Source organism: Carcharodon carcharias, chromosome 36 (assembly GCF_017639515.1).
Source record: "Carcharodon carcharias isolate sCarCar2 chromosome 36, sCarCar2.pri, whole genome shotgun sequence".
In the NCBI taxonomy this organism is placed as follows: Eukaryota; Metazoa; Chordata; class Chondrichthyes; order Lamniformes; family Lamnidae; genus Carcharodon; species Carcharodon carcharias.
In genome coordinates, this window is record NC_054502.1 from 6,531,042 (window position 1) to 6,658,579 (window position 127,538).

The 127,538-nt window shown below is 52.7% G+C and overlaps 2 protein-coding genes across 3 annotated transcripts; one reads left to right on the plus strand and one right to left on the minus strand.

The window, feature by feature from the left end:
• Positions 1-5,702: 5,702 nt before the first annotated feature.
• Positions 5,703-44,424, minus strand: ilf2 (interleukin enhancer binding factor 2). Of its 2 annotated transcripts, XM_041179819.1 has the most exons (15): positions 44,296-44,424; positions 35,122-35,178; positions 34,985-35,027; positions 28,967-29,071; positions 27,863-27,940; positions 26,465-26,567; positions 24,967-25,032; positions 23,628-23,744; positions 16,306-16,384; positions 13,985-14,072; positions 11,203-11,264; positions 10,761-10,875; positions 8,896-8,986; positions 6,967-7,142; positions 5,703-5,860 (listed from the first exon to the last, which is right to left on the minus strand). In XM_041179819.1, the coding sequence occupies exons 1-14, from the start codon at positions 44,298-44,300 to the stop codon at positions 6,994-6,996; spliced, it is 1,158 nt and encodes a 385-aa protein (XP_041035753.1). In that variant the 5' UTR covers positions 44,301-44,424; the 3' UTR covers positions 5,703-5,860; positions 6,967-6,993. The 2 variants fall into 2 exon arrangements, with proteins under 2 accessions (XP_041035753.1, XP_041035754.1); XM_041179820.1 differs by lacking the exon at positions 35,122-35,178 and having other exon boundaries at positions 44,296-44,397.
• A 1,344-nt stretch (positions 44,425-45,768) lies between these two features.
• Positions 45,769-60,426, plus strand: pmvk (phosphomevalonate kinase). Its single transcript, XM_041179710.1, has 7 exons — positions 45,769-45,826; positions 46,641-46,692; positions 47,491-47,610; positions 49,097-49,160; positions 50,452-50,604; positions 54,980-55,109; positions 60,241-60,426. Exons 1-7 carry the CDS (start codon positions 45,769-45,771, stop codon positions 60,381-60,383), a joined length of 720 nt encoding a protein of 239 aa, XP_041035644.1. The 3' UTR covers positions 60,384-60,426.
• Positions 60,427-127,538: the final 67,112 nt, after the last annotated feature.

A 127,538-nucleotide genomic window follows, 5' to 3' on the forward strand; every position in this document is an offset into this window, starting at 1 on the left:
GTGTCTGCTGCCCTTGTCCTTCGAGATGGTAGAGGTCGTGGGTTTGGAAGGTGCTGTCTAAGGAGCCTTCGTGAATTCCTGCAGTGCATCTTGTAGATGGTACACACACTGCTGCTACTGTGCGTCGGTGGTGGAGGGAGTGAATGTTTGTGGATGTGGTACCAATCAAGCGGGGCTGCTTTGTCCTGGATGGTGTCAAGTTTCTGGAGTGTTGTGGGAGCTGCACTCATCCAGGCAAGAGGGGAGTATTCCATCACACTCCTGACTTGTGCCTTGTTGATGGTGGACAAGCTTTGGGGAGTCAGGAGGTGAGTTACTCATCACAGGATTCCCAGCCTCTGACCTGCTCTTGTAGCCACAGTATTTATATGGCTGGTCCCAGTTCAGTCTCTGGATAGGTTCTAGCTATGCAAGGGCAGCACTGGGTTGGGCAGTTACAGCACTCTACTACAGGCTGCGTTTCTGCTTCACTGAAGCTGTTCGATCTCCTGTGTATAGTCCACATCTTTGCTTTTTGTTTCTAATTTCCAGCGCTCGCAGTTTTATTCCAAACTCCCTTAAACATTGCGGTCAACGACAAAGAGAAAAACCCAGGGCCAACAAGGGGTGAAACATAGCCTGGAAACCTCCTCTCCGAACCCCACCTCCACCTCAGGTCACATGAACCAAGGATTACAAAGATTTACAAAGACATTTACCTCCCCTTTTTATGTGATTTCTGCCCTCGTCAGGAATGAGTCCAGTTCCCTCTAGAAGCACTGGGGGAGAGTCAGCACCTACCACACCAGCCTATCTTACATTCCAGGGCCTTGCTGCTGCTGCTCTCACAAAAGGCATATCACCCGACATCCAGTCTATTCCTACTCTCTCATAGCAAGTTAACTGATCCCAAGTGCGAGCTGTGCCCAAAGGGTGTACCTGTCAAAGAATCAGTGCAGGAGATTTGGACGTTTCAAACACGGATAAGCGAGGGGGCGGGGGGGTGGGGGGAGAGATGCAGTGGGCAAAGTGCAGGTTAGTGAAAGCGCCAAGCAAGGAAGTGGCGAGCGATGGGGCTTTACTGTATTCCCGAGTCAATTTGGTGAGTGGCTTGCCTCCTTAAAATGCAAGGTTATTTTAATTGTCAAAGTCACACAGTATAAAAGGAGAAACTGGTCTCACAGGCAGGTTTGCCTCTTTCCAAAGATTTAATATAATGGGGTGGGGTGGCGACGGGGGGCGTTGGTGGTGGGAATGGAGGGAAGATAAAGAGACATGCTTTTCACAGTGAGGTGTTGAGGTCTGGAACGCTCTGACAAAAGGAAAATACTGCGGATGCTGGAAATGTGAAACAAAAACAAATTGCTGGGAAAACTCAGCAGGTCTGACAGCATCTGTGGAGAGAAGGACAGAGTTAACGTTTCGAGTCCGTACGACTTCTTCAGAGCTGGTTCTGAACGGTTCTGAAAAAGAGTCATACAGACTAGAAACGCTGACTCTGGTCTTTCTCTCCACAGATGCTGTCAGGCCCTGCTGAGTTTTCCCAGCAATTTTTGTTTTTGTTCTGGAATGTTCTGCCTGCAAAAGGGCAGCGTGGGCAGATACAGTCAGAGCTTTCAGTTAGGGAACTGGATAAACACTTGGGGATGAGGTGGCAGGGGAAGGTAATTGCACAGCTCTTTCAAAGAGATGACTCGGGGACAGAGGGCCAAACTGGTCCTTCTGTGCTGTAAGACTTTGCGATTTCTAGTCTGTCCAGTCCCAATTCATCATGGAGATTTTCCTACTAAAAAAGGTACAGTGCACTCCTCGTGACTTTTCCTGAGCTTTGAGATCTCAGGCCGAATGATCTGGTGGTCATGGTCACCTAAGCACAAATTAGCAGCTACGCTTGTTTTTTTTTTTAAAAAAGTACCTTGCCTTGAAGAAACTCTCATCAGGGTGACAAACACAAGTGGAAATGCAACCTATCATTCAATTGGGTGCCACACATGACGTACGCAGCTCCTGTTGCCAAGGTTTTTAATCGCAGTTTCACATCGTTTAACATTGAAGACACCTATGTAAACAATTAAAATAAGAGATCCTGTAAGTAGTGTTGTAACGATGTAGTGGCAAGCTCTGGGCAATAGGTGGTGCCGCAGAGCGAGAATCTGCAGCTCCAGGAAGCGGTGGAAATACTCGGCAGGTCTGGCAACATCTGTGGAGAGAGAAACAAGAGGTAACATCGAGTCAAGTAAGGCTCTTTTACGGAAGTCATGTTCCACTTGAAACATGAACTCCATTTCTCTCCCTCCACAGACGCTGCCAGGGCTTGAGTACTTCCAGCATTTCCTGTTTTTATTTCGGGTTTCCAGCAGGCAGTGTTTTGGTTTTACTTCCATCTTGTTAAACATCGAAACGTTATATTCAAGGGCAATGCAGAGACCATTTAATGGTGTATTGAAAAACCACGCACTCCCCCTTCGAGTGTCACGGCTGCTTCTTGTCGCCACCTGGCGGGAGCAGAGTGTAACTGACTCGGGCCACTGTGAACTGGCGGACGATACATGACACAAAAACACCTGTCCCCAGGTGAGACAGGCTAACGGTGCAGGGGCAAGTCAAAGCTTGGGACCCGCTGCGCCGACTAGCTGCCCGATGTCTTTTTTTTTTTTAACCCATTGGCTCACAAGCGGGGAGCTTCTTTCCACATTTAAGACGGAAGGAGGCAAGAATCCGGGCTCCCACAAGCAGGCGACACCACCAGGTACGTGACTGGCCATCTTTTGAACCATTTATCGCAGACTGTTGCTCTCACCTAAACGAATACACAAGTAGGTCGCAGGCGGCTTGGAGCCTGGGCTGTGAATCTCATGGGACTCGCCTTCCCAAAGCCGAGTTTCATTTTGGAAAAAGTCATCAGTAACATACTTGCAAACTGAATTTCTAGCTTTCCCCACTGCGAGGGGGTAAACATTCGGATGTTACTTTTAAACCCCATACCTACCTACGATTCTGAATCCCCCACTCCCCCCAGCTCTCACTGGGCCCCAAGTTCACATGTGCTGATCAGTACCAGACACCTCAATCACATTTTATTGCACTTACACTACCCCCCCCCCCCCCCCCCCCCACTCACGGCCTGCGGGTTAAGCTGGCAAGAGTTCTTTATTTATGGCTTTGCTTAGGTGGTGGGTGAGCTGCCTTCTAGGAACCCACTGCTGCACTGGTGGGCGATAGCTTCAAAATATTTGCAGGGCATTGACCGGGCGACGATCGGAGTGGCGCTTGTTGTCCTGGGTCAGGATGGAGAACTTGTGGGTCGGGGGGAGGGAGACGGGACTCAAGTGTTGCTGCTCTTGTGCTTCTTGGTGACCCAATGTCACAGAGGGTCCAGTGCTGTTGGCTGGCGATGCAGCATCTCCTTTATTAACACATACCGTAGTCACCAAAAGCTGGCAGATAACCTTTGCCTGGACCTTGACGGGGGTCAGGTTATTCGACCAGGCTAGGAATCACAGTAAAGCCTGGTTCTGTCTTGTTCAGAGGTCTACGCTTGCTACTATTTCCACCCCACCTCCCAACCCCACACCCAAATGAAGGACATGAAGCCGAACTGTAGTCTCCCAACCCTTTGTCCTGATAAGAGACCAGTGAACACAGGAACTGGACTTCAGGTTTCCTTGCATCTCTGGCCTGCTGCTTCTTGAGGCTAGGTTTTCATCCAGCATTGGTTAAAGGGAGACGGATAAAATGCATCATAAACAAAACAATCGAAGTCAAAGAGCTTCTTTGACACTGCATTTATATCCATCAAACTTCAGTGAAAAAAAAATCAGCCACAGGGTGTCAATGTGCATCTAAACCTTTAGGATTAAATGGTTTGACGGCTTGTTTTAGATACAGCCATACAGAAAGACATCTCAAAGTGTTGTATTTTAAGGACGGACAGAAACAAGTGGGTGTTGTGCAGGAGAGGGAAAGTGAAAGAGCCAGAGGGGTCAAGGCCAGAGACATGGTTAGTGGAATATTCAGAAAGCTGGATGTGAAGGTGGAGGGGGAGAGAGTCCCAGAGGCCAGTTGTATAACTCGCAATTAATATTCCATTAAAATGATAATGCTGAGGGAAACACGGGATAAATACCACTCCCAGCACAACTACGAGAAGCCTTGATTGCAGAACTAACCACGGATATTGCATGGATAAAAGGTACTGCCTAGTTTAACACGGACCCAGAAAAGCACCCTCAACCCCTTTATGGGGGCCGAGTTAGCTGACTTACAATTGACTTCAGCCAAGGTACTGCTTTCCACTGACAATCCCAACCCACTCCCCCAGCTTAAAAGTGCAACCCTTCAGAAACTGGGCATGATACCTTCCAGGGTTGAACAGCTTGCTGATACCTCATGTCAGAGGCCAACGTGACAAGTAGGTCAAGTACAGCTGATGGGCGTGGAGCTGTGACCCAGCACGGACCGGAACCTTCAGGCCATGAAAAAGGTGAGAGGCTATTTCTTCTAGTTGGGGGTTCTAAAACTGGGAGAGGGGGGTATGGTCTCAGGATAAAGAATCGACCATTTAGGAATGAGATGAGGAGAAATTCCTTCACTCAAAGCGTTGCGAATCATTGCAATTCTCTACTTCAAGAGAGCTGTGGATGCTCAGTTGATCAGTTTATTCAAGACAGTATACAAAAACGTATCTATGGGAATTAAGGGGTTTGGTGAAAGGATGGGAATAGAAATTCAGCCATCACTTTATTGAATAGCAGAGCAGGGTTCCAGAGGCTGTATGGGCACTCTCGATCCTGTCTTTATGTCAGGGAGAGGCCACCCTCTAGCACACAGCAGCCCTGCCAAGGGACTAGGGGCTGCTGGTTGAAAGAAATTGGGACAAAATGAAAAGGTTTCCCCCCCCTCTAATGAGTGAGCAAACGTTATTAATGAACATATAAAAACACTACTTACCATCAAGAAGAAAATAATTACACTGGCAAAATTTTACATGAAGACACTGCTTTAGTGTACGACTCCAGAGTTGAGCAATTCTAGGGCTTAACTTTTACTTTCCAGGCTTCTTTGCATTACCCATTACTCCTCATCATCAAGTAATACTGGGAACCAGAGCAAAAACCTGCAGCTAAAAAACTTTACCACTCGATTAGATTCCAGTCTGTACCTCACTCCCGGGTATCCGTTATTCTATATATAAACCACCCTGAACCCCTCGATTAGATTCCAGTCTGTAACTCACTCCCGGGTATCTGTTATTCTATATATAAACCACCCCGAACCCCTCGATTAGATTCCAGTCTGTAACTCACTCCCGGGTATCTGTTATTCTATATATAAACCACCCCGAACCCCTCGATTAGATTCCAGTCTGTAACTCACTCCCAAGTATCTGTTATTCTATATATAAACCACCCCGAACCCCTCGATGAGATTCCGGTCTGTAACTCACTCCTGAATATTTGGTGGTCTGCAGCATTAAGCTGGTCAACCTTTCAAAGTTCAGGAGTTGGAACAAGAAATTATCTACCCACAAAAAGACAGTTTTTAAAAATGTGTGATTGCTGGTACACTTACTGATATTCTCAGCATAACCACAAGTAAACCGTGCAAAGGACTTTGAAACAACAGAGCACCCCATGCTTTACATCCTCCTGCCTTTCAAAACTGAAAAACCATTACAGAAATCATCCAGCATTACATTTCACCGATGGACCAGAAAATGGAAATAAACAAAAAAAAAAGCTTTATTGCAACTCGAATCGACTACAAAAAGGAAACACAATAAAACACGACAAATAGTTCAGGGCGTCAGGACTGTTGATTGGTCCAGCGGCAAGGCTGAAGTAGCTGGTGTCAGAATGTTGCTCAGTCACAGGGTATTGACCTGAAAAAGAGGGGGAAAAGGAGCAAAAAAAAAAAAGGGGGGGAAAGAAAAACGTTAGTTTAAGTCTGTGTTCGTGTTGGTGGGCAGGACTGAAATCAAGAGTACGATATCATGGCTGTGTCATTCGTCAATAGAAACGGATTTAACTCAAGGGATGCAGCCAGCACAGTAAACAAAGTCCGCATGCACATGCAGCACTTTAAAAGAGCTCTAGGGTGACTCACAAGTACATCAGGTACACTTACTTTGAAGTGCAGGGGCTTACACAGGCAAAGTATGACACTGCTTCTCCACACAGCACCAATAATGGTGAGATTTAACTGCCAAATAATTTGCCTTTGGTGGTATTGGTAAAGGAAGAAACACTGGTCTGGGGCCCTGGGAGAATTCCCCCTCGTACAACAGTGTTACTGTCTGAAGTACAACATCGCTGACACATGCAGCACACGCTCCGTATTGCGCTGTAGTGTCAGCCTTAAGATACGAGGGCTTGTGATACCTCGTAAACCTGGCCGCAGGTGACCAGAAAAGCAATCATCTCATGAATCTACTAAAATACCCTGGGCCTTCGACCTGCCATGTTTAAAGGAATGAGTTAAACTCAGCTGCTGTGGCCAGTTAGTAGTGCAACATTTTGAATTTATCAACTGGTACAGCACCCCTTCTAGTCTCATTTCACATTTTGATCCAAATACCGGAACGTTAATGTGGCGGTTTTAACCATTAATATCTTTCGTCAAAAAAATGGCATTCAGCATCTTTCAGCTTAAAGTGTTGTCACAAGGATTTCATTACCTTTTAATAGTGGGTGCATTACTTACTTCAACTGTCTGGGGGGGGGGGGGGGGGGGGGGGGGGGGGGGGGGGGGGGGGGGGGTGGGGGGGTGGAAACAGTATAGTTCCCAGCTTGGGGTGTACCCACAGAGAGCACATTGAGCTGCATAATGTGAGGGTCATATCTCGGTGGGTACAGGTCTGTCTGTCAGTTGTTTGGGGGAAGGGGCAGTCTGACAGGATGAATGGAAGACATTTTTCAGCAAAATGGCACAAAACACATTAAAGAATTTTGGGGACAACACAAAGCAGACCAGTGAGATTGCACATACCACTAAATAATGTCCCAGCAGAGCCCTTCACTCTGTTGTCTCCATGTTTTCTTCCTCCTCCTCAGCTCCTTCTGTAGCCTCCTCCTCACCCTCCTTCTTTTCAGGTGGCTTCTCGTAGGCTTTCTCTGAAGGCGTCACTATCACTCCGTCCCAAGTGGACATTTCCACAGCTAAACCTGGCAAGCAGAGCAGGCAGTCAGGGTTTCGACACGTCACCTCAGGGGTCCTGTGTCTCTGATCTATCCTCAAGCCATGCGGTGGGGGGGGTGGTGGTACTAGTGTCAAAGCCAAACCACCAAACGAGACAGTCAAGGTCATAATCACTGCTGGCAATAGCAGTACAAGGTAACACTATCCCAGCTCCAACCTCTAATGCTCCAATTAGCCCGGCTGAACATCTGACTGCAGCTCCCCTCAGGCCCTCGACATGGCTCCTCTATCTCTCCTGAGAGGCTCTTTCAACTCTTTAGCAGCCTCAGAGATACTTCTCTAAGATGTTTTGGACGCACTGGTTATTAATTTATGTTCCGTGTCCTGATAGCACCATTGATTTTGAAATGATACTCTGGGCTGGCTTTCCAGTGTGGGCTGCTTAGTATTTACCACACCTCCATGAGGAGTTTCTCACCCTCCTAGTCTGTTCTAGTCTAACCTCAGTGTTCATCCCCATCATAGCCGGGATCAGCTGCGCTGCTGGTTCACTATTTCCTGACACCTTTGTCTGCAAGTTTGTAAGAACATGTACAACCCTGGGCTTTGTGCAAATGAGCTCCACATGACCCTGGAGGTGTCCGGCAGAGTTAACCTGACAATCAGCCTCAGCGCCAGGACTCCTGCTCCAGAATTACTGATCAATAACTTGGGTTTCCAGGTAGACTTTGCCTAGTCCCTCGTCTCCAAGGTCCACTTGGACAGCTGAGTGTGACACTCACTGCCCACAGGTCTCTACAAAGGTTGGCCATTTGGGAAAAGTACAATACTATAGAGGCACTTGAGGAGAGGAATCTGCGCACCAGCTCCTTGAATGATGTCAGATTTTATTATTTTTTTAATTCAAAGCTGAATAGTTGAAGCTTCAGCACCTATAAAGCAGTGCACTAAATCTCTAGCATTGGTGTCTGAAAGAGGCAGATATAAACTTTGTGCTTCAGATCTACATAAATCCAAAATATGTGCATATTTTTGCTATAAATTAGAAGGTCCACCAAGATTGGGCCTGCCTGATATGTGTTGAATGTTCACAACATAACAACAACTCATTAAAGCACCCCTACTGCTCCATGGTTAAAACAAAGACTTGTTACGGAAGTAAATTAGAAAGGAATTAAATCTGGATCACAACTGCTGAGGTTTGAGACTGGGGAGAAAATGCTAAGATGACGCATAACAGATTTTCTCTCCTTCTTCCCTGAAGACTTTTGTGGTTTGTATGTACTCCATCTTGCTCTGGTACCAAGTGACCATCCATAGCAAGTACAGGTTCAACTGAGCATGAGGATGTCACAAACCAGCCCAGACCCTTCTTCACTTGATGTCCACACACATGGCACTTTGAACATGAGTCACTAGACAATGATCAGGAGCAGGAAGCCCTGCTGATTTCCCACCTCCCTAACTAAGGGTACAAGGTTAGTTATTACTTCCCCTGCTGAGATAACATAAGAATGGGTTTCAAAGCTGGCATCTTCTGTCATTACCACAGCAGGAGTTGCTTTTGCTTAAGCAGTCAATTACTCTAATTTATCAAATGGCAGAGGTTTTTTGAGAAATGCATCAGATTATTAGCAAACTGCGTGTGCGCGCGCGCGTGCGTGTATATGTGCGCGCGTGCGTGTATATGTGCGCGCGCGCGTGCGTGTATATGTGCGCGCGCGCGCTTGGGCGAGCAATGGGAGGGAATGATGCAAGATAGCACTGTGGATCACTTACTGCTGGCATCTCCTTCTAATCCCAGGATTTTCCTGTACCCTCCATGTGAGAGAATGCGGACCAAGGTCTGTGCCGTGAAACATACCATGTCCTAGAACAAGGATACAAGACTTTCAGTGCACTCAAATCAGTCATAAGGAAAACAGAAAACAAAAGAACCTGCATTTATATAACATTTCTGGGCCCTCAGAACATGCCAAAGTGCTGCTTGAAATGTGGTCACTGTTTGCACACAGCAAGGTCCCACAAACAGCAATGAGATAAATAAACAGACAGGGTCTTGGTTTGACATCTCATTTGAAAAATGGCACCTCTGACAGTGCAGTACTTCCTTAGTACTGCACCCAAGTGTCAACCTGTTTAGTGCTCAGGCTCCTGCAGTGGGGCCTGAACCTATGACCTTTTGGTTCAGTGGTGAGTGATTTGGCTTGTTGTGCCCATGCATCTTGCTTTGTCCCCACTTTTTGTGCATAACCCTGCAAGTTCCTCATCCTCAAATATCTGTCCAGTTCCCCTTAATCAACCTCCATTTTCACTTGGCCAAGGCCAACACCTTGGGTGCACGAGTAAAGTTGATTCAAAGGTCAAAGGGCACGTATTATCCAGAAAATGAGCATGTTAGGAGTAGAGAGGCCTCGGTATCCAATTACACAAATCCTTAAAGGTGGCAGGGTAAGTTGATAAGGTGGAGAAGAAAACATTTGGGTTTATAAATAGAGGCATAACATATAAAAGCAAAGAGATCACGTTGGAACTTTATAAACCACTGGTTTCTGCCTCAGCTAGAATATTGTGGAGAATTCTGGGCACCAGGCTACAGGGAAGATGGCTTTAGATAGGGTACAGAGTAAGTTTACCAGGAATCGACCAGGGATGGGGGCCTTCAGTTACAAGGAGAGGGTTGGAAAAGTTAAGACTGTTCTCCTTGGAAAAGAAGTGGCCCAACAGTGGTAGGTAAGTTGATAAGAGGTTTCGATAGAGCAGATAAGAAAAAGAACTATTCTCTCCACCAAGTCGATCAATAACCAGAGGACACAGATTTAGAATTGTTGGCAAGAGGTTAGTGAGGAAATGAGGAGACTGTTGTCAGGATCTGGAACACGCAATCTGCAAATGGAGGTTGATTCCATAAATAATTTTAAAAAGGGAACTGGACAGATATTTGAGGATGAGGAACTTGCAGGGTAATGCACAAAAAGTGGGGGCATGGGGGGGGGGGGGGGGGGCAAAACAAGACGCACAGGCACAAGAGGCCTTTTTCAAAATTCATTTGGGGGATGAGGGCTTGGCTGGCCAGGCCAGCCTTTACTGCCGATCCCTAGTTGCCCCTTTTGAAGGTGGCGGTGAGTTGCCTTCTTGAACCACGGCCGTCCATGTGGTGTAGGTGCACCCACAGGTTCCGTGCTGTAATTTTCTATTGGGTGGGGCAGGGTAGGGAGGAAATTTCTCCCACACACTAGTCAGAAATGGTTAGAAGAAGCATATTTGTAAGTGTTGGGCCTAATGGACTTTGTTTCTTTTTGAAGAATGTGTGATCTTGGCAGGCTTGCTGGAGACAGTTCCCTCTCTTGAGTATGAAGGCCTCGAAATGTCGCAGTGGCTTTTTACATCTTTCTCACCACTGATGGAATCTTTGGGGATATTGAGCCCTGGCTGGGACATGGTGCTGCAGGTGGTGTATTCGTTCGAAAGCTAATTTTCACGGGTGATCCTGACAAGTGAGTGTCAGCAGAACGTTCAGCCATATGGAACACTGGCCCAACTTCAATCCACCAGGCTATGGGTCATTTCAAAATTTAACTGGCCCAAAAGCTGGGAAATATACACCCGGAGTCAGTACCCTCAGGTCAAAGGGAGATCCTTACCTGCTGCTCAAGCGTCATCACGGTATGCACTCGGAAGTTTCCACTTTCACAGGGATCTGTAATTCCGACCGATCCAGGCAGGAACAAGCCCGCTGCAAGGAGCTGTAGGCAACGTCTGTAAACAAACCCAAGCATCAAGTACTTGCCCAAATTTTTCCCCACACCGAGATAATCCTGCCTCAACCAGTAAGTTCTTACAGACCCGTCAGATTCTGACCAATTTTAGCCAGTGCCCTCGAGATCTCATTCCCCCTCCAAATTATTCAGCCACACTCTCTACCACCATCCTCACCAACTTCAATCCTTCAGCACTCCAGCCACCTTTCACCAAGTATTTTACCCCATGAGTTTCCAAGAATTTTATTCCAGCATCATTCATTGCACAGGACTCCGTACACGGGGATTATCACCGCGCCCTTGCCCCCACAATCCACGTACATACCTGAAGCCAACATTGAGTGCCAGCGGCTGTCTGGATGGGTTGTTCATTACAGCAGAGTGGCCCTGCACGACAATTCAAGGGGAGAGTTAACTCCAGGTGAAACACTCAACAATATTTCTCGTAACAAACCTTTCTCACTTCTCTTTCAGCACAAGGGGATGAACAGCTAGCCTCTGCTCCCTCTCAAGCCCCAAGGATGCCACAACATGGCTCTCCAGCCCTACAGGGAAACACTGACCAAACAAGGGTTTGATAGGGCAGAAGCGGAGAAAATGTCGCCAATTGACAGGGGAGGCCATCAGTTTTAGACAATGACTAATAAATCTAATAGGGAATTCAAGAGAAACTTCTTTATCCAAAGAATGGTGAGAATGTGGAACTCAGTACCACAGGGAGTGGCTGAGATGAATAGTGGACTGTAGATGCATTTCAGGGCAAGCTGAATAAACACATGCGGGAGAAAGTAACAGAAGGATATACAAATTTGGAGGAAGTTAATGTGCAGCATAAACACTGGGAAAGACCTGTTGGGCTGAATGGCCTGCTTTTATACTGTGTAGTTGATATAACACATGTTCACACAGAGAAAATTGTGAGCGCAAATAACAAGCGATCAAAGTGCCAAGCCCTTTATAACACAGCTAGTCCTCACATCAGTTTGTAAATGCAACGCACAACATGGGACTGAGTCAGGAAAGTGAAGAGGATAAAGAACAGTGTCCCAGCATACCAAAGGAGGTTGGGGAAGAAAATAGAGTGACAATGTAGAGTTCCAAAATATTTAGGAAATTGGAATTATGCCATCGTACTGATGGATGGATAATGCTATTCAACAACAGCTAATATTTATATAGCAACTTCAACTCAGCGAAACATCCCAAGGCATTCGTTCCACAGCAGCATTATAAAAACAAAGCTAAAAAAAAAGTATTGAAAGGAATTCAACGAGAGAGAGCGATGTTTAATAACGCACTTTGGGGGAAGAGGGTTTACCCGTTAGTACAGTCTAACTACAAAGGTGCAGGGATGCAGATATAGAAAACTTTAAATATGGATAGCAGTTAAAAAAAAGTCTTAGAAAGACAAATTGTAACCTGCATTTTTTAGGTTGAATGCATTAGCAAGGGGGGTGACAATGAACTTGCACAGACATTAGCTAGGCCAAAGAATGTATGCTACAGTCACTTGGCAGTACAGAACTTGGGAATATTGCTGAACACAGACACGTTATGGAAGCCTGTTGTGATACCAAATGAAATTTGGTAGTCTTGCAATAGTCCTGATGAATGCACAATGAAAAGCTTCAATAACATGTCTCTCTTTACAGCAATATCTGTACCACTACATGAACACCTGGGCATTATAGTGAGAGGTACAGCATAGATTCATTAGAATGGTACCAGGAATGGGGTTATGGTATTGCAGGAGGTTTTTCACTGGAATATACAATAGAGGAGGAGGAGGAACCTAGTGAAACTTTTCAAAGTAATGAAATCTTGTAAATAATCAAAGATTGCAAATTGCTTTTAAAGAGAGATGGATTCAGAACCATCATGAGGAGAATGAAGGGAAAATTATAAGTATTCTTTCCCCAGCAGGTTATATAGCACAAATGGCTCTTGAGGCAAGAGGCTGCAACATCAATTAAACGAGAATGGGATAGCTATTTGAAAAGTATACAAATGGAAGGGAGAGGGAAGTGGATTAGAGTGGACAGCTCCAGTTGGAGAGCATAAATTTGGCAGGCTGAATGAAGTGCAGTGTGCCGAGTTCCCTGGATTGTACAAAAGCCCTGAGAGGCCCAGTGCCAAGGAGGGAGCTTTCCTTCCATTTATTTTTTAAATAAATAGAATCGGCCAGAATTCCTTCTGAAAACGATCCAACAAATCTGCTTGAATATGTGCACCAGCTAATGTCAGAAGTGGGTGGAAGCTGTGGATGTTTGGGGGGAGGTACAGGGAGCTGACAGCCACCAATGGGAGTGTACTGACTCAATGCAGCACCTCCCATAAGGGATTGGGTGGGGTGGGGGGGGGGGCGCGGGGAAGAGAAAGAAATCCATTTTACTTCTCATTCCCCTACCTATAAACCTTAAACAAAACATTTTTGCTTCTCCTCCCATTTGGAAACCTCTCCCATGCACTGCATGACTCTCCACTCCTACAATCCACCGGGAAAACAAAAGCCCCAACAAAACCATTTGTGTGAAATGTTGCAGAAGAAAGTCATTATTTCACCAGTGTACTGACAGGTTATTTTTGAAAAGACTGCTGAGAGTTAAATGGTGTTTCTATGGAGGCAGGTACAACAGAATAGGTGAACGAGCAGAGACTTCATGTCATCTTATTACCCCATTTTAGAGATAAAATATTGTGACTATTTATATAAAAAAGACAAATCAATATTCTTTCCGCCCACTTTCCTGGTCCCCTCCCCTCTCTGAGGGCTCACCATGTGGGCCTGAACAGTGAGGTGCTGACAGGCTATTCATCAAGCCGGGCTTTACCCTCACCCAGCGCGCACACAGCATCTTCAGCAGGGTTTACGGGAAGGCAATCAAGGGGAGGAGTGCTGGCCAATTTCCGCCTTCCTAACCCAAGGGCATCGAGGCCAACTGTAGCCCTAGATTGGCTGCGATCAGGTAACTCAGCACAGAACAGGCACAGAATTAAATTGCAATCACCCCAGTTTGACTGGCTCAGTGCCTCACTGGATTAACTCACTGAACTGTCAACAGCCAGACAGGTGCGTGTGACTGGAGCTGCTGTTATCATACACGTACCAGAAGGTCGATGATCCAAGGTGTCAAAGGCTCGAATCCAGGGAAGCGACACCTCAAATCCTTCATCAGCCGTATCAGCACTTTAACGCTGAGAAAATATGAAAGTGGTTATTTGAGCAGTGTCTGAGCCCTTTGCCTTTGAGAACTATTTAATTGTGTATCATGGAGCTCGGGGCCCCATTGTTTAAAGTTCAAATATTCCCATTAACCTTTAAACATCTCAAACTATTATAATCCTGCTTTCTGATTTAAGATTTACCCAGCAAATGATAGAACAGTGGTGGGAAAATAAAACAGGATAAACCTGTGTACAACCTGAGCAAAATAAGAGGAGCTGTGTTGCATTGGATTCATGGACCCAAGCCCAGATATAGCCCACATGCCACAGCTTGGATGTCCATGGTTTATTTCATGTACAAATGAGCTGTGAAAAATCACTGCAACTGAACGTAAACGTTATTCATCTAAGGGAGTGCTTTCATAAATCTGGAATTGAATTACATCTTCCCTCTCAAGTGATAATTGGTATTCACTGGTTTTTAGATTTAAGTGCAAACCCATTGAGTTTAAACAATTCACTGCTCCCAATAACATCTACTGCTACTGAAAAAACATCTCATGATACAATGACAGAGGTCAGCTGCTACTGATGATGTTTGCCAAATAGGTGGGCTCTCAAGGTTCAGCAGGAACTTATAATAACAAGAAACAGCCAATCAAAACATCAAACACTCATTCACTGTGGCCATTCCTATAAGAATGTACTGCCCTGCCATCAAAGCTGCACTCCTGCTCCAGGCAGCATGACCCAGTGGTACGCAGGGAAGAAGCTGGAGAATTACAACTGACAACTGGGGGAAAATAAGAAAAGCTGGCAATATAGCAGTGGCTATTCAGGTATACAATGGGGAGAAGAACTTGTATCTAACCCCATGCTGTACCTGTCCTGGGAGTGTTTGATGGGGACAGTGTAGAGGGAGCTTTACTCTGTATCTAACCCCGTGCTGTACCTGTCCTGGGAGTGTTTGATGGGGACAGTGTAGAGGGAGCTTTACTCTGTATCTAACCCCGTGCTGTACCTGCCCTGGGAGTGTTTGATGGGGACAGTGTAGAGGGAGCTTTACTCTGTATCTAACCCTGTGCTGTACCTGTCCTGGGAGTGTTTGATGGGGATAGTGTAGAGGGAGCTTTACTCTGTATCTAACCCCGTGCTGTACCTGTCCTGGGAGTGTTTGATGGGGACAGTGTAGAGGGAGCTTTATTCTGTTGTTGCATTTGAACATGGGCTGCTTCAGTATCTGAGGAATTGCAAATGGTGAACATTGTGCAACCATCAGCGAACATCCCCACTTCTGACCTTATGCTGGAAGGAAGGTCATTGATGAAGCAGCTGAAGGTGGTTGGGCCCAGGACACTACCCTGAGGAACTCCTGCAGTGATGTCCTGGAGCTGAGATGACTGACCTCCAACAACCACAACCATTTTTCTTTGTGCTGTGTAGGACTCCAGTCAGCAAAGAATGTCCCCCACCCCCCGATTCCCATTGACCCCAGTTTTGCTAGGGCTCCTGGATGCCACACTCGGTCAAATGCTGTCTTGAAGTCAAGGGCAGTCACTCTCACCTCACCTCGAGAGTTCAGCTCTTTTGTCCATGTTTGAACCAAGGCTGTAATGAGGTCAGGAGCTGAGTGGCCCTGGCGGAACCCAAACTGAGTATCAGTGAGCAGGTTATTGCTAAGCAAGTGCCACTTGATAGCACTGCTGATGACCCCTTCCATTACTTTACTGACGATTGAGGTAGACAGATGGGGCAGTAATTGGCCGGGTTGGATTTGACCTTTTTGTGTACACGACGTACCGGGACAATTTTCTACATTGCCAGGTAGATGCCAGTGTTGTAGCTGTACTGGAACAGCTTGGCTAAGGATGCAGCAAGTTCTGAAGCACAAGCCTTCAGTACTATTGCTGGAATATTTTCAGGGCCCGTAACCTTTGCAGTAGTCAGTGCCTTCAGCCGTTTCTTGATATCAAGTGGAGTAAATCAAATTGGCTGAAGACTGGCATCTGTGATGCTGGGGACCTCTGGAGGCTGAGATGGATCATCCACTCGGCACTTCTGGCTAAGTCTGTTACAAATGCTTCAAGCCTCATCTTTTGCACTGATGTGTTGGGCACCCCCATCATTGAGGATGAGGATATTTGCGGAGCCTCCTCCTCCACTGAGTTGTTTGATTGTCCACCACCTTTGACGACTGGATGTGGCAGTTAGCACAACCTTCATAGGACAGGCTTTCCCTTGCGGTGTAAACATGCTGACTTACGTGGACTGAGAGGAGTTCTCCTCAAACCAACGAGCATGACGAATTGCTGCCAAAGCACTCTGCAGGACTTTGATGTCCACTGGAAAGGAAAGGAACGGTATTAGCAGTACAGGCAACTGAGAGAAAGAGAAAGAGAATCAAGTTTTCTCCATCCCAGTGTTAATGCATTGTCTTTTGATTTAACAAATAATAATATCATTAGCTTTGTCAAAAGTGAACTGAGTCAGTATTTGAAAGCATGGGATTGATGTACCAAATGCCAGGTTGAACAGCCTGCACCAGGACAGACCTGATGAGCTAACCCACTCCATTCTGCCCTGCAATTTCTACCATATGATGTTGTCATGCATATTGTCCGCATTTCAAAGTTCAGTTATGGCTCTGATGATTTTTAACAAAATGGGCTTTAAATGTAAGATCAGTAGGTCCTAGATTTGATTCTTGCCTGTATGGGAAGTACTGGCTGCAATCTTGTGTTGGGAAGGGTGAAAACCAGTAGTGGCTCCTGCTCAGCTGTTATCCAGTGACTCCCTGCTGGAGTGCACACCCGTGAATACAGTGACTCCCTGCTGGAGTGCACACCCGTGAATACAGTGACTCCCTGCTGGAGTGCACACCCGTGAATACAGTGACTCCCTGCTGGAGTGTACACCCGTGAGTACAGTGACTCCTTGCTGGAGTGCACACCCGTGAGTACAGTGACTCCCTGCTGGGGTGCACACCCGTGAATACAGTGACTCCCTGCTGGGGTGCACACCCGTGAATACAGTGACTCCTTGCTGGAGTGTACACCCGTGAGTACAGTGACTCCCTGCTGGAGTGCACACCCGTGAATACAGTGACTCCCTGCTGGAGTGTACACCCGTGAGTACAGTGACTCCCTGCTGGAGTGCACACCCGTGAGTAGTGACTCCTTGCTGGGGTGCACACCCGTGAGTACAGTGACTCCCTGCTGGGGTGCACACCCGTGAGTACAGTGACTCCCTGCTGGGGTGCACACCCGTGAGTACAGTGACTCCCTACTGGGGTGCACACCCGTGAGTACAGTGACTCCCTACTGGGGTGCACACCCGTGAGTACAGTGACTCCCTGCTGGGGTGCACACCCGTGAATACAGTGACTCCCTGCTGGAGTGCACACCCGTGAGTACAGTGACTCCCTGCTGGAGTGCACACCCGTGAGTACAGTGACTCCCTGCTGGAGTGCACACCCGTGAGTACAGTGACTCCCTGCTGGAGTGCACACCCGTGAATACAGTGACTCCCTGCTGGGGTGCACACCCGTGAGTAGTGACTCCCTGCTGGGGTGCACACCCGTGAGTACAGTGACTCCCTGCTGGAGTGCACACCCGTGAGTACAGTGACTCCCTGCTGGAGTGTACACCCTTGAGTACAGTGACTCCCTGCTGGGGTGCACACCCGTGAGTACTGACTCCCTGCTGGGGTGCACACCCGTGAGTACTGACTCCCTGCTGGAGTGCACACCCGTGAGTAGTGACTCCCTGCTGGAGTGCACACCCGTGAGTAGTGACTCCCTGCTGGAGTGCACACCCGTGAGTAGTGACTCCCTGCTGGAGTGCACACCCGTGAGTAGTGACTCCCTGCTGGAGTGCACACCCGTGAGTAGTGACTCCCTGCTGGAGTGCACACCCGTGAGTAGTGACTCCCTGCTGGAGTGCACACCCGTGAGTAGTGACTCCCTGCTGGAGTGCACACCCGTGAGTAGTGACTCCCTGCTGGAGTGCACACCCGTGAGTAGTGACTCCCTGCTGGAGTGCACACCCGTGAGTAGTGACTCCCTGCTGGAGTGCACACCCGTGAGTAGTGACTCCCTGCTGGAGTGCACACCCGTGAGTAGTGACTCCCTGCTGGAGTGCACACCCGTGAGTAGCGACTCCCTGCTGGAGTGCACACCCGTGAGTAGTGACTCCCTGCTGGAGTGCACACCCGTGAGTAGTGACTCCCTGCTGGAGTGCACACCCGTGAGTAGTGACTCCCTGCTGGAGTGCACACCCGTGAGTAGCGACTCCCTGCTGGAGTGCACACCCGTGAGTAGTGACTCCCTGCTGGAGTGCACACCCGTGAGTAGTGACTCCCTGCTGGAGTGCACACCCGTGAGTAGTGACTCCCTGCTGGAGTGCACACCCGTGAGTAGTGACTCCCTGCTGGAGTGCACACCCGTGAGTAGTGACTCCCTGCTGGAGTGCACACCCGTGAGTAGTGACTCCCTGCTGGAGTGCACACCCGTGAGTAGTGACTCCCTGCTGGAGTGCACACCCGTGAGTAGTGACTCCCTGCTGGAGTGCACACCCGTGAGTAGTGACTCCCTGCTGGAGTGCACACCCGTGAGTAGCGACTCCCGGCTGGAGTGCACACCCGTGAGTAGTGACTCCCGGCTGGAGTGCACACCCGTGAGTAGTGACTCCCGGCTGGAGTGCACACCCGTGAGTAGTGACTCCCGGCTGGAGTGCACACCCGTGAGTAGTGACTCCCGGCTGGAGTGCACACCCGTGAGTAGTGACTCCCGGCTGGAGTGCACACCCGTGAGTAGTGACTCCCGGCTGGAGTGCACACCCGTGAGTAGTGACTCCCGGCTGGAGTGCACACCCGTGAGTAGTGACTCCCGGCTGGAGTGCACACCCGTGAGTAGTGACTCCCGGCTGGAGTGCACACCCGTGAGTAGTGACTCCCGGCTGGAGTGCACACCCGTGAGTAGTGACTCCCGGCTGGAGTGCACACCCGTGAGTAGTGACTCCCGGCTGGAGTGCACACCCGTGAGTAGTGACTCCCGGCTGGAGTGCACACCCGTGAGTAGTGACTCCCGGCTGGAGTGCACACCCGTGAGTAGTGACTCCCGGCTGGAGTGCACACCCGTGAGTAGTGACTCCCGGCTGGAGTGCACACCCGTGAGTAGTGACTCCCGGCTGGAGTGCACACCCGTGAGTAGTGACTCCCGGCTGGAGTGCACACCCGTGAGTAGTGACTCCCGGCTGGAGTGCACACCCGTGAGTAGTGACTCCCGGCTGGAGTGCACACCCGTGAGTAGTGACTCCCGGCTGGAGTGCACACCCGTGAGTAGTGACTCCCGGCTGGAGTGCACACCCGTGAGTAGTGACTCCCGGCTGGAGTGCACACCCGTGAGTAGTGACTCCCGGCTGGAGTGCACACCCGTGAGTAGTGACTCCCGGCTGGAGTGCACACCCGTGAGTAGTGACTCCCGGCTGGAGTGCACACCCGTGAGTAGTGACTCCCGGCTGGAGTGCACACCCGTGAGTAGTGACTCCCGGCTGGAGTGCACACCCGTGAGTAGTGACTCCCGGCTGGAGTGCACACCCGTGAGTAGTGACTCCCTGCTGGAGTGCACACCCGTGAGTAGCGACTCCCTGCTGGAGTGCACACCCGTGAGTAGCGACTCCCTGCTGGAGTGCACACCCGTGAGTAGCGACTCCCTGCTGGAGTGCACACCCGTGAGTAGCGACTCCCTGCTGGAGTGCACACCCGTGAGTAGCGACTCCCTGCTGGAGTGCACACCCGTGAGTAGCGACTCCCTGCTGGAGTGCACACCCGTGAGTAGCGACTCCCTGCTGGAGTGCACACCCGTGAGTAGCGACTCCCTGCTGGAGTGCACACCCGTGAGTAGCGACTCCCTGCTGGAGTGCACACCCGTGAGTAGCGACTCCCTGCTGGAGTGCACACCCGTGAGTAGCGACTCCCTGCTGGAGTGCACACCCGTGAGTAGCGACTCCCTGCTGGAGTGCACACCCGTGAGTAGCGACTCCCTGCTGGAGTGCACACCCGTGAGTAGTGACTCCCTGCTGGAGTGCACACCCGTGAGTAGTGACTCCCTGCTGGAGTGCACACCCGTGAATACAGTGACTCCCTGCTGGAGTGCACACCCGTGAGTACAGTGACTCCCGGCTGGAGTGCACACCCGTGAATACAGTGACTCCCTGCTGGAGTGCACACCCGTGAATACAGTGACTCCCTGCTGGAGTGTACACCCGTGAATACAGTGACTCCCTGCTGGAGTGTACACCCGTGAATACAGTGACTCCCTGCTGGAGTGTACACCCGTGAATACAGTGACTCCCTGCTGGGGTGCACACCCGTGAGTACAGTGACTCCCTGCTGGAGTGTACACCCGTGAATACAGTGACTCCCTGCTGGGGTGCACACCCGTGAGTACAGTGACTCCCTGCTGGGGTGCACACCCGTGAGTACAGTGACACCCTGCTGGAGTGCACACCCTTGAGTACAGTGACTCCCTGCTGGAGTGCACACCCTTGAGTAGTGACTCCCTGCTGGGGTGCACACCCGTGAGTACAGTGACTCCCTGCTGGGGTGCACACCCGTTAATACAGTGACTCCCTGCTGGAGTGCACACCCGTTAATACAGTGACTCCCTGCTGGAGTGCACACCCGTGAATACAGTGACTCCCTGCTGGGGTGTACACCCGTGAATACAGTGACTCCCTGCTGGGGTGTACACCCGTGAGTACAGTGACTCCCTGCTGGAGTGCACACCCGTGAATACAGTGACTCCCTGCTGGGGTGCACACCCGTGAGTACAGTGACTCCCTGCTGGGGTGCACACCCGTGAGTACAGTGACACCCTGCTGGAGTGCACACCCTTGAGTACAGTGACTCCCTGCTGGAGTGCACACCCTTGAGTAGTGACTCCCTGCTGGGGTGCACATCCGTGAGTACAGTGACTCCCTGCTGGGGTGCACACCCGTGAATACAGTGACTCCCTGCTGGAGTGCACACCCGTGAGTACAGTGACTCCCTGCTGGAGTGCACACCCGTGAATACAGTGACTCCCTGCTGGAGTGCACACCCGTGAGTACAGTGACTCCCTGCTGGAGTGCACACCCGTGAGTACAGTGACTCCCTGCTGGAGTGCACACCCGTGAATACAGTGACTCCCTGCTGGGGTGCACACCCGTGAATACAGTGACTCCCTGCTGGAGTGTACACCCGTGAATACAGTGACTCCCTGCTGGAGTGTACACCCGTTAATACAGTGACTCCCTGCTGGAGTGTACACCCGTTAATACAGTGACTCCCTGCTGGAGTGCACACCCGTTAATACAGTGACTCCCTGCTGGAGTGTACACCCGTGAATACAGTGACTCCCTGCTGGGGTGCACACCCGTGAGTACAGTGACTCCCTGCTGGAGTGCACACCCGTGAGTACAGTGACTCACTGCTGGAGTGCACACCCGTGAATACAGTGACTCCCTGCTGGGGTGCACACCCGTGAGTACAGTGACTCCCTGCTGGAGTGCACACCCTTGAGTACAGTGACTCCCTGCTGGAGTGCACACCCTTGAGTAGTGACTCCCTGCTGGGGTGCACACCCGTGAGTACAGTGACTCCCTGCTGGGGTGCACACCCGTGAGTACAGTGACTCCCTGCTGGGGTGCACACCCGTGAGTACAGTGACTCCCTGCTGGGGTGCTCACCCGTGAATACAGTGACTCCCTGCTGGGGTGCACACCCTTGAATACAGTGACTCCCTGCTGGGGTGCACACCCGTGAGTACAGTGACTCCCTGCTGGAGTGCACACCCTTGAGTAGTGACTCCCTGCTGGGGTGCACACCCGTGAGTACAGTGACTCCCTGCTGGGGTGCACACCCGTGAATACAGTGACTCCCTGCTGGGGTGCACACCCTTGAATACAGTGACTCCCTGCTGGGGTGCACACCCTTGAATACAGTGACTCCCTGCTGGGGTGCACACCCTTGAATACAGTGACTCCCTGCTGGGGTGCACACCCTTGAATACAGTGACTCCCTGCTGGGGTGCACACCCGTGAGTACAGTGACTCCCTGCTGGGGTGCACACCCGTGAGTACAGTGACTCCCTGCTGGGGTGCACACCCGTGAGTACAGTGACTCCCTGCTGGGGTGCACACCCGTGAGTACAGTGACTCCCTGCTGGAGTGCACACCCGTGAGTACAGTGACTCCCTGCTGGGGTGCACACCCGTGAGTACAGTGACTCCCTGCTGGGGTGCACACCCGTGAGTACAGTGACTCCCTGCTGGGGTGCACACCCGTGAGTACAGTGACTCCCTGCTGGGGTGCACACCCGTGAGTACAGTGACTCCCTGCTGGGGTGCACACCCGTGAGTACAGTGACTCCCTGCTGGGGTGCACACCCGTGAGTACAGTGACTCCCTGCTGGGGTGCACACCCGTGAGTACAGTGACTCCCTGCTGGGGTGCACACCCGTGAGTACAGTGACTCCCTGCTGGGGTGCACACCCGTGAGTAGTGACTCCCTGCTGGAGTGCACACCCTTGAGTGACTCCCTGCTGGAGTGCACACCCGTGAGTTGTGAATCCCTGATGGAGTGCACACCCTTGAGTAGTGACTCCCTGCTGGAGTGCACACCCGTGAGTACAGTGACTCCCTGCTGGAGTGTACACCCGTGAGTACAGTGACTCCCTGCTGGGGTGCACACCCGTGAGTACAGTGACTCCCTGCTGGGGTGCACACCCGTGAATAATGGACGAGCATGGCATTGGAATCTACCTCCCCGCAGGTTTTTAAGCTAATGGCACTCTGTTTAGGGCACAGTTATCTGAAATTCACACCCCACCACGATTCCGTTAATTTAACATTTGCTGATTTTCACAGATGACAAACCAATGCTAAGGTTGCTACCGATCATGTTACAAGCAAACTAATGGGGGCAGCTTGGTCACAGAGGCATAAATGCACCAAGCTCCAGGTATGGAACTTGCAGGGAGGGCCAATGTAATTAGACTGTAAACTGACATATTTAGAGTTGACGAGTAGCAGAAAACATCAACGATCTGTCAAAGTTCTAACACCATACAATGGACTGTACTCCAGCAGACCAAGTCCCAAGCGTTAGCTGTGGATAACATGCTCGCCTCGCAGTCAGGAGGTGGTGGGTTCAAGTCCCACAATCCCACAATGAGTACAAAATGCAGGTTGAAATTCCCATTGCAGTACTGTCGGGAATGCTGCCGTGTCAAAGATGCAGGCTTGTGGATGAGATGCTAAACCGAGGGCCTGTCTATCCTCTCGGTAAAAGATCCCACGGTGCTATTTCAAAGAGCGGTGAACTCTCCCTATATCCTGATCAGTATTCTTCACAAGAACAGAAAGGATTGGATGCGATTGCCCTGAACTATTAGATCCCACCCACCCTAGTAGGCAGCCAAGTTGTTTCAGGATTCACTTGGGAAACGTGAAGCACTGTGTTGAAATTTTGGGAAGTGTGCAGTATTGTACAAGGTGAAAATCACACTCAAATTCTGAAAAAGTTCAGATAAGGTAATGATACATACAATGGAGCTCTGGATCAAGCTTGCGTAGGTTGGGCGGGACAGTGGTGATGAGAATTTTGACAGTGGCATCAGGTGAGCTGATCTCAAAGCCGGTCTCGTTAGTGATCATAGTAAGAACTGGAAACAAATGAAGAACAGTTAGCTCTGATGTACTAAAACACCAACCTTTTGTAGCACTTCACTTAAAAAGTCTCCCTGAGCATGCATCCTCCCTGCCTGAAGTGCTTTAGGGTCTGATAGAGCTCAAATATAAAGCCAAGCAGCAATTTGAACCCCACCTCCTCGTCAATCCCTCCTTCAGACTTGGAAAACAGGCTGCAGAGATGCTAAGGTCCCTCCAGCACCTTACTCTTAACCATCTATCCTTTGGGTACACGGTCAGGCACTGGGTGCTGGGCAGGCCGGTCAAGTTTGGAGATCTTCACCCAAAGTCCACAATTCAGCTTATTCTAGTAGAAGGTTATCAGCAGCTGGACCCCTGGCTGAATTCTCCTTCTCCCAGCCAGCAGCATCAAGGCTAATTGTATTTCCAATGGTGCCTTTATACCAAGCCATTGGAGGAATTTCAGCAGTGTACTTATTACAAATATCTGTTTTTAACAGTGCTCTGGGTGGCAGCACAGGTTCCCACGGACCTCTCCACTGAGCTCCTGACCTCACCAAAGCTGAGCGACAAGGGGTCAAACACAAGAGAAAAGGAGAATTAGCTGCAATATCACCACCCTCAGCAGTGTGAAAACATTACCCACAGCAACCATGCTCACAGCCTCTCAGAACAAGCTTGGCAATTATAGCCACCACACCCATCCTAGACAGAGCACAGCTTGCTCCGAAGATGATCCTTGTACGAGGTCAGTTGTGACAGCTCCAAACTCATTCTTGTAGGACCTTTAATGCTGGCAGTAAAGACACTTCCATGTGTCTGGGTTCAAAGGACCGTTTCTCACTAGGCTTTAACAGCCAGTCCCAACAGCCTGGTCCCTGAAGGCATTTTAATAAATTCACCTATAATATATTCAACTTGCTATGTAAATAATGGACACGTATTCAGCAGTGCCGCTGTGTCTACTACTGTACAAGTCAGGAGCCGCTTAAACCGCTGACACGATAACTACACCAACAGCATGACTCTCAAACTCTGGGGGAATTTTTACCCTGACTTTGAGGGCAAAGCTACAGGAGATCCACTGGTTTCTATCATGCCTTGGCTACAACCTGTGACACCCCTCGTGACAGATAAAGTTCATCAGGATTCCCAATCACAGCTCGAAAATCAAATGCAGAAAGGAAAACTTGCAAATGGCAAAACAAAGGCTGAAGAGAGTTCAGCAACACTCACTTTCAGAGGGTTCCTGGGCTCGGAGGGTTTCCACCACCTTGTTACCCAGAGCAGCAACAGCTTCCACTGAGGGTAAGGGAAAGAAAACACACAATTAGATTTTACCCAAGGGTGACGTTCGGAGCAGAGGTTACACACTGAACAATGGCATGGAAAACGAAACTCATTTCAGTTGCAGAACCTTTGTCAGAATCGGCAAAGCACACCTGACATTGGGTCCAAGCCCAGGAACATTAGCATGCTTTATTTTCTCAAATGCTGACAAATTTGCTGCGTATTTCCAGTACTTTTTCTCGAGCATCTAGTCTTAGATGGAAGATATAGTTATGCTCGAAGGAGCGACGAAGAGCAACAAGACTGATCCCCGAGTGTGAACGGATGAGCCAGGAGGGAGGACTATTGGAGCTCATGGTTTACAATATTGGAAGAAATTGGCTGGGAGAGTTACAAGGTAAGTGAAATGCTGTGTGTCATAGATAGACAGATATGGTAATTGGGGATTAAGAATAAAACCAGAGGGCAGGAAGAGAAAGTGAATTTACAACAGATCAGATGGGGAAATTTGTCCAAAGAGCAATAAGCTGCAAGCCAAGCTCACGGTGAATAAAACACAGGGATTATTTTGAATACAATTAGATGCTGCCACAAGAGAGACTTAATGTGACAGGCAGATGGACCTCAAAAACTACAAAGTTTTTATTCCCCCTCATCCCTGACAGGCTGCGATAACATCCCTGCATGGTGAACTGGGTAACAATGTACTAAGGATTTGCTGTTAAACACTGGGACCTTGCCATTTTCTAAAACACTGCGTTTCCATATATGCTGAGTCTCCAAATACCATTCACACTCCCTTCAGCCAGTAGAGCACAATTAACACATTATTAGAACCAAACCCGAGGGTTGGGTGACAGAATCATGTTAGGAAACAAATCACACCAGATTTTCATGGAAATTCATGAGCTTTCTGGGTCAGGAGATACAACAATGGCATGCGAGTATAGGAAAGAATTAAATCCAATACTTTGTTGGCATAATCCTGATAAGGGTTCTGAATGTTTGAATTAAGTGTTACATATTTATGGTTGTTTCGGTAGTACTGAGCTTGAGTATTGCTGAGAAAAATAAAGGCATGCTGTCAAAGCTTTTCATCTTACACTCATCAGGACAGACACAAGATTTCAAAGAGAACAAGGACTATGTCCAGACATTTCATCTTTTTTTGAATAAACAAAACCATCGGAGACAATAGCTCCCTGGTGGATTTGCCATGGCAACATCTTGGCCAATCAGAGCCGACTTGCCAGCCAATCAACACCCTTTTTCTCATGCAGAATAAATTGTTGCTCCCTTTGAAATTTGGCATTCTTGCGTCTGTCCTGATGAGTCCAAGATGAAAAGCTTCGACAATGTGTTTTAATTTGCTGTAGTTACATATTTAATACCCTGCAAGAGAACTGTGAATGAGACCCTCCCTTGATTTATTTACGATACTCACAGGTTGGCAAGATCTTTAGGATGACAACAAGGTCAGCGACATTATGCCCAGTCATCATGGTTCCCTTCTTGTACGAGCCGACCTGACGCACTTCCTCAATTTGCTTTTGGGAAGGAAAATAAGACGACAAAATAAATTTAACATTTGGCCACGGCAAAAACATGGGCACAAAGTGGATCGGCACAACACAGCTGCTCCCTAACTCCTCCGCTACAGGTATTAAGTTCTATACCAGGTTAGAATTCCACGGTGGCAATGTCATTCTTGGATACAAGTCCTGACAAGTGAATTTCAGCAGCCTATATAACAGCAGAGAGCCTTAAGATCAAAATTACCCTCGCCAACAGCGCACAAACTTGCACTTTACAAGGGGTGCTTCCCCCAGTTGCAGTATCCTTGCCTGCCAGTCCAACCCAGGAGACAGTTTTACCAAGGGAGCTTCAGGTTAAAAAACGAGGAATCTTAATGGGGCAACTTAAAGAAACTAAGTCAGTGATCCCTCCCAAGTACCACAGAGCATAGGTCCCAACAGAGAAAAATGATCTGGTCACACCGAGTGTACAGGTATGGAACTGCAATCATAACAGACCTAGAAGGAGCCTAGGAGGAGAGCGGGACAGAGAGGAGTTGAACCAGACATAACAACAAAGAATAGTCATCAACAGTAATCTAACCTTCATCCCCAGCCCCGCTGACGCCACAAGAGAACACAAAAGTTTAGGAACAAGACACATCGTTCACCCATGTGCTAACAGAGCACACAGCTAGATGACACACAGCATGGACAGCGTTGAAATTTGGCAGGTGGCTGCGGATCACTCTGGGGAGCGGAGGGCTTTGACAGGGTGCAAACAATTGGACTGGTGTCACTGGATAGCATTAAATAAAAATTCATAAGCTACCAAAGATGGAAAAGAAAAATCACCAGCTCGTGCGAATGGGAAAACGACCAGGAAATATTGATTCACAGTCAACTCCCCATCCCTTGACAGGCAAAGAAAGGGTGAAATGGGAAAAAGAGCAAGCAATCAGTAGGTATATGCAGTCCATGTCTGCAAAAGGCTATCTAAAGCATCAAATGAGAATGACTCCTCTCTTTCAGTTAACAATGGTTTTTATTTCATTTTGAATAGACTCGAAGCTCTGGAGCTCTGTCCTTACGCCTTTCTGGCTCTTTCCTTCTTTAAGGCATGCTATAAACACACCACTTTGACCAAGCTTTTGGGTCACCTGGCCTAATATCTCCTTATGTGACATGGTGTCATATTTTGCTTTATATGATCCTGTGACGATGCTATATAAATCCAAGTTGTTGTTAACACTTAAACCCAACAATAATCACTGTCCCAGAGGATTCTGAAGTCAAAAATTAGGAGAGATATCGGTTGCTCAACTTACCACTTCAAAGTTGCCTGGAGCCACAATCAGATTGTCGATCACATTGTTAATCTTGGTAACTAAGGACAGTATTGAGGCCTAGGAAACAGCAACATCTCTATTAACAGAGTTACTACACCACAGATTTATTTCAAGCGTTTGTATAAAATTAACTTCAATACCCAAACTTCCTGCCTCCTGGCCACACCAGTAACATTGCAGACAGCAAGGAAGCTCTTAAGCCCCAGGCTGCTCTATTAATCAAAGTGCACGGTGGGCAGGGGGGGAGACAACTTCAGGAGAACCAGGAAGCCAGTTTGCAGCCACCCCACTCCTGGGAAACACATTACCAACTGCATGGGCCCTTAAAACACCAATAAAGTGCCACCTGTTAGCAATTTACCCAAATCCTGGATGTAATCAGTCAGGCTGATTAACTTGAAAAGCATGCTGACGAGAGACATTTCCTACCCCAGGAGTTCATAATGAAGTGAAAGGTGCTGACATAAACAGCAGATTTAAGACTGTCATTGGTCCAGTGCAATGTGGCAACATGGTAGACCAGGGATCAACAGCTCGGTGCGAGGTCCCAAACTAGATGGTGATAGGTAGAGGAGGGCGCCTCCAGACCAGGAGGAGAAGAGGATCTATGTTACCTTCCCCGGGAATCAGAAGGTTGGTTTCCTGATTCACGCTGAATCAGCCAGGTTATGCAGTCAGCGGCAGAAGAGAAACTATTGAGGGTTACCACTTGTTTCTGGTTGTAAAACGCCCAAGCGGGTGAGGGCGGAATCAGAGTTACATCAGCTGTGAGGCCACCCACAGCTGAATAGTCCACCAGCACACTGATTAGGCACATGGATACAGTACAGCTGCAGCAAGTGGGTGTGTGCCTGGCTAATGACTCAATATCTCCAAGAGCAAGTATTATCTGGGCTGGGATGCTGAAATTGCTCAAATTCTGCGCGGAGACATCACCTCACACTTCAACCATTTCCCCAAAGAATTGTGTAGTTGGTGGAAACTGAGCTTTGAAAAGCCAATTCAAATGCATGCTTTTAAGGGGTGTCCAACAACATGCCCACAGAGGTGTCCATCAACATGCCCACACGCCTCCACTCTTACCTGTTCAGATGGAGTTGGGGACAGATCCTGGTTCCGCTTTAATAAGGCCTCGCTCAGAGTAGTTTCATCGGGAGCAGGCTTCACCCGGGGAAAGGCCATCTCGCACTGTGAGGCGGAGGGGAAAAGCACATCCGTTTGGAAAAACAAAACTTGGGGGCATAAAGGCAAGTAAGCATTTTGCTCTCATTTGATCTGTACGATAGTACGAGTTCTTAATCAATACAGAAACTACACTGTGCAACATTAACAATCCTGAACACAGTTAAAAGTAACTCCTACACATAGGACAATGGATGCGGCAGACTTCCAGAGAAATTGGCTGGCACTGGGTCAGCTGGTACCTTGAAAAAGGGACGAGATGAGTACCTGTTGCATAAGGGTTTTAGAGGCAGTTAATGTGCTTCACTTTCTCACAGGTGAGATTGGAAGAGAGATAGTGTGGTTGTTGTGGGGGGGGGGGGGGGGGGGGGGAACCACAGTGGATAACTCGGAAATGGCAGACTTGTTAAAATAAAAGTCTGTCTGTTTTTAAGTGGAGAAGGAGAACAAAGAAACCAGTGGTACAAGGGGAAAGAACATCACGTTAGATTTAACATCTTAAAATGGTAATGGGGGAAAAGTTTTTCACTGTATGCATCAATACTTGGATAAAAGGAACCGAAGGGTGTATATACAAACTTGCAGATGGTATCAAATTAGGAGGCAAAGTAAATTGTGCAGCTGGGAGCAGCAAGTTACAAAAGGACAGGTTAAACGAGCAAGCAAAATGGTGGCAGATGGAAGTTCAGTATGAGCTCATCCAAACTTTAGGTCCAAGAATAAATTGGAACATCTTATTAATGGTGACAAACTAGGTCAGGTAGACAGACAGATACAAAATGTAATCACAAGGTTAACTGGAATACAGCCTTTACCTCAGGGAACTGGAACTCAAAGGGAAAGAAGCTGCGATTCAGTCATACAGAGCTTCGGTTAGGTCTTATCCGCAGTACAGTTCTAAGCATCACAACTCCAGAAAAATAAAATAGCCTTGGAATGGGTGAATCACTGATTCACCACAATGATACCAGAGCTTGTTGAGATAAGTTATGTCTACCGGTCACAGAAATCACGGCATTCAGTAGGCTACAGGCCAAAAGCTCGAAAGCTGGATTAGGCTGGAGAACGCTTTCTCTTGTGGCATAGACACAATGGGCCAAATGGTCTCCTTCTGTGCTGTAGATTTTCTGTGAAATAGGAGAAGTAAGCCATTCTGCCACTCAAGCCTGCTCTGCCATTCAATAAGATCATAGCTTGTAGTCCCCCAAGTTTAGAAAGTTAAGGGGTGATCTCAGTGAGATGGCTGAAATGATTTGATAGAATTAAATAAGCTATTTCCTTTGAGGGCAGGACCCAGAACAAGGATTCTTAAAATTTAGTGCTACAGTTAAACCAAGAAGTGCTGATTCATACAAAGGGCAGTGGAAGTCTATCCCCAAAAGGCTATGGATGCTGAGCCAGTTGAAATTTTAAAGACTGGCATCTTTAAGGGTGTTAAGGGATAATGTGGCAAGGGTGGGTTAAAGGCAATAAGCTACAGGTTAACCAACGCAGTAAAGGAACAGGTGCAAGAAGCTGAACGTTCTCCTGTTTAAATATCCTTGGTTTAATATCCCTTCAAAAAGGTATCAATGAATCTGACAGTCCAGGCTTTATATCTTTATTCATTTTCTACCCTTTCCCTTATGCCCATGGCTTCACCCAGACACCAGTGACACATCATAAGTAGGCCATTTTGCCCTTTGAGCCTATTCCGCCATTCCATAAGATCATGGCTGACGGTTTATCTCAGCTACACTTAGCATTATCTTCATTTCACTCAATTTCTTTAACATGTCAAAATCTATTGCTCTGTGCCTTGGATATATCATCTACTCAGCATCCAGAGCTCTCCTGGGTAGAGGGTTCTGAAGATCCAGAAGAAATTTCTCCTCATCTCAGTCCTAAATGCTCAACCCATTAGTCGGAGACTGTGGCCCCCATGTTCTAACTTCTCCAGCTGGGGGAAATATCCTCCCAGCGCCTATACTGTCAAGTTCCATAGGAATTCTATGACCCAATAAGATCACCTGCAATTCTTTTAGAGAATATAGGCCTACTCAATTTAATCTCTCCTCATAGGACAATCCCTCATACCAGGAATCAGTCTAGTGACTTTCATTGCACCCCCTCCAAGACAGGTTTATCCTTCCTTAGGTAAGGAGACCAAAACTGTACACAGTATTCCAGGCATGGTCTCCCCAAGGCCCTGCATAATTGCAGTAAGACTTTAACTCATACTCCAAACCTTTTATAATAAAGGCTAACACACCATTTGTTTTCCTGATTGCTTGTTGGACCTGAATGTTAACTTTGTGATTCCTGTACAAGGACACCCAGCAACACTGCAAACACCAACATTTCCCAGTTGCTCACCATCTAAAAAAATTGCCCACATTTCGATTTTTCCTACCAAAGTGGATAACTTCACATTTCTCCACACTACATTTTTTATTCATTCATGGGATGTGGGTCTCGCTGGCTGGGCCAGCGTTTATTGCCTATCCCTAATTGCCCCTTGAGAAGGTGGTGGGGAACTGCCTTCTTGAACCGCTGCAGTTCCTGTGATGTAGGTACACCCACAGTGCTGTTAGGAAGGGAGTTCCAGGATTTTGACCCATGGCTGGTCCAGTTCAGTTTCTGGTCAATGGTAACCCCCCAGGATATTGATAGTGGGGGATTCAGCAACAGTAATGCTATTGAACGTCAAGGAGCGAAGGAGTGATGGTTATATTCTCTCTTGCTGGAGATGGTCATTACCTGGCACTTGTGTGGCGTGCATGTTACTTGCCTCGTCAGCCCCGAGCCTGGATATTGTCCAGGTCTTGCTGCATTTGGACATGGGCTACTTCAATATCTAAGGAGTCATGAATGGTGCTGAACATTGTGCAATCATCAGCGGACATCCCCACTTCTGACCTTACGATGGAGGGAAGATCGTTGAAGAAGCAGTTGGAAGATGGCTGGGTCTAGGACACTACCCTGAGAAACTCTTGCAGTGATGTCCTGCAACTGAAATGACTGACCTCCAACAACCACAACCATCTTTCTTTGTTCTGGGTAAGACTCCAAGCTGTGGAAAATTGTCCCCTTAATTCAGAGCTCCTTGATGCCACACTTGGTCAAATGCTACCTTGATGTTAAAGGTAGTCACTCTCACCTCATCTCATATTCCACCTGCCATGCTCTAGCTCACTCTTAACCTGTTTATATTCCTTTTGAAGCCTCTTTTGCGTCCTCCCCACAGCTTGGCTTTTCCACTTAGTTTTGTACTGTTAGCAAACTTGGATGCATAACATTTGGTCCCCTGATCTAAATCATTGGTGCAGACTGTGAAGAGATGAGGCCCGAGCACTGATTCCTGTGGTGACTGCAGTACCAGCCTGCCAATCTGTAAATGCTCTGTTTATTCCTACCCTGTTTTCTGTCTGCTAACCAATCCTCAATCTGTGCTAATTTATTAGCCCCCGTCAGACGAGGCTTAATTTTGTACAATAACCTCTTGTGTGGTACCTTAGCAAATGCTTTTTGAAAATTCAAATACACTGTATCTATTGATTCCCCCTTATCCACCCTATGTACAATCTCAAAGGACTCAACACATTTGTCAAACAATATTCCTTTGATAAGGCCATGTTAATTCTGCCCAATCAGATTATGAATTTCTAAGTGCTGTTATCACATCCCTAACAATTGATTCTAGCATTTTCCAAATGGTCAAACAGCCTCTTCTGTGCCATAAATTTCTAGGATTTTAGTCGATGATATCAGGCTAACTGACCTGTGGTCCTCTGTATTCTTACTCCTTCCTTTATCAAATAGCTGATTTGTGTCTCTTACCTTCCAAATCCACGACTACTGTTCCAGAATCTAGGTTATCAAAACCAATGCATCCTCTGTTGCTGCAGCCAACACATTTAAAAGCCTAAGATGCAGACAGTCAGGTCTAGAGGATTTGTCAACTTTTAGTTCCATTAATTTCTCCGGTACTATTTCTTTACTAATACTTGATGTCCAATTCGCACTAGCATCTTGGTTCCCCACTATTTCTGGAATTTTTTGTGTGTGTCTTCTAACATGATGCAAAGTATGCTTAATATCGTGAGCACTCCCTTATTCCTATTGTAAATTTCTCTGCCTCAAAGGGACTGAAGTTATACCTATGCTGTTTTAGTTGCGATTCCAGGTGATCAATGGCCCTGAATCTGAGCCACTAAATCTTGCTCCTTAATGTTGACAAACTCAGAAGATCCAGGTTATTCTTGGACCTGCAGGGTTGCTTTAAGTGAGACAGGTAGATTCAGCAGTGGAAGCATCAGGAGCTCGTGACAAAGGCTGGTTTCCTGCAGTATAAAAGCAGCTGCTACCACCAGCATTAAAGCCATCCTGACAAGTGGAGTCACCAGTGTCAAGATATTTTCCATTAACCAAAAGAAATGCCAGCATTTACATAAAGCCTTACAAAACATCAAAATATTTCAAAATGCTTCCCATTAAATAAATTACTCTCGAAATTCCATGACACTGATGCACCAACAAGATCCCATAACAAAAGGGGTTGCTTAATCTGCTTTTGTGTGTTAAATGACAGAGGTACGATGGCCAGGTAACTCCCTACTCCTTTTCTTACGGTTTCATCAGTTCTTTAATGTCCTTTCAAACAGATGTCTTGGTTTAATGTCTCGTCTGAAGGGCAGCCTGTCCGTCCAAGCAGCAATTCCTCAGTACTGCAGCGCAGCGTCGGTCCAAATGGTGCACTTGAGCCCGAGCATCAAATGGAAGTTACAACACTCCTGCAGTGGCGTTCGGGCACGATTGTGTTATGTCCAGGTTGTTGGAAATGCTGAATTCACGGAATTTACAGAACAGGTCCAAGGAACCCCGCCACTGATTGTGCGCACAATCACAAACACCAGCTCTCGCAAAGTTCCATGGGCAACTCTACATTCCTGGCCACATGAAGTTCTTTTCACACCAGTCATGTGGGCACTGCGTCATTGGCCAACAGAAGAGAGGCTGACAGTTCAGAGCCACGGGACAACCTGAGGTGCCCAGTGACACCTACGCTCTGTGCTGAGCTTTAACAATTATTGTGCCGGCCATGCATCAGTGCACAGCATTCTCACCCGAATGAAAAGACCGTGGATTTACACCTCAGGGGTGTGAAGACAAAAATCAAGGCAGATACTCTAGTTCAGCACTGAGGGAATGCTGCAGAGTCAGAGGTGCTGTCTCTTCGGTTGGGATTATAAAATGAGGACGCATCGGCCCTCTCAGGCGGGAGGTAAAAGATCCCATGGTACTATTTGAAGATGAGAGGGAAATTCTCTCCAGTGTCTTGGTCAATATGCATCCCAATATATCACTGAAGCAGATAATTTGGTCCCTATCATATTGTTGTTTGTGGGAGCTTGCTGTGCACAAATTGGCAAACATATTTCCTACAACAGTGACAACACTTCTAAAGTGCTTTACTGGTTTTGGGAATGTCCCAAGGTTATGAAAGGCACCGAATTATCACAATTCTTTTTTCTTTACCCATCAATATGTAAATATTGCATTAAGACAATCTTCTCCTTGGTAAAGAATTCCAAATTTCTAGTCTGTGTGGACCTCAGTCAGGAAGGTGCAGCAACTGACCTCTCCCATGGGCTAGAGAGTGTTTAAAAAAGGACGAATGAGGGGCCCTGTCCTTGATCACTATCCCAGTGGCTCCTGCTGGACAACTGGACAACAGCAGGGGACAGGATTGGGCTTATTTGCAATTCACACCCCACCCTCCCCACCACCCCCATATTGAACAGCTGCCGAGACGCACTGCTGAGGCTCAAACACACAGAACGGCCAGCGGATGAGGTACTGAAGAAAGGGCCGCTGTAAAATTATGTCCAGAACAAAAGCGCCTTAAAGAGAGAGAGAGAAAATTGCACAGTCACTTACCACGTAAAAGTCAAACGGAATGTGAGGGACAAATGGTCTGAACCTGTTTATGCAGAAAAGAAATAAAGTTTCAAATTAATAAAATCTGGGCTGTGACAGACAGAATCTTAAACAAACGAGTCTCTCATGACACGTACCCCCCAACTGGGCCGCCCCTTGCGCCAAAGCGTCCACGGCCACGTCCTCTGTCGCCTCTGCAATAGAAAGCATATGAACGTGCAGTTAAAATAAATACAAGCTCCATAACCGAGCAAACATGCAACCCCAAGGAAACAGCGTTAAGACGGTCTGTGGCATAGGGGGTCGAAGTTCCTGAATCCTGGATGTGGCCAAAAAATATCAAACAAGCCAAGTCCTGGATTCAAAAGCAACTTTGAAATCAGTCACAAATGGAAAAACAAATCAAATTAGGGTGGCATCACAACCTAGAAGGCAGCAATAGCAGGGACAAATTACAGAGCCTTTCCATCCCAAGCATTTTGAGAATCAAGATGAATTAAGACTAAGACAATGTCAGTAAAAGCACAATCTCACCATCCATCTTGTTTAGAAACACAGCTGAAGTCATTGCATGAATCCCTGATAACCACACGTTGATCTGCAGCTCATGTAATGTCAGTTCACCTTCAATATCTCTTTTAAAGATGATCTATACGCCTTCTGTAGCTAAATTTTCAAAGGCACCCTCCTATATTCATCCAATTCACCATTATGTAGCTGGTCAGTCTTGCCCCCTCTCCACCCCCCCCACCCACCACCACCACCCACCAACCCAGTGGTGCGCCAATTGACTTTGGCAGTCGTCAGAGGGCAGGGATTGAACCTGGGACTTTCTGGTTGGAGTGGTTCAGTTACACACTGCCCTGAAGAAATAAACTAATCGAGGGAGCTATGAATGCCACATTTAAATGCAGTTTTGAGATAGGAACACTCGAGTTCTTGTGAATACATGCAGATCTTCTGCAGCATCAGCCTGTTTTGGGACATTTCATAGAATCATTCAAAGTTGCCATGCAGGAGGGTACCATTCGGCCCATCATACACTGAGCTATTCACTCAGGCCCATAGCCCTTTCCCATTTTAATTATTTATCTGCTTCCTCTTTTAAAAAGGTGCTTGCACCCATGTTTCAGGTAGGACGTTCCACATCCATGTAGCCCTCTGCACCAAGGAAATTTTTTTGCATCTCCTTCTGCAGATAATCTGACAATTTTAGCCCACTGGTTATCCACTCACTGGCCAGTGGAAATACTTGGTCCCTATTTACCTAATCAAATCTTTGGGAAATTTAGCAATGTCCCAAAGTTACAGAATTTTAAAACCAGTGCCCATGTCAAAAGCACTCAGACCTCAGAGCCTAATACGGACCACCTAGACTTGTTCCTTTGAGCACCTTGACCACCCTTTTAAGTTTGTATGCTCTCTCTACACCAGTAATGGTCTTCGAGAAGGTCATTATCAGCAGAGCCGGGAGTTAAAAGAGTGCAAAAAGGGACGAGGCTTGAGGGTGGAGTCGAGAGTTAAAACAGCTCGGGAAGGAGCAAGGCTGAGAGAAACACGGTAAATTGTAGTATACATAGGAATTATTCTAAAATAAGATTAAAATAAATGAGTAAATACTGTAGTAAACGCTTTATATAAAGTATAAGGTATGTCTTATGAGGTACGTAAGTACAGCTCGGCTATGTGGAGTGTGCATCCTGCGGGATGTGGGGAGGCATGCAGGCACAAAGTGCCCTCGATGATTACATCTGCAGGAAATGTCACCAGCTGCAGAAACTTGAGATCACTGTGGTGCATTCACAAGGCTGAGGATTACGTGGATAGCACATTGAGAGAGGCGGTCACACTGCAGCTAAGGAGTACACAGGCAGAGAAGGAATGGGTGACTGCCAGAGTATCTAAGAGAAACAGGCAGGTAGTGCAGGAATCCCCTAGGCTATCTTGCTCTCTAACTGCTTTTCTATTTTGGATATTGATGAGTGAGATGGTACCTCAGAGGACTGTAACGAAGGCCAAGTCCATGGCATCACAGGTAGCTCAGCTGCACAGGAGGGGAGGAAGAAGAGTGGAAGTGCTATAGTAGTAGTAGGGGATTTCATTGTTCAAGGAGCAGACTGGCGTTTCTGTGACCATAGACATGACTCCAGGATGGTAAGTTGCCTCCCTGGTGCCAAGGTCAAGGATGTCACAGAACGGCTGCAGGACATTCTTTTGGGGGAGGGTGAACAGCCAGAGGTCGTGGTAGGACATAGGTAGGAAAAGGGATGAGGTCCTGAAAGCAGATTTTAAGGAGTTAGGAAGGGAATTAAAAAGCAGGACCTCAAGTGCAGTAAACTCAGGATTACTCCCAGTGCCATGTGCTAGTGAACATAAGAATAGGAGGATTGAGTAGTTCAATATGTGGCTGGACAAATGGGGTAGGAGGGAGGGCTTTAATTTCAGAAGCATTGGGATCAGTTCTGATGCAGGTGGGACCTGTAGAAGAAGGACGGGTTACACCTTAACATGACTGGGACTAGTATCCTCACGAAGCGGTCTGCTAGAGCTGTTGGGGAGGGTTTAAACTAGATTGGCGGCGGTGGGGGGGGGAGATGGGAACCTGGTGGGGAAATTCAGAATGCAGAGGAGAAAAACTGGAAGTGGGAAGTAGTGAGGTATCAACTGATAACGAGGAAATATCAGAGATTTGCATCAAGTTAGATAGAATTCTTGGAGAGTTTGACAGAATTAGAGTATGCAATAGTAAGTCATTAGATGGGGTCAGAATAAGGCAGAAAGCAAAAAAGGCTAAATCCGGGCTGATGTTCATGTACGTGAATGCATGGAGTGTGGCTGATAAGATTGGTGAACTGCAGGTTGACAAATGGAATTATGATATTATTGCTATAACAGAGAATTGGCTCAATGAAGGGCAGGACTGGGCATTAAATATTTCTGGGTACAGGGTGTTCAAGAGAGACAGGAAAGGAAGTTGGGGGGAGGTAGTGCCAAGATGGCTTTACAGTGCTGGAGAGAGAGGATGTTCCAGATGGATCAAGGGCAGAATCTCTCTGACTAGAGAGAAGGAATAACATTGATTGGTGCAGTGTATGGCCCACCAACCAGTGGAAGGGATGTGGAGAAACAAATTTGCAAAGAAATTACGGAGAGGTGCAAGAGTTATGGAGTAATCATAATGGGGTCTTCAATTATCCCGATATAGACTGGAATAGGAATAGTGCAAAAGGACAAGTGGGGTGAGAGTTCCTGGAGTATGTTCAAGGTAACTTTCTGCAGCAGTGTGTTTTCAGTCCAACGAGAGGACATGCACTTTTGGACTTGGTTCTGGGGAGTGAATTGGCCCAAGTGGATCAAATATCAGTGGGAGGGCCTCTAGGGGACAGTGACCATTGTATCATAAGGTTTAGGTTAATCATGGAAAAGGACAAAGAACTGGTACACAAGAAGAGCTTACAATCGAGAAGAAGGAGGTGTTGGAAAGGCTATCTTTACTTAAAATAGATAAGGTACCAGGGCCGGATGAGATGGATCCAAGGATTCTGAGAGAAGTGAGAGTGGAAATTGCAGAGGCACTAGTGATAATCTTCTAGTCTTCCTTAGATACAGGGGAGGTGCCAGAGGACTGGAGAACAGCGAATGTTACACCCTTGGTCAAAAAGGGGCGCAAGGATAAAGCCGGCAACTACAGACCAGTCAGTTTGATCTCAGTGGTAGGTAAACTTCTGGAAACTATAGTATGGGATAAAATCAATAACCATTTAGGCAAGTGCAGGCTAATTAAGGAAAGGCAGCGTGAATTCATCAAGGGAAAATCGTGTTTAACTAACTTGGAGTTTTTTGAAGGGGGTAACAAAGAAGGTCGATAAAAGAAACGCTGTTGATGTGGTGTATATGGATTTTCAAAAGGCAATTGATATAGTGCCACACAACAGACTTGTGAGCAAAATTCTAGGTCACGGAATAAAAGGGAAAGTAGGCTCTTGGATAAGAAATTGGCTGAGTGACAGGAAACAGAGAGTAGTGATATGTTTTTCAGATTGGAGGAAAGTGTGTAGTGGAGTTCACCAGGGGTCAGTGTTGGGACCTTTGCTCTTCCTGATGTATATTAATGACTTGGACTGTGGTGTGCAGCGCATAATTTCAAAATCTGCAGATGATACGAAGGTTGAAAATGTTGTCAACTGTGATGGGGACAGTCCTGAACTTCAAAAGGACACAGACATGTTGGTGAAATGGGCAGACAAGTGGCAGATGAAGTTCATTCAGAGAAGTATCAGGTGATTCATCTTGGCAGCAAAAGTATGGTGAAATAATATAAAATAAAGGAAGAGCCTCTAAAGGAGGTGCGGGAACAGAGGGACCTCAGTGTATACGTACAAAGGTCATTGAAGATGGCAGGGCATGCTGAGAGAGCAGTTAATAAAGCATATAATATCTTAGGCTTCATTAATAGGGGCATTGAGTACAAGAGTAAGGAGGTCATGTTGAACTTATATAGGACACTAGTTGGGCCTCATCTGGAATACTGCGTACAGTTCTGGGCGCCATACTTGAGGAAGGGTTTAAAGGCACTGGAGAGCACAGAAGAGATTCACCAGAATGATTCCCGGGATGAAGAACTGTTAGCAATGAGGATAGATTGGAGAGGTTGGGGCTGTTCTCCTTGGAGAAAAGGAAGCTGAGAGGATACTCGATAGAGGTATTCAAGATCCTGAGAGGTATGGACAGGGTAAATAGTGAGAAACTGTTCGACACATTCCAAGGATTAGTCTTTTACATTTTAAATTAGAAGTCAAAGGGCTTTCGGCCTTCGATAAGCACTTGTGCATAACTTGGAGTGAGATCTCCACTGTAACAAGTCACAGTGAAACCGTGGAGCACTCCGGTTGTTAAAGCATATATTCTATGGATGGAAATTCCCCATCCATAGAAACGAATGCAACACCCTTACAACACTGGTATGCGCGTAAACCAATCCGATTGGAGGTCAAGTTATTTAAGGTTTGTGGCTTCCAGTACTGTGAGAATAAGCTTATGATTTGAACAGCATCATCTAACACCTTCTCTAATATAACACTACAGCTGTACAACAATAGCATCATCGATTTAGCACCTTCAACTTCGTGAAATGTACCATGGTGTTTCATAGAGTGTGATCAGACAAAATCTGACACCATGTCACATCAGGAAACATTAGGACAGGTGAGCAAAAGTTAAAGATGGATCTTAAGGAGCGTCTCAAAGAGAGAGAGCGAGAGGTTTATGGGGGGAATTCCAGAGCTTAGGGTCCAGGTAGCTGAAGGACACACCGCCAATGGTGGAGAGCAACAAGCTGTTAAAATGTTGCTGTTGTTGGAAAATAAGGGAGGGCAAACAGCCATCTTGTGCTCAGCAAATTCCCACAAACAGCAATGAAACAAATGAGATGAGATCATCTGCAAAGTGATAGAAAGGGTCGTCGACCATGTTCATTGGCGCTCAGTTTAGGTTCCACCAGGGCCACTTGGCTCCTGGCTTCATTACAGCCTTCGACCAATTAGGGCCAAAAGAACTCAAGAGGTGAGGTGACATAAGGCAGCATTTGACCAAGTGTGGCATCAAGGACCCTAGCAAAACTGGAGTCAATGGAAATCGGGGAAAACTCTCCACAGGTTGGAGTCTTATCTAGCACAAAGGTTGTGGCTGTTGGAGGCCAATCATCTGAGTCACAAGTCATTCTGAGCAGATCCTCCAAGTAATGTCCTCGGCCCAACCATCTCCAGCTGCTTTATCAATGACCTTCCTTCTATCATAAGGTCAGGAGTGGGGATGTTCGCTGATGACACCATCCAGAGCAAAATAGTCCTCTTGATCAGCACCCCATCTACCATCTTATACGTTCACTCCCTCCACCACCGACACACAGTGGCAGCCAGTGTGAAAGTTCACAAAAATACCAAAATGCCACAATTACAGCTAGGAAAAGGTTGAGATGTAAACAGGTCATTGAAACTTATTTTTTATTCATTCACGGGCCAGCATTTATTCCCATCCCTAGTTGCCCAAGAGAAGGTGGTGGTGTGCTGCCTTCTTGAAATAAATGGAAGCTCACTGCTCCAGGACGATAACTCCCTCGAGCTACAATAATTGTATTGTGAATAACTCCAATGATTTTGCCTCTATTGTTCTGGTGAATTATTCAAAACTGTCAGTGATGCAAGTTGTCTTCCTATTACAAATTTGGACTTGATCATTCAACTTGTTTCAATTAAAAGAACAACCAGAAAAAAACCACCCAGGTATCAGGGATGAGGAGTCTCAGTTATGGAGAAGCTGGGATCTTTCTAAGTGCAGAGAAGGTTAATGGGAGATTTGACAGAGGTGTTCAATAGTTTTGATAGAATAAATAGAAGTTTCCACTGGCAGGAAGATGGTTAACACAAGAAAACAGATATAAGGTCATTGACAAAAGTACTAGAGGGGTTTATTTTTTTGAAACGCGGCGAGTTGTTATGATCTGGAATATGCTGCTTGAAAGGGCAGTGGAGGCAGATTCAATATGACTTTCAAAAGAGAAATTCAATAAATACTTGAGGGAAAAAGGAAATTGCAGGGCAATGGGGGAAAGAGCAGGGGAGTGGAACTAATTGGATAGCACTTTCACAAAGAGCCGGGAGAAGCATGATGGGCTGAATGTCCTCCTCCTGCATTGGATCATTCCATGATCAGCATTTTGGGTTTTGGAAATGGGGGGGTGAATGGAGAGTCAAACATTGACCAATTTGTTCAAAACACTCGTTCTCTGATACTTAGAGGACAGCTCGGCATATTGAGGCCTGATCACGGATTAAAACCGGAGACTGCTGAACCAGGATGGGCAAAAACCGTACAAAATGCAAAGGAACCCTGAAATCATCTGACGAAGTGGGTGGGGAGAGGGATGGGGGGAGGGGGGGAGGGAGACGAGGGGGGGACGGGGGGGGGGGGGGAGGGGGACGAGGGGGGGGGGAGGGGGACGAGGGGGGGACGAGGGGGACGAGGGGGACGAGGGGGGGACGAGGGGGGACGAGGGGGACGAGGGGGACGAGGGGGACGAGGGGGGACGAGGGGGACGAGGGGGACGAGGGGGGGGAGGGGGACGAGGGGGGGGGAGGGGGACGGGGGGGGGGAGGGGGACGGGGGGGGGAGGGAGACGAGGGGGGGGAGGGAGACGAGGGGGGGGAGGGAGACGAGGGGGGGGAGGGAGACGAGGGGGGGGAGGGAGACGAGGGGGGGAGGGAGACGAGGGGGGGAGGGAGACGAGGGGGGGAGGGAGACGAGGGGGGGAGGGAGACGAGGGGGGGAGGGAGACGAGGGGGGGAGGGAGACGAGGGGGGGAGGGAGACGAGGGGGGGGAGGGAGACGAGGGGGGGAGGGAGACGAGGGGGGGGAGGGAGACGAGGGGGGGGAGGGAGACGAGGGGGGGGAGGGAGACGAGGGGGGGAGGGAGACGAGGGGGGGGAGGGAGACGAGGGGGGGGAGGGAGACGAGGGGGGGGAGGGAGACGAGGGGGGGGAGGGAGACGAGGGGGGGGAGGGAGACGAGGGGGGGGGAGGGAGACGAGGGGGGGGAGGGAGACGAGGGGGGGGAGGGAGACGAGGGGGGGGAGGGAGACGAGGGGGGGGAGGGAGACGAGGGGGGGAGGGAGACGAGGGGGGGGAGGGAGACGAGGGGGGGGAGGGAGACGAGGGGGGGGGAGGGAGACGAGGGGGGGGAGGGAGACGAGGGGGGGGAGGGAGACGAGGGGGGGGAGGGAGACGAGGGGGGAGGGAGACGAGGGGGGGAGGGAGACGAGGGGGGGGAGGGAGACGAGGGGGGGAGGGAGACGAGGGGGGAGGGAGGAGGGGGAGGAAGGCGGAGGAGGAGGGGGGAGGAAGGTGGAGGAGGAGGAGGGGGGAGGAAGGCGGAGGAGGAGGAGGAGGGGGAGGAGGAGGAGGGGAGGGGGAGGGGAGGAGGAGGGGGAAGGGGAGGGGAGGAGGAGGGGGAAGGGGAGGGGAGGAGGAGGGGGAAGGGGAGGGGAGGAGGAGGGGGAAGGGGAGGGGAGGAGGAGGGGGAAGGGGAGGGGAGGAGGAGGGGGAAGGGGAGGGGAGGAGGAGGGGGAAGGGGAGGGGAGGAGGAGGGGGAAGGGGAGGGGAGGAGGAGGGGGAAGGGGAGGGGAGGAGGAGGGGGAAGGGGAGGGGAGGAGGAGGGGGAAGGGGAGGGGAGGAGGAGGGGGAAGGGGAGGGGAGGAGGAGGGGGGAGGAGGAGGGGGAAGGGGAGGAGGAGGAGGGGGGGAGGGGGGAGGAGGAGGAGGGGGGGAGGGGGGAGGAGGAGGAGGGGGGGAGGGGGGGAGGAGGAGGAGGGGGGAGGGGCAGGAGGAGGGGGGAGGGGCAGGAGGAGGAGGGGGGAGGGGCAGGAGGAGGAGGGGGGAGGGGCAGGAGGAGGAGGGGGGAGGGGCAGGAGGAGGAGGGGGGAGGGGCAGGAGGAGGAGGGGGGAGGGGCAGGAGGAGGAGGGGGGAGGGGGAGGAGGAGGAGGGGGGAGGGGGAGGAGGAGGGGGAGGGGAAGAGGGGGAGGAGGAAGGAGGGGGAGGGGGAAGAGGGGGAGGAGGGGGAGGAGGAGGGAGGGGGGAGGGGGGAGGAGGAGGGAGGGGGGAGGGGGAAGGGGAGGGGGAGGAGGGGGAGGAAGGGGAGGGGGAGGAGGGGAGGGAGGGGAGGGGGGAGGGGAGGGAGGGGGGAGGGGGGAGGAGGGGGAGGGGGAGGAGGAGGAGGGGGGGAGGGGAAGGGGAGGGGGAGGAGGAGGGGGGGAGCGGGGAGGAGGGGGAGGGGGGGAGCGGGGAGGAGGGGGAGCGGGGAGGAGGAGGAGGGGGAGGGGGGGAGCGGGGAGGGGGGAGGGGGAGGGGGAGGAGGGGGAGGGGGGAGGGGGAGGAGGGGGAGGGGGGGAGGGGGGAGGAGGGGGAGGGGGGAGGGGGGGGAGGGGGGGAGAGAGGGGGTGTGGAGTTCACAACCAGATCAGCCACGATCTTATTGAATGGCGGAGCAAAGCCGAAGGGCCGAATGGCCTACTCATACTTTGCTCTGGACTATTGCACAGATGTGGACGCACAAAAGCTCTTTACATTGGGGCTAATGCAGAAGAACACCACCAGAAAACACCGGCTGAGGTGCTTTTAATTGAAAATGGGCGAAAGGGAGAGCAGCAAAATGGAGGCGCCATGAGGGACCCGGGGAAAACCGCCAACCGCGCCCTACCCGCCACTCAGCCCCTCAGGAAAACCGTCCATTTTTTATCATTTAATCGTGTTTGTTTTTACCTCATTTTGCCTCCGGTTTAATTTTCCTCGGGTCGGAATTCTCCAGAACAAAGACGAAGGCCAACTGCCGCCACCAGTATCCTGCAACGCGCCGTCCCATTGGCCTTCCCCGTCGCCACCAATCAGAATGCGTTTTACTCAGCCGCATCCCCCCAATCCACGGTCAGGGGGGGGGGGGGGGTGGGTCCTCCATGACGTCATAAAGCCCATCGGGTTATGAATGAAGCCTGTTTGCAAATGAATGGGACTTCACTCTTAAAGGGTTAGAGCCCTATTGCGTTCAATTTTTTTTAAAAAAATCTTTTTTCTCACTTGGTTATTTTTTTGACATTTAATTGACCTAGCAAATTTTTTATTCTCCCTTTTTTCTGTTATTCTTTTTTGACAATTAATTACCTACTCGTCCTTTCCTCTTAACGATGAATTATGCTGGGTTTATAGTGCCAAAATAAAAGTATTGCATTTCTATAGTACTTTTCACAACTGCTGGACATCTTGGAGCACTGTGCAGCCAATGGAGTACTTTTGAAGTGTAGTCACTGTTGTAATGTAGGAAACACAGAGGCTTATTTGCACACAGCAATCTCCCACACACAGCATTTAATAAGGATCAGACAATTATTTTATGTGTGATGCTGATTGAGGAATAAATGTTGGTCAGGGCATCAAGGATAACTACACCATGCTTCTTCAACATTCAATCATTACAGACAAATATACGAATTAGGAGTGAGAGTAGGCCACTCAGCCCCTCGAGCCTGCTCTGCCATGAGATAAGATCATGGCTGATCTGATTGTGACCTCAACCCCACATTCCCGCCTGCTCCCCGATAACCTTTCACCCCATTGCTTATCAAGATTCTATTTAGCTCTGCCTTAAAAACATTCAAAGATTCTGCTTCCACTGCCTTTTGAGGAAGAGAGTTCCAAAGACTCATGACCCTCAAAGAAATTTTTTTCCCTCACCTCTGTCTTAAATGGGTGACCCCATATTTTTAAACAGTGATTCCTAGTTCTAGGTTATCCCACAGGAAACATCCTTTCCAAATCCACCCTATCAAGACCCCTCAGGATCTTATGTGTTTCAATCAATTCACCTCTTACCCTTCTAAACTCCAGTGGAGACAAGCCTGGCTGTCCAACTTTGCTACATAATACAACCCGCTCATTCCAGGTATTAGTCTTGTAAACCTTCTCTGAACTGTTTCCAACACATTTACATCCTTCCTTAAATAAGGAGACCAAGACTTTTGACAGTACTCCAGGTGTGATCTCACCAATGCCCTGTATAACTGAAGCATAACCTCCCTACTTTTATATTCAATTCCCCTCACAATAAACAACAAAATCCTAATAGCTTTCCAAATTCACTTGACATGGCAGCTGGGATGTCACTTTAACATCTCATCCAAAAAGACAGCACCTACAACAATGTGGCACTTCCTCAGTACTGCCACTGAAGTGTCAACCTAGATGGCCCAGAAGCAGCTGACTCTAAGAGTGCTACCAACTGAGCCGCAGCTGGCACAAGGTTGGCCATTTTTTTTTTGCAGGAGCCATGATGGCGAAGCCAGGGTTGCCCACAATTTCACCCACCTCCCCCCTCCCTACCAATGAGAGAAAACGATAAGATGATGGGCACAGAGGTAGTTGAGTGTTGGCAACCGATTTGAGTATGGAGTGTGTTACTATCTGGCTTAATCCTGGCTTAAACCCAGCATTCACTTACAGACTTCCTTTTCTCAGGCCAGAAGAAACTATTACAATTGCTGTATTGCTTTGTGGCAATGTTAGAAACATCTCAAAGTGCTTTATATGCAATTACTGTTAAGTGCAGTCCAGGTACAGCTCCATGGATTGAGCTTGTGTCCTGCCGAGTACTTCTCGTGTACTCATTGCCTTGAACATTGCAGAAACCCCCGTTTTAAAAAGTATATTGTTACAGACCCCATAGAGACTTAATGTTTAAAAAAATTTTGAACTTTCAGTTAATAAGGGAAAAAGATGACGCAAGAGTTCATGTTTTAAAGCTTTTACTGTAACAAATGCCGAAAAGCACTATTGACTAAACACTAATTCCTTTTAGTAGGGAACTTCTACTTTAAACTAGAGATAAACATTCCCATTTTATACATATTACACACTGGAATGAATTACAGTCCTTATAGAATAGAATTACAGTCCAAAGTCACTTTCAATGGTTTCATATTGCCCTGTTTTGGCGAATAGTAACTTCGGGTGACTGTTACCAGATGCTCACTCAGTTTTTTTCAGTTTCCAAATCCACTATCAGCAGTAAAGTCTGTTCTGATTATTCTTTTTGCACCCCCACCGGCCGCACCCAGATTCTTTAAATGTCTACGGCGGGAGACCGTTACCCTCCCACATGGGTCTTCAGTAGGTCGCAAGGAACCTGCAGCCTCTTCTCTCTAAAACAAAAATAAAAACCTGGAAAAACTCAGCAGATCTGGCAGCATCTGCGGAGAGGAACACAGTTAACGTTTCGAGTCCATATGACTCTTCAACAGAACTGTTCTTCTCTCCAGCCTCTTCTCTCTGCTGGCCATACCAACTGCTGTTATTTTTCTCCCTCTTCTGCCCAAAGGCTTGGGAGCCAGCAAGTCCAAGCTGTAGTCACTGCTGTAATGTAGGAAACACAGCCGCCAATTTGCAAACAGTTCCACAAACAGCAATTGATAATGATCAGACAATCTGTTCTTTTTTTTCGTGTGATGTTGACTGAGCAATAAATGTTGGCTGCGGCCAAGAGGGGTAACTCCACTTCCCCCTTCTTGGGTGGGGTGGGGTTAGCACAGCTACCCTCGCCCTTAATTCCCAGTGAGAACTTCGAGAAAATGAAACACGGTTGACAAAGGGACATGAAGTTATTTCCAGGAACAGAGAGTGCACTTGGCGCAGTTTTTGGAACAGGCGGAATTAATCTCCGGGTGAGGGGGAAGCTGCCCGGAGTCTTTTGAACGATGCGCGCGTCAGGCTGGACTGTGCCACTGCGGCTCAAGGGGAAGGATGGGACCAGGAGAAAACTGGCAGCTCACCACCGGCTCTTATGGTGGCGGGAGGAGGAGGTGTCACCATTCATATTAGAAATAACTCCTAGCCTTTGGGTCAAAGGGGTTTATGTCCGGTGATATCGTTGTTGCTGGTTCTGTGTTGCCCATGGGCACCCCTCTGCAGAGGGTGGGTGGGGCCAGTGGTGTCTCCCCTGGGGAAGATGGCGGCGCCCGTCCTGCTGCTGCTCTTCAGCGGGAAGAGAAAATCGGGAAAGGATTTTATCACCGACTCCATCCAGAGCCGGTCAGCAGCGACCCGAGGGGCCGAGCGTCCAGCTTCCTATTCCAAGAGTGTCTTGACTAACTTTCTCTTCCCTCTTTCCCCCCGCCCCGTGTGCTGATCCTTTCCAGTTGTTGTTGTTGTTGTTGTAGTAGTGTCCCTTCACCCGCCGGGACCTGACTCCAGTTTATATATATATATATATATTTTTTAAATCTAAAATGTCTATTTTGGGGCGGAGGGGGGTAGGGTTTCATCCTCACTTGGCTGGGACAGGGTCTCCATGGGGCGTCATCCTCTTGCACCTCAGGCGGACTCTCGTTGGGGTGGCTGTTCGACTGTGGCGGGCATCGCACTGAGCACCCAAATCCTGCCCCGCCCCTTGCTTCCACCGCTCCTTTTCCCGTGGGAGTCACCACGTGGTGATCCCGGCCTCGGCCCTGGCCTTAATTTCCAACTCTTTTTTTTTTTCCTTCGACAATTCCCCTGATAGGGTTGCCAACCCAACTGCCATTAAATGCGAAAGCAAAAAAACCATGGACGCTAGAAATCCAAAACAAAAATAAAAACACCTGGAAAAACTCAGCAGCAGGTCTGGCAGCATCTGTGGAGAGGAACACGGTTAATATTTTGAGTCCGTACGACTCTTCATCAGAAGGAAAAATAGAAAAGAGTTGAAATATAAGCTGGTTTAAGGGGGGGGCACAGGTAGAGCTGGATAGAGGGCCAGTGATAGGTGGAGACAGCCAAAAGATGTCACAGACAAAAGGACAAAGAGGTGTTGAAGGTGGTGATATTAGCTAAAAAATGTGCTAATAGGTGACTTTAAGGGTAGAAAGCAGGATGAGCAAGATACAGATAGACCTAGTGGGGGTGGGGTGGAGTGAAGGGATCGAAATAGGTTAAAAGGTACAGATAAAACAATGGATGGATATACATTTAACAATAATGGAAAAAGGTGGGAAAAGAAAAATCTAAAAAATTATTGGAAAATAGGGGGATCGGAAAGGGGGTGGGGATGGAGGAGACAGTTCATGATCTAAAATTGTTGAACTCAATATTCAGTCTGGAAGGCTGTAAAGGCCATTAAATGTATCCCTGGAAGTTTCATCACATGATTTGCCTCCACGCTTCAGCCATTAGTTGTCCGACACATCCATCGCTGTGACACACTGCCTTCCTACACTATCAATTACAAAGCAAAAAGACTAATCACCCAATTGGATGTTACCCCCCCCACCACATTCAATGCTTTTATATCTGGTAAAGATAAATGTTCGAAGAAAATGACCAAAAATAAACCATCTTCTTTATCATCCCGATGATTTTATCCCCCAGGGTTGCTCACAGCAGTGACCTGGAGATCAAACTTCAATTCCTGGAGACTCTGGAGGGTTGGCAACCCTATTTCCTGATCCCTACCATGCATTCCCCCCGCCCCCACCCCCAAACTGACCCTGGGAATGTTTTCTTTAACATTTACTTTCTGTGTGTGTGTTTTTTTTTGGAGGTTGGGAGTTGAAAACTGCACCATCCTGAGACTGTCAGCGCCCATTAAGGAGCAGTACGCCAAGGTATGCTCACGTGGATTCTGCCCACAGCACCTACAGTGGATGCATTTCCATTTACCCTGCCTTCTTTCTCACTCTGTTTCAGCTGTCTCACACTTTCCAATCTCCCACTCTACTCCTTCCTCTGTTCTATGTCCTTGCTCTGTTCAATCCGGCTTGGCCCTATGTTAAAACCACCGCAGACCAATTTACAAACTTAGTGTCTCCCTGTTCCATTGATCCCATTGTGCTTTGCCCCTTTGACTCTGCCTCTCTCTGAATCACAGAGCACCAAAAGCAGCTGTTTGGCCCATCGAGTCTGTGCCAGCTCTTTTGAAGGGCAGTCTAGTTACTCCCACTCGCCCACTTTTTTTCCATTTATCCATGCGCTTTTATCTCTTTCAAGAATTTACCCAGCTCCCTTTCAAGAAGCTATCATTGAATGTGTATCTAGCACCCTATCGGGGCCTCTTATTCCAAAACCCTAACCGCACGCTGTGTACAATGGTTTCTCCTCCTGTTGCATTCCTGTGCTTTTGCCACTTGCCTTCAACCTGTGCCCTCTTGTTCAGCCACTGGGAATGGTTTCCCTTTTAGCCAAGCCCTTCACAGTTGCCAAGCCCTTCACGGTGTTAAACGCCTCTATCACCCCTTGCTAATACCCCTTCCTGCACCAAATGGACTGCGGCTATTCAAGAAGGGCCTCACCACCACGTTCTCAAGGGCAATTCGGGTTGGGCATCAGATATTGGCCTTGCTAGCGACGCTCACATCTCATGAAGGAATTTTTAAAAAATGTCTGAGCCTTCTCTGCTTGAAGGAGAATGACCGCAGTTACTCTGGTCTATCCATTAACCGCAATTTTGTTGCCCCAAGGTACTGATTACCCCGAATCTACACTCACCTTCTGCTCTGCATCCTGGCTTGTGTTGAAGTCAAGACTCATCTCACCATCACCTCCTCTCATTAATCCTTCCTGTGGCGCAGTGGGTATCTCTGACAGGGTCGCACTCCATCAGTACTGCGCTGGGACTGTTGGGCCTGGATTTTGGGTTTCAGCCTCTGGGTTGGGCAGTAAACCCACAATCTCCCGATCCTAAGGTGAGTGAGACGGGAGCTGCCTACAGCACAATGGCCGACACTGCTGGAAGCTATTGGAAGAATGAGAAGATCCTTCCTTCAGCAGTGTTTACTACTTGAGATTTTGACAGTGGTTTTTACTGAGCGGGCAGTGGTGTAGATGGTCAGTTTAATCTAGTTTCAGCGGATCCATCAACAGCAATGTAGGCTGATCCTCACTGTTTCCTTTGTCTAGGAGCACGGACTGGACCTGGAGCAGTTACTGGGGTCCAGTGGGTACAAGGAACGATACCGTGGAGAGATGATCCGCTGGGGGGAAGAGCAACGTGCCAGAGATCCCGGCTGCTTCTGTCGTTTAATCATAAAGGATGTGACGCAGCCTATCTGGGTAAGGAGGCCTCCACACTATTCAGAGACTCTCTCTGGGCTCACACTGCTAATTTCTGAGTCAGAGGTTCGTGGGTTTGAGCCCCACTCCTAAGATTAGAGTGCGGCACCCCCCTCAGCGCTTACTCTCTGCCAGTGCGGCGCTCCCTCAGCGCTTACTCTCTGTCAGTGCAGCACTCCCTCAGTTCTGACCCTCCGACAGTGCGGCACTCCCTCAACACTGACCCTCCGACAGTGCAGCGCTCCCTCAGCACTGACCCTCCAACAGTGCAGCACTCCCTCAGTACTGACCCTCCGACACTGCGGCACACCCTCAGTACTGACCCTCTGACAGTGCGGCGCTCCCTCAGTACTGACCCTCTGACAGTGTGACGCTCCCTCAGTACTGACCCTCCGACAGTGCGGCACTCCCTCAGTACTGACCCTCCGACAGTGCGGCACTCCCTCAGTACTGACCCTCTGACAGTGCGGCGCTCCCTCAGTACTGACCCTCTGACAGTGCGGCGCTCTCTCAGTACTGACCCTCTGACAGTGCGGCACTCCCTCAGTACTGACCCTCCGACAGTGTGGCACTCCCTCAGTACTGACCCTCCGACAGTGTGGCACTCCCTCAGTGCTGACCCTCCGACAGTGCAGCACTCCCACAGTACTGACCCTCCGACAGTGCGACGCCCCCTCAGCGCTGACCCTCCGCCAGTGCAGCACTCCCTCGGTACTGACCCTCCGACAGTGCGGTACTCCCTCAGCGCTGACCCTCCAACAGTGAGGCGCCCCCTCAGCGCTGACCCTCCACCAGTGCAGCACTCCCTCGGTACTGACCCTCCGACAGTGCGGCACTCCCTCAGTACTGACCCTCCGACAGTGAGGCGCCCCCTCAGCCCAGCGCTGACCCTCCGACAGTGCAGCACTCCCTCAGTACTGACTCTCGGACAGTGCCGCAATCCCTCAGCACTGACCCTCCACCAGTGCAGCACTCCCTCAGTACTGACTCTCGGACAGTGCGGCACTCCCTCAGCACTGACCCTCCAACAGTGCGGCACTCCCTCAGTACTGACCCTCCGACAGTGCAGCGCTCCCTTGGCACTGACCCTCTGCCAGTGCAGCGCTCCCTCAGCACTGATCCTCCGACAGTGGAATGAGACAATGAGGACTGGATTCTGGACAATCAGTTTGATAAGACTGGGTGTGTGGAGGTGTGGTGGTGAGATAGGGCTGAGTGTTATCAGTGTTGATGTGGAAATTGACCCTATGTCTTGAATGACAGCACCCTCAGGGAAATATGTCGCTCAAAATTCAGACTGCAGAGGTACTAGTGCGGAGGGGGGTAAGAGATCCCTTTGTTGGTGATGCTCTGGCTATGAATGGATAAACAAGAACAGAACCAAACAAGGGAGCTGGACGATAGAAGAGAGCTCTTCCAGTGATGGCATGGACCTGTCCCAGTGTACTGGGAGGACATGGAGGAGCTCTCCACCACAGGGTAGAGTTAGTGACATTGTTTTGGGCCCTTTTGCAGCAGCAGAACCCCGGTTTGGAAGGATTCTCCTTTCCAACTGCAGGGGCTTAAACTCGGGGAACAAAACCAGGTTTGAGGTCTGGCAGCCAGGAGAGGGAGGTTTTAGATAGAGCGAGGGCAGAGGGATTGAGGGTGGGTTTTTTTTTTGGAGTAAGGAGTGATAGTGGCAGATTTGAACAGGAGTGTAGCGGGACCTGAGGGAAGAGAATAATTTACACATCACAGCAGTGAAATCACTGCTAAATGATCTGTCTGAAGGTAAAGTTCCTTTGTATTTTAAAAGGAGTGAATGTATTTTAAATGGACAGTCAGGCTAGCTGGAGACACTGACCTAAACGGGAGTGAGGGGAGCCGCAGGTTTGCTGCAGCGTTTGGATCAGTTAACAGAAAGGATCGACAATACTGGCAGAGCTAACATGATCAGATCATATTAATGCACCAAAAGGGAATCTCCGCCCCCCACACACACACCTTAAACCAGCTTATATTTCAACTCTTTCTTGGACTCGAACTCAAGTTCTGTCGAAGGGTCATGAGGACTCGAAACGTCAACTCTTTTCTTCTCCGCCGATGCTGCCAGACCTGCTGAGTTTATCCTGGTAATTCTGTTTTTGTAATGGAAGTGGGGGTTGTTTAGTCGTTCGGAGCCACATTGAATTTCCTGTCAAATCTCATATTCAGAGATACCTCAGCTTCAATGTCCCAGGTTGGAAAATCAACCAGTTACTGCTCCTGGTGGCATTCCCCAGACAACTTTCACCTCCCCTTCACCCCCCCAGACAACTTTCACCTCCCCTTCACCCCCCCAGACAACTTTCGCCTCCCCTTCACCCCCCTCCCCCCAGACAACTTTCACCTCCCCTTCACCCCCCCCCAGACAACTTTCACCTCCCCCTTCACCCCCCCCAGGACAACTTTCACCTCCCTTCACCCCCCCCCCTCCCCCCAGACAACTTGCGCCTCCCCTTTCACCCCCCCCAGACAACTTTCCAACCTCCCTTCATCCTCCCCCCTCCCCCAGACAACTTTCACCTCCCCTTCATCCCCCCCTCCCCCAGACAACTTTCACCTCCCCTTCACCCCCCCTCCCCCAGACAACTTTCACCTCCCCTTCATCCCCCCTCCCCCCAGACAACTTTCACCTCCCCCCTTCACCCCCCCCAGACAACTTTCACCTCCCTTCACCCCCCCCCAGACAACTTTCGCCTCCCCTTCACCCCCCCCAGACAACTTTCACCTCCCCTTCACCCCCCCTCCCCCAGACAACTTTCACCTCCCCTTCACCCCCCCTCCCCCAGACAACTTTCACCTCCCCTTCACCCCCCCTCCCCCAGACAACTTTCACCTCCCCTTCACCCCCCCCTCCCCCAGACAACTTTCACCTCCCCTTCACCCCCCCTCCCCCAGACAACTTTCACCTCCCCTTCACCCCCCCTCCCCCAGACAACTTTCACCTCCCCTTCACCCCCCCAGACAACTTTCACCTCCCCTTCACCCCCCCCAGACAACTTTCACCTCCCCTTCACCCCCCCCAGACAACTTTCACCTCCCCTTCACCCCCCCAGACAACTTTCACCTCCCCTTCACCCCCCCCCAGACAACTTTCGCCTCCCCTTCACCCCCCCCCAGACAACTTTCACCTCCCCCTTCAACCCCCCCCAGACAACTTTTACCTCCCCTTCACCCCCCCCAGACAACTTTCAACCTCCCCTTCACCCCCCCAGACAACTTTCACCTCCCCTTCACCCCCCCTCCCCAAGACAACTTTCACCTCCCCTTCACCCCCCCTCCCCCAGACAACTTTCACCTCCCCTTCACCCCCCCAGACAACTTTCACCTCCCCTTCACCCCCCCCTCCCCCAGACAACTTTCACCTCCCCTTCACCCCCCAGACAACTTTCACCTCCCCTTCCACCCCCCCTCCCCCAGACAACTTTCACCTCCCCTTCACCCCCCCAGACAACTTTCACCTCCCCTTCACCCCCCCTCCCCCAGACAACTTTCGCCTCCCCTTCACCCCCCCCAGACAACTTTCACCTCCCCTTCATCCCCCCTCCCCCAGACAACTTTCACCTCCCCTTCATCCCCCCTCCCCCAGACAACTTTCACCTCCCCTTCACCCCCCTCCCCCCAGACAACTTTCACCTCCCCTTCACCCCCCCCCAGACAACTTTCACCTCCCCTTCATCCCCCCTCCCCCAGACAACTTTCACCTCCCCTTCACCCCCCCTCCCCCAGACAACTTTCACCTCCCCTTCACCCCCCCCAGACAACTTTTACCTCCCCTTCACCGCCCCTCCCCCCAGACAACCTTCACCTCCCCTTCACCCCCCCTCAGCCCCAGACAACCTTCATCCCCCCCAAGACAACCTTCACCTCCCCTTCACCCCCCTGACAACTATCACCTTCACTTCACCCCCCTCGCTCTCTCTCCCCTCACTCTCTCCTCTCCCCCACCATCGTTCCCTCCCCCCTTGCTCTCTCATCCCTTGTTCTCTCCCCCCTTGCTTCTTCCCCCCCTTGCTCTTGCCCCCCCTTGCTCCCTCCCCCCCTCGTTCCCTCCCCCCGCTCCCTCCCTCTTGCTCCCGCCCTCCCTTGCTCCCACCCCCGTTGCTCCCTCCCCCCTCACTCCTCCCCCCCTCGTTCTGCCTCCCCAGCTCTCTCCCACCCTTGCTCTTTCCACCCCTCCCGCTCTTCCCGGCACCCCCCCTTGCCCTTGCTGCCCCCCCCTCGCTGTTGCTCAATGTGGAACCCTGAACCCCAGCAGGGCCTGACTGTTTGGGGAGAAGTCCTGATACTAAGCTGAGGCCAGTTCCGTTTCACACACTATTTCCTGACAGTCTGACCTCTCTCCGTGCAGCTTGTCAGTGACACCAGGCGGAAGTCCGACGTGGAATGGTTCCAGTCACATTTCGCCCGGGCAGTGCAGACAGTGCGAGTGTCTGCTTCGGAGGAAACCCGCAAACAGAGAGGCTGGACCTTCACTCCAGGTAAAGTTGGGCCGGGTGGTGCAGTGGTTATGTTGCTGGATGGGTGAATAATCCAGCAATAGTGAGTTCGCAGCCCAGCGTTACAGTGTGCAAACTGGAATTCACTATTTCAACCTCCTCGGTTACCATTGACCAGAAACTGAACTGGACCCAGCCATATAAATACTGTGACTACAAGAGCAGGTCAGAGGCTGGGAATTCTGCAGCGAGTAACTCACCTCCTGACTCCCCAAAGCCTGTCCACCATCTACAAGGCACAAGTCAGGAGTGTGATGGAATACTCCCCACTTGCCTGGATGAGTGCGGCTCCCATAACACTCAAGAAGCTCAACACCATCCAGGACAAAGCAGCCCTGCTTGATCGGCACCCCATCCACAAACATTCACTCCCTCCACCACCGACACACAGTAGCAGCAGTGTGTGTACCATCTACAAGATGCACTGCAGCAACTCACCAAGGCTCCTTACACAGCACCTTCCAAACCCACGACCTCTACCATCTAGAAGGACAAGGGCAGCAGACACATGGGGAACACCACCACCTGGAAGTGCCCCTCCGAGCCCCTCACCATCCTGACTTGGAAATATATCGGCCGTCCCTTCACTGTCACTGGGTCCAAATCCTGGAACTCCCTCCCTAACAGCACAGTGGGTGCACCTACACCACAGGGACTGCAGCGGTTCAAGAAGGCATCTCACCACCGCCTTCTCAAGGGGCAATGAGGGATGGACAATAAATGCTGGACCCAGCCAGCGACACCCACATCCCGTGAATTAATTAAAAAAAAACAGCTGGCCTCAGTACCTGGCCCTGAAGCTGCTGAATTGTCAGTAAAAAAAAAACCCATGTGGCTTCCCAGTGACTCTTTATGGAGGGACACTGATGTGACTAACTCATCACTGCCCCCTGTGGTTGGCAGAGTCAGTTGTACCAAGAGGGCCCCCCACCCACTAATTGGAGACAATTTGGGGATTGTCAGTAAATACCATCGATGCCGGGAGCCCGAGAATGACTGATTTGTCTTCCACAGGGATACTTATATCTCGTTCGGGGAGAGTAGGAGGGATTTAAGGAGACAGAACCGCACAGGGCGCGGAGAAGATTTACAATGATGATATCAGAGATGTGTGGGTATACACATCGGGAAAGGGTTGACAGGCTGGGTCTCTTCTCTCTTGAAGAAAAAAGGCTGAGGGGTGACCCCCAATAGACGTCTTTAAAATTCTAAAAGATTTTGATAGAGTGGATACAATGAGAATGTTTCCTCTTCTGGGAAAGAACATAATTAGAGGCCATCAATAGAAGATACCAAGAAATCTAATAGGGAATTCAGAAGAAACTTCTTTATCTGAAGAGGTGGGAATGTGCAACTCGCTTCCTCAGGGAGTGGGTGAAACAAATAGAATAGGTACATTTAAGGGGAACCTAGACTAGCATATGAGAGAGAAGGGAATAGAGGGCTAGATTTAGATAAGAGGAGGCTCAAGTGGAGGATAAGCACCAGCATGGACAGGCTGGGCCAAATGGCCTGTTTCTGTGTTGTCTATTTGGTGTAATCCTGTGTGATATATGACATTCAAAGGGGTACTGACACCAGGATCGATGAATCCAGATCTGACTCCCTGTTTTTGCATTAAGATCACCCACGTGGACCTCTGTACCATCAGCTCACTCTACCCCTACCTCTACCCCTGTGCTCCTGAAATCCTCACCCATGCCTTTGGTACCACAAGGCTCGGACTATTCCACAGGCCAATCACCCAGCTCCCACCCTGGGTAACCTCCATGTTCGTACAAACCTCTGCTGCCCCTTGTAACCTAGATAGCATCAACTCAAGGTTCACCAATTAACAACCCCCCCACACGCACCCCCACCCCGCCTCCTTGTGCTTGCCAGTCTACATCAACTCACGGTCTGGCAACATCTCGATTTTTAACCTTCTCCCCCTTGTTTTCAAATCCCGTCTCATTTCCCCCCATCTCTGTAATCTCCTCCAGCCCCTACACCCCTCCTTATCTCTGTAACCTCCTCCAGCCCCTACACCCCTCCTTATCTCTGTAACCTCCTCCAGCCCCTACACCCCTCCCTATCTCTGTAACCTCCTCCAGCCCCTACACCCCTACATATCTCTGTAACCTCCTCCAGCCCCTACACCCCCCTCTATCTGTTTACCTCCTCCAGCCCCTACAACCCTCCCTATCTCTGTAACCTCCTCCAGGCCCTACAACCCTCCCTATCTCTGTAACCTCCTCCAGCCCCTCCCTATCTCTATAACCTCCTCCAGTCCCTACACCCCTCCCTATCTCTAACCTCTTCCAGTCCCTACACCCCTCCCTATCTCTGTAACCTCCTCCAGCCCCTACACCCCTCCCTATCTCTGTAACTTCCACCAGCTCCTACACCCCTCCCTATCTCTGTAACCTCCTCCAGCCCCTACACCCTTCCCTATCTCTGTAACCTCCTCCAGCCCTTACACCCTTGTCCCTAATGTCTCCTGATGTGGCTTGGTGTTGATATTTTCTGAGCATGCCCCTGTGCAGCACTTTGGGACATTTTACCGTGCTAAAAGGTGCTATACAGATGCAGGTTGTTGTTGTGCATGTTGTGTTTATGCAGCGTTCCCGTGACTGGGGAAACCATTCTGCCTCCAGCAGGAATGGGCTCCTCCGTGTCGAAGTGGACGGTAAGTAACACCGCCACATGAACATACGAAACAGGAGCAGGAGGAGGCCATTCGGCCCATCGAGCCTGCTCCGCCATTCAATAAGATCACGGGCTGACCTGTTTGTGTTTTGATTTCCACATTCCCATCTACCCCCCCCCCGGATACACCTCGGATTCCCTTTGCCTGACAAGAACCTCTCTCTCTCTACCTCCGCCTCACAAACACTCGATGGCCCCCTTCGGAGGCAGAGAGAGAGTTCCCAACCAACCCCCCCCCCCCCCCAACCCCAATCCCAACCAACCCCCCCCCCCCCCCCCAACCCAATCCCAACCAACCCCCCCCCCCCAACCCAATCCCAACCCAACCCCCCCCCCACCCCAATCCCAACCAACCCCCCCCTCCCACCCCAATCCCAACCAACCCCCCCCCACCCCAATCCCAACCCACCCCACCCCCCCCAACCAACACCCAACCAACACCCCCCCCAACCCCAACCAACCCCGCCCCCCAACCAACCAACCCCGCCCCCCCCAACCCCAACCAACCCCGCCCCCCCAACCAACCAACCCCGCCCCCCCCCCAACCAACCAACCCCGCCCCCCAACCAACCAACCCCGCCCCCCAACCAACCAACCCCGCCCCCCCCAACCAACCAACCCCGCCCCAACCAACCAACCAACCCCGCCCCCCAACCAACCAACCCGCCCCAACCAACCAACCAACCCCGCCCCCCAACCAACCAACCCCGCCCCCCAACCAACCAACCCCGCCCCCCCAACCAACCAACCCCCGCCCCCCCCAACCCCAATCCCAACCAACCCCCCCCCCCCAACCCCAATCCCAACCAACCCCCCCCCAACCCCAATCCCAACCAACCCCCCCCCCCCAACCCCAATCCCAACCAACCCCCCCCCCAACCCCAATCCCAACCAACCCACCCCCCCACCCCAATCCCAACCAACCCCCCCCCACCCCAATCCCAACCAACCCCCCCCCACCCCAATCCCAACCAACCCCGCCCCCCCAACCAACACCCAACCAACACGCCCCCAACCCCAACCAACCCCGCCCCCGCAACCAACCAACCCCGCCCCCCCAACCCCAACCAACCCCGCCCCCCCAACCAACCAACCCCGCCCCCCCCAACCAACCAACCCCGCCCCCCAACCAACCAACCCCGCCCCCCAACCAACCAACCCCGCCCCCCCAACCAACCAACCCCGCCCCCCCAACCAACCAACCCCGCCCCAACCAACCAACCAACCCCGCCCCCCCAACCAACCAACCCCGCCCCCCAACCAACCAACCCCGCCCCCCCAACCAACCAACCCCGCCCCCCAACCAACCAACCCCGCCCCCCCAACCAACCAACCCGCCCCCCCCAACCAACCAACCCCGCCCCCCAACCAACCAACCCCGCCCCAACCAACCAACCAACCCCGCCCCCCCAACCAACCAACCCCGCCCCCCAACCAACCAACCAACCCCGCCCCCCCAACCAACCAACCCCGCCCCTCAACCAACCAACCCCGCCCCAACCAACCAACCAACCCCGCCCCCCAACCAACCAACACCCCCCCCAACCCCAACCAACCCCGCCCCTCCAACCAACCAACCCCGCCCCCCAACCAACCAACCCCGCCCCAACCAACCAACCAACCCCGCCCCCCAACCAACACCCCCCCCAACCCCAACCAACCCCGCCCCCCCCAACCAACCAACCCCCGCCCCCCCAACCAACCAACCCCGCCCCCCAACCAACCAACCCCGCCCCCCCCAACCAACCAACCCCGCCCCAACCAACCAACCAACCCCGCCCCCCAACCAACCAACCCCGCCCCCCAACCAACCAACACCCCCCCCAACCCCAACCAACCCCGCCCCTCCAACCAACCAACCCCGCCCCCCAACCAACCAACCAACCCCGCCCCTCCAACCAACCAACCCGGCCCCTCAACCAACCAACACCCCCCCCAACCCCAACCAACCCCGCCCCCCAACCCCAACCAACCCCGCCCCTCCAACCAACCAACCCCCCCAACCAACCAACCAACCCCGCCCCCCCAACCCCAACCAACCCCGCCCCCCCAACCAACCAACCCCGCCCCCCCAACCCCAACCCCAACCAACCAACCCCGCCCCCCCAACCCCAACCCCAACCAACCAACCCCGCCCCCCCAACCCCAACCAACCCCAACCAACCCCGCCCCCCCCAACCAACCAACCCCGCCCCCCCCAACCCCAACCCCAACCAACCAACCCCGCCCCCCCAACCAACCAACCCCGCCCCCTCAACCAACCCCGCCCCCCCAACCAACCAACCCCGCCCCCCCCAACCAACCAACCAACCCCGCCCCCCAACCAACTAACCCCGCCCCCCCAACTCCCCGAGAGAGCAAAAAAAAACTCCTTCCTCATCTCTGTCCTTTGTTGCTCCCCCCCCCCCCCCCCCCACCGGGGCAGGAGTGGATGACGCGGAGTCGGAGTGCGGCCTGGACCGGGGCGTCCGGTGGGACTGGATCCTGACCAACGATGGAGGGCCGGACGGGCTGGAGCTGCAGCTGCGACCCCTGATGGAGTTCATCCGCAGCCGGTTACCGCAGTGACGGGCCAGGGCAGCGGGGTCGGAGGTCACTGCGGTAGGCCCGAGCGCGGAGGGGGAGGGGGAGGGGGGTGGGGCTGGGGGGGGGGCGCCTGGGACACTGTTCCACGGCTGTGACGCCATTGAGCCGCTCGCGCTGACGCTGACGCTGAGGCTGAGGCTGAGGGGACCACAGGCCCCGCGCGCGCGCGCGCACGTTCCAGCCGCGCTTGAACGGACGGGAGAACAGGAGGGATTGGAGCCCGGGGAAAGAGGGGGTCGCAGGACGGAGAGAGAGGAGGGGAAGGGAAGGGGCCTGACGTCGGGGGGGGGGAGGAGGAGGGGAGGAGGGGGGGGAGGAGGGGGGGGGGAGGAGGAGGGGGGGAGGGGGGGGGGAGAAGGAGGGGGAGGGGGGGGGGAGAAGGAGGAGGAGGGGGGAGGGGGGAGAAGGAGGGGGGGAGGGGGGAGAAGGAGGGGGGAGGGGGGAGAAGGAGGGGGGAGGGGGGAGGGGGGGGAGGAGGAGGGGGGAGGGGGGGGAGGAGGAGGAGGGGGGGAGGGGGGGGAGAAGGAGGGGGGAGGGGGGGGAGAAGGAGGAGGAGGGGGGAGGGGGGGAGGGGGGGAGAAGGAGGGGGGAGGGGGGGGAGAAGGAGGAGGAGGGGGGAGGGGGGGAGGGGGGGAGAAGGAGGGGGGAGGGGGGGGAGAAGGAGGAGGAGGGGGGAGGGGGGGAGGGGGGGAGAAGGAGGGGGGAGGGGGGGGAGAAGGAGGAGGAGGGGGGAGGGGGGGAGAAGGGGGAGGGGAAGGGAAGGGGCCTGACGTCGGGGGGGGGAGGAGGAGGGGGGGGAGGAGGAGGGGGGGAGGGGGGGGGGGAGGAGGAGGGGGGGAGGGGGGGAGGGAGGAGGAGGAAGAGGAGGAGGAGGAGGGAGGAGGGAGGGGGAGGGAGGAGGAGGAGGGAGGAGAGGGAGGAGGAGGAGGGAGGAGGAAGAGGAGGGAGGAGGAGGGGGGAGGGAGGAGGAGGGGGGGAGGGGGGGGGGGAGGAGGAGGGGGGGAGGGGGGGAGGGAGGAGGAGGAGGGGGGGAGGGAGGAGGAGGAGGGAGGAGGAGGGGGGGAGGGGGGAGGAGGAGGGAGGAGGAGGGGGGAGGGGGGAGGGAGGAGGAGGAGGGAGGAGGAGGGGGGGGGAGAAGGAGGAGGAGGGGGGGGAGAAGGAGGAGGAGGGGGGGGGAGGAGAAGGAGGAGGAGGGGGGGGAGGGAGGGAGGAGGAGGAGGGGGGAGGAGGAGGGGGGAGGGGGGGAGGAGGAGGAGGGGGGAGGGGGGGGAGGAGGAGGAGGGGGGAGGGGGGGGAGGGAGGAGGAGGAGGGAGGAGGAGGGGGGGGAGAAGGAGGAGGAGGGGGGGGGAGGAGAAGGAGGAGGAGGGGGGGAGGGAGGGAGGAGGAGGAGGGGGGAGGAGGAGGGGGAGGGGGGGGAGGAGGAGGAGGGGGGAGGGGGGGGAGGAGGAGGAGGGGGGGGGGAGGAGGAGGGGGGGAGGGGGGGGAGGAGGAGGGGGGGAGGGGGGGAGAAGGAGGAGGAGGGGGGAGGGAGGAGGAGGAGGGGGGAGGGGAGGGGGGGAGGAGGAGGAGGGGGAAGGAGGGGGAGGGAGGAGGGGGAGGGAGGAGGAGGGGAGGAGGAGGGGGGGAGGGAGGAGGAGGAGGGGAGGAGGGAGGGGGAGGAGGGAGGGGGGGAGGAGGGGGGAGGAGGAGGAGGGGGGAGGGGGAGGAGGGGGGGAGGAGGAGGGGGGGAGGGGGGGAGGGAGGAGGAGGAGGGGGGGAGGGGGGGAGGAGGGGGGGGGGAGGAGGGAGGAGGAGGGGGGAGGGGGGGAGGAGGAGGGGGGAGGGGGGGAGGGAGGAGGAGGGGGGAGGGGGGGAGGGAGGAGGAGGGGGGGAGGAGGGAGGAGGAGGGGGGGAGGAGGGAGGGAGGAGGAGGGGGGGAGGGGGGGAGGAGGAGGGGGGGAGGGGGGGGAGAAGGAGGAGGAGGGGGGAGGGGAGGGAGGGAGGAGGAGGGGGGAGGAGGGGAGGGAGGGGGTAGGAGGAGGAGAGGGGAGGAGGGGAGGGAGGGGGGAGGAGGAGGAGAGGGGAGGGGGGAGGGAGGGGGGAGGAGGAGGAGAGGGGAGGGGGGGAGGGAGGGGAGGGGGGGTTAGGAGAGGTGGGGGGAGGAGGTGGGGGGAGGGAGGGGGGGTTAGGAGAGGGAGGGAGGAGGAGGAGGAGGAGGGGGGAGGGAGGAGAGGGAGGGAGGAGGAGGAGGGGGAGGGAGGAGGGGGAAGGAGGAGGAGGGGGAGGGAGGAGGGGGAAGGAGGAGGAGGGGGAGGGAGGAGGGGGAAGGAGGATGAGGGGGGGTTAGGGGAGGGAGGGAGGAGGAGGGGGGAGGAGGTGGAGGGAGGGGAGGGAGGGGGGTAGGAGAGGAGAGGAGGGGGGAGGGAGGGGGGGTTAGGGGAGGGAGGGTGGAGGAGGGGGGAGGAGGTGGAGGGAGGGGGGTAGGAGAGGAGAGGAGGGGGGAGGGGGGGAGATGTCTCAGTGAGACCCACAGGAACAGGGGCCACCAGACGTGGTCCAGCCACAGGACCTCCTGAGAGATCCACCGGGAACGCGGGGCTTTGAGCCCGGCCCCCCCCCCCCCCTCCTCAGATCACCAGCCGCTCCCGGCAGCCGCTCCAGCCAGCGTGACAGCGACCAGCCAGGGAACGGAATAAAGCCAGGCCCGGTCCTCCCTCCAGCCTCAGACAGGCAGCTGGAGGGGCCTGAAATCCTGTCAGCACCACTGGGACAGAGAGAGAGAGACGATGGGGGGGGGACAAGGCAGCTGGTGGGGGGTCTGTCACTCCTGCTGGGCCTCGAGAGCGGCTCCCTGCGCTGCACTCTGCAGTTGAATACCCAGACACGTCATGCAGCTCCCCCTCACCCTCCATGAGGAATGGCCTCGAGCAGCGGCGGCGGCGGCAGCGCCTCCAGGGGGTCAGGTCGGGGTGGGGGGGTGGGGGGTGGGCGAGGTGGGAAACCCTGTGGCCGGGAAGCAGGCGCGCGCGCGCTCCAAGAATCCGCCCCTCCGCTGATCGTTTCCGGCAGGCGGAGGAGGAAAGATGGTGGAAGGGAGGTCCGGACTGGCAGGAACTGTGATCCAGTGGGGGAGAGGTGACCCCAGGCTGCGAACCGTCTCCCTGGCAACCAGAAAGCAGCGGGTATTCAACGCCAGCTCTGACTCAGTGACTGAAGTGCAGGCTTTAATCGCCGCTCAGCACCCAAAACTCACCCAATAAAACCACTTCTGCAGGAACCTGTGCTCTGTATCTCCTCCTTCCTCAATGTCCTGGCCTTCATTCCCTTGCTCTCGCGGTATATCAGTCAGCTCGGTCGGCACCGTGTTCACTCCCTCCCCTTGCGCTCCCTCGCTCACATCAGTACCCCAAGGGTTCAACCCCCCCCCAACCCCAACCCCAACTCGAGAGGGACAGAAGATGCAGCCCTGGTCTTCCCAGGGTCAGTCCTGAGGGGGAGCCGCACTGCCGGAGATGCTGCCGTTCGATGAGACTCTAGACCGGGGGGGTCTTGCCTGCGCTCTCAGGTGGACGTGAAGGATCCACGACTGGACAGAGAGAGAGCATGGGGAGCTCCCTCTGTGCACTGGCACCCATATTTACCCCCACCCTGATCAACATGATTACTATGGATTCTCTGACATTGACCTCACTGCCCTTTGTGGGAGCTTGCTGTGCGCAAATGGGCCGTTGTAATGTTGGAAACACAGCGGTTGACCCGCACCCTGAAGTGGTGACCTCACTGCCCTTTGTGGGAGCTTGCTGTGCGCCAGTGGGCTGTTGTAATGTTGGAAACACAACGGTTGACCAATACTCTGAAGTGGGCTGCCAAGTGCTTTCGGACCTCCTGAGGTCAAGATAGGCACTATAAAAATGCAAAGCTGCCCTTTTCCTGTCTGCCATTCCTTCCCCAAACAGCGAGGTGCCCTTGGGAAGATGTCGTGACTCAGTATTGCTTCCTCTGTATCAAATCTGTGCTGTACCTGTGCTGGGAGCGTTTGAGTTATTCCTCTCGCCACTGTTACTAATCACTCTACCAATGGCAGCCGTGCTGCCTGAGCCCTAAGTTCTGGAGTCCCCTCCTCAGCCCTTCCCTCCTCTCTCTCCTCCTTTTGAGACGCTCCTTAAAAGCTTCTGATCAAATGATCGAATATCTCCTTCTGTGGCTCACTGTAACGTCTTGTTGAACAATGCTCCTGTTGGGTTTAAGTTAAAGACACCAGGTAAATTTAAGTAAAAACAAAAAAACTGCGGATGCTGGAAAACCAAAACAAAAACAGAATTACCTGGAAAGACTCAGCAGGTCTGGCAGCATCGGCGGAGAAGAAAAGAGTTGACCTTTCGAGTCATTATGACCCTTTGACAGAACTTGAGTGAGTCCAAGAAAGGGGTGAAATATAAGCTGATTTAAGGTGTGTTGGGGGTGGGGGGGGGGGGGGGGGGGGGCGGCGGGTGGAGAGAGAGAGAAGTGGAGGGGGTTGGTGTGGTTGTAGGGACAAACAAGCAGTAATAGAAGCAGATCATCAAAAGATGTCACAAACAACACAACAAAAGAACACATAGGTGTTAAAGTTGGTGATATTATCTAAACGAATGTGCTAATTAAGAATGGATGGTAGGGCACTCAAGGTATAGCTCTAGTGGGGGTGGGGGGAGCATAAAAGATTTAAAAAATATTTAAAAATAATGGAAATAGGTTGGAAAAGAAAAATCTATATAATTTATTGGAAAAAACAAAAGGAAGGGGGAAACAGAAAGGGGGTGGGGATGGAGGAGGGAGCTCAAGACCTAAAGTTGTTGAATTCAATATTCAGTCCGGAAGGCTGTAAAGTGCCTAGTCGGAAGATGAGATGTTGTTCCTCCAGTTTGCGTTGGGCTTCACTGGAACAATGCAGCAAGCCAAGGACAGACATGTGGGCAAGAGAGTAGGGTGAAGTGTTAAAATGGCAAGTGACAGGGAGGTTTGGGTCATTCTTGTGGATAGACCGCAGGTGTTCTGCAAAGCGGCTGCCCAGTTTACGTTTGGTCTCTCCAATGTAGAGGAGACCACATTGGGAGCAGTGAATGCAGTAGACTAAGTTGGGGGAAATGCAAGTGAAATGTTGTTTTACTTGAAAGGAGTGTTTGGGCCCTTGGACGGTGAGGAGAGAGGAAGTGAATCGGCAGGTGTTGCATCTTTTGCGTGGGCATGGGGTGGTGCCATAGGAGGGGGTTGAGGAGTAGGGGGTGATGGAGGAGTGGACCAGGGTGTCCTGGAGGGAACGATCCCTACGGAATGCCGATAGTGGGGGTGAAGGGAAGATGTTTGGTGGTGGCATCATGCTGGAGTTGGTGGAAATGGCGGAGGATGATCCTTTGAATGCGGAGGCTGGTGGGGTGATAAGTGAGGACAAGGGGTACCCTATCATGTTTCTGGGAGGGAGGAGAAGGCGTGAGGGCGGATGCGCGGGAGATGGGCTGGACACGGTTGAGGGCCCTGACAACGACCGTGGGTGGAAAACCTCGCTTAAAGAAGAAGGAGGACATGTCAGAGGAACTGTTTTTGAAGGTGGCATCATCAGAACAGATGCGACGGAGGCGAAGGAACTGAGAGAATGGGATAGAATCCTTACAGGAAGCGGGGTGTGAGGAGCTGTAGTGGAGATAGCTGTGGGAGTCAGTAGGTTTGTAATGGATATTGGTGAACAGTCTATCACCAGAGATTGAGACAGAGAGGTCAAGGAAGGGAAGGGAAGTGTCAGAGATGGACCACGTGAAAATGATGGAAGGGTGGAGATTGGAAGCAAAATTAATAAATTTTTCCAAGTCCCGATGAGAGCATGAAGCAGCACCGATGTAATCATCAATGTACCGGAGAAGGAGTTGTGGAAGGGGGCCAGAGTAGGACTGGAACAAGGAATGTTCCCCATAAAGAGACAGGCATAGCTGGGGCCCATGCGGGTACCCATAGCCACATCTTTTATTTGGAGGAAGTGAGAGGAGTTGAAGGAGAAATTGTTCAGTGTGAGAACAAGTTCAGCCAGACGGAGAAGAGTAGTGGTGGGTGGGGATTGTTTGGGCCTCTGTTCAAGGAAGAAGCTAAGGGCCCTCAGACCATCCTGGTGGGGGATGGAGGTGTAGAGGGATTGGACGTCCATGGTGAAGAGGAAGCGGTTGGGGCCAGGGAACTGGAAATTGTTGATGTGACGTAAGGTGTCAGATGAATCACGGATGTAGGTGGGAAGGGACTGGACAAGGGGAGAGAGAAGGGAGTCAAGATAACGAGAAATGAGTCCTGTGGGGCAGGAGCAAGCTGAGACGATCGGTCTACCGGGGCAGTTCTGTTTGTGGATTTTGGGTAGGAGATAGAAGCGGGCCGTCCGAGGTTGGGCGACTATCAGTTTGGAAGCTGTGGGAGGAAGATCACCAGAGGAGATGAGGTCAGTGACAGTCCTGGAAACAATGGCTTGATGTTCAGTGGTGGGGTCATGGTCCAGGGAGATGTAGGAGGAAGTGTCTGCGAGTTGACGCTCAGCCTCTGCGAGGTAGAGGTCAGTGCGCCAGACAACAACAGCACCACCCTTGTCAGCAGGTTTGATGACAATGGCAGGGTTGGACCTGAGAGAATGGAGTGCAGTAAGATCAGAGAGAGATTAGAATGGGTGAGAGGAGCAGAGAAATTGAGACGACTAATGTCGCGCCGACAGTTCTCAATGAAAAGATCAAGAGAAGGTAAGAATCCAGAGGGAGGGGTCCAGGTGGAGGGCGAATATTGGAGGTAGGTAAGAGGATCCGTTGAACGGGGAGAGGACTCCTGCCCAAAGAAGTGAGCCCGGAGACGAAGACGGCGGAAGAAGAGTTCAGCATCATGCCGAGCCCGAAAGTCATTGAGGTGAGGGCGTAAGGGTATGAAACTAAGTCCTTTGCTGAGCACTGAACGTTCAGCATCGGAGAGGGGAGGGTCAGGGAGTATAGTGAATACACAGCTGGGGCCGGGGTTGGAAGATGGGGTGGGGACGGAGGGACAGGCAGGGCTGGAGGGTCCTAGATGGGTGTTGGTGTCGATGAGTTGTTGGAGCTTGCGTTCCTTAGCACTTGAGAGAAAGAGAAAAAGTTTCTTGTTGAGGCGTCAGATGAGCCGAAGAATAAAATGAAACTGAGGGCACGCGCAGCTTTGAAAAAGGGTACGGCCGTGCTGCTGGAGGGAGAGGTCGAGTGTGTTCATATGGCAGCGCATGGCACTGAGTGCGGATCTCAGAATGTGACGGGAACAGCAGTCTGAAATACGTTTTACATCCCGGAAATACCTGTAATCCTGGGTGGGTTCGAAACATGGGTGGAATTTCAGTTGAAATCCACGTGGGGTAAGTCGGAAACGGAGACAGTCACGAGAAAGGAGATATGGCTGTGAAAGCGGGTTTTAGTAAACACCTTGTCAAACACCAGGAGAGAAATGGAAAGCAATGAAGGTGAGCAAGGCAAAAGAGAGATACAGAAATTTTGTCGCAGAGACGAACAGAACTTCTTCAAGGAGGTAGGCATTTCTTGAAGAGCAGTGGCAGTCAATTAAACACAGAGATAAAAACAAAAAAACTGCGGATGCTGGAAATCCAAAACAAAAACAGAATTACCTAGAAAAACTCAGCAGGTCTGGCAGAATCGGTGGAGAAGAAAAGAGTTGATGTTTCGAGTCCTCATGACCCTTCGACAGAACTTGAGTGAGTCCAAGAAAGGGGTGAAATATAAGCTGGTTTAAGGTGTGTTGGTGGTGGGGGGCATTCCCTCTGGGACACCCTGGTCCACTCCTCCATCACCCCTTACTCCTCAACCCCCTCCTATGGCACCACCCCATGCCCATGCAAAAGATGCAACACCTGCCCCTTCACTTCCTCTCTCCTCACCGTCCAAGGGCCCAAACATTCCTTTCAAGTGAAGCAGCATTTCACTTGCATTTCCCCCAACTTAGTCTACTGCATTTGTTGCTCCCAATGTGGTCTCCTCTACATTGGAGAGACCAAACGTAAACTGGGCGACCGCTTTGCAGAACACCTGAGGTCTGTCCGCAAGAATGACCCAAACCTCCCTGTCGCTTGCCATTTTAAAACTTCACACTGCTCTCTTGCCCACATGTCCGTCCTTGGCTTGCTGCATTGTTCCAGTGAAGCCCAACGCAAACTGGAGGAACAACACCTCATCTTCCGACTAGGCACTTTACAGCCTTCCGGACTGAATATTGAATTCAACAACTTTAGGTCTTGAGCTCCCTCCTCCATCCCCACCCCCTTTCTGTTTCCCCCTTCCTTTTGTTTTTTCCAATAAATTATATAGATTTTTCTTTTCCAACCTATTTCCATTATTTTTAAATCTTTTATGCTCCCCCCACCCCCACTAGAGCTATACCTTGAGTGCCCTACCATCCATTCTTAATTAGCACATTCGTTTAGATAATATCACCAACTTTAACACCTATGTGTTCTTTTGTTGTGTTGTTTGTGACATCTTTTGATGATCTGCTTCTATTACTGCTTGTTTGTCCCTACAACCACACCAACCCCCTCCACTTCTCTCTCTCTCCACCCGCCGCCCCCCCCCCCCCACCCCCAACACACCTTAAATCAGCTTATATTTCACCCCTTTCTTGGACTCAAGTTCTGTTGAAGGGTCATGAGGACTTGAAACGTCAACTCTTTTCTTCTCCGCCGATGCTGCCAGACCTGCTGAGTTTTTCCAGGTAATTCTGTTTTTGTTTTAGGTAAATTTAAGTTGTTGTTTCTTCTTCCCTTTGCTGCATGTTTCCAGCAGGGGGCACCAGACGTGCACGCAGGGAGTGCTGTGTGGGGAGCTTGTGCCAGTTCGAAAGGCTGGGAATCCTGCGGAGAGTAACTCACCTCCTGACTCCCCAAAGCCTGTCCACCATCTACAAGGCACAAGTCAGGAGTGTGATGGAATACTCCCCACTTGCCTGGATGGGTGCAGCTCCCACAACACTCAAGAAGCTTGACATCCAGGACAAAGCAGCCCCGCTTGATTGGCACCCCATCCACAAACATTCACTCCCTCCTCCACCACCGACGCACAGTAGCAGCAGTGTGTGTACCATCTACAAGATGCACTGCAGCAACTCACCAAGGCTCCTTAGACAGCACCTTCCAAACCCACGACCTCTACCATCTAGAAGCACAAGGGCAGCAGACACATGGGGAACACCCACCACCTGGAAGTTCCCCTCCAAGTCACCCATCATCCTGACTTGGAAATATATCGGCCGTCCCTTCACTGTCGTTGGGTCAAAATCCTGGAACTCCCTCCCTAACAGCACGGTGGGTGTACCTACACCACAGGGACTGCAGCGGCTCAAGGAGGCAGCTCACCCACCACCTTCTCAAGGGGCAATTAGGGATGGGCAATAAATGCTGGGCCCAGCCAGCGAAGCCCACATCCTGTAAATGAATACACAAATACGTAAAAAACCCACCCTCCTGACCTGCATGTTCTCAACAATGCAACTGAGGGAATGAACTGACAGACAGAGACCCCGCTCCCCTGACAGTGAATGGGACCTATCTCTTCCCCCTGTCACTAGCCCTGTAGCTGCTTCCATTGACCCCAACCTGCACGCCACCCTGTCCCATTGTCCCTGTCCACCGCGGGATGGCGAGCTTTGCCGGTGGGGAGCGTCTTGCAGCCCATGGCTCTCGCCCATCAGCCCTCCCCCGCACTCCGTGCTCCCAGATCTCCCCCTTCCCCCAGCCCCACAAGTACAATCCCAGTCCCTCCGAGCAGTCCTGGCATCTCCCACGTGGTCCTAACCCCAGCTGCCAAGAGTTGCCTCCCAGGTGCCACATTGCGTGGGACAGGGTCACGCGGCCAGGAGTCCTTGTGTGTCATTCCCGCTGCTGCCTGTGCAGTTCCCAACTCCGGGTGTAACACACTAAAGGGTTACAGCCCGAGTTTTAATGCCAGCTCATTCTAGCAGCAAATTCCAGCCTCCTTCCTTCTGAGGGATGCTGGAGCCTGCCCCCTCTGGCTTCGCATCTGCAAACACTTGAGGGCAGGAATTACATTCCAACAAAAAAATTCACTTCTGACAGCAGCCGTATTGGTTGGGGGGGGGGCGGGGGGGGGGGAGCGGCGTTAGTCAATCTTGTGGGATTTTCATCAGGAAGTTGGCTCCTGTCTAATCCTCTTTGTGCCAGCTCTTTTGCGCTGATCTCTTTGCTTTATTTCAAATCATTAATAGTAAAAAACACTCCGAATTCAAACATTCCTAGGACAGGTACAGCACGGGGTTAGATCCAGAGTAAGTCTCACTCTACACCGTCCCCATCAAACACTCCCAGGACAGGTACAGCACGGGGTTAGATACAGAGTAAAGCTCCCTCTACACTGTCCCCATCAAACACTCCCAGGACAGGTACAGCACGGGGTTAGATACAGAGTAAATCTCCCTCTACACCGTCCCCATCAAACACTCCCAGGACAGGTACAGCACAGGGTTAGATACAGAGTAAAGCTTCCTCTACGCTGTCCCCATCAAACACTCCCAGGACAGGTACAGCACGGGGTTAGATACAGAGTAAAGCTCCCTCTACACTGTCCCCATCAAACACTCCCAGGACAGGTACAGCACGGGGTTAGATACAGAGTAAAGCTCCCTCTACACTGTCCCCATCAAACACTCCCAGGACACGTACAGCACGGGGTTAGATCCAGAGTAAGTCTCCCTCTACACTGTCCCCATCAAACACTCCCAGGACAGGTACAGCACTGGGTTAGATACAGAGTAAATCTCCCTCTGCACTGTCCCCATCGTTCACTCCCAGGACAGATACAGCACGGGGTTAGATACAGAGTAAACCTCCCTCTACACCGTCCCCATCAAACACTCCCAGGACAGGTACAGCACGGGGTTAGATACAGAATAAAGCTCCCTCTACACCGTCCCCATCAAACACTGCCAGGACAGGTACAGCACGGGGTTAGATACAGAGTAAAACTCCCTCTACACTGTCCCCATCAAACACTCCCAGGACAGGTACAGCACGGGATTAGATACAGAGTAAAGCTCCCTCTACACTGTCCCCATCGAACACTCCCAGGACAGGTACAGCACGGGTTACATTCAGTCTAGAAGGAACTTTACTCTATCCCATCAAACACTCCTCCCCTTCTGAAGACACACTCACTGAGGACCGAGTCCCATGGGCAGCAACACTAGAGCCGAGAGATTGAGTGACGTGACTGTCATAGCTCAGTCCAGACCCTGGCATCTCACACCACCCGCGTGTGCATGTGTACATACACACGGACTGGCACACACATGCCCACGCACACACTGACTCACTCACTCAAACAGAAACTCTTTCCGGCAGGATTCATCACCCAGCAAGCAGCAACCCTGGATGATTCTTTCTGCCTAACCCCAGATCACTTGTCATTAATTGTGGTTGCCCTGACTCAATTCGGAACATCAGCACAGATATGGAAACAACCTGGTGTCTCGGTACTCTTGTGGGATCAGTGTCCCTGGTATCAATCAGCGAGCCCCTGGTTGTTAGGTTTTGCTGAGGGCAGGTTTGCAATCTTGTTATTCCTCCTCAGCCAGCCCCACATACTAAGTGTCCAGTTAGCTGCAGAATTGGGCAGTGTCTGTGGAACTACAGGAGAAGTAATGCTATCAAGGGAGGGTGCGTGGGGGGTGGGGGTGGTTGGAGTGGATGGCAGCTGTGGTTGTGATACGGTTTAATCTTGTGGCTGAATGTGCTCGACATTTTAATTTAAAAGTGTGATGGAGGCAATAAGATATTGGTCGCTACACTTAAGATTGGAACACACCTTCAAACAGCTGTGAAAATGTAAGATCAGGAGCGGAAACAGATATGGATAGGCACATACACAAAAGACACACAGACACAGATAAACAGGCACACAGTTAGACAGATAAACACGCACACAGACACACGCACACACACATACATAAACAGACACACAGACACACAGACAGATGAATAGATGTACACACAGATGGACAGACACATAATAAATAGACACACACATGGATAGACACAACAAAGAGACATACACAGGTACATGTACACATGCACAGACCAATAGTCAGACACACACACTCACAGGCATAGACCAATAGACACACACACAGTCACAGACCAAGACACACGCACACACAGGCACAGACCAATAGACACACACACAGTCACAGACCAAGACACACACACACACAGGCATAGACCAATAGACACACACACAGTCACAGACCAAGACACACACACACACAGGCATAGACCAATAGACACACACACAGTCACAGACCAAGACACACACACACACACAGGCATAGACCAATAGACACACACACAGTCACAGACCAAGACACACACACACACAGGCATAGACCAATAGACACACACACAGTCACAGACCAAGACACACACACACACAGGCATAGACCAATAGACACACACACAGTCACAGACCAAGACACACACACACACAGGCACAGACCAATAGTCAGATACACGCACAGGCACCCAGATAGATAAATAGGCACACATGCACAGTTAGACACATAAATAGACAGACACACAGAGATGGACACAAACACATACAGATAGACACACATGCACACAAATAGGCAGGCACAACAAAGAGACACAGGTACTTACACGCAGGCACAGACCAATAGACAGACACATACACACAAAGATGGACATAGGCACACACAGGCACAGACCAATAGTTAGATGCACACAGACACAGATGGACATACACATACACACAAACAGACACTGAAGCATAGGTAGACATAGACAAATATGTGGACAGAGCTGCAAACACACTGATGTTCGCACACACAGACACATATACACATACAGGCATGCTCGCGGACAGATACTCAAACACAGAGTTGGGCCTATGCGCATACGCACACACGCACTGCTTCAGAGTCAGAATCGTACACACAGATTGACTTGTGCCCACAGCAGGGCTTTTCCATCGCACACTGGAACGAAAGCTCCTCGACATTTCTGTGAGAATCTTGTGAAAACTGGCCCTAGGTGATAATTGGAAGGGATGTAACCAAGCTGTGTGAAACTTTCACTCCTTCTGGGAGGCAGGAGGTGACTCATGGAGAGGTGACAAAGGGAGGGGGCTGAGGAACAGGGATTATCTTAAGAAGCGAGTGTCATTGACACTTGTTTTAAATACCAGCCTGTTTATCAGGAGCTGTCCCCAGTGTTACAAGCATCCAGTCTAGTCATGTTCTGACATTTTTTCCCTCATCTCCTAAAGTGCTGACTCTGATTGGAGCAGCATTATCAACAGCACAGAAAGAGGCCATTCACTCCAACTGGCCTGTGGCTCCTCTGCCCCTCTGGCTCTTCTCCTGATTCTCTTCCATCTGTGTCCCCTCTGGTTACCGACCCTCCTGCCCAGTGGAAACAGTTTCTCCTTATTTACCCTATCCAAACCCCTCATGATTTTGAACATCTCTATCAAACCACCCCCCACCACCTCAACCCTTCTCTGCCCTGAGGAGAACAATCCCGGCTTCTCCGACCTCTCCACGTGAACTGAAGCCCCTCGTCCCTGGAACTGTCCTCCGCTCTCCCCTCCCTGGAACTGTCCTGCGCTCTCCCCTCCCTGGAACTGTCCTGCGCTCTCCCCTCCCTGGAATAGTCCTGCGCTCTCCCCTCCCTGGAACTGTCCTGCGCTCTCCCCTCCCTGGAACTGTCCTGCGCTCTCCCCTCCCTGGAATAGTCCTGCGCTCTCCCCTCCCTGGAACTGTCCTGCGCTCTCCCCTCCCTGGAACTGTCCTGCGCTCTCCCCTCCCTGGAACTGTCCTGCGCTCTCCCCTCCCTGGAACTGTCCTGCGCTCTCCCCTCCCTGGAACTGTCCTGCGCTCTCCCCTCCCTGGAACTGTCCTGCGCTCTCCCCTCCCTGGAATAGTCCTGCGCTCTCCCCTCCCTGGAACTGTCCTGCGCTCTCCCCTCCCTGGAACTGTCCTGCGCTCTCCCCTCCCTGGAACTGTCCTGCGCTCTCCCCTCCCTGGAACTGTCCTGCGCTCTCCCCTCCCTGGAACTGTCCTGCGCTCTCCCCTCCCTGGAACTGTCCTGCGCTCTCCCCTCCCTGGAACTGTCCTGCGCTCTCCCCTCCCTGGAACTGTCCTGCGCTCTCCCCTCCCTGGAACAGTCCTGCGCTCTCCCCTCCCTGGAACTGTCCTGCGCTCTCCCCTCCCTGGAACTGTCCTGTGCTCTCCCCTCCCTGACGTCTTGAAAGAAAGGAAGGACTTGCATTCGCGTAGCGCCTTTCACGACCTTGGACAGTCCCAAAGTGCTTAGCATTCATGGACACTTTGTAGGGTAGTTGCTGTTGTAGGAAACAGAGCAGTGCACGCGAACAGATAAATGATTGGAAAGCGCTGTTGATTCGGGGATAAATATTAGCCAGCGTGTACCTTCTTAAGGTTGGCGCACCTGGTATTGAGATGCCAGAGGCTTCAGCTCCTCGAAAAGCTCCTGGACTGGTCGGGACCTTTGCCTTGGCTGACCGTGCCCGGGTTACATTTCACAGGTTCCCAAGGGCTGCCTCACTCCTTCATGAACGATCCGGACTGGCCGATGGGAGGGCAGGAACTCCAACCCCCAGCCCCACCTTCAAAGGCTAGGGACCCGTCCTGCTTCAGCTTTGAGCCTGGTTCCCCCGGGGGTGAGGTCGGGGGGGGGTGCGGGGGGCTGTTCAAACGCGGCAACCGGTTCACAGTTAAACATCAGTCCGTCCACCTTCTATACTTACCCTGCAGTGAACAGAATCCCTCGCCGAGGGGCTTGATTTCAAGGCGTGGCCTGACAGCTTATAAAGGAAAGGAGTTGGTGGGGCGGGGGGGGGTGCGAGGATTTATCCCTGATCCATGTCAGCGCCTCAGGATCACATTGAGCACAGCTAACGCGGGGTGACAGCCGTTTAGTGCACAGCGCGATCCCATAAGTGGCAGCAGGGCGAGCGGCTAGCCAATCCTTCTCAATGGTGCTGGGGCAAGAGTGGAATGTTGGTCCAGGATTCCTGGGAGATCTCCCCCACCCCCCCCGACCCCCACAAGTGGAATTAATTTTGGTTATGCCATAGCCCTCAGAGCGCCCCTTGTGCGTGGGCACACCAGCTTTGAAGGTGCCAACTCCTGATGGGTATGTGTTTCCTCATCACTTCGTGGGTGCTTCACAGGCACAACACCCACACACCCCCCCCCACCACCCCCCCCGCCAGAAAGCAGCCGGAGACCGCCATGCATAAAGAGGTATCGGGGCCAGTGACGTAGGTTTCAGGGAGGCTGTTAAAGAAAGGGGGAGATTAAAGGAGCGAATTCCTGGCCCCCCCAGGCAGCTGAAGGCACGGCCGCCAATGGTGGAGCGATGGGAATCGGGGGATGCGCAAGAGGCCGGAATTGGAGGAGCGCAGAGATCTCGGAGGGTTGTAGGGGCTGGAGGAGGTTACAGAAATAAGGAGGGGTGTAGAGGCTGGAGGAGGTTACAGAGATAGGGAGGGGTGTAGGGGTTGGAGGAGGTTACAGAAACAGGGAGGGTGAGGCCCTGGGGTAATTTGAATATAAGGATGAGGAATCTTAATTGAAGATGTTGGTGGGTCAAGGGCAAAGGGAAGGTGAAGACTCAATGGGATTCGGTGTGAGTTAGGATACAGGACAACCAACTTTTGCATGAGCTAAAGTTTATTCTCTCAGTACAGCCCTGGACCATCTCGCTACAAGTCCTGGAGTGGGGCAGGGATGCACAATCCAATACAAGAGGAGGTGATGGTGTGTGTGTGTGTGTGTGTCTGTGCATGTGTTTGACTGTGTGTCTGTGTATCTGTATCTGTGTGTGTCTGTGCATGTATTTATGTCTGTGTGTGTGTTTGTGTCTGCGAATGCCTGTGTGTCAGTGTGTTTGTGTTTGTCCGTGTGTTTGTGCCTGTGTGTGTCTGTGCATGTGTTTGTGTCTGCGTGTGTCTGTATATCAGTGTGTGTGTCTGTGTACCTGTGTCTGTATGAGTGTCTGTGTCAGTGTGTGTGTGTCTGTGTGAGTCTGTGCATGTGTTTGTGTCTGTGCATGCGTGTCTGTCAGTGAGAGTGTCTGTCTGTCAGTGAGAGTGTCTGTCAGTGTGTTTGTGTCTGTCAGTGTGTTTGTGTCTGTCTGTGTGTTTGTGCCTGTGTGTGTTGTGTGCTTGTGCATGTGTTTGTGCCTGTGTGTCTCTGTGCATGTATTTGTGTCTGTGCATGTGTGTGTGTCTGTGTGTGTCTATGCATGTATGTGTGTCTGTGTGTTTGTGTCTGTCTCTGTGTTTGTGTCTGTGTGTGTCTGTGCATGTGTTTGTGTCTGCGTGTGGCTGTGCATGTGGCTGTGTGTCTGTGCATGTGTTTGTGTCTGTCTGTGTGCCTGTGTGTGTCTGTGTATCTGTGTGTGTTTGTGTCGGTGCGAGTGTCTGTATCTGTGTGTGTCTATGTATCTGTGTGTGTGTGTCTGTGTGTCAGTGCGAGTGTCTGTGTGTGTGAGTGTGTGTCTGTTTTGTTTTCACACCAGCAGTATATTTCCTGCATTGGATTTAAAAAAAATTCAGGCAGTCCTTTTTTGTCGAGCGTGGCATATTGATAGAGAGAGAGAGAGACGCGGCTCTCCTTCCCCGCAGCACCTCCACCCTCCCAACCCCCCCTCTTCTCCCCCCCCCCACCCCAGCAGCAGCAGATCGCTGGCAGGCGCTGTGCTATGTGATAATTTTAGTCCTGTCCTCATCTTTGCGCTGCAAATGAATGTTTTAATCACGGCGTGTTCCAGGAGAGCAGGGTCAGGCTCGAGAGGGGAGGGAGCAGCTGGGAGAAATCCACACTCAATAATATAAAATGCTAATGAGAGCACTTCCCAAATGGTGCGAACAGCTGCGAGGTATTTATCCCTTCCCATTGGTCGGGTTGTGTAATACAGTGACATCCGTTCCAGTCCAGGCAGTTCCCCCAAGCACAGAAAAGAAGCAATTGGATGTTCGCTTCACTCCATCATTGGAAGTGACACCGAGCCTCCCTGAGTTAATTGTGGGTCATCTTGTGTGTGAGGACCTGGAGTGCCTGCCCTGGGGAAGGCAGAGGTGCCAGGCAGCCCTCTCCTGAAGGCGATGGCTCTCTTCTTGGCCGGGGTTGTGGGGGAAGGTGCTACATTTCTTCCCCCATCCCCTCCACCCCCATGGGCACCTCACCTGTCACTGCGAGCGCAGACCCAGGCAAGTGAGGGTTACCCTGCTGCTAGGCAGCGAGGGGGCTATTGTGTTCACACCTTGGCCTCTCCCACTCCGCCCACCCCCCCACCCCTGCACCCTTAACCCACATGACAAGCGGAGGATTGTATAGGACCACTGCACCTGGGCCGGCTCTTCCCAAAGAGTCACTCAGCCCCCGCTGACTCTTTATCCATTCCCCCCCCCATCTCTCTATAGTTGGCCTCTGGGGTGGGGAAAGCCTGGTAGGTTCTTACCCTCCCTCCTCAGCCCAGATGGTGCTGAGGCCAACAGTTGACACCAGTCAGCTCCCCTCAAGGGCTCCGTGTCCCATCGGGGTTGCTTCGACGCACCGAGCTGTGGGACCGAGAAAATGTGTTGAAATGAAGCGGGGACATGTCAAAGGGCGAGGCACAGGTCAGGAGTGTGATGGAATACTCCCCACTCCCCTGGATGGGTGCAGCTCCCACAACACTCAAGAAGCTTGACACCGTCCAGGACAAAGCAGCCCCGCTTGATCGGCACCCCATCCACAACCATTCACTCCCTCCACCACCGACGCACAGTAGCAGCAGTGTGTGCACCATCTACAAGATGCACTTTATTTCCCCTTAATTCTTTCATGGGGTGTGGGTGTCGCTGGCAAGGCCAGCATTTGTTTCCCGTTTGCCTGATTGCCCTGCCCGGCCATTTCAGAGGGGCAGCCAAGAGTCAACCTGTGGGTCTGGAGTCACGTGTAGGGCCAGACCAGGGTCAGGATGGCAGATTTCCCTCCCTAAAGGGGCATGGGTGAACCGGATGGGGTTTTTACAGCAATCGATGATAGTTGTCATGGTCACCATCGCTGAACCGAGCTTTCCATTCCACAATTGTTTTTTTTTAATCAATTGAATTTAAATTCCATGAGCTGCTGTTGTGGGACCTGAACGCAGAACATTATCCCAGGCCTGGGGATTACTAAACCCAGTGAACTTACCACAACACCACCATCCCCCCCCATATCCGCTGACCTTAAAGCCAGGCACTGGTTGCAGTGCTTCAACCGCTTGCAGTGCCTTGGGTTAACAGTCAGCCAGACTACCCCCCCCACCCCCCACCCCCCCTCCTGATGAGCGCTGGAGGTTCAGACTCGTCCAGACCGAGGTCCCTGTGATGAGGTCAAGGTCGGAAGCCTTTACGATAGTGAGAGTCAGCACCTTCAGGAGAGGAGGGGGACCTGTACCCCAGTGAGAGTCAGCACCTTCAGGAGAGGAGGGGACCTGTACCCCAGTGAGAGTCAGCACCTTCAGGAGAGGAGGTGGACCTGTACCCCAGTGAGAGTCAGCACCTTCAGGAGAGGAGGGGGACCTGTCCCCCAGTGAGAGTCAGCACCTTCAGGAGAGGAGGGGGACCTGTACCCCAGTGAGAGTCAGCACCTTCAGGACAGGAGGTGGACCTGTACCCCAGTGAGAGTCAGCACCTTCAGGAGAGGAGGGGGAACCTGTACCCCAGTGAGAGTCAGTACCTTCAGGAGAGGAGGGGACCTGTACCCCAGTGAGAGTCAGCACCTTCAGGAGAGGAGGGGGACCTGTACCCCAGTGAGAGTCAGCACCTTCAGGAGAGGAGGGGGACCTGTACCCCAGTGAGAGTCAGCACCTTCAGGAGAGGAGAGGGACCTGTACCCCAGTGAGAGTCAGCACCTTCAGGGGATGAAAGATATGGAATTGAACATAAAAACCATCTCCATTACTCAGTGAAGATTTCAGTGAATTGATTGCAGGGCATGGAATGATATAGGGGAGCTGGTATATGTGAGTTTATAATTAATAACAGATATCCCAGGCAAAGGGCTGATCGATACATCACGTATCATTGCTGAGTGTGGCATGCAGCCCTAGATTAGACTGCTGTGTGTGTCAAATAACTGAAATGAATCTATAACTTGACTTGCCAGTGTGTCCGCTGTACATTAACTCCCTTCATCATCTTGTACTGACTGGCTGAGGGTAATCTTTTTGGGCCAGGTGGAGAAACAGGATTAGTGGGCGATGGAGCCAGAGATTTTTAATGCTTAATCCTTAACCTGAAACGATGCAAGGTCGTGCTGCCCAGTCCTGCTTGCACAGAGCTCAGCGTTTCGAATGAATGGTGTAAGGTTTGGCGTCGAGGGAGTTCAGTGAGCTCCCTGTCAGTCTGTCACACTGGCGGAGCTCACTGGGACCCTCCACCAACCCAGGCAGTTTCTGACAGGTAGGCCTGTCTTAAGCTTTACCTTAATGGCGGTCAATGACAGGAAATTCAGCTCCTGGCCCTGGGCTCATTTAGGTCACATGTATGTTTTCTTTATTCTTTCAAGAGATGTGGGCATTACTGGCAAGACCAGCATTTGTTGCTTCCCCCCACCTCCCCCATCCTTAATTGCCCCTCGAGCCAAGTGGCCTTGCTCGCCATTTCGGGGGGGCAGTTAAGGGTCAACCACATGGGTCTGGAGTCAGATGTAGGCCAGACCGGGGTAAGGACGGCAGATTTCCCTCCCCTAAAGGGACATTAACTGAACCAGATGGGGTTTTTACAACAATCGATTCAGGGTCACCATGACTGAAATTAGCTTTCAATTCCAGATTTAAATTCCACCAGCTTGCCGTGGGGGGATTTGAATTCGTGTCCCCCCCACTCAGAGCATCAGCCTGGGTAGATAGTCCAGTGATGTTACCACTGCGTCACCATCTCCCTACTCGTGTGTTTACGTGTGTGTCCCAGGAAGGGGACAGCAGCGCTGATGGGGAAGGCTTGCTAATGCAGAGATCAATCTGAACACACAGCAGAGGTGGGCATGGTCAAGTCGGATATACGGTGGATAAATAAGGGGTGGGTGGGCCTTTGATGTCTCCTGGAATAGGGGCTGCCGGCTCTTTTTGCTCAGGGGGCAGCAGTGACACCATGTTAAAATAAAGTTTTAGAAACATGGACAAAATTCACTTCCTTTGAGACTTCCACATGCTTCTGGGAAATTCACCTCCTTGGGGATGAAAACCTGAGCTGACAGAAATACCTCAGATAGAAGCAATCAATTTTCATACGTCGACCCAACTATCCAGCTTCTCAGCACATCTCTCGAAGTCATGACATTGTATCCCTCAATCCCACCTACTCCACTTCCCTATACATCCCTCAACACTACCTACTCCCCTTCTCTACACATCCCTCAATCCCACCCACTCCCCTTCTCTACACATCCCTCAATCCCACCTACTCCCCTTCTCTACACATCCCTCAATCCCACCTACTCCCCTTCTCTACACATCCCTCAATCCCACCTACTCCCCTTCTCTACACATCCCTCAATCCCACCTACTCCCCTTCTCTACACATCCCTCAATCCCACCTACTCCCCTTCTCTACACATCCCTCAATCCCACCTTCTCCCTTTCTCTGCATATTCCTCAATCCCACCTACTCCCCTTCTCTGTACATCCCTCAAACCCACCTCCTTCCCATATCCCCACCTACCCCCGTCTCCATATATCCTTCAAACCCACCTTCTCCCTAAATCCCTAACTCCCACCTTCACCCCATATCCCTCAATCTCACCTACCTCCTCTCTATATATCCCTCAAACCCACCTGCTCCCTATATCCCTCAATCCAACCTTCACCCCATATCTCTCAATCCCACCTTCTCCCCTCCTCCATACATCCCTCAATCCCACCTTCTCCCCTCCTCTATACATCCCTCAATCCCACCTCCTTCCCACATCCCTCAGTCCCATTTACCCCTCTCTCTATATATCCTTCAAACCCACCTTCTCCCTATATCCCTCACTCCCACCTTCTCCCCATATCCCTCAAACCCATCTTCTCCTCATATCTCTCAAACCCACTTCCTCCCAATATCTCTCACTCCCACCATAACCCTGAACCTCTTCCCTCTCAGAAATATGATGAATTGTCTAACACTGTCCCCCTGCCTCTCCCCGACCCCCGCCAGTGTCCATCCCTGCTAAATGATTCAACCCTAACGGCCATGGGCTGGGAAATCACCCTCTGTCCCCACCTCCTATTGCTCTTGCTACTTCTCACGGCCTCAGGTGAGTGAGAGACCACACAGTAGTGCAGAGGTCAGCATGAAGCCAGAGAGCAGCTGGTGTGGGGAGTCAGCCTGTGGACTGAGTGCATTCTGACAATGTTCAAATTGTCACATCACAAGGATGCAGACCAGGGCTGGGCTGGTGAGGACTTTCTCATTTCTGTTTCAAAACCTGCATAATTTATGATGAAATGTAAGGCTTTACTTGAAGTGGTGAGGTTTAGGAAAACAAGGAAAGCTTATTAGGGGTGGTCGGGTTTATCGATTGTTAATAAGTTAAGATCAATACCATAAAGAAGGATGGCAGGGTTGATGCTGTCTCGCAGATGCAGTGTGTGTGTGTGTGTGGATGGCAGTGTGTGTGTGTGTGTATGGCAGTGTGTGTGTATGTGTGTGTGTGGATGGCAGTGTGTGTGTGTGTGTGTGGATGGCAGTGTGTGCGTGGGTGGATGGCAGTGTGTGTGTGTGTGTGTGTGTGGATGGCAGTGTGTGTGTGTGTGTGGACGGCAGTGTGTGTGCGTGTGTGTGTGTGGATGGCAGTGTGTGTGTGGGTGGATGGCAGTGTGTGTGGGTGTGTGGGTGGCAGTGTGTGTGTGTGTGTGTGTGTGGACGGCAGTGTGTGTGTGTGTGTGTGGGTGGCAGTGTGCGTGTGTGTGTGTGGATGGCAGTGTGTGTGTGTGTGGGTGGCAGTGTGTGTGTGTGTGTGTGTGGACGGCAGTGTGTGTGTGTGTGTGTGTGTGGGTGGATGGCAGTGTGTGTGTGTGTGTGGGTGGATGGCAGTGTGTGTGTGTGTGTGGGTGGCAGTGTGTGTGTGTGTGGATGGCAGTGTGTGTGTGTGTGTGTGTGTGTGTGTGTGTGTGTGTATGGCAGTGTGTGTGTGTGTGTGTGTGTGTGTGTGTGTGTGGATGGCAGTGTGTGTGTGTGTGTGGATGGCAGTGTGTGTGTGGGTGGATGGCAGTGTGTGTGTGTGTGTGTGTGGATGGCAGTGTGTGTGTGTGGACGGCAGTGTGTGTGTGTGTGTGTGTGTGGATGGCAGTGTGTGTGTGGGTGGATGGCAGTGTGTGTGTGTGTGTGGGTGGCAGTGTGTGTGTGTGTGTGTGGAGGGCAGTGTGTGTGTGTGTGTGGGTGGCAGTGTGTGTGTGTGTGTGTGTGGATGGCAGTGTGTGTGTGTGTGTGTGGACGGCAGTCTGTGTGTGTGTGTGTGGACGGCAGTGTGTGTGTGTGTGTGTGTGTGGGTGGAAGGCAGCGTGTGTGTGTGTGTGGGTGGATGGCAGTGTGTGTGTGTGTGTGGGTGGATGGCAGTGTGTGTGTGTGTGGGTGGCAGTGTGTGTGTGTGTGTGTGTGGATGGCAGTGTGTGTGTGTGTGTGTGTGGATGGCAGTGTGTGTGTGTGTGTGTGTGTGTGGATGGCAGTGTGTGTGTGTGTGTGTGGATGGCAGTGTGTGCGTTTTGTGTGTGTGTGGGTGGATGGCAGTGTGTGTGTGTGCGTGTGGGTGGATGGCAGTGTGTGTGTGTGTGTGTGTGGGTGGATGGCAGTGTGTGTGTGTGTGTGGATGGCAGTGTGTGTGTGTGTGTGGATGGCAGTGTGTATGTGTGTGTGTGTGGGTCGATGGCAATGTGTGTGTGTGTGGGTGGATGGCAGTGTGTGTGTGTGTCAGTGGATAGCAGTGTGTGTGTGTTTGTGGGTGGATGGCAGTGTGTGTGTGTTTGTGTGGGTGGATGGCAGTGTGTGTGTGTGGGTGGATGGCAGTGTGTGTGTGTTTGTGTGGGTGGATGGCAGTGTGTGTGTGTGTGGATGGCAGTGTGTGTGTGTGTGTGTGTGTGGATGGCAGTGTGTGTGTGTGTGTGTGTGGATGGCAGTGTGTGTGTGTGTGTGTGTGTATGGCAGTGTGTGTGTGTGTGTGTGGACGGCAGTGTGTGTGTGTGTGTGTGTGGATGGCAGTGTGTGTGTGTGTGTGGATGGTAGTGTGTGTGTGTGGGTGGATGGCAGTGTGTGTGTGTGTGTGGGTGGATGGCAGAGTGTGTGTGTGTGTGGGTGGCAGTGTGTGTGTGTGTGTGGATGGCAGTGTGTGTGTGTGTGTGTGTGTGGATGGCAGTGTGTGTGTGTGTGTGTGTGTGTGTGTGTGTGTGGATGGCAGTGTGTGTGTGTGTGTGTGTGTGGATGGCAGTGTGTGTGTGTGTGGATGGCAGTGTGTGCGTTTTGTGTGTGTGTGGGTGGATGGCAGTGTGTGTGTGTGTGTTTGTGTGTGTGTGGATGGCAGTGTGTGTGTGTGTGGATGGCAGTGTGTGTGTGTGTGTGGATGGCAGTGTGTGGGTGGGTGGATGACAGTGTGTGTGTGGGTGGATAGCAGTGTGTGTGTGTGTGGATGTCAGTGTGTGTGTGTGTGTGTGGATGTCAGTGTGTGTGTGTGTGTGTGGATGGCAGTGTGTGTGTGTGTGTGGATGGCAGTGTGTGTGTGTGTGTGTGTGTGTGTGTGTGGATGGCAGTGTGTGTGTGTGTGTGTGTGTGTGGATGGCAGTGTGTGTGTGTGTGTGTGTGTGGATGGCAGTGTGTGTGTGTGTGGATGGCAGTGTGTGCGTTTTGTGTGTGTGTGGGTGGATGGCAGAGTGTGTGTGTGGGTGGATGGCAGTGTGTGTGTGTGTGTGTGGATGGCAGTGTGTGTGTGTGTGTGTGTGTGTGTGTGTGTGGATGGCAGTGTGTGTGTGTGTGTGGGTGGATGGCAGTGTGTGTGTGTGTGGGTGGATGGCAGTGTGTGTGTGTTAGTGGGTGGATGGCAGTGTGTGTGTGTGTTTGTGTGTGTGTGGATGGCAGTGTGTGTGTGTGTGTGGATGGCAGTGTGTGGGTGGGTGGATGACAGTGTGTGTGTGGGTGGATAGCAGTGTGTGTGTGGGTGGATGTCAGTGTGTGTGTGTGTGTGGATGGCAGTGTGTGTGTGTGTGTGTGTGTGTGGGTGGATGGCAGTGTGTGTGTGGGTGGATGGCAGTGTGTGTGTGGGTGGATGGCAGTGTGCGTGTGTGTGGGTGGATGGCAGTGTGTGTGTGTGTGTGGATGGCAGTGTGTGTGTGTGTGTGTGTGTGTGTGTGGATGGCAGTGTGTGTGTGTGTGTGTGGATGGCAGTGTGTGTGTGTGGGTGGATGGCAGTGTGCGTGTGGGTGGATGGCAGTGTGTGTGTGGGTGGATGGCAGTGTGCGTGTGTGTGGGTGGATGGCAGTGTGTGTGTGTGTGTGGATGGCAGTGTGTGTGTGTGTGTGTGTGTGTGTGTGTGGATGGCAGTGTGTGTGTGTGTGTGTGTGTGTGGATGGCAGTGTGTGTGTGTGGGTGGATGGCAGTGTGTGTGTGGGTGGATGGCAGTGTGTGTGTGGGTGGATGGCAGTGTGCGTGTGTGTGGGTGGATGGCAGTGTGTGTGTGTGTGTGTGTGGATGGCAGTATGTGTGTGTGTGTGTGTGTGTGTGTGGATGGCAGTGTGTGTGTGTGTGTGTGTGTGTGGATGGCAGTGTGTGTGTGTGGATGGATGGCAGTGTGCGGGTGGGTGGATGGCAGTGTGTGTGTGGGTGTGTGTGGATGGCAGTGTGCGTGTGTGTGTGTGTGGATTGCAGTGTGTGTGTGTGTGTGTGTGTGGATGGCAGTGTGTGTGTGTGTGTGTGTGGATTGCAGTGTGTGTGTGTGTGTGTGTGTGGATGGCAGTGTGTGTGTGTGTGTGGATGGCAGTGTGTGTGTTGTGTGTGTGTGTGGGTGGATGGCAGTGTGTGTGTGTGGGTGGATGGGAGTGTGTGTGTTGTGCGTGTGTGTGCGTGGATGGCAGTGTGTGTGTGTGGGTGGATGGCAGTGTGTGTGTGTGTGTGGATGGCAGTGTGTGTGCGTGTGTGTGTGTGTGTGTGTGGATGGCAGTGTGTGTGTGTGTGTGGATGGCAGTGTGTGTGTGTGTGGATGGCAGTGTGTGTGTGGGTGGATGGCAGTGTGTGTGTGTGTGTGTGTGGATGGCAGTGTGTGTGTGTGTGTGGACGGCAGTGTGTGTGTGTGTGTGTGTGTGGATGGCAGTGTGTGTGTGGGTGGATGGCAGTGTGTGTGTGTGTGTGGGTGGCAGTGTGTGTGTGTGTGTGTGTGTGGAGGGCAGTGTGTGTGTGTGTGTGGGTGGCAGTGTGTGTGTGTGTGTGGACGGCAGTGTGTGTGTGTGTGTGTGTGTGTGTGGGTGGATGGCAGCGTGTGTGTGTGTGTGGGTGGATGGCAGTGTGTGTGTGTGTGTGGGTGGATGGCAGTGTGTGTGTGTGTGGGTGGCAGTGTGTGTGTGTGTGTGTGGATGGCAGTGTGTGTGTGTGTGTGTGTGGATGGCAGTGTGTGTGTGTGTGTGTGTGTGTGTGTGTGTGGATGGCAGTGTGTGTGTGTGTGTGTGGATGGCAGTGTGTGCGTTTTGTGTGTGTGTGGGTGGATGGCAGTGTGTGTGTGTGCGTGTGGGTGGATGGCAGTGTGTGTGTGTGTGTGTGTGGGTGGATGGCAGTGTGTGTGTGTGTGTGGATGGCAGTGTGTGTGTGTGTGTGGATGGCAGTGTGTATGTGTGTGTGTGTGGGTCGATGGCAATGTGTGTCTGTGTGGGTGGATGAAAGTGTGTGTGTGTCAGTGGATAGCAGTGTGTGTGTGTGTGTGTGTGGGTGGATGGCAGTGTGTGTGTGTGTGTGGGTGGATGGCAGTGTGTGTGTGTGTGTGGGTGGCAGTGTGTGTGTGTGTGGATGGCAGTGTGTGTGTGTGTGTGTGTGTGTGTGTGTATGGCAGTGTGTGTGTGTGTGTGTGTGTGTGTGTGTGTGTGGATGGCAGTGTGTGTGTGTGTGTGGATGGCAGTGTGTGTGTGGGTGGATGGCAGTCTGTGTGTGTGTGTGTGTGGATGGCAGTGTGTGTGTGTGGACGGCAGTGTGTGTGTGTGTGTGTGTGTGTGTGGATGGCAGTGTGTGTGTGGGTGGATGGCAGTGTGTGTGTGTGTGTGGGTGGCAGTGTGTGTGTGTGTGTGTGGAGGGCAGTGTGTGTGTGTGTGTGGGTGGCAGTGTGTGTGTGTGTGTGTGTGGATGGCAGTGTGTGTGTGTGTGTGGACGGCAGTCTGTGTGTGTGTGTGTGGACGGCAGTGTGTGTGTGTGTGTGTGTGTGTGGGTGGAAGGCAGCGTGTGTGTGTGTGTGTGTGGGTGGCAGTGTGTGTGTGTGTGTGTGGATGGCAGTGTGTGTGTGTGTGTGTGTGGATGGGAGCGTGTGTGTGTGTGTGTGTGTGTGGATGGCAGTGTGTGTGTGTGTGTGGATGGCAGTGTGTGCGTTTTGTGTGTGTGTGGGTGGATGGCAGTGTGTGTGTGTGCGTGTGTGTGGATGGCAGTGTGTGTGTGTGTGTGTGTGGGTGGATGGCAGTGTGTGTGTGTGTGTGGATGGCAGTGTGTGTGTGTGTGTGGATGGCAGTGTGTATGTGTGTGTGTGTGGGTCGATGGCAATGTGTGTGTGTGTGGGTGGATGGCAGTGTGTGTGTGTGTCAGTGGATAGCAGTGTGTGTGTGTTTGTGGGTGGATGGCAGTGTGTGTGTGTTTGTGTGGGTGGATGGCAGTGTGTGTGTGTGGGTGGATGGCAGTGTGTGTGTGTTTGTGTGGGTGGATGGCAGTGTGTGTGTGTGTGGATGGCAGTGTGTGTGTGTGTGTGTGTGTGTGGATGGCAGTGTGTGTGTGTGTGTGTGTGTGGATGGCAGTGTGTGTGTGTGTGTGTGTGTGTGTGTATGGCAGTGTGTGTGTGTGTGTGTGGACGGCAGTGTGTGTGTGTGTGTGTGTGGATGGTAGTGTGTGTGTGTGGGTGGATGGCAGTGTGTGTGTGTGTGTGGGTGGATGGCAGAGTGTGTGTGTGTGTGGGTGGCAGTGTGTGTGTGTGTGTGGATGGCAGTGTGTGTGTGTGTGTGTGTGTGTGGATGGCAGTGTGTGTGTGTGTGTGTGTGTGTGTGTGTGTGTGTGTGTGTGGATGGCAGTGTGTGTGTGTGTGTGTGTGTGGATGGCAGTGTGTGTGTGTGTGGATGGCAGTGTGTGCGTTTTGTGTGTGTGTGGGTGGATGGCAGTGTGTGTGTGTGTGTTTGTGTGTGTGTGGATGGCAGTGTGTGTGTGTGTGGATGGCAGTGTGTGTGTGTGTGTGGATGGCAGTGTGTGGGTGGGTGGATGACAGTGTGTGTGTGGGTGGATAGCAGTGTGTGTGTGTGTGGATGTCAGTGTGTGTGTGTGTGTGTGGATGTCAGTGTGTGTGTGTGTGTGTGGATGGCAGTGTGTGTGTGTGTGTGTGGATGGCAGTGTGTGTGTGTGTGTGTGTGTGTGTGTGTGTGGATGGCAGTGTGTGTGTGTGTGTGTGTGTGTGTGTGGATGGCAGTGTGTGTGTGTGTGTGTGTGGATGGCAGTGTGTGTGTGTGTGGATGGCAGTGTGTGCGTTTTGTGTGTGTGTGGGTGGATGGCAGAGTGTGTGTGTGGGTGGATGGCAGTGTGTGTGTGTGTGTGTGGATGGCAGTGTGTGTGTGTGTGTGTGTATGTGTGTGTGTGTGTGTGGATGGCAGTGTGTGTGTGTGTGTGGGTGGATGGCAGTGTGTGTGTGTGTGGGTGGATGGCAGTGTGTGTGTGTTAGTGGGTGGATGGCAGTGTGTGTGTGTGTTTGTGTGTGTGTGGATGGCAGTGTGTGTGTGTGTGTGGATGGCAGTGTGTGGGTGGGTGGATGACAGTGTGTGTGTGGGTGGATAGCAGTGTGTGTGTGGGTGGATGTCAGTGTGTGTGTGTGTGTGGATGGCAGTGTGTGTGTGTGTGTGTGTGTGTGTGGGTGGATGGCAGTGTGTGTGTGGGTGGATGGCAGTGTGTGTGTGGGTGGATGGCAGTGTGCGTGTGTGTGGGTGGATGGCAGTGTGTGTGTGTGTGTGGATGGCAGTGTGTGTGTGTGTGTGTGTGTGTGTGTGGATGGCAGTGTGTGTGTGTGGGTGGATGGCAGTGTGCGTGTGGGTGGATGGCAGTGTGTGTGTGGGTGGATGGCAGTGTGCGTGTGTGTGGGTGGATGGCAGTGTGTGTGTGTGTGTGGATGGCAGTGTGTGTGTGTGTGTGTGTGTGTGTGTGTGTGGATGGCAGTGTGTGTGTGTGTGTGTGTGTGTGGATGGCAGTGTGTGTGTGTGGGTGGATGGCAGTGTGTGTGTGGGTGGATGGCAGTGTGTGTGTGGGTGGATGGCAGTGTGCGTGTGTGTGGGTGGATGGCAGTGTGTGTGTGTGTGTCTGTGGATGGCAGTATGTGTGTGTGTGTGTGTGTGTGTGTGTGGATGGCAGTGTGTGTGTGTGTGTGTGTGTGTGGATGGCAGTGTGTGTGTGTGGATGGATGGCAGAGGGTGTGTGGGTGGAAGGCAGAGTGTGGGTGGGTGGATGGCAGTGTGTGTGTGTGTGTGTGTGTGGATGGCAGTGTGCGTGTGTGTGTGTGTGGATGGCAGTGTGTGTGTGTGTGTGTGTGTGGATGGCAGTGTGTGTGTGTGTGTGGATGGCAGTGTGTGTGTTGTGTGTGTGTGTGGGTGGATGGCAGTGTGTGTGTGTGGGTGGATGGGAGTGTGTGTGTTGTGCGTGTGTGTGCGTGGATGGCAGTGTGTGTGTGTGGGTGGATGGCAGTGTGTGTGTGTGTGTGGATGGCAGTGTGTGTGCGTGTGTGTGTGTGTGGATGGCAGTGTGTGTGTGTGTGTGGATGGCAGTGTGTGTGTGTGTGTGGATGGCAGTGTGTGTGTGGGTGGATGGCAGTGTGTGTGTGTGTGTGTGTGGATGGCAGTGTGTGTGTGTGTGTGGACGGCAGTGTGTGTGTGTGTGTGTGTGTGGATGGCAGTGTGTGTGTGGGTGGATGGCAGTGTGTGTGTGTGTGTGGGTGGCAGTGTGTGTGTGTGTGTGTGTGTGGAGGGCAGTGTGTGTGTGTGTGTGGGTGGCAGTGTGTGTGTGTGTGTGGACGGCAGTGTGTGTGTGTGTGTGTGTGTGTGTGGGTGGATGGCAGAGTGTGTGTGTGTGTGGGTGGATGGCAGTGTGTGTGTGTGTGTGGGTGGATGGCAGTGTGTGTGTGTGTGGGTGGCAGTGTGTGTGTGTGTGTGTGGATGGCAGTGTGTGTGTGTGTGTGTGTGGATGGCAGTGTGTGTGTGTGTGTGTGTGTGTGTGTGTGGATGGCAGTGTGTGTGTGTGTGTGTGTGGATGGCAGTGTGTGCGTTTTGTGTGTGTGTGGGTGGATGGCAGTGTGTGTGTGTGCGTGTGGGTGGATGGCAGTGTGTGCGTGTGTGTGTGTGGGTGGATGGCAGTGTGTGTGTGTGTGTGGATGGCAGTGTGTGTGTGTGTGTGGATGGCAGTGTGTATGTGTGTGTGTGTGGGTCGATGGCAATGTGTGTCTGTGTGGGTGGATGAAAGTGTGTGTGTGTCAGTGGATAGCAGTGTGTGTGTGTTTGTGGGTGGATGGCAGTGTGTGTGTGTTTGTGTGGGTGGATGGCAGTGTGTGTGTGTGTGTGGATGGCAGTGTGTGTGTGTTTGTGTGGGTGGATGGCAGTGTGTGTGTGTGTGGATGGCAGTGTGTGTGTGTGTGTGTGTGTGTGGATGGCAGTGTGTGTGTGTGTGTGTGGATGGCAGTGTGTGTGTGTGTGTGTGTGTGTGTGTGTGGATGGCAGTGTGTGTGTGTGTGTGGACGGCAGTCTGTGTGTGTGTGTGTGTGTGGATGGCAGTGTGTGTGTGTGTGTGGATGGTAGTGTGTGTGTGTGGGTGGATGGCAGTGTGTGTGTGTGTGTGGGTGGAAGTGTGTGTGTGTGTGTGGATGGCAGTGTGTGTGTGTGTGTGTGTGTGGATGGCAGTGTGTGTGTGTGTGTGTGTGCGTGTGTGTGGATGGCAGTGTGTGTGTGTGTGTGTGTGTGTGTGGATGGCAGTGTGTGTGTGTGTGTGTGTGGATGGCAGTGTGTGTGTGTGTGGATGGCAGTGTGTGCGTTTTGTGTGTGTGTGGGTGGATGGCAGTGTGTGTGTGTGGGTGGATGGCAGTGTGTGTGTGTGTGTGTGGATGGCAGTGTGTGTGTGTGTGTGTGTGTGTGTGTGTGTGGATGGTAGTGTGTGTGTGTGTGTGGGTGGATGGCAGTGTGTGTGTGTGTGGGTGGATGGCAGTGTGTGTGTGTTAGTGGGTGGATGGCAGTGTGTGTGTGTGTTTGTGTGTGTGTGGATGGCAGTGTGTGTGTGTGTGTGGATGGCAGTGTGTGGGTGGGTGGATGACAGTGTGTGTGTGGGTGGATAGCAGTGTGTGTGTGGGTGGATGTCAGTGTGTGTGTGTGTGTGGATGGCAGTGTGTGTGTGTGTGTGTGTGTGTGTGGGTGGATGGCAGTGTGTGTGTGGGTGGATGGCAGTGTGTGTGTGGGTGGATGGCAGTGTGCGTGTGTGTGGGTGGATGGCAGTGTGTGTGTGTGTGTGGATGGCAGTGTGTGTGTGTGTGTGTGTGTGTGTGTGGATGGCAGTGTGTGTGTGTGTGTGGATGGCAGTGTGTGTGTGTGGGTGGATGGCAGTGTGCGTGTGGGTGGATGGCAGTGTGTGTGTGGGTGGATGGCAGTGTGCGTGTGTGTGGGTGGATGGCAGTGTGTGTGTGTGTGTGGATGGCAGTATGTGTGTGTGTGTGTGTGTGTGTGTGTGGATGGCAGTGTGTGTGTGTGTGTGTGTGTGTGGATGGCAGTGTGTGTGTGTGGGTGGATGGCAGTGTGTGTGTGGGTGGATGGCAGTGTGTGTGTGGGTGGATGGCAGTGTGCGTGTGTGTGGGTGGATGGCAGTGTGTGTGGGTGTGTGTGTGGATGGCAGTATGTGTGTGTGTGTGTGTGTGTGTGTGGATGGCAGTGTGTGTGTGTGTGTGTGTGGATGGCAGTATGTGTGTGTGTGTGTGTGTGTGTGTGGATGGCAGTGTGTGTGTGTGTGTGTGTGTGTGTGGATGGCAGTGTGTGTGTGTGTGTGTGTGGATGGCAGTGTGTGTGTGTGTGGATGGCAGTGTGTGCGTTTTGTGTGTGTGTGTGTGGATGGCAGTGTGTGTGTGTGTGTGGGTGGATGGCAGTGTGTGTGTGTGTGGGTGGATGGCAGTGTGTGTGTGTTAGTGGGTGGATGGCAGTGTGTGTGTGTGTTTGTGTGTGTGTGGATGGCAGTGTGTGTGTGTTTGTGTGTGTGTGTGGATGGCAGTGTGTGTGTGTGTGTGTGTGTGTGTGTGGATGGCAGTGTGTGTGTGTGTGGATGGCAGTGTGTGTGTGGGTGGATGGCAGTGTGTGTGTGTGTGTGGGTGGCAGTGTGTGTGTGTGTGTGTGTGTGGAGGGCAGTGTGTGTGTGTGTGTGGGTGGCAGTGTGTGTGTGTGTGTGGACGGCAGTGTGTGTGTGTGTGTGTGTGTGTGTGTGGGTGGATGGCAGCGTGTGTGTGTGTGTGGGTGGATGGCAGTGTGTGTGTGTGTGTGGGTGGATGGCAGTGTGTGTGTGTGTGGGTGGCAGTGTGTGTGTGTGTGTGTGGATGGCAGTGTGTGTGTGTGTGTGTGTGGATGGCAGTGTGTGTGTGTGTGTGTGTGTGTGTGTGGATGGCAGTGTGTGTGTGTGTGTGTGTGGATGGCAGTGTGTGCGTTTTGTGTGTGTGTGGGTGGATGGCAGTGTGTGTGTGTGCATGTGGGTGGATGGCAGTGTGTGTGTGTGTGTGTGTGGGTGGATGGCAGTGTGTGTGTGTGTGTGGATGGCAGTGTGTGTGTGTGTGTGGATGGCAGTGTGTATGTGTGTGTGTGTGGGTCGATGGCAATGTGTGTCTGTGTGGGTGGATGAAAGTGTGTGTGTGTCAGTGGATAGCAGTGTGTGTGTGTTTGTGGGTGGATGGCAGTGTGTGTGTGTTTGTGTGGGTGGATGGCAGTGTGTGTGTGTGTGTGGATGGCTGTGTGTGTGTGTTTGTGTGGGTGGATGGCAGTGTGTGTGTGTGTGGATGGCAGTGTGTGTGTGTGTGTGTGTGTGTGGATGGCAGTGTGTGTGTGTGTGTGTGGATGGCAGTGTGTGTGTGTGTGTGTGTGTGTGTGTGTGGATGGCAGTGTGTGTGTGTGTGTGGACGGCAGTGTGTGTGTGTGTGTGTGTGGATGGCAGTGTGTGTGTGTGTGTGGATGGTAGTGTGTGTGTGTGGGTGGATGGCAGTGTGTGTGTGTGTGTGTGGGTGGAAGTGTGTGTGTGTGTGTGGATGGCAGTGTGTGTGTGTGTGTGTGTGTGGATGGCAGTGTGTGTGTGTGTGTGTGTGCGTGTGTGTGGATGGCAGTGTGTGTGTGTGTGTGTGTGTGTGTGGATGGCAGTGTGTGTGTGTGTGTGTGTGGATGGCAGTGTGTGTGTGTGGATGGCAGTGTGTGCGTTTTGTGTGTGTGTGGGTGGATGGCAGTGTGTGTGTGTGGGTGGATGGCAGTGTGTGTGTGTGTGTGTGGATGGCAGTGTGTGTGTGTGTGTGTGTGTGTGTGTGTGTGTGGATGGTAGTGTGTGTGTGTGTGTGGGTGGATGGCAGTGTGTGTGTGTGTGGGTGGATGGCAGTGTGTGTGTGTTAGTGGGTGGATGGCAGTGTGTGTGTGTGTTTGTGTGTGTGTGGATGGCAGTGTGTGTGTGTGTGTGGATGGCAGTGTGTGGGTGGGTGGATGACAGTGTGTGTGTGGGTGGATAGCAGTGTGTGTGTGGGTGGATGTCAGTGTGTGTGTGTGTGTGGATGGCAGTGTGTGTGTGTGTGTGTGTGTGTGTGGGTGGATGGCAGTGTGTGTGTGGGTGGATGGCAGTGTGTGTGTGGGTGGATGGCAGTGTGCGTGTGTGTGGGTGGATGGCAGTGTGTGTGTGTGTGTGGATGGCAGTGTGTGTGTGTGTGTGTGTGTGTGTGTGGATGGCAGTGTGTGTGTGTGTGTGTGGATGGCAGTGTGTGTGTGTGGGTGGATGGCAGTGTGCGTGTGGGTGGATGGCAGTGTGTGTGTGGGTGGATGGCAGTGTGCGTGTGTGTGGGTGGATGGCAGTGTGTGTGTGTGTGTGGATGGCAGTGTGTGTGTGTGTGTGTGTGTGTGTGGATGGCAGTGTGTGTGTGTGTGTGTGTGTGTGGATGGCAGTGTGTGTGTGTGGGTGGATGGCAGTGTGTGTGTGGGTGGATGGCAGTGTGTGTGTGGGTGGATGGCAGTGTGCGTGTGTGTGGGTGGATGGCAGTGTGTGTGGGTGTGTGTGTGGATGGCAGTATGTGTGTGTGTGTGTGTCTGTGTGTGGATGGCAGTGTGTGTGTGTGTGTGTGTGGATGGCAGTATGTGTGTGTGTGTGTGTGTGTGTGTGGATGGCAGTGTGTGTGTGTGTGTGTGTGTGTGGATGGCAGTGTGTGTGTGTGTGTGTGTGGATGGCAGTGTGTGTGTGTGTGGATGGCAGTGTGTGCGTTTTGTGTGTGTGTGGGTGGATGGCAGAGTGTGTGTGTGGGTGGATGGCAGTGTGTGTGTGTGTGTGTGGATGGCAGTGTGTGTGTGTGTGTGTGTGTGTGTGTGTGTGTGTGTGGATGGCAGTGTGTGTGTGTGTGTGGGTGGATGGCAGTGTGTGTGTGTGTGGGTGGATGGCAGTGTGTGTGTGTTAGTGGGTGGATGGCAGTGTGTGTGTGTGTTTGTGTGTGTGTGGATGGCAGTGTGTGTGTGTGTGTGGATGGCAGTGTGTGGGTGGGTGGATGACAGTGTGTTTGTGGGTGGATAGCAGTGTGTGTGTGGGTGGATGTCAGTGTGTGTGTGTGTGTGGATGGCAGTGTGTGTGTGTGTGTGTGTGTGTGTGGGTGGATGGCAGTGTGTGTGTGGGTGGATGGCAGTGTGTGTGTGGGTGGATGGCAGTGTGCGTGTGTGTGGGTGGATGGCAGTGTGTGTGTGTGTGTGGATGGCAGTGTGTGTGTGTGTGTGTGTGTGTGTGTGTGGATGGCAGTGTGTGTGTGTGTGTGTGGATGGCAGTGTGTGTGTGTGGGTGGATGGCAGTGTGCGTGTGGGTGGATGGCAGTGTGTGTGTGGGTGGATGGCAGTGTGCGTGTGTGTGGGTGGATGGCAGTGTGTGTGTGTGTGTGGGTGGCAGTGTGTGTGTGTGTGTGTGTGTGGAGGGCAGTGTGTGTGTGTGTGTGGGTGGCAGTGTGTGTGTGTGTGTGGACGGCAGTGTGTGTGTGTGTGTGTGTGTGTGTGGGTGGATGGCAGCGTGTGTGTGTGTGTGGGTGGATGGCAGTGTGTGTGTGTGTGTGGGTGGATGGCAGTGTGTGTGTGTGTGGGTGGCAGTGTGTGTGTGTGTGTGTGGATGGCAGTGTGTGTGTGTGTGTGTGTGGATGGCAGTGTGTGTGTGTGTGTGTGTGTGTGTGTGTGTGTGTGGATGGCAGTGTGTGTGTGTGTGTGTGTGTGGATGGCAGTGTGTGCGTTTTGTGTGTGTGTGGGTGGATGGCAGTGTGTGTGTGTGCGTGTGGGTGGATGGCAGTGTGTGTGTGTGTGTGTGTGGGTGGATGGCAGTGTGTGTGTGTGTGTGGATGGCAGTGTGTGTGTGTGTGTGGATGGCAGTGTGTATGTGAGTGTGTGTGGGTCGATGGCAATGTGTGTCTGTGTGGGTGGATGAAAGTGTGTGTGTGTCAGTGGATAGCAGTGTGTGTGTGTTTGTGGGTGGATGGCAGTGTGTGTGTGTTTGTGTGGGTGGATGGCAGTGTGTGTGTGTGTGTGGATGGCAGTTTGTGTGTGTTTGTGTGGGTGGATGGCAGTGTGTGTGTGTGTGGATGGCAGTGTGTGTGTGTGTGTGTGTGTGTGGATGGCAGTGTGTGTGTGTGTGTGTGGATGGCAGTGTGTGTGTGTGTGTGTGTGTGTGTGTGGATGGCAGTGTGTGTGTGTGTGTGGACGGCAGTGTGTGTGTGTGTGTGTGTGGATGGCAGTGTGTGTGTGTGTGTGGATGGTAGTGTGTGTGTGTGGGTGGATGGCAGTGTGTGTGTGTGTGTGGGTGGAAGTGTGTGTGTGTGTGTGGATGGCAGTGTGTGTGTGTGTGTGGATGGCAGTGTGTGTGTGTGTGTGTGTGGATGGCAGTGTGTGTGTGTGTGTGTGTGCGTGTGTGTGGATGGCAGTGTGTGTGTGTGTGTGTGTGTGTGGATGGCAGTGTGTGTGTTTGTGTGTGTGGATGGCAGTGTGTGTGTGTGTGGATGGCAGTGTGTGCGTTTTGTGTGTGTGTGGGTGGATGGCAGTGTGTGTGTGTGGGTGGATGGCAGTGTGTGTGTGTGTGTGTGGATGGCAGTGTGTGTGTTTGTGTGTGTGTGTGTGTGGATGGTAGTGTGAGTGTGTGTGTGGGTGGATGGCAGTGTGTGTGTGTGTGGGTGGATGGCAGTGTGTGTGTGTTAGTGGGTGGATGGCAGTGTGTGTGTGTGTTTGTGTGTGTGTGGATGGCAGTGTGTGTGTGTGTGTGGATGGCAGTGTGTGGGTGGGTGGATGACAGTGTGTGTGTGGGTGGATAGCAGTGTGTGTGTGGGTGGATGTCAGTGTGTGTGTGTGTGTGGATGGCAGTGTGTGTGTGTGTGTGTGTGTGTGTGTGGGTGGATGGCAGTGTGTGTGTGGGTGGATGGCAGTGTGTGTGTGGGTGGATGGCAGTGTGCGTGTGTGTGGGTGGATGGCAGTGTGTGTGTGTGTGTGGATGGCAGTGTGTGTGTGTGTGTGTGTGTGTGTGGATGGCAGTGTGTGTGTGTGTGTGTGGATGGCAGTGTGTGTGTGTGGGTGGATGGCAGTGTGCGTGTGGGTGGATGGCAGTGTGTGTGTGGGTGGATGGCAGTGTGCGTGCGTGTGGGTGGATGGCAGTGTGTGTGTGTGTGTGGATGGCAGTGTGTGTGTGTGTGTGTGTGTGTGTGTGTGTGTGGATGGCAGTGTGTGTGTGAGTGTGTGTGTGTGTGGATGGCAGTGTGTGTGTGTGGGTGGATGGCAGTGTGTGTGTGGGTGGATGGCAGTGTGTGTGTGGGTGGATGGCAGTGTGCGTGTGTGTGGGTGGATGGCAGTGTGTGTGGGTGTGTGTGTGGATGGCAGTATGTGTGTGTGTGTGTGTGTGTGTGTGGATGGCAGTGTGTGTGTGTGTGTGTGTGTGTGGATGGCAGTGTGTGTGTGTGGATGGATGGCAGAGGGTGTGTGGGTGGAAGGCAGAGTGTGGGTGGGTGGATGGCAGTGTGTGTGTGTGTGTGTGTGGATGGCAGTGTGCGTGTGTGTGTGTGTGGATGGCAGTGTGTGTGTGTGTGTGGATGGCAGTGTGTGTGTTGTGTGTGTGTGTGGGTGGATGGCAGTGTGTGTGTGTGGGTGGATGGGAGTGTGTGTGTTGTGCGTGTGTGTGCGTGGATGGCAGTGTGTGTGTGTGGGTGGATGGCAGTGTGTGTGTGTGTGTGTGGATGGCAGTGAGTGTGCGTGTGTGTGTGTGTGTGTGTGTGTGGATGGCAGTGTGTGTGTGTGTGTGGATGGCAGTGTGTGTGTGTGTGTGGATGGCAGTGTGTGTGTGGGTGGATGGCAGTGTGTGTGTGTGTGTGTGTGGATGGCAGTGTGTGTGTGTGTGTGGACGGCAGTGTGTGTGTGTGTGTGTGTGGATGGCAGTGTGTGTGTGGGTGGATGGCAGTGTGTGTGTGTGTGTGGGTGGCAGTGTGTGTGTGTGTGTGTGTGTGTGGAGGGCAGTGTGTGTGTGTGTGTGTGTGTGGGTGGCAGTGTGTGTGTGTGTGTGGACGGCAGTGTGTGTGTGTGTGTGTGTGTGTGTGTGGGTGGATGGCAGCGTGTGTGTGTGTGTGGGTGGATGGCAGTGTGTGTGTGTGTGTGGGTGGATGGCAGTGTGTGTGTGTGTGGGTGGCAGTGTGTGTGTGTGTGTGTGGATGGCAGTGTGTGTGTGTGTGTGTGTGGATGGCAGTGTGTGTGTGTGTGTGTGTGTGTGTGTGTGGATGGCAGTGTGTGTGTGTGTGTTGATGGCAGTGTGTGCGTTTTGTGTGTGTGTGGGTGGATGGCAGTGTGTGTGTGTGTGTGTGGATGGCAGTGTGTGTGTGTGTGTGTGTGTGTGTGTGTGTGTGTGGATGGCAGTGTGTGTGTGTGTGTGGACGGCAGTGTGTGTGTGTGTGTGTGTGGATGGCAGTGTATGTGTGTGTGTGGATGGTAGTGTGTGTGTGTGGGTGGATGGCAGTGTGTGTGTGTGTGTGGGTGGATGGCAGAGTGTGTGTGTGTGTGGGTGGAAGTGTGTGTGTGTGTGTGGATGGCAGTGTGTGTGTGTGTGTGTGTGTGGATGGCAGTGTGTGTGTGTGTGTGTGTGTGTGTGGATGGCAGTGTGTGTGTGTGTGTGTGTGTGTGTGTGTGTGTGTGTGGATGGCAGTGTGTGTGTGTGTGGATGGCAGTGTGTGCGTTTTGTGTGTGTGTGGGTGGATGGCAGTGTGTGTGTGTGTGTGTGTGTGGGTGGATGGCAGTGTGTGTGTGTGTGTGGATGGCAGTGTGTGTGTGTGTGTGTGCGTGGGTGGATGGCAGTGTGTGTGTGTGCCGGTGGATGGCAGTGTGTGTGTGTTAGTGGGTGGATGGCAGTGTGTGTGTGTGTTTGTGTGTGTGTGGATGGCAGTGTGTGTGTGTGGATGGCAGTGTGTGTGTGTGTGTGTGGATGGCAGTGTGTGGGTGGGTGGATGACAGTGTGTGTGTGGGTGGATAGCAGTGTGTGTGTGGGTGGATGTCAGTGTGTGTGTGTGTGTGGATGTCAGTGTGTGTGTGTGTGTGTGGATGGCAGTGTGTGTGTGTGTATGGATGGCAGTGTGTGTGTGTGTGTGTGTGTGTGTGTGTGGATGGCAGTGTGTGTGTGTGTGTGTGTGGATGGCAGTGTGTGTGTGTGTGGATGGCAGTGTGTGCGTTTTGTGTGTGTGTGGGTGGATGGCAGTGTGTGTGTGTGGGTGGATGGCAGTGTGTGTGTGTGTGTGGTTGGCAGTGTGTGTGTGTGTGTGTGTGTGTGTGTGTGTGTGTGTGTGTGTGTGTGTGGATGGCAGTGTGTGTATGTGTGTGGGTGGATGGCAGTGTGTGTGTGTGTGGGTGGATGGCAGTGTGTGTGTGTTAGTGGGTGGATGGCAGTGTGTGTGTATGTTTGTGTCTGTGTGGATGACAGTGAGTGTGTGTGTGTGTGTGGATGGCAGTGTGTGTGTGTGTGTGGATGGCAGTGTGTGGGTGGGTGGATGACAGTGTGTGTGTGGGTGGATAGCAGTGTGTGTGTGGGTGGATGTCAGTGTGTGTGTGTGTGTGGATGGCAGTGTGTGTGTGTGTGTGTGTGTGGGTGGATGGCAGTGTGTGTGTGGGTGGATGGCAGTGTGTGTGTGGGTGGATGGCATTGTGCGTGTGTGTGGGTGGATGGCAGTGTGTGTGTGTGTGTGGATGGCAGTGTGTGTGTGTGTGTGTGTGTGTGTGGATGGCAGTGTGTGTGTGTGTGTGTGTGTGAGTGGATGGCAGTGTGTGTGTGTGGGTGGATGGCAGTGTGCGTGTGGGTGGATGGCAGTGTGTGTGTGGGTGGATGGCAGTATGCGTGTGTGTGGGTGGATGCCAGTGTGTGTGTGTGTGTGGATGGCAGTGTGCGTGTGTGTGTGTGTGTGTGTGTGTGGATGGCAGTGTGTGTGTGTGTGTGTGTGTGTGTGGATGGCAGTGTGTGTGTGTGGGTGGATGGCAGTGTGTGTGTGGGTGGATGGCAGTGTGTGTGTGGGCGGATGGCAGTGTGCGTGTGTGTGGGTGGATGGCAGTGTGTGTGTGTGTGTGTGGATGGCAGTGTGTGTGTGTGTGTGTGTGTGTGTGGATGGCAGTGTGTGTGTGTGGATGGATGGCAGAGGGTGTGTGGGTGGAAGGCAGAGTGTGGGTGGGTGGATGGCAGTGTGTGTGTGTGTGGGTGGATGGCAGTGTGCGTGTGTGTGTGTGTGGATGGCAGTGTGTGTGTGTGTGTGTGTGGATGGCAGTGTGTGTGTGTGTGTGGATGGCAGTGTGTGTGTTGTGTGTGTGTGTGGGTGGATGGCAGTGTGTGTGTGTGGGTGGATGGGAGTGTGTGTGTTGTGTGTGTGTGTGGGTGGATGGCAGTGTGTGTGTGTGGGTGGATGGCAGTGTGTGTGTGTGTGTGGATGGCAGTGTGTGTGCGTGTGTGTGTGTGTGTGTGTGTGGATGGCAGTGTGTGTGTGTGTGTGGATGGCAGTGTGTGTGTGTGTGTGTGGATGGCAGTGTGTGTGTGTGTCGGTGGATGGCAGTGTGTGTGTGTTTGTGGGTGGATGGCAGTGTGTGTGTGTGTTTGTGCGTGTGTGTGTGGATGGCAGTGTGTGTGTGTGTGTGTGTGGATGGCAGTGTGTGTGTGTGTGTGTGTGGATGGCAGTGTGTGTGTGTGTGTGGATGGCAGTGTGTGTGTGTGGGTGGCAGTGTGTGTGTGTGTGTGGATGGCAGTGTGTGTGTGTGTGTGGATGGCAGTGTGTGTGTGTGTGTGTGTGGACGGCAGTGTGTGTGTGTGTGTGTGTGGATGGCAGTGTGCCTTTTGTGTGTGTGTGGGTGGATGGCAGTGTGTGTGTGTGTGTGTGTGTGGGTGCATGGCAGTGTGTGTGTGTGTGTGGATGGCAGTGTGTGTGTGTGTGTGTGTGTGTGTGTGTGTGTGTGTGTGTGTGTGTGGATGGCAGTGTGTGTGTGTGTGTTGATGGCAGTGTGTGTGTGTGTGTGTGTGTGTGGATGGCAGTGTGTGTGTGTGTGTGAATGGCAGTGTGTGTGTGTGTGGATGGCAGTGTGTGTGTGTGTGTGTGTGGATGGCAGTGTGTGTGTGTGGACGGCAGTGTGTGTGTGTGTGTGTGTGTGGATGGCAGTGTGTGTGTGGGTGGATGGCAGTGTGTGTGTGTGTGTGTGGACGGCAGTCTGTGTGTGTGTGTGTGGACGGCAGTGTGTGTGTGTGTCTGTGTGTGTGGGTGGAAGGCAGCGTGTGTGTGTGTGTGGGTGGATGGCAGTGTGTGTGTGTGTGTGGGTGGATGGCAGTGTGTGTGTGTGTGGGTGGCAGTGTGTGTGTGTGTGTGTGGATGGCAGTGTGTGTGTGTGTGTATGTGGATGGCAGTGTGTGTGTGTGTGTGTGTGTGTGTGGATGGCAGTGTGTGTGTGTGTGTGTGGATGGCAGTGTGTGCGTTTTGTGTGTGTGTGGGTGGATGGCAGTGTGTGTGTGTGCGTGTGGGTGGATGGCAGTGTGTGTGTGTGTGTGTGTGGGTGGATGGCAGTGTGTGTGTGTGTGTGGATGGCAGTGTGTGTGTGTGTGTGGATGGCAGTGTGTATGTGTGTGTGTGTGGGTCGATGGCAATGTGTGTGTGTGTGGGTGGATGGCAGTGTGTGTGTGTCAGTGGATAGCAGTGTGTGTGTGTTTGTGGGTGGATGGCAGTGTGTGTGTGTTTGTGTGGGTGGATGGCAGTGTGTGTGTGTGGGTGGATTGCAGTGTGTGTGTGTTTGTGTGGGTGGATGGCAGTGTGTGTGTGTGTGGATGGCAGTGTGTGTGTGTGTGTGTGTGTGTGTGGATGGCAGTGTGTGTGTGTGTGTGTGTGGATGGCAGTGTGTGTGTGTGTGTGTGTGTATGGCAGTGTGTGTGTGTGTGTGTGGACGGCAGTGTGTGTGTGTGTGTGTGTGGATGGCAGTGTGTGTGTGTGTGTGGATGGTAGTGTGTGTGTGTGGGTGGATGGCAGTGTGTGTGTGTGTGTGGGTGGATGGCAGAGTGTGTGTGTGTGTGGGTGGCAGTGTGTGTGTGTGTGTGGATGGCAGTGTGTGTGTGTGTGTGTGTGTGGATGGCAGCGTGTGTGTGTGTGTGTGTGTGTGTGTGTGTGTGTGTGTGTGGATGGCAGTGTGTGTGTGTGTGTGTGTGTGTGGATGGCAGTGTGTGTGTGTGTGGATGGCAGTGTGTGCGTTTTGTGTGTGTGTGGGTGGATGGCAGTGTGTGTGTGTGTGTTTGTGTGTGTGTGGATGGCAGTGTGTGTGTGTGTGGATGGCAGTGTGTGTGTGTGTGTGGATGGCAGTGTGTGGGTGGGTGGATGACAGTGTGTGTGTGGGTGGATAGCAGTGTGTGTGTGTGTGGATGTCAGTGTGTGTGTGTGTGTGTGGATGTCAGTGTGTGTGTGTGTGTGTGGATGGCAGTGTGTGTGTGTGTGTGGATGGCAGTGTGTGTGTGTGTGTGTGTGTGTGTGTGTGTGGATGGCAGTGTGTGTGTGTGTGTGTGTGTGTGGATGGCAGTGTGTGTGTGTGTGTGTGTGTGGATGGCAGTGTGTGTGTGTGTGGATGGCAGTGTGTGCGTTTTGTGTGTGTGTGGGTGGATGGCAGAGTGTGTGTGTGGGTGGATGGCAGTGTGTGTGTGTGTGTGTGGATGGCAGTGTGTGTGTGTGTGTGTGTGTGTGTGTGTGCGTGTGGATGGCAGTGTGTGTGTGTGTGTGGGTGGATGGCAGTGTGTGTGTGTGTGGGTGGATGGCAGTGTGTGTGTGTTAGTGGGTGGATGGCAGTGTGTGTGTGTGTTTGTGTGTGTGTGGATGGCAGTGTGTGTGTGTGTGTGGATGGCAGTGTGTGGGTGGGTGGATGACAGTGTGTGTGTGGGTGGATAGCAGTGTGTGTGTGGGTGGATGTCAGTGTGTGTGTGTGTGTGGATGGCAGTGTGTGTGTGTGTGTGTGTGTGTGTGGGTGGATGGCAGTGTGTGTGTGGGTGGATGGCAGTGTGTGTGTGGGTGGATGGCAGTGTGCGTGTGTGTGGGTGGATGGCAGTGTGTGTGTGTGTGTGGATGGCAGTGTGTGTGTGTGTGTGTGTGTGTGTGTGGATGGCAGTGTGTGTGTGTGTGTGTGGATGGCAGTGTGTGTGTGTGGGTGGATGGCAGTGTGCGTGTGGGTGGATGGCAGTGTGTGTGTGGGTGGATGGCAGTGTGCGTGTGTGTGTGTGGATGGCAGTGTGTGTGTGTGTGTGGATGGCAGTGTGTGTGTGTGTGTGTGTGTGTGTGTGTGTGTGTGGATGGCAGTGTGTGTGTGTGTGTGTGTGTGTGGATGGCAGTGTGTGTGTGTGGGTGGATGGCAGTGTGTGTGTGGGTGGATGGCAGTGTGTGTGTGGGTGGATGGCAGTGTGCGTGTGTGTGGGTGGATGGCAGTGTGTGTGTGTGTGTGTGTGTGGATGGCAGTATGTGTGTGTGTGTGTGTGTGTGTGTGGATGGCAGTGTGTGTGTGTGTGTGTGTGTGTGGATGGCAGTGTGTGTGTGTGGATGGATGGCAGAGGGTGTGTGGGTGGAAGGCAGAGTGTGGGTGGGTGGATGGCAGTGTGTGTGTGTGTGTGTGTGGATGGCAGTGTGCGTGTGTGTGTGTGTGGATTGCAGTGTGTGTGTGTGTGTGTGTGTGGATGGCAGTGTGTGTGTGTGTGTGGATGGCAGTGTGTGTGTTGTGTGTGTGTGTGGGTGGATGGCAGTGTGTGTGTGTGGGTGGATGGGAGTGTGTGTGTTGTGCGTGTGTGTGCGTGGATGGCAGTGTGTGTGTGTGGGTGGATGGCAGTGTGTGTGTGTGTGTGGATGGCAGTGTGTGTGCGTGTGTGTGTGTGTGTGTGTGGATGGCAGTGTTTGTGTGTGTGTGGATGGCAGTGTGTGTGTGTGTGTGGATGGCAGTGTGTGTGTGGGTGGATGGCAGTGTGTGTGTGTGTGTGTGTGGATGGCAGTGTGTGTGTGTGTGTGGACGGCAGTGTGTGTGTGTGTGTGTGTGTGGATGGCAGTGTGTGTGTGGGTGGATGGCAGTGTGTGTGTGTGTGTGGGTGGCAGTGTGTGTGTGTGTGTGTGTGTGGAGGGCAGTGTGTGTGTGTGTGTGGGTGGCAGTGTGTGTGTGTGTGTGGACGGCAGTGTGTGTGTGTGTGTGTGTGTGTGTGGGTGGATGGCAGCGTGTGTGTGTGTGTGGGTGGATGGCAGTGTGTGTGTGTGTGTGGGTGGATGGCAGTGTGTGTGTGTGTGGGTGGCAGTGTGTGTGTGTGTGTGTGGATGGCAGTGTGTGTGTGTGTGTGTGTGGATGGCAGTGTGTGTGTGTGTGTGTGTGTGTGTGTGGATGGCAGTGTGTGTGTGTGTGTGTGGATGGCAGTGTGTGCGTTTTGTGTGTGTGTGGGTGGATGGCAGTGTGTGTGTGTGCGTGTGGGTGGATGGCAGTGTGTGTGTGTGTGTGTGTGTGGGTGGATGGCAGTGTGTGTCTGTGTGTGGATGGCAGTGTGTGTGTGTGGATGGCAGTGTGTATGTGTGTGTGTGTGGGTCGATGGCAATGTGTGTCTGTGTGGGTGGATGAAAGTGTGTGTGTGTCAGTGGATAGCAGTGTGTGTGTGTGTGTGTGTGGGTGGATGGCAGTGTGTGTGTGTGTGTGGGTGGATGGCAGTGTGTGTGTGTGTGTGGGTGGCAGTGTGTGTGTGTGTGGATGGCAGTGTGTGTGTGTGTGTGTGTGTGTGTGTGTGTGTATGGCAGTGTGTGTGTGTGTGTGTGTGTGTGTGTGTGTGTGTGTGGATGGCAGTGTGTGTGTGTGTGTGGATGGCAGTGTGTGTGTGGGTGGATGGCAGTGTGTGTGTGTGTGTGTGTGGATGGCAGTGTGTGTGTGTGGACGGCAGTGTGTGTGTGTGTGTGTGTGTGGATGGCAGTGTGTGTGTGGGTGGATGGCAGTGTGTGTGTGTGTGTGGGTGGCAGTGTGTGTGTGTGTGTGTGGAGGGCAGTGTGTGTGTGTGTGTGGGTGGCAGTGTGTGTGTGTGTGTGTGTGGATGGCAGTGTGTGTGTGTGTGTGTGGACGGCAGTCTGTGTGTGTGTGTGTGGACGGCAGTGTGTGTGTGTGTGTGTGTGTGTGTGTGGGTGGAAGGCAGCGTGTGTGTGTGTGTGTGGGTGGATGGCAGTGTGTGTGTGTGTGTGGGTGGATGGCAGTGTGTGTGTGTGTGGGTGGCAGTGTGTGTGTGTGTGTGTGTGTGGGTGGATGGCAGTGTGTGTGTGTGTGTGTGTGTGGATGGCAGTGTGTGTGTGTGTGTGTGTGGATGGCAGTGTGTGTGTGTGTGTGTGTGTGGATGGCAGTGTGTGTGTGTGTGTGTGTGTGGATGGCAGTGTGTGTGTGTGTGTGTGTGGATGGCAGTGTGTGTGTTTGTGTGTGTGTGTGGATGGCAGTGTGTGTGTGTGTGTGTGGATGGCAGTGTGTGCGTTTTGTGTGTGTGTGGGTGGATGGCAGTGTGTGTGTGTGCGTGTGGGTGGATGGCAGTGTGTGTGTGTGTGTGTGTGGGTGGATGGCAGTGTGTGTGTGTGTGTGGATGGCAGTGTGTGTGTGTGTGTGGATGGCAGTGTGTATGTGTGTGTGTGTGGGTCGATGGCAATGTGTGTGTGTGTGGGTGGATGGCAGTGTGTGTGTGTGTCAGTGGATAGCAGTGTGTGTGTGTTTGTGGGTGGATGGCAGTGTGTGTGTGTTTGTGTGGGTGGATGGCAGTGTGTGTGTGTGGGTGGATGGCAGTGTGTGTGTGTTTGTGTGGGTGGATGGCAGTGTGTGTGTGTGTGGATGGCAGTGTGTGTGTGTGTGTGTGTGTGTGGATGGCAGTGAGTGTGTGTGTGTGTGTGTGGATGGCAGTGTGTGTGTGTGTGTGTGTGTGTGTATGGCAGTGTGTGTGTGTGTGTGTGGACGGCAGTGTGTGCGTGTGTGTGTGTGGATGGCAGTGTGTGTGTGTGTGTGGATGGTAGTGTGTGTGTGTGGGTGGATGGCAGTGTGTGTGTGTGTGTGGGTGGATGGCAGAGTGTGTGTGTGTGTGGGTGGCAGTGTGTGTGTGTGTGTGGATGGCAGTGTGTGTGTGTGTGTGTGTGTGTGGATGGCAGTGTGTGTGTGTGTGTGTGTGTGTGTGTGTGGATGGCAGTGTGTGTGTGTGTGTGTGTGTGTGTGGATGGCAGTGTGTGTGTGTGTGGATGGCAGTGTGTGCGTTTTGTGTGTGTGTGGGTGGATGGCAGTGTGTGTGTGTGTGTTTGTGTGTGTGTGGATGGCAGTGTGTGTGTGTGTGGATGGCAGTGTGTGTGTGTGTGTGGATGGCAGTGTGTGGGTGGGTGGATGACAGTGTGTGTGTGGGTGGATAGCAGTGTGTGTGTGTGTGGATGTCAGTGTGTGTGTGTGTGTGTGGATGTCAGTGTGTGTGTGTGTGTGGATGGCAGTGTGTGTGTGTGTGTGGATGGCAGTGTGTGTGTGTGTGTGTGTGTGTGTGTGTGGATGGCAGTGTGTGTGTGTGTGTGTGTGGATGGCAGTGTGTGTGTGTGTGGATGGCAGTGTGTGCGTTTTGTGTGTGTGTGGGTGGATGGCAGAGTGTGTGTGTGGGTGGATGGCAGTGTGTGTGTGTGTGTGTGTGGATGGCAGTGTGTGTGTGTGTGTGTGTGTGTGTGTGTGTGTGTGTGGATGGCAGTGTTTGTGTGTGTGTGGGTGGATGGCAGTGTGTGTGTGTGTGGGTGGATGGCAGTGTGTGTGTGTTAGTGGGTGGATGGCAGTGTGTGTGTGTGTTTGTGTGTGTGTGGATGGCAGTGTGTGTGTGTGTGTGGATGGCAGTGTGTGGGTGGGTGGATGACAGTGTGTGTGTGGGTGGATAGCAGTGTGTGTGTGGGTGGATGTCGGTGTGTGTGTGTGTGTGGATGGCAGTGTGTGTGTGTGTGTGTGTGTGTGTGTGGGTGGATGGCAGTGTGTGTGTGTGTGTGGATGGCAGTGTGTGTGTGTGTGTGGATGGCAGTGTCTATGTGTGTGTGTGTGGGTCGATGGCAATGTGTGTCTGTGTGGGTGGATGAAAGTGTGTGTGTGTCAGTGGATAGCAGTGTGTGTGTGTGTGTGTGTGTGTGGGTGGATGGCAGTGTGTGTGTGTGTGTGGGTGGATGGCAGTGTGTGTGTGTGTGTGGGTGGCAGTGTGTGTGTGTGTGGATGGCAGTGTGTGTGTGTGTGTGTGTGTGTGTGTGTGTGTATGGCAGTGTGTGTGTGTGTGTGTGTGTGTGTGTGTGTGGATGGCAGTGTGTGTGTGTGTGTGGATGGCAGTGTGTGTGTGGGTGGATGGCAGTGTGTGTGTGTGTGTGTGTGTGGATGGCAGTGTGTGTGTGTGGACGGCAGTGTGTGTGTGTGTGTGTGTGTGGATGGCAGTGTGTGTGTGGGTGGATGGCAGTGTGTGTGTGTGTGTGGGTGGCAGTGTGTGTGTGTGTGTGTGGAGGGCAGTGTGTGTGTGTGTGTGTGGATGGCAGTATGTGTGTGAGTGTTGGTGGATGGCAGTGTGTTTGTGTGTGTGTGTGTGTGTATCGCAGTGTATGTGTGTGTGTGTGGATGGCAGTGTGTGTGTGTGTGTGTGTGGATGGCAGTGTGTGTGTTTGTGTGTGTCTGGCTTTGTGTGTGTGTGTGTGGATGACAGTGTGTGTGTGTGTGTGTGTGTGTGTGGATGGCAGTTTGTGTGTGTGTGTGGATGGTTGGCAGTGTGTGTTTGTGTGTGTGGGTGGTTGGCAGTGTGTGTGTGTGTGTGTGGATGGCAGTGTGTGTGTGTGTGTGTGTGTGTGTGTGTGGATGGCAGTGTGTGTGTGTGTGTGTGGATGGCAGTGTGTGTGTGTGTGTGTGTGTGGATGGCAGTGTGTGTGTGTGTGTGTGTGTGTGGATGGCAGTCTGTGTGTGTGTGTGTGTGTGTGTGGATGGCAGTGTGTGTGTGTGTGGATGGCAGTGTGTGCGTTTTGTGTGTGTGTGGGTGGATGGCAGTGTGTGTGTGTGTGTGTGTGTGGGTGGATGGCAGTGTGTGTGTGTGTGTGGATGGCAGTGTGTGTGTGTGTGTGCGTGGGTGGATGGCAGTGTGTGTGTGTGTGGGTGGATGGCAGTGTGTGTGTGTTAGTGGGTGGATGGCAGTGTGTGTGTGTGTTTGTGTGTGTGTGGATGGCAGTGTGTGTGTGTGTGTGTGTGTGTGGATGGCAGTGTGTGTGTGTGTGTGGATGGCAGTGTGTGGGTGGGTGGATGACAGTGTGTGTGTGGGTGGATAGCAGTGTGTGCGTGGGTGGATGTCAGTGTGTGTGTGTGTGTGTGGATGGCAGTGTGTGTGTGTGTGTGGATGGCAGTGTGTGTGTGTGTGTGTGTGTGTGTGTGTGGATGGCAGTGTGTGTGTGTGTGTGTGTGTGTGTGGATGGCAGTGTGTGTGTGTGTGTGTGTGTGGATGGCAGTGTGTGTGTGTGTGGATGGCAGTGTGTGCGTTTTGTGTGTGTGTGGGTGGATGGCAGTGTGTGTGTGTGGGTGGATGGCAGTGTGTGTGTGTGTGTGTGGGTGGATGGCAGTGTGTGTGTGTGTGGGTGGATGGCAGTGTGTGTGTGTGTGGGTGGATGGCAGTGTGTGTGTGTTAGTGGGTGGATGGCAGTGTGTGTGTGTGTTTGTGTGTGTGTGGATGGCAGTGTGTGTGTGTGTGTGTGTGGATGGCAGTGTGTGTGTGTGTGTGGATGGCAGTGTGTGGGTGGGTGGATGACAGTGTGTGTGTGGGTGGATAGCAGTGTGTGTGTGGGTGGATGTCAGTGTGTGTGTGTGTGTGGATGGCAGTGTGTGTGTGTGTGTGTGTGTGTGTGGGTGGATGGCAGTGTGTGTGTGTTTGTGTGTGGATGGCAGCGTGTGTGTGTGTGTGTGTGTGTGGATGGCAGTGTGTGTGTGTGTGTGTGGATGGCAGTGTGTGCGTTTTGTGTGTGTGTGTGGGTGGATGGCAGTGTGTGTGTGTGTGTGTGTGTGTGGGTGGATGGCAGCGTGGGTGTGTGTGTGTGGGTGTGGATGGCAGTGTGTGTGTGTGTGTGGATGGCAGTGTGTGTGTGTGTGTGTGTGTGTGTGGATGGCAGTGTGTATGTGTGTGTGTGTGTGTGGGTCGATGGCAATGTGTGTGTGTGTGGGTGGATGGCAGTGTGTGTGTGTGTCGGTGGATAGCAGTGTGTGTGTGTTTGTGGGTGGATGGCAGTGTGTGTGTGTTTGTGTGGGTGGATGGCAGTGTGTGTGTGTGTGTGTGGGTGGATGGCAGTGTGTGTGTGTTTGTGTGGGTGGATGGCAGTGTGTGTGTGTGTGTGTGGGTGGATGGCAGTGTGTGTGTGTGTGTGTGTGCGGATGGCAGTGTGTGTGTGTGTGTGTGTGTGTGTGGATGGCAGTGTGTGTGTGTGTGTGGACAGCAGTGTGTGTGTGTGTGTGTTTGTGTGGATGGCAGTGTGTGTGTGTGTGTGGATGGTAGTGTGTGTGTGAGGTTGGATGGCAGTGTGTGTGTGTATTTGGGTGGATGGCAGAGTGTGTGTGTGTGTGGGTGGCAGTGTGTGTGTGTGTGTGTGTGGATGGCAGTGTGTGTGTGTGTGTGTGTGTGGATGGCAGTGTGTGTGTGTGTGTGTGGATGGCAGTGTGTGTGTGTGTGTGTGTGTGTGTGTGTGTGGATGGCAGTGTGTGTGTGTGTGGATGGCAGTGTGTGCGTTTTGTGTGTGTGTGTGTGGATGGCAGTGTGTGTGTGTGTGTGTGTGTGTGTGTGGGTGGATGGCAGTGTGTGTGTGTGTGTGGATGGCAGTGTGTGTGTGTGTGTGCGTGGGTGGATGGCAGTGTGTGTGTGTGTCGGTGGATGGCAGTTTGTGTGTGTTAGTGGGTGGATGGCAGTGTGTGTGTGTGTTTGTGTGTGTGTGGATGGCAGTGTGTGTGTGTGTGTGTGTGGATGGCAGTGTGTGTGTGTGGATGGCAGTGTGTGGGTGGGTGGATGACAGTGTGTGTGGGTGGATAGCAGTGTGTGTGTGTGTGGATGTCAGTGTGTGTGTGTGTGTGTGTGGATGGCAGTGTGTGTGTGTGTGGATGGCAGTGTGTGTGTGTGTGCGTGTGTGTGTGTGAATGGCAGTGTGTGTGTGTGTGTGTGTGTGTGTGTGGATGGCAGTGTGTGTGTGTGTGTGTGTGGACGGCAGTGTGTGTGTGTGGATGGCAGTGTGTGCGTTTTGTGTGTGTGTGGGTGGATGGAAGTGTGTGTGTGTGGGTGGATGGCAGTGTGTGTGTGTGTGTGGATGGCAGTGTGTGTGTGTGTGTGTGTGTGTGTGTGTGTGGATGGCAGTGTGTGTGTGTGTGTGGGTGGATGTCAGTGTGTGTGTGTGTGGGTGGATGGCAGTGTGTGTGTGTGTTTGTGTGTGTGTGGATGGCAGTGTGTGTGTGTGTGTGTGTGGATGGCAGTGTGTGTGTGTGTGTGGATGGCAGTGTGTGGGTGGGTGGATGACAGTGTGTGTGTGGGTGGATAGCAGTGTGTGTGTGGGTGGATGTCAGTGTGTGTGTGTGTGTGGATGGCAGTGTGTGTGTGTGTGTGTGTGGGTGGATGGCAGTGTGTGTGTGGGTGGATGGCAGTGTGTGTGTGGGTGGATGGCAGTGTGCGTGTGTGTGGGTGGATGGCAGTGTGTGTGTGTGTGTGGATGGCAGTGTGTGTGTGTGTGTGTGTGTGTGGATGGCAGTGTGTGTGTGTGTGTGTGTGTGTGGATGGCAGTGTGTGTGTGTGGATGGATGGCAGAGTGTGTGTGGGTGGAAGGCAGAGTGTGGGTGGGTGGATGGCAGTGTGGGGGTGTGTGTGTGTGTGGATGGCAGTGTGCGTGTGTGTGTGTGTGGATGGCAGTGTGTGTGTGTGTGTGGGTGGATGGCATTGTGTGTGTGTGTGTGTGTGTGTGTGTGTGGGTGGATGGCAGTGTGTGTGTGTGTGTGGATGGCAGTGTGTGTGTGTGTGTGCGTGGGTGGATGGCAGTGTGTGTGTGTGTCGGTGGATGGCAGTTTGTGTGTGTTAGTGGGTGGATGGCAGTGTGTGTGTGTGTTTGTGTGTGTGTGGATGGCAGTGTGTGTGTGTGTGTGTGTGTGGATGGCAGTGTGTGTGTGTGGATGGCAGTGTGTGGGTGGGTGGATGACAGTGTGTGTGGGTGGATAGCAGTGTGTGTGTGTGTGGATGTCAGTGTGTGTGTGTGTGTGTGGATGGCCGTGTGTGTGTGTGTGTGGATGGCAGTGTGTGTGTGTGTGCGTGTGTGTGTGTGGATGGCAGTGTGTGTGTGTGTGTGTGTGTGTGTGTGGATGGCAGTGTGTGTGTGTGTGTGTGTGGACGGCAGTGTGTGTGTGTGGATGGCAGTGTGTGCGTATTGTGTGTGTGTGGGTGGATGGAAGTGTGTGTGTGTGGGTGGATGGCAGTGTGTGTGTGTGTGTGGATGGCAGTGTGTGTGTGTGTGTGTGTGTGTGTGGATGGCAGTGTGTGTGTGTGTGTGGGTGGAAATCAGTGTGTGTGTGTGTGTGTGGATGGCAGTGTGTGTGTGTTAGTGGGTGGATGGCAGTGTGTGTGTGTGTTTGTGTGTGTGTGGATGGCAGTGTGTGTGTGTGTGTGTGTGGATGGCAGTGTGTGTGTGTGTGTGGATGGCAGTGTGTGGGTGGGTGGATGACAGTGTGTGTGTGGGTGGATAGCAGTGTGTGTGTGGGTGGATGTCAGTGTGTGTGTGTGTGTGGATGGCATTGTGTGTGTGTGTGTGTGTGGGTGGATGGCAGTGTGTGTGTGGGTGGATGGCAGTGTGTGAGTGGGTGGATGGCAGTGTGCGTGTGTGTGGGTGGATGGCAGTGTGTGTGTGTGTGTGGATGGCAGTGTGTGTGTGTGTGTGTGTGTGTGTGGATGGCAGTGTGTGTGTGTGTGTGTGTGTGAAAATGGCAGTGTGTGTGTGTGGATGGATGGCAGAGTGTGTGTGGGTGGAAGGCAGAGTGTGGGTGGGTGGATGGCAGTGTGGGGGTGTGTGTGTGTGTGGATGGCAGTGTGCGTGTGTGTGTGTGTGGATGGCAGTGTGTGTGTGTGTGTGTGTGGATGGCAGTGTGTATGTGTGTGTGTGGATGGCAGTGTGTGTGTGTGGGTGTGGATGGCAGTGTGTGTGTTGTGTGTGTGTGTGGGTGGATGGCAGTGTGTGTGTGTGGGTGGATGGCAGTGTGTGTGTTGTGTGTGTGTGTGGGTGGATGGCAGTGTGTGTGTGTGGGTGGATGGCAGTGTGTGTGTGTGTGGATGGCAGTGTGTGTGCGTGTGTGTGTGTGTGTGTGTGTGTGGATGGCAGTGTGTGTGTGTGTGTGGATGGCAGTGTGTGTGTGTGTGTGTGGATGGCAGTGTGTGTGTGTGTCGGTAGATGGCAGTGTGTGTGTGTTTGTGGGTGGATGGCAGTGTGTGTGTGTGTGCGTGTGTGTGTGGATGGCAGTGTGTGTGTGTGTGTGTGTGTGGATGGCAGTGTGTGTGTGTGTGTGGATGGCAGTGTGTGTGTGTGGGTGGCAGTGTGTGTGTGTGTGTGGATGGCAGTGTGTGTGTGTGTGGATGGCAGTGTGTGTGTGTGTGTGTGTGGATGGCAGTGTGTGTGTGTGTGTGTGTGTGGGTGGATGGCAGTGTGTGTGTGTGTGGGTGGCAGGGTGTGTGTGTGTGTGGATGGCAGTGTGTGTGTGTGTGTGTGGATGGCAGCGTGTGCGTGTGTGTGTGTGTGTGGATGGCAGTGTGTGTGTGTGTGTGTGTGGATGACAGTGTGTGTGTGTGTGCGTGTGTGGATGGCAGTGTGTGTGTGTGTGTGTGTGTGTGGATGGCAGTGTGTGTGTGTGTGTGTGTGTGTGTGTGTGTGGATGGCAGTGTGTGTGTGTGTGGATGGCAGTGTGTGCGTTTTGTGTGTGTGTGGGTGGATGGCAGTGTGTGTGTGTGTGTGTGTGTGGGTGGATGGCAGTGTGTGTGTGTGTGTGGATGGCAGTGTGTGTGTGTGTGTGCGTGGGTGGATGGCAGTGTGTGTGTGTGTCGGTGGATGGCAGTGTGTGTGTGTTAGTGGGTGGATGGCAGTGTGTGTGTGTGTTTGTGTGTGTGTGGATGGCAGTGTGTGTGTGTGTGTGTGTGTGTGGATGGCAGTGTGTGTGTGTGTGTGGATGGCAGTGTGTGGGTGGGTGGATGACAGTGTGTGTGTGGGTGGATAGCAGTGTGTGTGTGGGTGGATGTCAGTGTGTGTGTGTGTGTGTGGATGGCAGTGTGTGTGTGTGTGTGGATGGCAGTGTGTGTGTGTGTGTGTGTGTGGATGGCAGTGTGTGTGTGTGTGTGTGTGTGTGTGGATGGCAGTGTGTGTGTGTGTGTGTGTGGATGGCAGTGTGTGTGTGTGTGGATGGCAGTGTGGGCGTTTTGTGTGTGTGTCGGTGGATGGCAGTGTGTGTGTGTGGGTGGATGGCAGTGTGTGTGTGTGTGTGTGGATGGCAGTGTGTGTGTGTGTGTGTGTGTGTGTGTGTGTGGATGGCAGTGTGTGTGTGTGTGTGGGTGGATGGCAGTGTGTGTGTGTGTGGGTGGATGGCAGTGTGTGTGTGTGTGGGTGGATGGCAGTGTGTGTGTGTTAGTGGGAGGATGGCAGTGTGTGTGTGTGTTTGTGTGTGTGTGGCTGGCTTTGTGTGTGTGTGTGTGGATGACAGTGTGTGTGTGTGTGTGTGAGTGTGTGTGGATGCCAGTGTGTTTGTGTGTGTGGGTGGTTGGCAGTGTGTGTGTGTGTGTGGGTGGTTGGCAGTGTGTGTGTGTGTGTGTGGATGGCAGTGTGTGTGTGTGTGTGTGTGTGTGGATGGCAGTGTGTGTGTGTGTGTGTGGATGGCAGTGTGTGTGTGTGTGTGGATGGCAGTGTGTGTGTGAGTGTGGGTGGATGGCAGTGTGTGTGTGTGTGGATGGCAGTGTGTGTGTGTGGGTGGATGGCAGTGTGCGTGTGTGTGTGGATGGTAGTGTATGTGTGTGTGTGTGTGTGTGCGTGTTTGTGGGTGGCAGTGTGTGTGTATGTCTGGATGGCAGTGTGTGTGTGTGTGTGGATGGTAGTGTATGTGTGTGTGTGTGTGTGTGTGTATGTGTGGGTGGCAGTGTGTGTGTGTGTCTGGATGGCAGTGTGTGTGTGTGTGTGTGTGTGTGGATGGCAGTGTGTGTGTGTGTGTGGGTGGATGGCAGTGTGTGTGTGTGTGTGGATGGCAGTGTGTGTGTGTGTGTGTGGATGGCAGTGTGTGTGTGTGTGTGGCAGTGTGTGTGTGTGTGTGGATGGCAGTGTGTGTGTGTGTGTGGATGGCAGTGTGTGTGTGTGTGTGTGGATGGCAGTGTGTGTGTGTGTGTGTGTGTGTGTGGCAGTGTGTGTGTGTGTGTGTGTGGATGGCAGTGTGTGTGTGTGTGTGTGTGGATGGCAGTGTGTGTGTGTGTGTGTGGATGGCAGTGTGTGTGTGTGTGTGGATGGCAGTGTGTGTGTGTGTGTGTGTGTGTGTGTGTGTGTGTGGATGGCAGTGTGTGTGTGTGTGTGGGTGGATGGCAGTGTGTGTGTGTGTGTGTGTGGGTGGATGGCAGTGTGTGTGTGTGTGTGTGTGTGGATGGCAGTGTGTGTGTGTGTGTGTGTGTGTGGATGGCAGTGTGTGTGTGTGTGTGTGGATGGCAGTGTGTGTGTGTGTGTGTGTGTGGATGGCAGTGTGTGTGTGTGTGTGTGTGTGTGGATGGCAGTGTGTGTGTGTGTGTGTGTGTGTGTGTGTGTGGATGGCAGTGTGTGTGTGTGTGGATGGCAGTGTGTGTGTGTGTGTGGGTGGGTGGATGGCAGTGTGTGTGTGTGTGTGTGTGTGTGTGTGTGTGGATGGCAGTGTGTGTGTGTGTGTGTGTGGGTGGATGGCAGTGTGTGCGTGGGTGGATGTCAGTGTGTGTGTGTGTGTGGATGGCAGTGTGTGTGTGGGTGGATGGCAGTGTGTGTGTGTGTGTGTGGATGGCAGTGTGTGTGTGTGTGTGGATGGCAGTGTGTGTGTGTGTGTGTGTGTGTGTGGATGGCAGTGTGTGTGTGTGTGTGTGTGTGTGTGTGTGTGGATGGCAGTGTGTGTGTGTGTGTGTGTGGATGGCAGTGTGTGTGTGTGTGGATGGCAGTGTGTGTGTGTGTGTGTGTGTGTGTGTGTGGATGGCAGTGTGTATGTGTGTGTGTGTGGGTGGATGGCAGTGTGTGTGTGTGGGTGGATGGCAGTGTGTGTGTGTGTGTGGATGGCAGTGTGTGTGTGTGTGTGTGTGTGTGTGTGTGTGTGGATGGCAGTGTGTGTGTGTGTGTGGGTGGATGGCAGTGTGTGTGTGTGTGGGTGGATGGCAGTGTGTGTGTGTGTGTGTGTGTGTGGATGGCAGTGTGTGTGTGTGTGTGTGTGGATGGCAGTGTGTGTGTGTGTGTGTGGATGGCAGTGTGTGTGTGGGTGGATGGCAGTGTGTGTGTGGGTGGATGGCAGTGTGTGTGTGGGTGGATGGCAGTGTGTGTGTGTGTGTGGATGGCAGTGTGTGTGTGTGTGTGTGTGGGTGGATGGCAGTGTGTGTGTGTGGGTGGATGGCAGTGTGTGTGTGGGTGGATGGCAGTGTGTGTGTGTGTGGGTGGATGGCAGTGTGTGTGTGTGTGTGTGGATGGCAGTGTGTGTGTGTGTGTGTGTGTGTGTGTGGATGGCAGTGTGTGTGTGTGTGTGTGTGTGTGGATGGCAGTGTGTGTGTGTGGTTGGCAGTGTGTGGGTGGGTGGATGGCAGTGTGTGTGTGTGTGTGTGGATGGCAGTGTGTGTGTGTGTGTGTGTGTGGATGGCAGTGTGTGTGTGTGTGTGTGTGGATGGCAGTGTGTGTGTGTGTGTGTGTGTGGATGGCAGTGTGTGTGTGTGTGTGGATGGCAGTGTGTGTGTGTGTGTGGATGGCAGTGTGTGTGTTGTGTGTGTGTGTGGGTGGATGGCAGTGTGTGTGTGTGGGTGGATGGCAGTGTGTGTGTGTGTGTGTGTGTGTGTGTGGATGGCAGTGTGTGGGTGGGTGGATGGCAGTGTGTGTGTGTGTGTGTGAATGGCAGTGTGTGTCTGTGTGTGTGTGTGTGTGTGTGTGTGTGGATGGCAGTGTGTGTGTGTGTGTGTGGATGGCAGTGTGTGTGTGTGTGTGTGGATGGCAGTGTGTGTGTGTGTGGCTGGCAGTGTGTGTGTGTGTGTGGTGGATGGCAGTGTGTGTGTGTGTGTGTGTGTGTGCGTGTGTGTGTGGATGGCAGTGTGTGTGTGTGTGTGTGTGTGGATGGCAGTGTGTGTGTGTGTGTGGATGGCAGTGTGTGTGTGTGGATGGCAGTGTGTGTGTGTGGGTGGCAGTGTGTGTGTGTGTGTGGATGGCAGTGTGTGTGTGTGTGTGTGTGGATGGCAGTGTGTGTGTGTGTGGGTGGATGGCAGTGTGTGTGTGTGTGGGTGGCAGGGTGTGTGTGTGTGTGTGGATGGCAGTGTGTGTGTGTGTGTGTGTGTGTGGATGGCAGTGTGTGTGTGTGTGTGTGTGTGTGGATGGCAGTGTGTGTGTGTGTGTGTGGATGGCAGTGTGTGCGTTTTGTGTGTGTGTGTGGGTGGATGGCAGTGTGTGTGTGTGTGTGTGGGTGGATGGCAGTGTGTGTGTGTGTGTGTGTGTGTGTGGATGGCAGTGTGTGTGTGTGTGTGGATGGCAGTGTGTGTGTGTGTGTGTGTGGGTGGATGGCAGTGTGTGTGTGTGTGTGTGGGTGGATGGCAGTGTGTGTGTGTGTGTGTGGGTGGATGGCAGTGTGTGTGTGTGTGTGTGTGGATGGCAGTGTGTGTGTGTGTGTGTGTGTGTGGATGGCAGTGTGTGTGTGTGTGTGGATGGCAGTGTGTGTGTGTGTGTGTGTGTGTGGATGGCAGTGTGTGTGTGTGTGTGGATGGCAGTGTGTGTGTGTGGGTGGATGGCAGTGTGTGTGTGTGTGTGGGTGGATGGCAGTGTGTGTGTGTGTGTGGGTGGCAGTGTGTGTGTGTGTGTGTGTGGATGGCAGTGTGTGTGTGTGTGTGTGTGTGTGTGTGTGTGTGTGTGGATGGCAGTGTGTGTGTGTGTGTGTGGATGGCAGTGTGTGTGTGTGTGTGTGGATGGCAGTGTGTGTGTGTGTGTGTGTGGATGGCAGTGTGTGTGTGTGTGGATGGCAGTGTGTGTGTGTGTGTGTGTGGGTGGATGGCAGTGTGTGTGTGTGTGTGTGTGTGGGTGGATGGCAGTGTGTGTGTGTGTGTGGATGGCAGTGTGTGTGTGTGTGTGTGTGTGTGTGTGTGTGTGTGTGGATGGCAGTGTGTGTGTGTGTGTGTGTGTGTGTGTGTGTGGATGGCAGTGGGTGTGTGTGTGTGTGTGTGTGGATGGCAGTGTGTGTGTGTGTGTGTGTGTGTGTGTGTGGATGGCAGTGTGTGTGTGTGTGTGTGGGTGGATGGCAGTGTGTGTGTGTGTGGGTGGATGGCAGTGTGTGTGTGTGTGTGGGTGGATGGCAGTGTGTGTGTGTGTGTGTGTGTGTGTGGATGGCAGTGTGTGTGTGTGTGTGTGTGTGTGGATGGCAGTGTGTGTGTGTGTGTGGATGGCAGTGTGTGTGGGAGGGTGGATGGCAGTGTGTGTGTGTGTGTGTGTGTGTGGATGGCAGTGTGTGTGTGTGTGTGTGTGGATGGCAGTGTGTGTGTGTGTTTGTGTGTGTGTGGATGGCAGTGTGTGTGTGTGTGTGTGGATGGCAGTGTGTGTGTGTGTGTGTGTGGATGGCAGTGTGTATGTGTGGGTGGATGGCAGTGTGTGTGTGGGTGGATGGCAGTGTGTGTGTGGATGGATGGCAGTGTGTGTGTGTGTGTGTGGATGGCAGTGTGTGTGTGTGTGTGGATGGCAGTGTGTGTGTGTGTGTGTGTGTGTGTGTGTGGATGGCAGTGTGTGTGTGTGTGTGTGTGTGTGTGTGTGGATGGCAGTGTGTGTGTGTGTGGATGGCAGTGTGTGTGTGTGTGTGTGTGTGTGGGTGGATGGCACTGTGTGTGTGTGTGTGGGTGGGTGGGTGTATGGCAGTGTGTGTGTGTGGTTGGATGGCAGTGTGTGTGTGTGTGTGTGTGGATGGCAGTGTGTGTGTGTGTGTTTGTGTGGGTGGATGGCAGTGTGTGTGTGTGTGTGGGTGGATGGCAGTGTGTGTGTGTGTTTGTGTGGGTGGATGGCAGTGTGTGTGTGTGTGTGTGTGTGTGGATGGCAGTGTGTGTGTGTGTGTGTGTGGATGGCAGTGTGTGTGTGTGTGTGTGGATGGCAGTGTGTGTGTGTGGGTGGCAGTGTGTGTGTGTGTGTGGATGGCAGTGTGTGTGTGTGTGTGGATGGCAGTGTGTGTGTGTGTGTGTGTGGATGGCAGTGTGTGTGTGTGTGTGTGTGTGTGGGTGGATGGCAGTGTGTGTGTGTGTGTGTGGTGGCAGTGTGTGTGTGTGTGTGTGGATGGCAGTGTGTGTGTGTGTGTGTGGATGGCAGCGTGTGTGTGTTTGTGTGTGTGTGGATGGCAGTGTGTGTGTGTGTGTGGATGGCAGTGTGTGCGTTTTGTGTGTGTGTGTGGGTGGATGGCAGTGTGTGTGTGTGGGTGTGGATGGCAGTGTGTGTGTGTGTGTGGATGGCAGTGTGTGTGTGTGTGTGTGGATGGCAGTGTGTGTGTGTGTGTGTGTGGGTGGATGGCAGTGTGTGTGTGTGTGGGTGGATGGCAGTGTGTGTGTGTGTGTGTGGATGGCAGTGTGTGTGTGTGTGTGGGTGGATGGCAGTGTGTGTGTGTGTGTGGATGGCAGTGTGTGTGTGTGTGTGTGGGTGGATGGCAGTGTGTGTGTGTGTCGTTGGATGGCAGTGTGTGTGTGTGTGTGTGTGGATGGCAGTGTGTGTGTGTGTCGGTGGATGGCAGTGTGTGTGTGTTTGTGGGTGGATGGCAGTGTGTGTGTGTGTGTGTGTGTGTGTGTGTGGATGGCAGTGTGTGTGTGTGTGTGTGTGTGTGTGTGTGTGTGTGTGTGTGGATGGCAGTGTGTGTGTGTGTGTGGATGGCAGTGTGTGTGTGTGGGTGGCAGTGTGTGTGTGTGTGTGGATGGCAGTGTGTGTGTGTGTGTGGATGGCAGTGTGTGTGTGTGTGTGTGTGGATGGCAGTGTGTGTGTGTGTGTGTGTGTGTGTGTGGTTGGATGGCAGTGTGTGTGTGTGTGTGGGTGGCAGTGTGTGTGTGTGTGTGGATGGCAGTGTGTGTGTGTGTGTGTGGATGGCAGTGTGTGTGTGTTTGTGTGTGTGTGGATGGCAGTGTGTGTGTGTGTGTGGATGGCAGTGTGTGTGTGTGTGTGTGTGTGTGGGTGGATGGCAGTGTGTGTGTGTGGGTGTGGATGGCAGTGTGTGTGTGTGTGTGGATGGCAGTGTGTGTGTGTGTGTGTGGATGGCAGTGTGTGTGTGTGTGTGTGTGGGTGGATGGCAGTGTGTGTGTGTGGGTGGATGGCAGTGTGTGTGTGTGTGTGGATGGCAGTGTGTGTGTGTGTGTGGGTGGATGGCAGTGTGTGTGTGTGTGTGTGGGTGGATGGTAGTGTGTGTGTGTGTGTGTGGGTGGATGGCAGTGTGTGTGTGTTTGTGTGGGTGGATGGCAGTGTGTGTGTGTGTGTGTGGGTGGATGGCAGTGTGTGTGTGTGTGTGTGTGTGGATGGCAGTGTGTGTGTGTGTGTGTGTGTGTGTTGATGGCAGTGTGTGTGTGTGTGTGGATGGCAGTGTGTGTGTGTGTGTGTGTGTGGATGGCAGTGTGTGTGTGTGTGTGGATGGCAGTGTGTGTGTGTGGGTGGATGGCAGTGTGTGTGTGTGTTTGTGTGGATGGCAGTGTGTGTGTGTGTGTGGGTGGCAGTGTGTGTGTGTGTGTGTGTGGATGGCAGTGTGTGTGTGTGTGTGTGTGTGTGGATGGCAGTGTGTGTGTGTGTGTGTGTGGATGACAGTGTGTGTGTGTGTGTGTGTGTGTGTGTGTGTGTGTGGATGGCAGTGTGTGTGTGTGTGGATGGCAGTGTGCCTTTTGTGTGTGTGTGGGTGGATGGCAGTGTGTGTGTGTGTGTGTGTGTGTGTGGGTGCATGGCAGTGTGTGTGTGTGTGTGGATGGCAGTGTGTGTGTGTGTGTGTGTGTGTGTGTGTGTGTGTGTGTGTGTGTGTGTGTGTGTGTGGATGGCAGTGTGTGTGTGTGTGTGTGTGTGTGTGTGGATGGCAGTGGGTGTGTGTGTGTGTGTGGGTGGATGGCAGTGTGTGTGTGTGTGTGGATGGCAGTGTGTGTGTGTGTGTGTGTGTGTGGATGGCAGTGGGTGTGTGTGTGTGTGTGGGTGGATGGCAGTGTGTGTGTGTGTCGGTGGATGGCAGTGTGTGTGTGTTAGTGGGTGGATGGCAGTGTGTGTGTGTGTTTGTGTGTGTGTGGATGGCAGTGTGTGTGTGTGTGTGTGTGGATGGCAGTGTGTGTGTGTGTGTGGATGGCAGTGTGTGGGTGGGTGGATGGCAGTGTGTGTGTGTGTTTGTGTGTGTGTGGATGGCAGTGTGTGTGTGTGTGTGTGTGTGTGGATGGCAGTGTGTGTGTGTGTGTGTGGATGGCAGTGTGTGGGTGGGTGGATGGCAGTGTGTGTGTGGGTGGATGGCAGTGTGTGTGTGTGTGTGTGTGTGTGTGGATGGCAGTGTGTGTGTGTGTGTGTGTGTGGATGGCAGTGTGTGTGTGTGTGTGTGTGTGTGTGTGGATGGCAGTGTGTGTGTGTGTGGATGGCAGTGTGTGTGTGTGTGTGTGTGTGGGTGGATGGCAGTGTGTGTGTGTGGGTGGATGGCAGTGTGTGTGTGTGTGTGTGTGTGTGGATGGCAGTGTGTGTGTGTGTGTGTGTGTGTGTGTGGATGGCAGTGTGTGTGTGTGTCGTTGGATGGCAGTGTGTGTGTGTTAGTGGGTGGATGGCAGTGTGTGTGTGTGTTTGTGTGTGTGTGGATGGCAGTGTGTGTGTGTGTGTTTGTCTGGGTGGATGGCAGTGTGTGTGTGTGTGTGGATGGCAGTGTGTGGGTGGGTGGATGGCAGTGTGTGTGTGGGTGGATGGCAGTGTGTGTGTGGGTGGATGGCAGTGTGTGTGTGTGTGTGGATGGCAGTGTGTGTGTGTGTGTGTGTGTGTAGGTGGATGACAGTGTGTGTGTGGGTGGATGGCAGTGTGTGTGTGTGTGGATGGCAGTGTGTGTGTGTGTGTGGATGGCAGTGTGTGTGTGTGTGTGTGTGTGTGTGTGTGAATGGCAGTGTGTGTGTGTGTGTGTGGATGGCAGTGTGTGTGTGTGGATGGATGGCAGTGTGTGTGTGGGTGGATGGCAGAGTGTGTGTGGGTGGATGGCAGTGTGTGTGTGTGTGTGGGTGGATGGCAGTGTGTGTGTGTGTGTGTGTGTGGGTGGATGGCAGTGTGTGTGTGTGGGTGGATGGCAGTGTGTGTGTGTGTGTGTGTGTGGGTGGATGGCAGTGTGTGTGTGTGTGGATGGCAGTGTGTGTGTGTGTGTGTGTGTGTGTGGATGGCAGTGTGTGTGTGTGTGTGGGTGATTGGCAGTGTGTGTGTGTGTGGATGGCAGTGTGTGTGTGTGTGTGTGTGTGTGTGTGTGTGTGTGTGTGTGTGTGTGGATGGCAGTGTGTGTGTGTGTGTGTGTGTGTGTGGATGGCAGTGTGTGTGTGTGTGTGTGTGGGTGGATGGCAGTGTGTGTGTGTGTGTGGATGGCAGTGTGTGTGTGTGTGTGTGTGTGTGGGTGGATGGCAGTGTGTGTGTGTGAGTGTGTGTGTGGATGGCAGTGTGTGTGTGTGTGTGTGTGTGTGTGGATGGCAGTGTGTGTGTGTGTGGATGGCAGTGTGTGTGTGTGTGGATGGCAGTGTGTGTGTGTGTCGGTGGATGGCAGTGTGTGTGTGTGTGTGGGTGGATGGCAGTGTGTGTGTGTGTGTGTGTATGTGTGTGTGTGTGTGTGGATGGCAGTGTGTGTGTGTGTGTGTGTGTGTGTGTGGATGGCAGTGTGTGTGTGTGTGTGTGGATGGCAGTGTGTGAGTGTGTGTGTCGGTGGCAGTGTGTGTGTGTGTGGATGGCAGTGTGTGTGTGTGTGGATGGCAGTGTGTGTGTGTGTGTGTGTGGGTGGCAGTGTGTGTGTGTGTGTGGATGGCAGTGTGTGTGTGTGTGTGGATGGCAGTGTCTGTGTGTGTGTGTGGATGGCAGTGTGTGGGTGGGTGGATGGCAGTGTGTGTGTGGGTGGATGGCAGTGTGTGGGTGGGTGGATGACAGTGTGTGTGTGGGTGGATGGCAGTGTGTGTGTGGGTGGATGGCAGTGTGTGTGTGTGTGTGGATGGCAGTGTGTGTGTGGGTGTGGGTGGATGGCAGTGTGTGTGTTTGGGTGGATGGCAGTGTGTGTGTGTGTGTGGATGGCAGTGTGTGTGTGTGTGTGTGTGGGTGGATGGCAGTGTGTGTGTGTGTGTGGATGGCAGTGTGTGTGTGTGTGTGTGGATGGCAGTGTGTGTGTGTGTGTGTGTGTGTCTGGGTGGATGGCAGTGTGTGTGTGTGTGGATGGCAGAGTGTGTGTGTGTGTGTGGATGGCAGTGTGTGTGTGTGTGTGTGTGTGTGGATGGCAGTGTGTGTGTGGATGGCAGTGTGTGTGTGTGTGGATGGCAGTGTGTGTGTGTGTGTGGGTGGATGGCAGTGTGTGTGTGTGTGTGGATGGCAGTGTGTGTGTGTGTGTGTGTGGATGGCAGTGTGTGTGTGTGTGTGTGTCTGGGTGGATGGCAGTGTGTGTGTGTGTGGATGGCAGTGTGTGTGTGTGTGTGGATGGCAGTGTGTGTGTGTGTGTGTGTGTGTGGATGGCAGTGTGTGTGTGTGTGTGGATGGCAGTGTGTGTGTGTGTTTGTGTGGGTGGATGGCAGTGTGTGTGTGTGGGTGTGGATGGCAGTGTGTGTGGTGTGTGGATGGCAGTGTGTGTGTGTGTGTGTGGATGGCAGTGTTGTGTGTGTGTGTGGGGTGGATGGCATGTGGTGTGTGTGTGGGTGGATGGCAGTGTGTGTGTGTGTGTGGATGGCAGTGTGTGTGTGTGTTGTGGGGTGGATGGCAGTGTGTGTGTGTGTGTGTGGATGGCAGTGTGTTGGTGTGTGTGGGTGGATGGCACTGTGTGTGTGTTGTGTTGATGGCAGTGTGTGTGTGTGTGTGTGGATGGCAGTGTGTGTGTGTGTGGTGGATGGCAGTGTGTGGGTGTTGTGTGGGATGGCAGTGTGTGTGTGGTGTGTGTGTGTGTGTGGTGTGGATGGCAGTGTGTGTGTGTGTGTGTGTGGGGGTGGTGTGTGTGTGTGGTGGATGGCAGTGTGTGTGTGTGTGTGTGGATGGCAGTGTGTGTGTGTGGGTGGCAGTGTGTGTGTGTGTGTGTGGATGGCAGTGTGTGTGTGTGTGTGGATGGCAGTGTGTGTGTGTGTGTGTGTGGACGGCAGTGTGTGTGTGTGTGTGTGTGTGTGTGGGTGGATGGCAGTGTGTGTGTGTGTGTGGGTGGCAGTGTGTGTGTGTGTGTGTGGATGGCAGTGTGTGTGTGTGTGTGTGTGGATGGCAGTGTGTGTGTGTTTGTGTGTGTGTGGATGGCAGTGTGTGTGTGTGTGTGTGGCAGTGTGTGTGTGTGTTGTGGTGTGTGTGGTGGTGGATGGCAGTGTGTGTGTGTGTGTGTGGGATGGCAGTGTGTGTGTGTGTCTGGATGGTAGTGTGTGTGTGTGTGTGTGGATGGCAGTGTGTGTGTGTGTGTGGGTAGATGGCAGTGTGTGTGTGTGTGTGGGTGGATGGCTGTGTGTGTGTGTGTGTGTGGATGGCAGTGTGTGTGTGTGTGTGTGTGTGTGGGTGGCAGTGTGTGTGTGTGTGTGTGGTGGATGGCAGTGTGTGTGTGTGTGTGGGGTGGATGGCAGTGTGTGTGTGTTGTGTGGGTGGATGGCAGTGTGTGTGTGTGGTGTGTGGGTGGATGGCAGTGTGTGTGTGTGTGTGGTGTGGGTGGGGGCAGTGTGTGGTGTGTGTGTGTGTGGATGGCAGTGTGTGTGTGTGTGTGTGGATGGCAGTGTGTGTGTGTGTGTGGTGTGTGTGGATGGCAGTGTGTGTGTGTGTGTGGATGGCAGTGTGTGTGTGTTGTGTGGGGGTGTGGTGGATGGCAGTGTGGTGTGTGTGTGGTGTGTGGATGGCAGTGTGTGTGTGTGTGTGTGTGTGTGGTTGGATGGCAGTGTGTGTGTGTGTGTGTGGGTGGATGGCAGTGTGTGTGTGTGTGGGTGGATGGCAGTGTGTGTGTGTGTGTGTGGATGGCAGTGTGTGTGTGTGTTGGTGGATGGCAGTGTGTGTGTGTGTGGGTAATGGCAGTATGTGTGTGTGTGTGTGTGTGTGGGGCAGTGTGTGTGTTGTGTGGATGGCAGTGTGTGTGTGTGTGTGTGTGGATGGCAGTGTGTGTGGTGTGTGGTGGATGGCAGTGTGTGTGTGTGTTGGTGGATGGCAGTGTGTGTGTGGTGTGTTGTGTGTGGTGTTGTGATGGCAGTGTGTGTGTGTGTGTGTTGTGTGTGTGTGTGTGTGTGTGGATGGCGGTGTGTGTGTGTGGGTGGATGGCAGTGTGTGTGTGTGTGGCTGGATGGCAGTGTGTGTGTGTGTGGCTGGATGGCAGTGTGTGTGTGTGTGGCTGGATGACAATGTGTGTGTGTGTGTGTGTGGATGGCAGTGTGTGTGGTGTGTGTGTGTGTGTTGTGGATGGCAGTGTGTGTGTGTGTGTGGGTGGCAGTGTGTGTGTGTGGTGTGTGGATGGCAGTGTGTGTGTGTGTGTGGATGGCAGTGTGTGTGTGTGTGTGTGTGGTTGGATGGCAGTGTGTGTGTGTGTGTGGATGGCAGTGTGTGTGTGTGTGTGTGTGTGTGGGTGGATGGATGGCAGTGTGTCTGTGTGTGTGTGTGGATGGCAGTGTGTGTGTGTGTGTGGATGGCAGTGTGTGTGTGTGTGTGTGGATGGCAGTGTGTGTGTGTGTGTGTGGGTGGATGGCTGTGTGTGTGTGTGGGTGGATGGCTGTGTGTGTGTGTGGGTGGATGCAGTGTGTGTGTGTGTGGGTGGATGCAAGAGCGTGTGTGTGTGTGGATTGCAGTGTGTGTGAGTGTGTGGGTGGATGGCAGTGTGTGTGTGTGTGTGTGGGTGGGTGGATGGCAGTGTGTGTGTGGGTGGATGGCAGTGTGTGTGTGTGTGTGGTTGGGATGGCAGTGTGTGTGGTGTGTGTGTGTGTGTGTGATGGCAGTGTGTGTGTGTGTGTGGATGGCAGTGTGTGTGTGTGTGTGTGTGTGGATGGCAGTGTGTGTGTGTGGGTGGATGGATGGCAGTGTGTGTGTTTCGGTGGATGGCAGTGTGTGTGTGTGTGTGTGTGGATGGCAGTGTGTGTGTGTGTGTGGATGGCAGTGTGTGTGTGTGTGTGTGTGGATGGCAGTGTGTGTGTGTGTGTGTTTGTGGGTGGATGGCAGTGTGTGTGTGTGTGTGGGTGGGTGGATGGCAGTGTGTGTGTGTGGGTGTGTGTGTGTGTGTGTGTGTGTGTGTGTGTGTGGATGGCAGTGTGTGTGTGTGTGTGTGTGGGTGGATGGCAGTTTGTGTGTGTGTGTGTTGTGTTGTGTGGGTGGATGGCAGTGTGTGTGTGTGTGTGGATGGCAGTGTGTGTGTGTGTTGTGGTGTGGTGGTGTGTGGTGTGTGGTGTGGTGGTGGTGTGTGTGTGTATGGCAGTTGTGTGTGTGTGTGTGTGTGTGTGTGTGATGGCAGGTGTGTGTGTGTGAGTGTGGGTTGATGGCAGTGGTTGTGTGTGGATGGCAGTGTGTGTGTGTGTGTGTGTGTGTGGATGGCAGTGTGTGTGTGTGTGTGGGTGTGGTGTGGCAGTGGTGTGTGTTGTGTTGGTGGATGGCAGTGTGTGTGTGTGTTGGTGGATGGCAGTGTGTGTGTGTGTTTGGTTGGCAGTGTGTGTGTGTGTGTGTGTTGATGGCAGTGTGTGTGTGTGTGTGGATGGCAGTGTGTGTGTGTGTGGATGGCAGTTTGTGTGTGTGGTGTTTGTGTGTGTGGGATGGCAGTGTGTGGTGTGTGTGTGTGTGTGTGGATGGCAGTGTGTGTGTGTGTGTGTTGGATGGCAGTGTGTGTGGTGGGTGGATGGCAGTGTGTGTGTGGTGGATGGCAGTGTGTGTGTGTGTCTGTGTGTGTGTGTGTGGATGGCAGTGTGTGTGTGTGTGTGTGGATGGCAGTGTGTGTTGTGTGTGTTGTGTGTGTGGGGATGGCAGTGTGTGTGTGTGGTGTGGATGGCAGTGTGTGTGTGTTGTGTGTGTGTGGGGTGGATGGCAGTGTGTGTGGTGGGGATGGCAGGTGTGTGTGTGTGTGTGTGTGTGTGGTGGGGCAGTGTGTGTGTGGGTGTGTGTGTGTGTGGATGGCAGTGTATGTGTTTGGGTGGATGGCAGTGTGTGTGTGTGTGTGGATGGCAGTGTGTGTGTGTGTGTGTGTGTGTGGATGGCAGTGTGTGTGTGTGTGTCTGGGTGGATGGCAGTGTGTGTGTGTGGTTGGCAGTGTGTGGGTGGGTGGATGGCAGTGTGTGTGTGTGTTTGTGGATGGCAGTGTGTTTCTGTGTGTGTGTGTGTGTGTGTGTGTGGATGGCAGTGTGTGTGTGTGTGTGGTGGTAGGTGATGTGTGTGTGTGGGGTGGATGGCAGTTGTGTGTGTGGGTGGATGGCAGTGTGTGTGTTGGTGTGTGGGATGGATGTGTGTGTGTGTGTGTGTGTGTGTGTGTGTGGATGGCAGTGTGTGTGTGTGTGTGGGTGGATGGCAGTGTGTGTGTGTGTGTGGATGGCAGTGTATGTGCGTGGGTGGATGGCAGTGTGTGGGTGTGGGTGGATGGCAGTGTGTGTGTGTGTTGATGGCAGTGTGTGTGTGTGGGTGGGTGGGGGGGTGTGTGTGTGGGTGGGTGGCAGTGTGTGTGTGTGGGTGGATGGCAGGTGTGTGGTGTGTGTGTGTGTGGGTGGATGGCAGTGTGTGTGTGTGTGTGGTGGCAGTGTGTGTGTGTGTGTGTGGGTGTGTGTGGATGGCAGTGTGTGTGTGTGTGGGGATGGAGGGTGTGTGTGTGTGGGATGGCAGTGTGTGTGTGTGGTGTGTGTGTGTGGTGTGTGTGGTGTGTGTGTGTGTGTGGATGGCAGTGGGTGTGTGTGTGGTGTGTGTGTGGATGGCAGTGGGGTGTGTGTGTGTGTGTTGGTGTGAGGCAGGTGTGTGTGTGTGTGGTGGATGGCAGTGTGTGTGTGTGTGTGTGTGTGTGTGGATGGCAGTGTGTGTGTGTGTGTGTGTGTGTGTGTGGATGGCAGTGTGTCTGTGTGTGTGTGTGTGTGTGTGTTGGTGGATGGCAGTCTATGTGTGTGTGTGGAAGGCAGTGTGTGTGTGTGTGTGTGTGTGTGTGTGGATGGATGGCAGTGTGTGTGTTTGTGGGTGGATGGCAGTGTGTGTGTGTGTGTGTATGGGTGTGTGGATGGATGGCAGTGTGTGTGTGTGTGTGTGTGTGTGTGTGGATGGCAGTGTGTGTGTGTGTGTGGATGGCAGTGTGTGTGTGTGTGTGGGTGGCAGTGTGTGTGTGTGTGTGGATGGCAGTGTGTGTGTGTGTGTGGATGGCAGTGTGTGTGTGTGTGTGTGTGGGTGGCAGTGTGTGTGTGTGTGTGGATGGCAGTGTGTGTGTGTGTGTGGATGGCAGTGTGTGTGTGTGTGTGTGGATGGCAGTGTGTGGGTGGGTGGATGGCAGTGAGTGTGTGGGTGGATGGCAGTGTGTGGGTGGGTGGATGACAGTGTGTGTGTGGGTGGATGGCAGTGTGTGTGTGGGTGGATGGCAGTGTGTGTGTGTGTGTCGGTGGCAGTGTGTGTGTGTGTGTGGATGGCAGTGTGTGTGTGTGTGGATGGATGGCAGTCTGTGTGTGTGTGTGGATGGCAGTCTGTGTGTGTGTGTGGGTGTGGGTGGATGGCAGTGTGTGTGGTTGGGTGGATGGCAGTGTGTGTGTGTGTGTGTGGGTGGCAGTGTGTGTGTGTGTGTTGTGTGGGTGGAT

Bases quoted from the DNA above. Each gene is read 5' to 3' on its own strand.
- pmvk (XM_041179710.1), top strand. From the start codon at position 45,769: ATGGCCCAGAAGCAGCTGACTCTAAGAGTGCTACCAACTGAGCCGCAG. The intron at 45,827-46,640 runs GTTGGCCATTTT...GGCCGCACCCAG, and splicing joins TGAGCCGCAGCTGGCACAAG to ATTCTTTAAATGTCTACGGC. The intron at 46,693-47,490 runs GTAGGTCGCAAG...ACCCCTCTGCAG, and splicing joins CCCTCCCACATGGGTCTTCA to AGGGTGGGTGGGGCCAGTGG.
- ilf2 (XM_041179819.1), bottom strand. The intron at 10,876-11,202 runs GTATGTACGTGG...GTTTGTTTACAG, and splicing joins GCACTCAATGTTGGCTTCAG to ACGTTGCCTACAGCTCCTTG. The intron at 7,143-8,895 runs GTAAGTGATCCA...TCTGCTTGCCAG, and splicing joins ATTAGAAGGAGATGCCAGCA to GTTTAGCTGTGGAAATGTCC.